At 36.5% G+C, this 108,204-nt stretch overlaps 8 protein-coding genes and 1 long non-coding RNA gene across 22 annotated transcripts; 7 read left to right on the forward strand and 2 right to left on the reverse strand.

The window, feature by feature from the left end:
* Positions 1 to 6,898: 6,898 nt before the first annotated feature.
* LOC143461528 (organic cation transporter protein-like) lies at positions 6,899 to 10,669 on the forward strand. The gene is made up of 11 exons (XM_076959262.1): positions 6,899 to 7,189; positions 7,341 to 7,494; positions 7,581 to 7,666; positions 8,277 to 8,380; positions 8,514 to 8,668; positions 8,758 to 8,926; positions 9,122 to 9,349; positions 9,488 to 9,696; positions 9,879 to 10,061; positions 10,147 to 10,285; positions 10,433 to 10,669. Exons 1-11 carry the CDS (start codon positions 7,010 to 7,012, stop codon positions 10,542 to 10,544), a joined length of 1,719 nt encoding a protein of 572 aa, XP_076815377.1. The 5' UTR covers positions 6,899 to 7,009; the 3' UTR covers positions 10,545 to 10,669.
* Positions 9,878 to 23,852, reverse strand: LOC143461532 (uncharacterized). Of its 7 annotated transcripts, XR_013118043.1 has the most exons (6): positions 23,289 to 23,391; positions 21,503 to 21,538; positions 14,303 to 14,482; positions 14,016 to 14,119; positions 13,801 to 13,875; positions 9,878 to 12,315 (listed from the first exon to the last, which is right to left on the reverse strand). It is a non-coding gene; the product is annotated as an uncharacterized LOC143461532 (long non-coding RNA). The 7 variants fall into 7 exon arrangements; XR_013118042.1 differs by lacking the exon at positions 21,503 to 21,538 and having other exon boundaries at positions 23,289 to 23,852; XR_013118045.1 differs by lacking the exon at positions 21,503 to 21,538 and having other exon boundaries at positions 12,382 to 13,875; positions 23,289 to 23,852.
* LOC143461530 (organic cation/carnitine transporter 2-like) lies at positions 19,519 to 23,439 on the forward strand. The gene is made up of 11 exons (XM_076959263.1): positions 19,519 to 19,677; positions 19,772 to 19,928; positions 20,123 to 20,226; positions 20,568 to 20,671; positions 20,810 to 20,964; positions 21,085 to 21,253; positions 21,510 to 21,737; positions 21,888 to 22,102; positions 22,447 to 22,629; positions 22,746 to 22,884; positions 22,979 to 23,439. The coding sequence occupies exons 1-11, from the start codon at positions 19,519 to 19,521 to the stop codon at positions 23,055 to 23,057; spliced, it is 1,692 nt and encodes a 563-aa protein (XP_076815378.1). The 3' UTR covers positions 23,058 to 23,439.
* Positions 23,853 to 27,777: 3,925 nt separating the features above from the next.
* On the reverse strand, positions 27,778 to 32,709 carry LOC143461531 (beta-1,3-galactosyltransferase 5-like). The gene is made up of 5 exons (XM_076959264.1): positions 31,206 to 32,709; positions 30,249 to 31,060; positions 29,638 to 29,924; positions 29,196 to 29,418; positions 27,778 to 28,940 (listed from the first exon to the last, which is right to left on the reverse strand). Exons 2-5 carry the CDS (start codon positions 30,344 to 30,346, stop codon positions 28,373 to 28,375), a joined length of 1,176 nt encoding a protein of 391 aa, XP_076815379.1. The 5' UTR covers positions 30,347 to 31,060; positions 31,206 to 32,709; the 3' UTR covers positions 27,778 to 28,372.
* A 12,157-nt stretch (positions 32,710 to 44,866) lies between these two features.
* LOC143463523 (uncharacterized) lies at positions 44,867 to 52,542 on the forward strand. Of its 3 annotated transcripts, none has more exons than XM_076962028.1 (16): positions 44,867 to 45,036; positions 46,150 to 46,299; positions 46,380 to 46,496; positions 46,580 to 46,671; positions 46,782 to 46,968; positions 47,286 to 47,374; positions 47,566 to 47,659; positions 48,053 to 48,157; positions 48,278 to 48,413; positions 48,560 to 48,746; positions 48,815 to 48,961; positions 50,522 to 50,660; positions 50,981 to 51,042; positions 51,223 to 51,332; positions 51,421 to 51,521; positions 51,631 to 52,542. In XM_076962028.1, exons 1-16 carry the CDS (start codon positions 44,938 to 44,940, stop codon positions 51,727 to 51,729), a joined length of 1,914 nt encoding a protein of 637 aa, XP_076818143.1. In that variant the 5' UTR covers positions 44,867 to 44,937; the 3' UTR covers positions 51,730 to 52,542. The 3 variants fall into 3 exon arrangements, 2 of the variants coding, with proteins under 2 accessions (XP_076818143.1, XP_076818144.1); XM_076962029.1 differs by having other exon boundaries at positions 51,421 to 51,516; XR_013118323.1 differs by lacking the exons at positions 50,981 to 51,042; positions 51,631 to 52,542 and having other exon boundaries at positions 51,421 to 51,439.
* A 3,594-nt stretch (positions 52,543 to 56,136) lies between these two features.
* On the forward strand, positions 56,137 to 65,200 carry LOC143463105 (uncharacterized). Of its 3 annotated transcripts, none has more exons than XM_076961481.1 (16): positions 56,137 to 56,312; positions 56,860 to 57,009; positions 57,090 to 57,206; positions 57,290 to 57,381; positions 57,492 to 57,678; positions 57,994 to 58,082; positions 60,111 to 60,204; positions 60,598 to 60,702; positions 60,823 to 60,958; positions 61,105 to 61,291; positions 61,361 to 61,507; positions 63,090 to 63,228; positions 63,555 to 63,616; positions 63,796 to 63,905; positions 63,994 to 64,089; positions 64,716 to 65,200. In XM_076961481.1, exons 1-16 carry the CDS (start codon positions 56,214 to 56,216, stop codon positions 64,814 to 64,816), a joined length of 1,911 nt encoding a protein of 636 aa, XP_076817596.1. In that variant the 5' UTR covers positions 56,137 to 56,213; the 3' UTR covers positions 64,817 to 65,200. The 3 variants fall into 3 exon arrangements, with proteins under 3 accessions (XP_076817596.1, XP_076817597.1, XP_076817595.1); XM_076961482.1 differs by lacking the exon at positions 64,716 to 65,200 and adding an exon at positions 64,204 to 64,695; XM_076961480.1 differs by lacking the exon at positions 64,716 to 65,200 and adding an exon at positions 64,204 to 64,693 and having other exon boundaries at positions 63,994 to 64,094.
* Positions 65,201 to 67,121: 1,921 nt separating this feature from the next.
* On the forward strand, positions 67,122 to 74,129 carry LOC143463104 (uncharacterized). Of its 2 annotated transcripts, XM_076961479.1 has the most exons (16): positions 67,122 to 67,487; positions 67,625 to 67,774; positions 68,565 to 68,681; positions 68,776 to 68,867; positions 68,946 to 69,126; positions 69,268 to 69,356; positions 69,534 to 69,627; positions 69,758 to 69,862; positions 70,031 to 70,163; positions 70,443 to 70,617; positions 70,851 to 71,024; positions 71,145 to 71,286; positions 71,363 to 71,493; positions 72,596 to 72,705; positions 72,887 to 72,987; positions 73,201 to 74,129. In XM_076961479.1, the coding sequence occupies exons 1-16, from the start codon at positions 67,392 to 67,394 to the stop codon at positions 73,303 to 73,305; spliced, it is 1,995 nt and encodes a 664-aa protein (XP_076817594.1). In that variant the 5' UTR covers positions 67,122 to 67,391; the 3' UTR covers positions 73,306 to 74,129. The 2 variants fall into 2 exon arrangements, 1 of the variants encoding a protein (XP_076817594.1); XR_013118252.1 differs by lacking the exons at positions 72,887 to 72,987; positions 73,201 to 74,129 and having other exon boundaries at positions 71,363 to 72,461; positions 72,596 to 72,707.
* Positions 74,130 to 81,823: 7,694 nt separating this feature from the next.
* On the forward strand, positions 81,824 to 95,788 carry LOC143461542 (alpha-actinin-2-like). Of its 3 annotated transcripts, none has more exons than XM_076959281.1 (23): positions 81,824 to 81,937; positions 82,164 to 82,361; positions 85,773 to 85,877; positions 86,041 to 86,170; positions 86,341 to 86,427; positions 87,090 to 87,177; positions 87,300 to 87,378; positions 87,668 to 87,749; positions 88,137 to 88,222; positions 89,383 to 89,475; positions 89,657 to 89,782; positions 89,867 to 90,048; positions 90,226 to 90,355; positions 90,442 to 90,533; positions 90,777 to 90,885; positions 91,013 to 91,153; positions 91,259 to 91,420; positions 91,555 to 91,713; positions 91,796 to 91,921; positions 92,034 to 92,234; positions 93,486 to 93,551; positions 94,080 to 94,238; positions 94,347 to 95,788. In XM_076959281.1, exons 2-23 carry the CDS (start codon positions 82,272 to 82,274, stop codon positions 94,503 to 94,505), a joined length of 2,652 nt encoding a protein of 883 aa, XP_076815396.1. In that variant the 5' UTR covers positions 81,824 to 81,937; positions 82,164 to 82,271; the 3' UTR covers positions 94,506 to 95,788. The 3 variants fall into 3 exon arrangements, with proteins under 3 accessions (XP_076815396.1, XP_076815395.1, XP_076815394.1); XM_076959280.1 differs by lacking the exon at positions 93,486 to 93,551 and adding an exon at positions 92,807 to 92,890 and having other exon boundaries at positions 81,826 to 81,937; XM_076959279.1 differs by lacking the exon at positions 93,486 to 93,551 and adding an exon at positions 93,166 to 93,249 and having other exon boundaries at positions 81,826 to 81,937.
* A 1,874-nt stretch (positions 95,789 to 97,662) lies between these two features.
* On the forward strand, positions 97,663 to 102,599 carry LOC143462888 (uncharacterized). The gene is made up of 10 exons (XM_076961192.1): positions 97,663 to 98,160; positions 99,081 to 99,115; positions 99,617 to 99,657; positions 99,738 to 99,958; positions 100,087 to 100,176; positions 100,351 to 100,465; positions 100,535 to 100,588; positions 100,734 to 100,795; positions 100,876 to 101,034; positions 101,857 to 102,599. The coding sequence occupies exons 1-10, from the start codon at positions 98,053 to 98,055 to the stop codon at positions 102,085 to 102,087; spliced, it is 1,116 nt and encodes a 371-aa protein (XP_076817307.1). The 5' UTR covers positions 97,663 to 98,052; the 3' UTR covers positions 102,088 to 102,599.
* Positions 102,600 to 108,204: the final 5,605 nt, after the last annotated feature.

A 108,204-nucleotide genomic window follows, 5' to 3' on the forward strand; every position in this document is an offset into this window, starting at 1 on the left:
ATGCAACTCTTACTCAAATGAAGGGCAATCACATTGCCTTATGCTAGGCCTATACGGTACCGGTAGGCAATTAGCCTAGGCAAGCTGACTCATTGATACAGCTAAAATACAAATATTTACAAAAACAATCGGTGATAGCGCAGTGCAAACAGCTCGGCTTTTCAAAAAACTTCAATAGAATTAGGCCAATACAGAACGAATTTACAATCGGCTTTTAGCCTTTCTCTCACTCTCTCCCAACGCTTTTGGGCGCATGTGTCATCGCAGGCTTGCTTCACTTTTTAGCGAGAGTTGGATATCTAGTTATTATATATAAGATATCTATGGTTATTATATATATAAGATATCTATGGATTGTACCCACAAAAAATTGCACTCACACGGGATTGCTTTAAATTAGGACTAGCCTACCACATTTTCATCGCCCAAAAACAGGACAATTTCGCCAGCATGTACAATGCAAATAGAGTTTTACGTTTAAAGAATTTATCACAGTTTTGTGGATAATTATACGCATATGCACAAGTAGCCTAATGCATTCAGCTTCAAAATCATTAAGTCCTTTTCTGAAACAAATAGCCTACTACGATTCTGATACCATGTAGCCAAAGTGGTATAACCAGCGTTTCATGCAGTAGACTAAGTTTGTTTTGCTAAATCATATACTGTAAAAAATTCCGACTGAATTTGTCGCCCCTCCCTCCTCCCATCTGTCGCTCTCTCCAATCCGATACTCAGACTTTAATTGGTGAGCCATGTGGCACTTAACGGCATGTTGATTGAAAGAATCTGTATTCATTGGTTTGATTCTTGAATGTGCATTCTGAGCGTTAACCTTAACTAAGTGAAGGTTCAGAAAATTTCCGAACTATATACGCTTTCGTAATTTGTAAGCAAATGGTGAAAGTGAAACTGCTTCCACAAGGTAACGGGCTAGATAAGATTTGTTGTACCTACCACAATTTGTACACAAGCGGGCACTATAACACTCAAAATTGATGAATTAATTTTATGAATAAACTATGAAGGGAAGAATAGGCAACATTATCTAACCAAGTCAATGCTACACCGATATAACAGATGAATAATGCCAATCACTAAAAATTAAACGAAAAATAAAGCAAAATTATATTTGATTTGCAAAACTTTCTTTCTGTTCAGGAAGCTTGCATATGCGAGATTGACCCGAGATGTTGTATTTTATTGTCTTCTGGAAAATAATTAGATACTTTCGTCGAGAAACGTTCGGCTAACTGCGCATATTTGCTTCTTTTGGTAACTCGCAATTCTACGGCTGCATGAGCCACGATTAACCTGTGAACAGCGATGACCTTTTTTAACCATCTCCATTGGTAATCAAAGTGGAATTGTAACGAAATGTTTTGTGTTGTCTGCATGCTCGCAACTCATTCCCATTAGCCATTTGTCCGTCAGTTCGTTTTATGTATTGCTGTCCCAGATAACACAAAACTTGATTGCCACGCTCGTTAGACGAAAAAGACATGTTGAAACAGGCCACAACTTTACAGAAAACAAGCAAGACAGGTAAATTGGAATTAGCATATGTAATTTCAAATCCATATTTGATAAAACGGCACAAATAAATTATATTTTCTTTTTTGTCTGTAGTGCTTGTTCTGCCGACGAGGAAACTTTGCTTTAGACCAGTGGTTCCCAAAGTGGGCGCCAGCGTCCCCTTGGGGGCGTTGGCTACTAAATGGGCGATTGGGGGGCGCTGATAATAAAGTGGGCAGTAACAGAAACAGTGCCAAAGTAAACATTTGCGCTGTTTGTATGATAGTTTTATGCTTCGATTTACTTATTTTACTTTCCTGTGTTTGGTTGCATAGTATGAGAATTTTCGGTTAATCCTAAAATAAATTACATTTATTAGTCTCACTATTCTCATTGTTACGTTAATACACGAATCGGAACAGTATTGTGTCATAATAATCTTGCATTTTTTCTCGCGTGTTGCATATGCCAAAGGGTATTTAAGCCCCGAGGAAGTTACTGTGATTGTGAATAGAAATGTTCATAGATTTTCGTTAGTGAGCCGGTGCCTAGGTATAGTTATTTTATTCAGTCATTAGAGTGCTAAATAATGAGTTCAGCCAAACGAAAATGCAGGCAATACAGTTCAAGTCATATCCAGTATGGATTTATTCCAGCCCCAAATTCCGAACACAGCCGATGTGTTTGCTGTGCTCTAAAGTGTTTTCTAATGAAGCGATGAACCCGTCCAGACTTTCCGAGCATTTAACGAAAATTCACCCAGATAAAGTAGGCAAGATTGCAACATTTTTTTCAAATGCTCTGGGACAATTTCAAAAAACGGAAAACTGTTGGCACGATGTTTTCAAACCTTTCCCATACAAGTAATGATGGATAATGTGCGTCTTACAATTTGTCTTTGATGCTTGCAAGAAAAGGCAAGCCGCATACGATCGGTGAAGAGTTGATCTTGCCATCAGTGAAGGAAGTTTTGGACACCGTTTTGCATCACAATTAAAGGCCTCTTCTACAGTTATTAAATCTATTCGACTCTGAGTAACAATACTGTACAGAGACGGGTGGATGAGATGGCTACCGATATAGAAGATAGCTTATGCAGCATCATCAGGAATACAGAATTCAGTTTACAACTGGATGAGTCAACTTTGCCAGGAAATGAGTCTCTATTACTTGGGTATGTTCGTTTTGTGAATGATGGAGTTTTACATGAAGAGTTGGCAATTGCTTTAACACTGGATTCAAATACCCGGGGTAAGACAGTATTTCATGAAGTTTAAACATATTTCGAAAAAAAATAAATTCCACTTACCAAATACCAATGTCATAGCGTGTGCAACTGACGGCCCCCCATCTATGATGGGCCGTTACCTTGGCTTCATGGCATTCCTAAAAGCAGCGAATCCAAACGTGCTTATAATTTATTGTGTGATTCATCGGCAGCATTTGGTGGCCAAGAATATCAGTGGTCGTCTTAACCTCTCATTGAAGACTGTCATCAAGGCAGTAAATAAGATTAAAGCTCATGCGCTTAACACACGCTTGTTAAAGCAATTGTGTAAAGAGAACGACGAGGCCTTTGAGCGCTTACTTCTACACACGGAAGTAAGATGGCTCTCCATGGGAAACTGCCTTGCTCGATTTTACACACTGATAGATACTGTTATGGAATTCTTAGAAAGCTGTGACCCTGGCCTTGCCAAAAAAATTATTGCTATAAAAAATGATATCGCATACTTGTCAGATATATTTTCCAAATTTAACGAATTGAACCTATTCCTTCAGGGCAAAGAGATTTAAGATTTTAAATTTAAATCTCTTTGTTCAGGGCAACGAGGTAAATCTAATCAACGTAAAATCAGCACTGTGTGGATTCAAAAATAAGCTTGCGTTGTATGGGCGAAATTTAGCTAGACGCAATTCTTCCAGTTTTCCAGCTTGCAACAACTTGCTATCAGCAACAAAGGTATTTCTAATATTGATGTTGAGACATACAGCAAGCATATTCAGGAATTGCATGAAGACATGGAAGTTCGGTTTCAGGACTGAATAATCGACCCATTCATTGATATTTTCGAGCAAGGGATTCTTGCAGAGGAACTTATTAGTTATAACCTTGCAAAATAATTTTGAACTCAAACCAAAATTCCGTATCTCGTATCAATCATTTTGGCTGCACGCGAAAATAAAGTGAAATATCCTCACGTGTGGGATCGGGTAAAAATTTTTTTCATTGCGTTTCCCAGCTCATACTTAGTAGAGCGTGCGTTCAGTGCCGTCACAATGCTTCTGGACAACAAAAGAAACCGCCTGGATATAGTGAGACGGGGAGATTTACGACTGTTTCTAACTGAAATGGAACCGGATATCAAGAAGCTTATGAAATTGCACCAAACTCATTCTTCACACTAGAGATTAGAATTAAACAAACATTAATTAGCAGTTGTAATTCGTGTTAATTTGTATGTTACACATTTGTACACGTTTCGTCTTTAAATAAAGGTGGTGAGTCCACCCTTAGTGTGAATTCAAATGTAACAAAATGTTTATGATGTAACAAAAGCTTTGTTTGACTTGAATGGTGGATGATGTAGTAATACCTGCTATCTAGTTTTAATGGCAGGAGCTAGGCTTGTAAACATTCAATTTATTTGCTTACCGATGTAGTTAAAAGAAAAGCGATTACCCGGTTTGAAAGAGGAATGTCCGCCGTGTCAGAAATGTTTTAGTTGTCAATTTTGACCCATCGTACATCGAGTAATTGTAAAAATTTCAGGCTAATTTTAGTGCTGGTTTTGCAAGCGTGCATGTGCTTTTTTCCTCGAGTCTCGAATGAATAGTAAATTCGTTGTTACTTTTTTGTTGAATGGGCGTTTGATAGTCAGTAAGTTGTCCAGGGGGGCATTATCGGAAAAAAGTTTGGGAAACACTGCTTTAGACAGAGTTGTTACAATTATCGAACAAAACGATAGTATACTATATGGCATATAACTCTATATAGTGGGCAGTCCCACCAAAAGCTTATTGATCTTTATTGATTTCTATGGTCTTAGCTGCCCATTTCCTAAAGCCCAAGGCATGAATGCAGATATAGAAGTCACAGTAACCACGACCCAAGCTACGATTCCGCTGAACCAGTCGGTGAGGCTTTTAAGATTGAGGTTTTGACAATCTTTGTACTAGACTACCTGGTTGGTCCAACCTGTGGTTGGAGTCAATGTCAACGACCGTTCTTTTTTGCAGTATAATCAAACGATAAAAAGCACGGTCATTTACAGAAACATTTGCTACAAACTGTGCAGTTTTTCTAACGTGTTCTAGCTTAACTGATTCTGCCATTTCAACCCAACTTGTGTAACGAAAATATGTCAGATGTTATTTATAGTATCTTATGTTTTGCCGTTTTATAATGCTTTAACTCTTCACTTGATGCGCGACGATTACTTCACGGTATTTTGGTTTTAGTTGATTGCTTGCTATTATCGTTGTTTATTGATGAAGATACTTAAATTAAGAAATAAAAAATAAAAAAATAACTCATGTTAGACATAGCTGTGGCCTGTCAGATATTTTTGATATTTAGTAGTTCTGTTACATCATATTTTTGACAAAAAAGCAAAGAAATAATGGGCTGTATGTTAGGTACTGTATAAGCAATCAAATAAGCTTTGCTTTAGTAACTTGTATGGTAAAATATATAAATACGGGATACATTGGTTGTCGTGGTTAACCAGAAGAACGCAGTTTTACAGAAACCAAAGAGTTCATGTAATTACCGGTAAGACAAAAACTCTTTGTTTAAATTAATTATAAAGCTGGAACAGTAAGTAAACAGTCGTTTAGCGAGTCAACCTCTTAGTAACTATAAGGAATTTGTTAACCACTTTCCGAAGACTTACAAGCAGGAAAACATTTGTAGCAAAATGTTTTGTAATTCATTTATATACGCGGAAATGCACGACCATTAATGTTATTTTAAACTTGATTATTCTATTTTCACAATAAACTTCAGACTAGATTGTAGCGTGACATACTTTGCTCAAAGAAAACATTTCATCCCTGTTCGAATAAATAATAGTTTTGCTTGTAGTTAACAATTCTAAGTAATCTGATTATGATTATTATTAGCTATTATATGGTAGCTAAAGCAGCCAGTGAAAAACTAATTCCAACCAGCTAACGAAAGTAAGCTATATACTCTGAGGTTTTTAGTAACAAACACTTGTCATTGGCTGTTAGTGATAAATAACTAGTTCGTGTCTGCATCGTCATTCTTCACTTACATTCAACGACAGCGCTGCAAAACGAGATTGTCACATTGCATAATCCCTCTGTTCGACTTGTGAAACTTAATAATTCATTTTCATCATCACAGAAAGTAGGCTAGATCACATTTTAAATTGAGCTTTTATTTTCAGTATAGGTTATCACAGAAACGGTTGTAATATTTATGGGTAAAACATGAACGACGTTTATTTCAATTCCATGATACTGGTACCGGTGAACAGTTCCAAAATCGGACTGCAGGTTAAATATATATCAACGCAAAAAAAAAACAATAAAAATTGTGTGTAGGCTATCAACTTGCACTAGCTCGGTAACCGGGGCTCGAGACTCGAGCCCTGAGGAATAATCGCCAAATGTCGTGCAAAGACTTTCCACAATTCAAGGATAAAAATTGTGATATCATGATTAGTATTTAAGATATATTTCTCCATTTTGTTTGTATGGCCTTACAAGAGAAACGTCTGCTCAAATTGCCAAATGAACAGCTCATTTGAATTCCGTAAATTAGTAAGAGCGAAGCAATATATCCACTTCAAACACAAAACCACATTGTAGTGCATGTTTCCGGAGTTGATTTATTCCAAAATAGGCCACTCCCAAACAGACACAATTTATGGTAAAAGGGTTCTTTTTCTATGTGTTTTACTGCATTGCAGCAGACTTATAAATTTAATCTGGAAATGTGCAAAGCACGGTGGTTGATTGATAAGGAAATATGTCGATAATATTCCGGAAATGTGTTGCAAGCGGCCGTTTCTGAAATCAAGCATTCTACCAAGCTTAGCATTTGAGTAAACAGTCAAAATGGGCGAATTATGCGTTGTATATTCTGTTATGCTGCGTTTTGCGAGCTACGATATTTTAACAGTATATACTATAGTTTACTGTTTGGATTTTTGGTTTCTCCTACTAAATAGCAATTGTTGTTTACTGTTATTTTACAGAGGTTGTAGTACGTTAAGAACGATCTTGCAATATGAAGCATTATACGCAAAGGAAATTAGTTATCCTTTAGCAGGATGTTCTGCTGAAAAGTGAAACATACTGATACTACGACAAGATTAAAATAGTAGTCTATTACACGTTTAGTTGACGACTGCTTCATATACTTTGAGCTTAAAACAGTGGCTTTGTGATTATTTAGAGCAATTAAAAGCGTTTCCACGTGTAGGATACATAAATTTGTTAGGGATAAATAATTTTGTTAGAAATGAATTTAAAAAAGCTTTTCCAGAAACCAGAGTTTGGTTTTTACGAAAAGAGACTTTGTGTTCTGCTTTTCATCTCCGGTGCCTCTAATGTGTTTATGCCCTTGCAAAGTTTGGTGAATCAGTTTACTCCAGATTATCGCTGCGATGTGACAGAATTTAAAAGAAATACAACTAAGCAGGTAGATAGCGAATTATTTTGGCTTAATTCAACTTTAATGAGAAGTAGGCTAACGCCTGAAGTCTGTTTTGTGTTACATGCACTTCTATTTCGTTTTCAACTTGTTGAGGTTTGTCCAAACGCTTTGGTTAGTGTTGGATCTATTTGTATAGGCAGAGACATTGGATCGATTGACTGATAAAGAATGGAATGATCTTTTCTTGAATTTAACGATTCCTTATGAAAACAAAGAGCCCGATGTATATGAGAGAAGCTCATGCAAACAATATAATATTTTGCCTGATGATCTACTCAACGTCGTTGAAAGTATGTTATTAAAAAAACAACATAGGCCATGCATGTATTCAAATGACTTTCCTTTTTAAAAGCTACAGTGACCACATTCCGCATAGGTAACGACACACAACTTTCATCGCGACCAACCATATCATGCTCAGCCTACGAATTTAATGGAGACGCTCGAAGCATCGTAACGGAGGTGAGTTTACAACATTGGGCCTACGCCCTACTGAATACACTACAATGGACTACAGTCCTCGTTAATCTGGACCACTTTGTTTCGCCACAAAATGTCGGTTTAGCCAGATATCTGGACAATGGGAATCAAAACAATAACAGGGCGAAATGATTCGTCGTGAACGTCAGGCCATGCATGTCGCTGAACTGTGACTTGGCTACTATACTTGACACTTAGTCCCATTATAGAAGCCCAGGAGTGACACTGCCACATTCATCTTTCGTAGATTATTGGCTATTGTTCTTATCATTTACGACAAACTCACAAAAACTTGCATTGGCAACTATTTTTTGTCGCTCCGCACTTCACAATCCGATTTAACGGAATTTTTCTCTATTGATTTAGCTCATTTGTTCCAAAGCTTCTGTGTCGGTGTCGGATGGCAGGGTTTCCGGAATGTAGGGGTAAAATGCATAGAAACAAATCGGTTCCTTGTAGTTTTGTGTAGGATAGCGGGGATTCCGGTTGTTCGGGGTTCGGATTAACGAGATCTGACTCTATAACAATATTTCTCATTTCGTTAACTAAAACTAATTGCATTTGCTTTTGTCTGTTTTGATTGTTCTTATAGTTTGGATTGGTTTGTGATCAAGCTTGGAAGAAGCCAATATTCACTTCAATATTCATGGGCGGCATGGTTACTAGTGGAATCATACACGGTCTAATTTCAGACAGGTAAAAAAGGCAAAACGCCTATTTGAAAGCGCCCAAAGAGATTGAACAAAAACATCTCTTTGTAGTTTCTAAAATCAATTTTGACTCTGCTCCTGCATGCATGACTTAATAAAGTGCCGGTCTATTTTGTTAGGTTTGGTAGGAGAATCGCATTTATGCTTTTCTTGATCGGTCAGTTTGTGATCGCACTTTTAACAAGTTTTGTATCTTCTCTTGCCCTATACGGAATAGCCATGTTCATGTCTGGAATCTTCTCACTCTCAAGTTTCAGCGCTTCAGTAGTGCTAGGTAAGATGCATTTTTCATTCAAAAATACACATTTTGCCTTTGTTATATAAATATATACCGATAGTAGCCTACTCATTTTCCAATTTAAGGTTCTGAATTTGTCTGCCCTGAATTGCGTTCCTTGACCTACTTTAGCATTGGTGTTGGTTTATCTTTTGGATATATGGCGATGGGCGCAGTAATGTATTTCTTCCAGGACTGGCGCTGGTTTCTGAGAGTGTTTGCACTCTCCGGAATCGTTTACATACCGTATTTCTGGTAAATATTTTAAGCTTCATCCCAGGCTACAGAAATAGTCTAAATCAACATGGATAAGAAAGCAATGACCATAATCTATTTTAAAAAGTACAGTATAAACTAATAATAAGAATATTAACTGACGTAGCCTACTTCGGTTATGGTTTGTAATTAGCAAAAACAACGCTGTTTAGAAGTAAACCGAGTGTAATTTAGGTTGGTTGACGAAACCCCATTGTGGTTGGCTGCAAAAGGAAAGGTAGAACAACTACAGAAGATAATCAATAAAATTGCCAGGATAAATAAATGGGAAAGTAAACGAAGAGATGAAATGAAACAACTGTTAACTTCAAGATCTTTGGCTGAATCATCTTCAAAAGTGTGCATGGAGACGGCACGGCATCCTAAAATGCTTGGGCGTCTTATAATTGCAGCATTTTCGTGGTAATTCTTTTGACAATTGGGAAAGAATATCCTAACCGGCCTGACTATATTATTGACAAACTTCACCGAAGGTGATAACCGCGTAAAACATAAACAAACTTTTTTTAATTTTAAAGTTTAAAAAAATTTCAATTTTAGGTTCGTGGCAAGCTTGACTTACTATGCCTTGGCTTTAAACGGCAGCAGTTTAAGCGCCAATCGCTTTCTGAACGTATTTTACGGTGGAGTGGCTGAACTTGCTGGCCTTTTGCTCTTTTACATGGTGGTTGATTCGAAAGGACGAAGAACATCTTATATGGTTATAATGGGGCTATGTGGTATTGGTGTTGCCGTAGCTCCATTTATTGGTAGGGTGAGATTGGTGATTTTAATTAACGGCGGTAATAGCCTTTATCGTTAAATTCCTCAGTGGCACTTGGTTCACTGTATAGTGGATGTCATTTTCAATATTCCGGTTAACCTACGTATAACGTATGATTTTTTTCTATCATTAAATCGCACAAAACCAATCAAAAACAGTATACTTTAGAAAATGGAACGCTTCTTTCAGTTTTGACAATGTCCAGTAAGATCTTGGTCACAGCGGCTTTTGCTCTTATTTTTATGTACGTTGGTGAGTTCTTTCCCACTCCTGCCCGCCAATCGTTCACGGGCGTTTGCTTTTCCAGTGCCAGAGTCGGCGGAACCATTGCTCCTTTTGTGATATACGCAGGTTGGCTATTTTATTTTTTATAAATAATACCGCATACGCAAATAACCGAACACTTTGCGTTTTAAACACCTTAATGTCGGTGCAGGAGAAAACGGTGAAATAATCATCCCATCTCTTGTAATGGCCGGAATAATAATGCTGTCGACAGCATCCTATGCGTTTTTACCAGAAACCAGGAAAGAACGGCTTCCACAAAACGTCGAAGAATCCATTAAGATGAATGGGTAAAATGGTGTTTTAATTTCATCCAATTAAGTAGCCTAACTTTTTTTCCAGTTCTCCACAAATATAAACGCTAAGATTGTTCCACAAAGATTCCATTTAAATTCAGCTTTAATTATACACATTTAATTTGTATCTTAATTATGTAGCTTAATTGAGATCACCTGTTGCTATAACAACATTGATGATGATGACAAACAAAGTAGGCTAAATGACAAAACAAACAATCCGGAAAAATTTCAGCAAGATTGTGAAATATAGTTGATACTATCAAACAGTTTGCTATGTGACTTAACCCAACTTTCTTGGATGTATTATATTCGGTTTGTTTTTAAATTTCATTTCATGGATATGCGAATAAAAGGTAAAGTCAAAGACAACAACATTCAAAATATTTTTCTCAGTCTTTGTGAAAATGAATGTGGCCTAGTAGCCAGAAAAGGAAGCTCGAGTGATATGCATTGTCAAAGATATATTAAGAATATACAAGTTTTAGATCTCTTTATTGTTAAATAACATAAGAAACAAAAACGTCAGAATCCGGACATCTCTGATAAACTTCTTTTCATATAAAAGAGTAAAAATTTCAAAATAAACTAAGTTACGATGCACAATTAAGCTATGTCATATCGTTAATGATACCTAGATCGACATTGTCGAAGAACATGTTGTGAATTTCTTTTTATTCGAAACAGATCGGTTTCGTTCACGTTGCTTTGATCATATTTTTGTTGTTATGGAAAAGTCAAAGTCACCAGTGAAAAATTTTCAATTTTTACAAAGCCTTTTTACACAACGTTTGGAAAAAAATCTCCGTTAATGTATTAGTGTATATAACGCAGAAAACGATTTTTTACATTCATATTTGTTTTTCGGATTGGTAGCGGTAAGTAATGTAGTAGGCCCTGAATATCACAAGTGCACAAACTAAAAATTGCCATTATTTAACCAAAAAAATGCTTTCAAAGCTCTTTTCACAGCTTTTTATTAACCTAACGTTAATGTTATAACATGGCAACCCAAACCTAATCTAAATCTTTTTTCAAGTCCAAATCTAATTCCAATTAAGCCCTAAATAAGTAAGGTCATTTTTTTGCATATCAACTTTAACTATATATATGGATTACGCGACCTACTTTTGGTGACATAGTTATTCTCAAAACTAAAAGTACTTTGCGATAAAGTGGAATATGCAGTATAAAGGTTGAGAAGAATATACAAAAAATACCTTTACTACTGACGTCACGGTAAATTTGTATGGCTGACAATTCTAGATTGGAGGAATTTACCTAAGCTACTGCATAGGCATGAATTATATTCTGGTGGAAAAATTTTTTAGCGGCGTGCAGAATTTATTTTACCAATTGTACAAAAATAATAATTGATGATGTTCACAACGAAAATGAGGAAAGGAAGCTACGGAGAAAAGTCACAAAAGAATTTTACGTCAGTGCAGAGAAGGCGTTTCAGCGATGGTAATACCGCTGGGAGAAGTGTGTTAAATTCCCAAGGGAACTAGGAAATAACCTATTTTGAAGGTGGGAAAATAAAATTTATCAAATTCATAATATTGCGTTTATGCCAAAGGTTGGACTAACTAATAAAAATTCTGTGGGTTGATCGTGCTCGGCCTTAAATGTAAAAGTGGCTTGCACACTGCACATAAAATTTGCACAAAAACATCACGTGATTTTCCACTTTCAGTCAATAAATGTGTTGAGCCCAAGGTGTGAGGTTAAAGGACGTAGCATATATCCTGGCCCCACACGATGTCATTTTGCAATAGACCTTAGCAGACATATTTTTAGTAATGTTTGCAACGTGTTGTTAGTAATGTTATGCTATGTTGTCACAATTGTTAGTGATGTCAGTAAGGTTTTACGTTAATACAAATAGAAAATAAAAAATGTCCGAATTCACTGTGATCTATGTCTTTCTTTCGCTGCTTCTGCCGGCATTAAAATGTTAATGCAATTAAGAAAAGCAAACGACTTGCAATCTAGGAAATCACACAACCAGTGACGCACGCATTCTAAAAAAATAAAGGAGCAAGTGATGAGAAGATGCTCAACTAATCTTACAATAGGTATAAGCCTACCTCCAAAACTCTCTAATGCCCTTTGTATAACTTGTCAGAGTGACAATTCTACCGTTGGAGCAAAACAAATTGAAGCCTTGCTGCTTAGAAGTGCCGTAGCCCTATAGGTCAAAGGCGTTCTATTACAGCATTTAAATAAATGAAGATACGAGCAAAACGTTGAATGTAGCAATGCCGGGCACGACGTAAGGTAAGCCCGGTCACCAAAACCGAATATGGCAACTATATCGAAAACCTTGGTAAGTGTAGTCCACTTCATGATTCGACTATAAGTAACTGAAAAACATCCACGTAGAGTCTAACATTAAACCAACTTCATTTGAGAAATAATATCTGCATAGCAACCAGACTTTCAGTTCTAAATATTAACAAAATAGGTGGTCAATTTTAGGCCAATAAGAAACCTGCTTACATAAAAAGGGCGTTAAGAAATATAACCACGTAGTTCATAAGCATCTTGTTTAATCGTTCTTCTTTTGGCTCAGTTGAAAATTCCTTGAAATCGCTTGGTTGATAAAGCATGAAAGAGCCTTATCCTTCGGCACGCTTTGTCTCCAACGAGATGGCGACAAAGAAAACTCAACAACCGTTACAAGGAGAACATCAGCATTTCTTAAAGCCTTCTAGATTTTGACGCCACTAAGATTAACTTCTTTTACAGCGCAATGAAGTCATTCTAATATTGTTTTAGGTGCAAATAGTAGATAAGCGATTTTGAGAGAGCTAAGTAGCTTCACACTTTTTGTCCGTATTCAAACGATAACCCAGAATAAATGTTACTATTTTTACCTGGTATTGCGATTAACAATAGCCTAGGATACAAATATAATTTGTTAAGTACAAAAGTCGAGAAGAATGGATTAATAGTTCAGTTTACGAAAAGTACAATGCAATGTGAGGACGCCATCTTGAAGGGACGAAGAGGAGAATACAAGATAAAAACATGTATTGCTGACTCAACTTCAACTCTATATATCGATTTGATAGAAATGCCATTAAAAAATCTTTTGCTAATCTTACCGCATTTGTTTATAACGCTGTCGCATTTGGTCTAATTCTTACGTTAACTTTACTAATTGTAACTTTAACTTTCTGGTGTTTGTCCTCTCTAGATAGTATCAGAGCACATGGTCATATAGGACTAAAATATAGAATAGGGCCAAAAAGTGAAATGATACGATAGTACGCTAATATAATGCTGATATGATTATGACGTATAAAGAAAGTCGAGACATAGGGAGATAATGAGTTTGCGTGCAAGGTAAGTGAAACTTGAAAACTGAAAAGGTTTTCTATAACATTATGAAATGGTAATTTTTCTATTTCTAATTATATCTTTAAGAAAACGGGTTGCCATTTATGGAAGAAGGTTATTTGATAGGAAGTGCAATTGCGCCGACAACAGGAATAATTTCTTACCATATAAGACGTAGGCTGTACAGGCAGGGCCTCCATACCTTCCTTATTTCTAAGATTTCTCCTTATTTTGAAAGTCTACAAGAATAGAAAATATTATTGTCTACGTAGAAATACTAGAAAATATTATTGTCCTTATTTCTAAGAAATGTCCTTATTTTTGGCTTGCGCCCTTATTTTGTCTTATTTTCAACAAAGCAACAATTCTAAATGCAAACCATTTTGCTTGGTTAGCATTATCTTCTCCCTTCCGGTCAGTAATTCATTTGTAGAGCGGGGATTCTCACTTGTTTCGGCTCAGTGGACAAAAGAAAGAAATAGCCTTAGAGAAAAGAGAGTGAAATCATTGTTACAAGTCAAAGTAAATCTTGATCTGAATAGCCATGAGATGCACGAGCTTGTTACAAAGAACAAAAAGTTGTTGGAGCAGATCATTTCTGGCGATAAATACAAACAATGATTTGACACTTCTGGTTTTAATACAAAGATTTTTTTTTTAAATAACCTTATTTCTTTTTTGGTAGAAAAATCGTATTTGCTTCAGTCGTCCTTATTTTGGGTTCCAGACCAATGGAAGCGCTGCGTATAGGCCAACAAGGAGCATAAGGTGTTTAAAATGAATTCCTTTTCCCCAGCTACAAGCGTTGACAAGCTTTCATTTTCGTGAATACAGCCAAGAGTTTTCCTAAATACGATATTTTTAAGAAAAGCTTCTGATTGGAACAAAAAAAAAATAATGTCGTTGTAGGCCTGATTAGACTTGCATAATGACTGTTTTGAAAATTGGATTACGTATTCGCATAGATTTCTCACACCTTAACTTTTAATAACTTAACAACATATCGTTTCACCATAAATGTTCTCATAATCACCAGAGAAGTTTTGAGAAAACACGAAGCAAGACAGACAAGACGAATGGAAAACGGTTTGTTTATATTTTTTAAGAAGTCAAGAACTAGTTCGTTGAAACCGGCCAAATGGGTTGGACGAGATCACTGACCGTGGGCCAGATGTCACATAATAAACTACAGGCTTGTTACACGTAATAACTGATTAGTGATTACCAATGCGAAAAACATTTATTATTTAATAACTGCAAAATTTTTCTTCGTGTATACGTGGTCAGTGTGAATGTTTCCTGTATGCCTGAATCAGTAAGTGGCGCCATTACATGCAACCCCAGAGTTGTAAGTCGGGTCGGGTTTAAATTTGAAAAAAAATCGTGTCACATTTGGGCTCGAGGTTATATTCAAACTCTTCCACATTTGGGTCGTAATTTTACATTCTTTGCACACATATGTATACGTGAAGAATGCTAAAATATTCTCGCAGAGCGCAAAGCTTAAATTATAAAAAAAATAACGGTCAAAGAATGGCATCAATAGATGACTTTGATTTGATGAATTTGCTGTGTAAGCAAATTAATTTAAACAAAAGCTAAAACGACTGAATGATTCTAAAATGCTTATAAGCATTTAAGAAAACTGTTACACGCTTCTACCATTATCATTGGTTGATGTCATTCACACAACAGACGACACTGTTTCTATCACGTTTATATGTGAAATACATGCACTTCAAAAATAGAAAAAGCTTTTGTTTACAACTTTTTGTAATGTGGTAAGCCTATTACAATGTTGAAATTACTTGTCCTAGCGTGATGTATAAAATTAAAAATACGACTTACATTAATAGCCTAAGGGTGCACCACGTTTCGTATCGTACAGTTTTTACAATATGATGCAAAAAGCGAACATAAAATGCTAAAAAATTGAGCCGAACAAAATCTTTCATTAAGCCGAGATGAGATGGTACTGTAAAACTGATTAGAACTCCTATGGTTTAAAACGGGTAAGACGTTAGAATACATTGCTGCTGAAAAGCGGTATGAAAGCACAGCCAAATAGACGGAAGTCAATAAAAAGCGTGGTAGTATGGAACAACGGAAGGAAAAAAGCGCTATGGATAACGGTATAGATTTAAAGAAAAAGGCAGCAGAAGACTGCATGAACTGGGTAGCAAAACTCGTAAAAGAAATTTTGTTTGGCCTACATGGACTTAAAATGTTTTTGTGTTTATGGTAGAGGACGCTGAATAGGACGTTAGTGGAAAAGGAGGTACACTAGAATTGGAGCCTCACTAGAACAGGAGCCTCACTAGCATTGCAATTTAAAAACATTACAATAAGATTACAATATTTCATAATTAAGTAGCCTAAAGTTTGCAGCTAGACTACTCAACCTCTAGGCAATATAGATGTATATTTAGTTATTACGTCGAGTTTATATTCTTTTCAAACATCAATAGATAACGCTAGTTACTAGGGTTAGTTCGGATATCAATAATCTATCCGGATAACGGATATATCCGTATATTTAGAATTTATCTAACCGGTTAACCGGTTAACCGGATAATAACTGCTAAGTGAGACAATCGATTTCACGACGTTTGCATGAAAAATGGATTGTAACATCATTACACAGTTTTATTGTAGATCTACGTACACGCGCAGTACGAGCGAATACGAGAAAAATCACGCAAATTTAATGTTCACTGCTTCTGCAACGCCCTCCTTATAAAGCACAATGCATCAATTAAAAGAATCATTCATTATGCTTTCTTTGTGACGTGATACTAAATTTCACTCGTGCATTTTACGAGTACCGTAGTTGAAAGTATAAGACAATAGAAGTGTGAACAAAGGTTTAATTGCGCTCAGCGGGAGTCAGCCTCTACGTAACAAAGAATGTTTAAACTTACTAAAAAGTGTAAAACGCATTAGCAACGATACTTTTTTAGCCGGTTAACCGGCAGAATTATATCCGGATATCAGATAGGAAAAAAAAACAGCGGTTAATCGGTTAACCGTTATCCGGATTATCCAACCCTACTAGTTACCGCCATTGATAGCTGTGGACACTTCGTCCAACGATATAAAGAACATGATAGGAAACTACTTGGGAAGCACCGCTTTTATTTTGTCCTCGTCACGCTTCGTTGGTTTTAAAGCATAATATTCCACGCATAGCTAATACTGATATCCTTAGAATTACAGTTTTAAATAATTAAAAGTTTAATACTCTTTCCATTTGCAATAATCGAAAACTTTTATAAAAGGTAACCAATATGTCGCAAAACATTAAGCCTGGTATCGATGGCATGCAACTCTGACAAATTGATAACGCTAAAAGCATTAGATATGACGTTTTTAAAGTGGCGGAAATTAAAAACTAGGCGTATTTTCTAAAAGAATAACTACATGATACAATTCTCTGTATCGTGTTGTAAATTTTTTGCCATTAACTGTGTGGAGGAAAAATACTGGACTAACTGTACTTAACACAACTGAAACCAATGTGCACGTGAAAATGACAAACGAAAAAAGTTGACTAAGACATTAAAACGTGCAAGATAAGAAATAGAATTATGTGTCATTATGATGGCAGGTTGCCACGGTCACAAACCCAAATGAACTTTTAACGATAAATGATTTCTCACTTGAAACAAAGCAGTTTACGGTGTCTTCCAGTTATGCTAAAATACCAAATTCATCTGCTTTGGGCCATAATTTTCTTATAAGTTTTACTTCTACATGCTAGACTAATTTTACTTCCACAATAATATTTTTGTCAAGAGTAAGTCAGCTGAGGCCAAATTTACTTGATTTTCTGGATGGTTTTTCCTACGTTAAGCAATCCAAGATAGAGTGGAATTTATTTCGAAAAATGTATTATTACATCATGCATTATAGGGGAGTAGAATTCACTTAATAAATCCACTTAACCAGCCGATTTTGGAGTTCTTAATCCGTAGGTTTATAAACCAAAACATCGAAAAAATGGCTGAAATTGCAAAAAAATATGCATAGATTTTAAATAATCATGTGAAATGTGATGACGAAAACAGAGTAGCATTGCGATTGAATAGTTAAATAAATATTAATTTAGCTGCTGATTATACCACGGTCCGCCTTGCACAAACATAGACCTTGGACATGAATGTTTGTTGCATAAATAATTATATTTGTTAATAATAATATTACATATTTGTTAATCGAATTGTTCATTCAGAGATAATTATTTTTCGTTCACAATTGGAAGTTTTTTCAATTGGTGATAAGACTAAGTTAAAGTTCATTATTTGTCAACAAAAGGCGATTGTTTTATTAAAGTACCTGTTCTTCACCTTTCGCTGATGAGGATTGCATGTGGAACTACAGATCAAAATTTAATTTATTTAATATTTTAATCAATAAGATGCTTGTGTAAAAAATCAAATATTTTTCAATTGTTGCTTCGAGTAACTTGCAGCAGTCGTCAATTGGGTCAAAATAATTAGTAATAGAGGACATTGTCAGCACTTCAGATCCATTTAAATTGGTCGCAAGAATTCTAACAAAATTATCTACAAGTACTTCTGTAAAATCACTCGGCGATGCGCAAATCTCAGATCACATTTTTCAACTGTTTGGGAGAATAAGTTTCAGAGGGAGAACCTATACAACGAATATTGTTGGTTTGTGAATTTTTTTTATCTACTCTACATATCCCGGTTGTACACTTCAAGCTACTTAAGCTAGACTAGAACCCAACAACAATTTATAATCTTTACAGTAGGTCAAAAAATTAACTTTGTGAACATTTGATGTGGATTAAAAAAAAACTTAAAGCCGGAGGTCTTATGAAGTGTCATGATAACCAAAATACGTAATTCCTTCTCAGCACAATCAATTTTTTCGTCTCAGTAGCAACGTCATGACTCATAGAGTCATAACTCACAACAACAGAAACGATCGAAGAACTCTACACTTTGAAGTCACAATCTTACGATGATGACGCGGGCGACATAAAACTTTCTCTTTTAATAAAAAAAAAACAAGGAAAAAGTTTCTTCTCATGTTCTTTATATCGTTGTTTCGGCAATGAATCACCGCCACTATTACCGTTGGCAACTGTACTACCTGTAATGTCTCAATTTGCACTTACTGTCACTATTAACTGTTACATAGCTTGCTTAGTTTTCAACATCTATATAGCTGCCTGTAAAAGTCAGCGATATTAATATTCAACATTTTCTGCAAATTATTGCAACATTTATTGGATATGTGGTTTTTGTATGGTGAACTTATAGCGACAGTTAAACAGCCAATCAAGCTCTTGCTGCTAAAGACCAGTGATGAACATAACTAATTTAGTTCAGGAAATTCAACACCATTCTCTTACTTTTATCAATGTACAAATCAGGTCAACAGTTCAAGGTAATTCATCTTTCAATCGCCTATTCGGTTACAGAGAAACTAAAGCATGTCGATGTGGAGCAAGAAGATTTTTCAGAATTCTCTAGAGTCTAGACATATAAAGGTACTACCCATAAAACCACAGGATCACGAGATTGAAACCAGCTGGCGACAAACTACTTACGCTTATGAGACTTATACGACGCAGTTCCCAAAACAACTTATCCTTATGTGGTTGCAGTCATAGCGGTGCGAATGGAATAGATAAATTGTTCAAAACATGTCTGTTTTTCAAGATTGCGTTAACTAAGCAACTACTTAAAACATTTATTTTAGGATTTCTTGGTACAAATTACTAACATTATTGGTATGTAAAACATAATATGGCCTTGCTTAAATTATAAAACAACAAAGAACAAACTAAATGTTACGTATCAAAAAATAATATGAATAGTTTTGGTCATAGATTTTGTTGCAGTTAAAATATGAGTCTCAAGAATTTGTTGAACCACCATGAGTTTGGTTTATACGAGAAAAGGTTATGCTTTCTGCTATTTTTATCTTCAATTCCTAACATATTTCCAACCATGCAAGTCATAGTCAACCAATACACACCTCCTCATTCATGTGATTTGACCAAACAGGTTCTTGTTTTGGATATTTTATTTGTTTCATATACTGCAATTGATAAATTGTATTCTGGATGAGGTTGTTCTTTTTTGATATAAAATCATTTAGGTAAAGCAATTTGGATCAACAACAAATGAAAGCTTGGAAGAATTTATGTTTAACATCACCATTCCTTTTGAAACCAATGTATTGTCTGGAACCAAAAAAAGAAGTTCTTGCAATCAATATAATGTTTCTTTACAATCTATTCAATCTTTCATCTTAGGTATTTGCATGAACTGCATCTGTTTTGGATTTGTGGCTTCATTTTAGTTTTCTGGTTTACAGTAGACACAAACATCTCTAATAGAAATTTTTTATACTTTATTATTATTATCATTCACAGTGGAAGGACTCTTACACTTTGGATAATTGGCTATTAGTTATTTTATTATTCATGTTTCACATTACTTGTTATAGGAAAAGTTAACTCGAGTTATTTCCTACATCAAAACACTTCCACTAATATTGTTCCTTGCACAAGTTTCCAGTTTCAGGGGGAAGAAAAAAGTGCTGTTACAGAGGTAGGTATACCATAATTTCTTATATGAAATACTGTTAATACCTTGTCTTTTCTACCAATGTTTTGGTGACTTCGGTTTCTTATGAAAATAGAATTTGATATATACAAGATGATATCTCATAAAGGATAAAGAAACCAACAAACAGATTAACAATTTACACCTTTGCTAATAAAAATGTTTTCAGCTTCTATGAGGTTGAGTTTTGAAAACTAATTTTATCAGCAAATATTTTAATACAAACATACCACTGTAGCATGTATACTACACACTTTATGACACCAAACTTGACATTTCAACAACTGAGTGCATATTCTCAACTAAAATTCATTTTTTTAATTTAGTTTGGTTTGATTTGCAATCAAGCATGGCAAACACCACTCTTCACCACTATGTTTATGCTGGGGATGTTAATTAGTTCATTTCTGGGCGGATTCATATCTGACAGGTTTTGAAGCTATTTGATATTATCTGGCTCTTGGACAACCTTCAGTTACAAAACTTAATAAATTAAATATTCAGACAATAAAGATAAACTTTATTAATTTAAATCAAGATTTATTACAATAAACATGTTTATATTTAGAATTGGAAGAAAAGTTACTTTTCTGGTATTTACCTACGCACAATTTGTAATTGCATTTATTACAAGCTTTGTCAACAATACAATTCTCTATGGCATAATGGTGTTTCTTGCTGGAGCAAGTACACTAGTGAATTATGCTGCAGCATCGGTAATTGGTAAAACAATTATTTGTTTCTATCAGATTTACAATATTTGCTATAAAAAAAGCTTGGCAAGTTTTGAAATTGTCTAATGCAACAAACGTAAAGGTCAAATGAAAATGTAACAAACAATAGGGTCAGAATTTGTTCACCCGGATTTGCGATCTTTCACATACTTTGCCTTGGGAACGGGCTATGGTGTTGGGTACATGCTGCTGGCACCAGTAATGTACTTTATTCGCGACTGGCGTTGGTTTATGAGGTTTGCAGCTTTAGTTGGAATCCCCTATATTTCATATATTTGGTAAGTGTGTTTGGCATCGAGGTAATTAACTCTAATGACCTTACTTACACGTCTTCAATAGATAAAAAATCAATATTAATGCCCTTTTCACACATAACTTTAATCAATCCTTCAAAAGTAACCTCTTTTGACACTACACCTAACAATACCGAACAGGTCATTATGAAGTATGTTAACGTTGCAAAACTTTCATTTTCATATTTCATCATGCAATATGACTTCAACAAAATTCATTAATCCTTTGCTTACATTACAGGTTGATTGATGAGACTCCAACCTGGTTAGCTGCAAATAAAAAGTATAAGCAGTTGAGAAACGTACTAAATAAAATTTCTGAAATGAACCAAAAACAAAAGACCAGAGAAGAGATTATGGAAACGTTGTCACTAAAAACTTCAGTGATGGAAACTTCTTCTCATTCTTGGATGGAGATTGTTAAGAGTTTAACAATGATGGGGCGCCTGATTATTGTTGGTTTTTCTTGGTAAGCTTACAAAACAGCTTTTAAGAATTTTATTACAGGCATAATGTTTAATAATGAAAATAAATTTTTGTTCTTTATTAGAAAAAGAAAATGGTAAGTAGTTCTATATATATTTAATCCAATTTTTTAATATCCCATGGAATTTTGAAGGTTGGCAGTAAGTATGACGTATTTCGCCATCAGCTTTAACAGTAACAATCTGAGTGGGGATCGTTTCATGAATGTGTTTTATGCCGGAGCGATGGAACTCCTATCAGTAGCTGGTTGTTACTTTTTTGTTCAGTATTGTGGCAGAAGAAAATCATACATGATTTCGATGGGAGTGTGTGGAATTAGTATAGCTCTATCTCCATTTGCTACTAAATGTAAGCATCTATTAACAATTAGTGGCAAAAATTTGACTTTGCACTTTCCTGTTATGCAGAAGTTTTGATTTCCTTAGATACAAGAATAATTTTGCTTTTATCAGTGAAAGTAAATACATTATCACAAAATATATACCCGTTAATGGGCAGTGATTTGTTTTTGTAATAAATCTGTTTATTTGCAACACGTGATGTTATTATCTATAGTTTTATAAAAACTCAAAATCTGTTTTTGCCACATGTTTTTGCCTCATACAACCAAATGTATTTTAATATAAATTATTTCAATATAAAAACAAAACATAAGCAAGTTAAGAAGTATTTAAGAATCTAACTGATATTAGGGAATGGTGAACTTGTGGTCTTTATCTCAATGCTGAGCAAGCTGATGTCAGGCTTGACTTTTGCATTAATTTTTATCTACACATTGGAAATATTTCCAACATACTATAGACATTTTTTACTGGGAATATGTTCATCTTGTGCAAGACTTGGTGGAATCATATCACCTTATATCATCTATGCAGGTAAAATTTATGCCATGTTTATTTTTCTTCAAAACTGAATATCTGAACTAAAATGTAATTTATTACAATACACTCAAAATGTACAATGTCTGTCTTCACGCAAGTAAAATTTACAGGAGAAGAAGGTGAAACTCTTGCACCATCCCTTTGCATGGCAGGAATTACTCTTTTATCTGTTGCGTTGTACATTTTTTTACCTGAAACTAATGGACAACCACTCCCACAGAGTGTTGAAGATGCCGTGAAAATGAAAGGGTTAGTTTATTTAAAATATATTCAATTGATTTTGTTTACATGGTTGTTCTTATCAGACTATTTGCTTTAAAATTGTTGCTTGTGTTTAATATAGGATTCTTAACTTTACATGCTTTGCAAGTGCAAAACATAGAAGAAAAGAGGAGACAGAAAACTTGAAGGAACAACTATAGCAATGATACCGCAAAAAAGCTAGGAACTTTTCATCTGAGGGAGATTTAATGTTTAACAAACTAAATGTTGTTTGCATTATAGAAACTCTTAAATATTTTTAATGCTATGCATTGTTGAATCAAATATTCAGGTTTATACTAAGCCCTTAATACAGCATAATACACTTTAATCGCATACTCACCATTATTTTTAAAGCTAATATAACTGTAGCCTAGCATAGCACAACTTACTTTTTCATGTTGCGTCCACGGACCTATATGTACTGCATGTTTCCTTACAAGCATGAAAGTTTATTTGTTGTTTTTAGACGATACTAGGTGACATTGACATATCTACACAATAAGTTAACACATAAAATATCATTAAAAAGTACAAAATTTATACAGCTCATATGAATGCAAACAGCTCTATATAACGTCAGATCCAATTCTGCCATAAATGACAATAAATTCAGACAAAAGTTAGCAAATTTTTTATTCAGCCAATTGAATGACCAAAGTGGTGCAGTTACACACAATACCTGGAAATGCCAAGTTAATAGTTACTTTTAAGATTTAAGATATTTCTTTAAAAAAAAAAAAAAACTATAATAAAAAACTAGAACACCACTTTAATCCATAAAATATTCAATCTGAGTTGAAAACGCTATGTAGACACCGTTTTTACGTAATTTGACAATAAACTTCCTTGCTTTTATAGAAAACTTGCATAATGACTCACAATGATACTGTGACCTTACAGAATTAGCTATCAACGGAGCAACTTGGCTTTATTGATTAATATTAGTTTAATGAATTTAATGAAGAATATAAAAAGGATATTGCTAATTAGTAGTAGCAAGATTTATGTAAGACAGGGTATAAAATACACACTTTTTGTGAAAGCACTGTACTTCTCTTTGTTGATACTTGGTAAAGTATCGTAATGTTGCCATATTCTTAGAAGTTTACACTGCAGTAAACTATGAGCCTCAAAAACAGTCGTATAATTAATTATTGTAAGATACAAAATTCAATGATTTAGGTATGGAATTTTTCTAGTTAACGTACAAATACTGTATAGTAAATGCAGTTCTGTCATTATGGTTAATCCATGTCAGAATAACATGCTATATTTCCTTATAACACTGGTTACATAACTTACAACTCACAAAATTATGTTATCACGCAAAGTAACACTGTCTGATGCCATCAGTCATGCAAATCGCTATCACCAAGCAAATAAGGTTGAATTTAGTGTTAATATTGGTTCACCAACTGGGTCGAAGTGTGAAAATATTGTGTGTACGTGGCTATGTGCACCTCGCAGCTAAATTTTCAACATGTAACTTTTATTGAGCTGTGAAAAAGATGTCAAGAACGCCAAAAAAGAGCATATATTCATATTATATGACAACGATTATGTTAAGCATAAAATAATACTTTATATATACTAAATATACTTCATTTACTATAATTTTTTCTACTCAAGTATGCATTTCTGCAATTGACATATTTTGATGGTTTGAGAACAAAATTGATAACGTTTTTATACGGTGTCCTTTGGAAAACTTTGCTTAGGAACTCTAAAATTTTAGAAATCAGACAGGCAGGAACAAATTATTTTTGAACCTGGAGATAAGAGGTCAGGTAGGCTTAAGGGGTCATATCCCAATTCAAAGAGATAGGCTTTTCAATGCAAAGTACATTAAATCAAGACGCTACTGTCGCAAATCCACATCATAAACCTACCCTGAATTTTGGCTTGCAACGAGATCTAGGTTATGACTGTCTACAGTCTTAATTTGGACAAAATCCATGTACTCAGTTTTCTATAACAGCTACCTAAACTTTACAGCAAGTTTTGAACTTAAAAATTTAGCAGAAATACTCCAAAAAAGCAAAAAATCAAACCCACAAAAAATGTACAACTTAGCCTAGACCTGCGACCAGCTACCGCCAAAATACAACAAAACTAGTTCAGATTGACGTCACATGCGCATTGGACCGGAAAATTTCTTACTTTTTTTAATATGACGCATTGAGTGCGAACACGTAATAATCAAAGTGTTGCCCGCTCAAAATTGTCTTTGTATTGGGAAGTGACCCCTTAATTAATTATATAGTATACTCCAATTTGTACCAAGATTCTACGCCAATTCCTTTTTTCAATTTAGGGGTTATTTACAGTAAAATCAAAAAAGGTAAAGAAGATAACTAAAAATTAATCAAACCTAATGCTAGTCTAAAAAGCCAAGTTTGTCGTTTACAGCCAGATCTATGATGGAATTGTAACATTGTGTGTGATTGTGCAAGTCCTTTATATTGCATGGCCGACTCATATGTTGACTGATAGTGCAACAGTTTTTCTGCAATAAAAATCACTTATTCTTTCAACAAATATGTCGAAGCAGTGCAGTTTATTCTTGTTAATAAGAATCAATATAATTTACCCACATCAATGCAATGACTTTTATCACATTTTATTATGTTGTATTATTCATAAACTCTTGCTAATTTCAAATTCAATAGAAAATTAACATGCACAATATGACACAGTAAACAAGATTACCAGTCTTGTACAGTTAACCACAATAGAAAATTTAAACGAGTAAAGATTTCTATCACATTTAGATAATCTCCTACTTGATTTCTTGACTTCAACTTTTTAGTACACACATACAAATGTAGCCTATACAGAGGCATACCACATTTTTTTGATTGAAAACTGGGACGCTTCAGAACAACGGGCCTTATCAGATAAATGTGGTTCATAATTTACTAGGAGTGTGAAACTATTTTGGATTCCCATCGTCAGGGTCAACCAAAGTAGTAAGACACCAAGATAAACTAAAATGATGCATTTTACTAGGAAACAAAACAATGTTCAAGCATTTGTAAATTTACATAATCGTCCAATCATACTTTTCTGTAGACAATGCTTTCTTCAAGAGGTCTTTATTTGATTTTAATTTCTCATAAAAATCACAGAAGGAAAATTCTGTTTAATTTTGCAGCTGATAAGGGCTTTCACATTTAAATGGTTTTTGCAGAAGGAAATGCAAACAAGTATCTGAACGAAATTAGTTCTTTCAATAACTGCAAAAAGATCACCTCCTCCTTCTAGCCTACTATTACTGAACTAGCGAATGCGCTAACAATCAACTCACTACTGGACCAATTACCTGCTACAATGACGTAACGATTATTTTCATATTTAACACAACGAAACAAGAACATGCATCAAACATTGCTCTTTAGCAAGTTGGCTAAACAGACCAATCACAGCATGCCAATATTCGACTATTCGTGTAGTGTTGGGCAATGCTGGCTGACTAAATGCCAAAGCGGGACTTTTGGTTGACTGACCGTGACAAAGCCTTAAAAAGCGGGACTGTCCCGGCTAAAACGGGACGTATGGTAAGCTTACCTACACACCAATTTAAACATTTGAAGGATTTTGAAATTTAGCTAGGACCATTAACCCTATTGGGTTGTCTCCTTCAGCATAGATATCTAACATATCCACTTATAAAGCTGCACAACAATAAACATGGAATAGAATCTTTTATTTTGGTCAAGCCGGATAGGTAGGATTTTTTGAAACTTAAGTCAAGTATTTAACCTTTGTCCTAGTGCATGGGTACAATTGTAACCTTTCCAATTTTAAATTAAGGCAGTCTTTTTTCTAGAAACCTGAGGGACCTGAGATTTCCTGACATCTCTACATCTTTTTGTTAGATTATGCAGAGTAAATTTCGGCAAAAAATCTTTACACGTTACCGAGATAGAGGATCGAGTTTTTTTTACACCCTTAAGAGGCGGCATGGGTACAATTGTACCCTTACACATTTTGTATCGAAATGACGCCGGAATACATAACACAAAGACAATTTTTTGAATGTTGAGTGAAACAGATTACAGAAATGATTTATTTGGTACAGAAATATGAAAGAAAACTTAATCAAGGTGGTTTTAGTCCGTTTCACAAGTAATGCACTTTGTTTTTGTTACTGAGTGTTCGTCGCAAACAGGCTGAACGCAAACCACGCAGCTTTTCCTGGTCTTTCGTCATTTTCGTTTCTGGTGTCTGCCACATAGCAGTTACCAACAATCGGTGTAGCTCCATTACTTCCATGGGATTTTTTGGAGTTAGTTGCTGGAGTTAGTTCGCCTTCTGACGGTGTCGCAGTGTGCCGTCCTAGAACCATTTCCACTGCAGCTCGAAGGAAACGGTTTCTCATCACCATCCGGTTGGCAGAGCGAGCTTCCCCTGAAGGCATACATAGCTGTTTCACAAGATCTTTCAGAAACTCTCTCCGTTGGTCCTTTTTCTAGAACTCTTGGTTGTGCTCCCTGTAGATGATAAACGACGCTAAGCCAGTGAAGTCGATCATAAAAACGCCAATGGCCAACGCAATGTCCGTCGTTTACACTTCACTCACCCAACATTTTGTCCATCGTGTCCAACCCACCTTTGGTTTTCACATAAGACTTGATTATCTAGGGTTTGCTTGATTGCATGGCCGTACAAAGTAGGAACAGAAGAAGTGAACTGGACTTTCGATTCATCGTAAGCTCACGTCATTTTCATCGTCGTCAACATAAAACGTTTATAAAAATCTTCGGAATTGTTTCTTTACTCGATTTTCGAACGAAAACCTCCCACCAGTAACATTTTTAACAAGCAGTTTTCTAAAAGACCCACCGCGAAAAATGTTCTTCAAATTTTTCTGTAGGCTATCTCATTATGTATTTGTTTTACTAATCGTGCCGTAATCAAAGTAATGAATCAAAGTCCCTTTTTCATTAAAATGTTGAAGTCTACTAAATGCGTAAACATGAAAAGCAGGGATTCCCTAACTTACTTCTTCACAAACAACTTTTGAATGTCAAAAATTTCCGCAAATTCCCAGCATTTTGAAAAAAGTCTGAGTTCGAACTGTAAAACAATTTTGTGGTGTCGTAAGCCGGAAACCAGTCGTCACATGCTAGGCATGATACATGGCCCTGTCAGTTGAAAACACGGTAAGAATTGTAGTAAGCGCACTAAAAAAATGTTTGCCACCATAAACTTTTGATGTAAACATGAATGGAAATAGGATAGCTTTTATGAAAAAAGGATTTAAGCCACTTGTTTCACAGTTTATGCCGCAATAAAAGGAAGACACTAGCAAAAATTTCAAAACCAAGCAAAATATAACATCATTAACTACACCATTACATGCATTTGTAATATCGAAACAGCTACGGAAGGCGCGTATTAAACGATTTTTTAGAAAAACCAACATGGAAGCTAGATTAAGCGTGAAGCATATTTTGTAAAAGGGCGAAATTCAGTCGCATTTGCATAAATACTTATCTTTAAACTTTGAAAAAATTGAATCCCATTCATGAGACATGAAACCTCGGACTCCGTCAGTTTTACTTTTACTAAAGCCAAAAAAGTGTTCGGCAGCCCGGGGTTCCGATGCAACAACCATTTGGTCTGGCATACCTAGTTTTTGACGCAGTACTCCAGTGATCCAAACATCGTCTGTACTTAATGGCGTCAAAGTACGGGAAAGTTCCCACAACTGACGTATAACTCTGACGCTAGTAGAGTACATCCCACCAGGGCAAAACTTCGGCCAATACGGCCATCTATATTGGTCAAAGGAGATATAGTTTTTGTTTTTTGGATTTCGAAAAGGAGATCCAGAATCCTTCCATAATTCGTACATGCAGACAATCGGGAAATCGGGCCAATCTTTTTCAGCGGCGGTGGCCTTGTAAAGATCAATAACCTCGTGCACTTTACCTATGTTCACCAGCATATCGTCATCGGCCGAAGAATAAAAATATTCATCAGGCAGATTTTCCGAAGCCCACTGCATACCGGCCAATGTTTTCTTTGCCACGTCCCTTCATATAAAAATTAAACTAATGATGAGAAAAGTTTGTCAACTTAGCAGAGTGCAAAGACTAACTCGTAATCTCCTTATAGATTTCCCCAAAATATTTGTGTTTGTTTACAATACTCCATTACATTATTGATGCGTTAATTGTGTCTGTATTCCGTTTATATGATGAATTATGTGTATGTTTAGTTGTTTACGTGTTAATTAACAATCCTGTGGCTCGATGCAGTTATAATAGCGATGGCTTTTAGTAACTTACATGTAACTGTCACTGGATGAAATTTGCAGAATATCATGATATCTTTTTTCTTCTTCTTCAACAAGAGCTTGTTCTACTCCCTCAGCACTTCCAATAACATATATCGTGTCAAACCTTGCAGTTTGTACAAACCTGTAGGACGCCCACGTGCGGCGAAGTAATTCCCGGTGCTTTGAATGAGATGCGGCCGATTTTACGAAAGTAACCATGTGCCATTTTATTTCTGAAAAAGGGCACAATAAAACTGTAGAATTCACTTTTATACATTTACTAGTGCTTTTAGTAAAACAACACTGGAATCATATATCGTGAGTATTATTTTATAACAGTATATATAGTATAGAACGCGGCTATATAGTATATAACGCTAATTCACGACGCACAATATGTTACAAAACATTCAAAGTATAGCAAGAACGGTACAAAAGCCATTTCTTTATACCTTTGGAACCAATGCATGGGTCATAGTTGCAAGAGTTGTTCATGTACAAAACCGGTTCATGCAAGTAGTCTACCTTCGATTGTTGTTTTGTGCAGTTTAAGTTATGACGAGCTGTAACTGGTTTAATAGAATCGGAATCCTCAGGCAAGGAAGAATTTATACTTTTTCTTTCCGCCGTTTTACTGTGTAATTTGAACGTTTCTTCAATGCTGCTGATTGGTGTAGATTCCTTTCTTTCTTTTGCTTCTTCTCTTTGTAAGCTACTAATTGATACTTCATTGACTTGCCTAAAGAGGCAATATTCTAAGCCCAGTTATATGTTTCAAAATCGTATGTATAAAACAAATAGTAGTGAAACGTCGGTAGTATAACGTTTATAAAGTGAAAGTGGTATAAAAACAACCAGTATTTGTATTATAAAATCAATTACACTATGACCAACTATATTTTGCTTCACAATCAACTACTATGCCTGTATTTAGCTATTGCACTTACAACTATATATCTGTATAATGAAAGCAAACATTTATTAAGAAAATGCAACGCAAGTATGTTAAGTCTCACGCATATTATCGGTTGCTTTTGATTTTATGCATTTCAGAGAACCTTACCTTCGTAATGAATTTGAAGCGCTTCGTAAAAGTAAAGTCAAAAAAGCAGTTGCCATACAAAGTAGAAACAGAAGAAGTAAACTGGACTTTCGATTCATTGCTTCAGGCTCATGTCATTTTCATCATCGTCGACAATTTACAAAAATTCTCAACCACGATAACACATGTTTACAGGGAAACTATACATAAAACGGCTTTAAACATCTTCGTAAAAGTTTCTTTGCTTGATTGTCGAACCCAAACAATTTACATGTAACATTTCTAGTAAATGACTGATCAATTTTCTTAATCACTAGATTACGTTACGAATTACCAGTCAGTGCTTGATAAGCATCAATGAGCTTGCGTAAATAATTATTAATTCACACCTATCTTATAAAGACATGACAGAACAAAAAAGTGATGGCGCAACAGCATTTTTAACTCATTAAAACATATTGAAGACTATTCATAACGGTTCCCCGACATACCAATCATTATACAGTACTTTTAGAAATCCATAATTTGATGCTTCTGTTTCAAGATTGCTTGTTTACAAAAATGATATCTTCTGTACCGGTATATTATCAAAATTTTCAAAATGTGCATTATGTTTTCAGTTGTTATTTGTCCCGAATGTGCCAGCGAATACAAACATATACTGTTAAATGTTTACGTTTCATAATTAGAACTTAAGCGTAACTAGCTGCCATAGGCTACATCCTGATTACAGTGAAACTAACAAATGCAAGAATACGTCAGTCGAATAGAGGCCTCGGCCTGAAGCCTGTATCCAAACAGAGTGGGCAGATTTAATTCTGAATCGGGTTAGCCTGCAAGGAAAATATGGAACCTTTAAAAAATCAAGATTATCAACTACGAATATACAGTAGCCCATACCGAAGCGTTCGTTAAACTAGCCAAACCACCTCACTTAATTTAAGTAGAGATAGCCTAACGCGATAGGCCTATACGTACATTATGGGTGTGAAAGCATAAATAGTTCTTTGTGATTGCATATGTACTTAAATTTTGCTGTAATTTGCCGTTTTATCGCCCAAGCATAATATAAAACTTTGTTGAAGATCCAGCAGCGAATAGACCCTTTTGGAGTTACTGTGGCCAGCTTGTTTTGGGGGGCAAGACTTTCTATAATCAATAGTTAAAAATAGAAATTTTCGATCCACTTTGATTCTTTTTTAAATTGCAAGCGCTTTGGGCATCGGCCTGTAAAGATTTTGTTCAGGTTGATAGCATATGAAATTTTTACACACCAAAAAAACAATATTGAATATTGAAACAGGTTGCCTAGTTTTTTTATTTGAAGTGCTTTAAATCCTCGATCTAAAATATCTTCCTACGCAGACAGTAACCCGTAGTTTGTTTGAAAACGTATAAATAGTATCAGGATTTAAAATGCCCAACTAAGCTACAACCTTTCCAATTATAACACTCACGAACCGCCACTGTTAAACACAACTGGTGATATCATTTTATCTGTACGCTAATGCAGACCTGATCAACCAGTGCGACCGCACTCACACTATATCGATTCTCTATTCCATACATACGTGCGCAGTACACAATACGAGTTGTTTGCCTAAGGCAGAAAGAGAATTACTTGAAGTAAACAAGCTGAACGCTTTAGTAGTGTCGTTTTTATTCACACAAAAAACCTTGCCCAAACATTACTTCTTCCATTTTTAGCATTTTTTCCTCACAAAACGTTTAACTACGCCTATCTCACTACTCAAAGTTCACTAACTTATTTACACAACATTTTCGCTTCTCTTTTCATGTTTAATGACTTTTACAATTGCCTCGTCCGGTGGCTTCACACGATATAGTGTAAAGCATCAATCGTTAACAGTTTACGCTTCTCTAAAGCACTGATCTCAATCCATACTGTTCCCTAGCTGTTCCTTTTGCTTCAAACCAGACCAAATTCTGCACGCACTACAACAAGTACAAATGCGTGTCGTTGACTGCTTACCTAATGTGCCCTAAAGGCCTGCCCTGTCTATGTGGTTAGTTTAACTTACATCACTAAATTATCGTTGCCGACAGAAGGGGAAAAGTTTGACGATAGAGAAAGTCTACACAGCAAACTTATGAGAACAGTCGTAAATCAGCCGAACCAAAAATAAATCGTAATCAACTGCCAACATGACAAATTTTGGAACTTAGTACTACCAGCGGCTAGGTTAAACAGCGAAATCAAAGCCAACCACCTTCACGGAAGGGTTATGTACAAGCGGAAATCTATATTACTGCCTCGCCCCATGGCAATTTTCGAAACCTATCTACTGCCGAACAGGCTAATCGAAAGAAAATTCCAAGTCGACTGCTTCCCCGGCGGAATTTAAGACCACGTGGAAATCGGAATTTACTGCCTTCACCGCAGGGTTCCAAAACTCACTATTGCCGACTAGGCTACTGCAAAAAAGAAACCGGATCCGATTTCCTCCACGACAGGATTTATAACTAAGTTGAAAACGGGATTTTCTGCCTCCTTGTCTACAGTATTACCGGCTAGGCTAATCCAGAAAATAAGTCGGAGTGAAGCCTCAGGCTCCGTAAGGTTAAGGACCGAAATGGAAACCGCAATCTGCTGCCTATGGCCTACACGGCAGTACAAACTCATGAGCAACGATCGTAACAACGTAAACTGCCAGAGAGGCAACAGAAAGATACCGTGCTGAAAATTGTAACAATGAGGCAACACAAACCAATGAGTAACTATGTAAAAACCACCCTTGGTTAGCGTGGGTTGTCTATGTTACTGGTTCGGTTTTACAGGCTTACGCTATGGAAAGAAAAACTATAACTCGCCCTACAATGTGCGTTGGCCCTTGCTTAATTTCAATACAACTTTTGAGATGGTAACGATTTATTAAAAAATTTAGGTGCAAGGCCAACGCAAAAATGAAATTGAACAAACCGTGGCTGCTCAATAAACGGTAACGTGTCAACTGACGTGAGATTAGCGACAAAAAACGATACTAAGCAATTAAATACGTCACGATTAACCGAAACGCGTTGCACACCTTTAAAAGTGATTTGGCCACAGTTTAAACGATAGGTGAAGTACCAGTTTAATTACAGGTAGATCTAATGCTACACTACGTATCTCATGTAACTAACTTTATCGGCACACAAATAACTAATTAAATGGATAAATAATTAATCCCGTGACAGATACTGCGTAACAAAATCTTAGTTCCGAATAAGCCACCAGGATGAGTAATTTCGAACATTTTTATGAAACAAAATGACACATGGTGTTCCCTGTCAAATCAGCAGCATTTCATTCAAAGCACAGAGAATTAATACGCCACACTTGGACGTCTATCAGATACGCAAATTGGAGACAAATGTGATAACATACTTGTTGTTGGAAAATCTAGAAGAAGAATTCAAGACTCCGTGGACGAAGATTACAAACAATGCCGTAATATCTAATAGATTGCTGCTTATAGCGATAAATACCAGTATATCACTTGCATTTTGTTAAATTAGCATTATGTTAAAATCGATTTTGAAAATGTTAATTGAGTAAAATTTACTGTGCAATATAGCGGTCCAGTTTCGGACAAAAAAGAACACTTGATTTTGTAGGGAAGTTGTTCAAAGTCAGAAAACACTAGCTGGCAATACCGTAGGCTGCGGAAAAACTTTCCGCGGAAAGTTATCGCGATAATTACTTTTATCTCTCCGCGGTTGACGATATTTTGATTAATACCGGAAATGTTCAAAACGTCATCGATAAAAATAAGAGATTAATGACCAAAATAAAATCTACAGAGTTTCCGATACTTTGTATGTGTCAGCTTGGAATCGGTGTCCCTTTTAGTAACCCAATGCATAAAAGCTATGTCTCCGTTAAACAATATGAACGATCGTATTGGCCGGTGTTCCGCCCTGATGGGATGTATTCAATGAGTATAAAAATTGTACCTCAGCTTTTGGAAGTTTCAAAAACGACGTCATTACAAAATACGGAAGATGTTTGGATTACATAAGTGTAACCAAGATTTTCTTTGGCCAGGAAATCTCCCGCTTTTACGGCTAGTCGATTTGGTTTCTGTTTCTGCTTTTCTAACTTTTATGAGCATTCCTTTAATAAAAACAAACGTCATTCTGGTATTAAAACCAAATGTAGACCGAATCAACCCTAGCCAAGTACTTTCCAGCCGAGCACAATACAAAAAGCACAGATTCCATCGTTGTCACGCAATGAGAAAATAAGCGTGGGACGCTAATTGCCAATTAGGCCCTAGGGGTAGCGATATAATTGGGTAATAAAAATGCAGTCTATCTAGATTCTAGAACATGTAACAACTCGCACCGTAAATAAGTGACTTACAAATTTGGTGACGCAATATTAAAATGTGGTTCTGAAGCGGGTGCATGAAAATAATCCCGTGACATATCTCCCCCCATTCCAGTTCTTTTCCGTCCCTGGAAAAGTTATTCAACGTCTGGATAAAACTGTGTCTGCTTACGGACTCGGCGCGGCGGCAGCTTTCGTTCTGTCAGGATTGAAGTGATTTGTTCTTGCGGATGGCTTGTCGTGGTCTCGTTGGGAATGGGGTCGTTATCTTCGAGGGCAGCTTGGTTTATCTCTATTGTCTCTTTATTGCCTTTCTCTATGATCCAAAGTTGTCCTTCTGTCGAATCTTCAGTGCTTGGTTACTGGATGATTGTTCAGTTGCGCTTGTATCGAATGAGGTCGACTCGGATTCTCCGGCGACAACATCCGTTAAATTTAGCGGTATGAATACCAAACCTTCAAAAGGAGAACACTAGTTAATGCTATTGTCCAAAACATTATCGTATGGAAGTTGATTATCGCGCTTATCATCACTATGAGCCCTTAATTTCATTTTGTTATAGTGAACCGTTTGTTCTTTGCCGGTTTTGTCTTTTATTTCATATGTGGGATGTCGCGCTTTCACAACCGTGAAGGGGCCCTTGTAAGGAAGACAAAAATTCCGATACTTTCCTTGTGGGACCACTGGATCTTTCAATCATACTTCTTTTTCCACTTCAATTGGGGGTCCCCTTTGTCGTTGGTTGCAAAAGTCAGCGATCTTGGTTCGTTGTTTTCGTAGTGTTTCCCGAACCGTCTTTTCTGCGGTCTTCAACCATTTTTGTAAGTCGTGAATAACCGACGTTTTCATCACTCCACCGGCCGGTGCACCGAATAAATCTGCAGGTAAACGAAGTTTACGACCAGTTAGTAAAAAATGCGGCTGTACACCTGTACTTTCATGAACACTAGCGTTATAGGCGGCCAGGACGGCTGACAAAGCTTAATTCCAACTATATTGAACTTTTTGTAGGTAGTTTCGTAACATGGTGATGATCATTTTGTTGTTTCTTTCAGCTCCCCCTTGTGGGTGATACCTTGTGGTCCTTTTTTTGAACAACCCATCAGTCTAACAGTTCTTTGAAGACCTTACTTTCGAAATTCCCTCCCCGGTCGCTGTGGATACCGTCTGGTACACCATTAACTGTGAACCATCGGTGGAACATGACGTCAGTTGTGATTTTTGCGGTTTGATTACGCAAGGGCCAGGCCCTTACATACATACTGTAAAGAAATCGCACGCTACCAATATGCATGGAAAACCTGACGATGTCATAGGTAGGATTTCCACCACGTCTATTTCTACTCTTTGCATCGCCTTTTCCTCCATAGACGGAACTAAATTCGCCCTTGGTTCGGTTGGTGGTCTCTTACTTCTTTAAAATAATTCGCAGCTACGACAATATTTTTCAGCGTCCTGTCTTAACCGGGCAAAAAAAATTGTCTTTTACTTTGTTGCAAGTTGTCGTCAACCCTAAATGGACCCCGCCATGTGCGCAATCGTGTAGCGACTGCGAAACAGACGAACGCATAGATTCTGGAGTTGTAAGTTGGTAACCGTGTGTTCCCGGTAAACTCCGATTGCTACTCACCCAATATACTGGGCCGTCGAAAGTGAGTAAGCTTCCAAATTTGGCCCATAGATGCTTAGTCATTCGTGGCAAGTTTTTAACGTGTTTTTACAAAGGTCTTTTCCCCACCTGTAGCAATCCCAAAGCGGGAGCAATCTCTGCGTCCGATTCCTTAAGTTTCAGCACTTCCTCTGGAAAAAACCCGATGTTGCTTCAAACTTCTATGTTGTTGACTGTTTGCTTGGAATCTTCGAGGCTGGTGGCAACTCGTTGATCATACCATTTGTACGGTAGGTCCACCTGTGTACCTTCGTTAGGACGTCGACTCAAAACGTCAGCATTTTTGAGCTTTTGTCTTGGTCGATGAAGTAACTCAAAATTGTACTCGAGTACAATGTGTACATACAACTCTTTCGACTACCATAACCAACGCAACTACGCATGGTCCGTCTTCAATAAAAACGTTTGACCTAGTAGGTGACACCTATTTAATTTTGTGGCCCTGACGACCGCCAGAAGCTATTTTCGAGTCTTGGAGTATTTTTTTTCGGCTTTCCTTAGAGATCGGCTACAATACGCGATCACACATTCTCTATTATCTGTGACCTGTGACAGAACAGCGCCAATAGCGTTTTCAGATGCATCGGTGTCAAAAATAAACGGCTTGTTGTAGTCTGGGTATATGACAGCACTGGCGCGGTAGCACAGAACGCTTCAAAGTAGTAAAGGCGTCTTGATGTTCTTCAGTGCACTGAAATTTTTTGGTCTTCTCAGTGAGTGTGTGCAACGTTGAGGCAATTTTGGCCGAATTTAGAATGAACTTCCTGTAATATGGCGTTACACCCACAAACTGTCGAACATGTTACGAGGTATAGGCCAATTCGCGACTGCCTCTACTTTCTCCGCGTCACACATCACGACTTCTTTAGAAATTGTGTGCCCTTAGAATTTTACTGATTCTTGAAAAAGAGAGCATTTGGACGGTTTCAATGTTAAACCGGCTTCTTCCAGTCGACTTAAAACATCGCTTAAACGAGACATGTGTTCTCCAATTGTGCGACCATACACTATCACATCGTCTAAATATGCTAAAGCGCCGGGCCACTCGAATCTATTTAGAACGATGTGCATCAATCGTTGAAATGTGGCTGCAGAATTGCTAATACCCATTGGCATAATATTCCATTCATAGGGATCACGTCAATTAACCGTGAACAAATTAACCGGCTACAATTGGTCTTGATCAACTGACCGGCAACAAATTGGCCGGCGACACAAATCAACCGCTATGCATTTTAACCGTACAATTATATGAAATAAGTAGTCCAAATTAGCATTGTTGTTTATTCAAATTATATGATTTAAGTGATAATGATTTATATCATTTGTGAACCGTGACCTGCTTGCTAACCATGTGCTTCCAGTTTTATGTAGTGTCATATGTGTTTTGCAGCGAAGTTGTTTTAATGTATTACTCGTATTTCCGGAAGTCTTTTTGTTTATTTAAATAAATGTTTCAATTTGTATTGAAATAAAAATAAATTTTGTTAAAAAAAGGAAATAATTACAAACAGATATTTACTTTGCATATAATATACTACCATCAACTTAAACACAATAATTCAGCACTTGCACGGTCAATTTACCTCCCGGTCAGTTCGTTCTAGGTCAATTTACGTCACGGTCAGTTGTCCCCGGTTAGTTTGTTCGCGGTCAATTTCACACGGTTAATTGTCGTAGAACCCCATTCATACAACTTCATGTGGGTGGTAAAACCATTAACCTCGCGGGACTTGTGGTTCATTGGTATTTGCCAATACCCCGAACCCAGATCCAGAGTAAAAAAAATAAATGTTACTTGACAATTCGATTAGGCTTTTGTCAATCCGTGGGATTGGGAAACTGTTCTTTTTCATCAGGTCATTTACCCGCCTGTAGTCAACACAACACCCTACCTCGCCCGATTTTTTGGTACAAGAACAATGGCGCTGGACCAAGGGGATTTGGATGTGCGAATTAAGCCTTGCCTCTCCATTTCGTAGAGGATTTCTTCTACTTTACGCTTGTCTCGAGGGGGTATTGGGCGATGCGGCTGTCTCACAGGGTCTGTAGTCCGGTAGTCGGTTCTCCCTAAATGGAATTGACTAGTCGAAAAACACTTTCAATGCTTCGTTAATAAATTGAGTACTTCGCGACGTTCACTCTTAGACAGCTTCGCCCCCAAATCTACGCCTTCTTCAATAGTTTGCAAGTGATCACGCTGGGGTTTCAAACTATGTTCTTCTACCGACGCTACAGAGCATCTTTGCTCGGAGTTCACAATGCATCGGTTATTATTGCAGTCACACCTGGAATTTAATCTCGAAACTAACGCGCACGTGCCGGGCTGGCAAACATCATCTCCGTCAAACATAGAGACTGGATACAGGGTAGCGACTCTGGTTCCGTTGACTTGTAGTGGCTTGGGAGCCACATCTGATACCAATATATCATTCGTGGGAAAGTATTCGCCAGTTGTTTATTGAAATGTTGTTTGTTGATGAAACTGCAATTGTCGCTTAATATTTGGAAACTTTCCCTAAACAACTTTATGTGAAAGCGCCGTTTAGTACGTTACCAGGTGATTTCATACCATCCGAGTTTAAAACTGTGTATAATCTCCTTTGCCAACGCTTAGTTTATCGTTTGCGATTTCTGACCTATTTGTGTATATTTTGTTGAATACTTCCGCTCACATCGCTCCGCTTTATAAACTCGTGCTAATATGCGAGTAAGCGCAGACAGAGAGATATCGAATCGTACAAACGTATTACGTTAATCGGAACCTGTACAGTTCCTACAATAAAGGATTGTTTCTGATAAACTGTATCTGTTAATCGTAATAGCTTTCGGCTAGTAACAGTAGTAACACGTTAAGGTTAGAGATTTCTAACCGCACGCAACCACGGAGTCAGATCATTAATTCGGCAGGTAAACTAAGACCTAAAGGTTAAGATAAGCAGTAACCTCCGCATTTTGATGACCACCGACGTTGACCCGACGTGTTTCAATGAAGCTGACACTGTTAACTTTATTCTTGTAAACAAGTTGATTTAACAACAACTACAGCAATGGCTCCAGCTCAAAGTAGTTCAGTTTCTGACGGAGATGACGAAGACGACGATGATGACGACGCTACAACCTCTTCTGCCACATTCAGGACTTCTTGGACTGGTTGGAAAATCCTTCCACCGAGACGTTTCTCTGATTACAAACACAACATGTTCATTTGTTTGCTGCTTACATGTTTCGCTTACATTTCCGAAGTTCTCACTACTTTCAACGAAGACAACAAGTTCCTACATTGTCAACTCACGAAGCTGATTGGCACACTCTACAAAGCAGTTGGGAAGATTTTCCCTACTGAGATACTGTCTTCTACTCTTGGACAACAAGCCTTGGGTTCCAACCTTGGAGATTTTATGTCCAGAGCAACATGTCACTCTATCAACGGTACCGTCTTACCGTCACTTGCGTACCGCAACGCGTTCAGTCAACGCCCTCTCATCCGATATCGCGATCAAAACGGCCACAGTCAATACGGCCAACTCATCTCAGACAACATTGTCTTACCGGGAGTTCATCTGCTGGAATCGTATCGACCAGCTAGAAGTTTTGTCTTCCGAGTTCATGGGGACACTGTCCTTTATCACAACTACACCTTATCGCACGAACATGTGCAAGTGCACCAACTCAACTTACCTTTGTCGACTATACACCTCAGCTACAACGCTCCCGACTACGAGAAGATTCTCAACGAGCTGCCTGACTCCGACTCGTTCACTGAATTTCAATCGCTGCTCAGCTCTATGTCTGAAGCCAACCTGCTTAAGGAGAAAATGCAAAATGTCATAACAAGTCTTACTACTACTGATGAAACTATGATCAACGGCTCCTACGTCGCAGACACGTTCGCGCACGCCGCGAAACAAACGTTGCTGCTTGCATTGTCACAGATTACGAATCCTTTTCTCTCAGCCCTTATCTTCATCCTGCAGCTACTTGCCATGATGTGGGCCTTCTGCCATACCATCGGGTTTATCCGATCATCTCCGCAGCATTTGCGGTATGCCAGATCCCTTGTATCCCGTATTCGCGCTGGACGCAACCAACGAGATGCACGTCCACAACAAACTCATCCGTCGCCCTTGCTTCGACGTTCTCGTGACCAACCGTCTTCTTCTGGATCTTCTGATGACGCGCCGCCCGCTGCGTCGTCCCGTGATGAATTCGCGGACACACAAACTTTGAGTTTCTTTAATTGTATAAACGCGTTTTCGGTGCCGCTAATGTCGTATGCATGTAACGTTTTACCATTTCCCTTTGTAGTTGTCGGCCGACATTTTTAGTATATCTCTCGTTTAGTACATGCGTAATAATACTTATAACTAATAACCTTCTCTTTGCTGCGTCGTTTTGTCTTGTGCTCGTATCGTTACCGATTTTCCGTCGTATTGCATGCTCATTGTTGTAATCAGAATATTACATTTTAATTGTCAATTTTTTTGCCTTCCGTAGCGGGGGAGGAATGTAGTGGCTTGGGAGCCACATCCGATACCAATATATCATTCGTGGGAAAGTATTCGCCAGTTGTTTATTGAAATGTTGTTTGTTGATGAAACTGCAATTGTCGATTAATATTTGGAAACTTTCCCTAAACAACTTTATGTGAAAGCGCCGTTTAGTACGTTACCAGGTGATTTCATAGCATCCGAGTTTAAAACTGTGTATAATCTCCTTTGCCAACGCTTAGTTTATCGTTTGCGATTTCTGACCTATTTGTGTATATTTTGTTGAATACTTCCGCTCACATCGCTCCGCTTTATAAACTCGTGCTAATATGCGAGTAAGCGCAGACAGAGAGATATCGAATCGTACGAACGTATTACGTTAATCGGAACCTGTACAGTTCCTACAATAAAGGATTGTTTCTGATAAACTGTATCTGTTAATCGTAATAGCTTTCGGCTAGTAACAGTAGTAACACGTTAAGGTTAGAGATTTCTAACCGCACGCAACCACGGAGTCAGATCATTAATTCGGCAGGTAAACTAAGACCTAAAGGTTAAGATAAGCAGTAACCTCCGCAGACTAATCTGACTTCGTCATCGTTAAAATTAGCCAATCGATTTGGGACCTTTCCGTTACGAACTTGTGTGAAATAGTTACATGCCATTACACCATTCCACCATTACACCATATTCATCATTCCAACGGAGATTACCTTCAACTAATGCCAGATACTCGACGTCTGGCATCTTAAGCATCGGACTCTTACAAAATAAGCCGTAAGTACACACCTCGGTGGAAGCGGGGACGATCAGGTTTTCGACATGAGTGATACGCTGGCTACCGTGTCTACCAGAGCACAAAGGGGCATAGAACACAACATTATATTAACATACTTGCATAACCTTTCCGGTGTTGTTGCAGTGACTGGAGTGATCGGACGCGATCGCTTCCAACTTAAATTTGATCTGTTTACATCAAACGAATTAGTCTGAGGGCCGTAATTCTTAACTAGGCTTTGACGGTTTAAGCAATCACGCCGAAACGAATCGTGTTTAGAAAATGTGTACTTGAACGTGGGTTGTTTCAGACCCCGTGTGCTTTATCAGAAGAGAACTTACGGTTTCGGTACCGTTGATTACTACCTGCGCACGTGGTCTCCAATGGAGGCAATCCACGTCTCGTTGTAAAGTGTTCATTTGTGTTTTTACTGAAGACATAGTTTCGTCAATACTGGAAATCCGGCCTTGAATACTGTCATTAAACGATTTGATTTCGCCACTTATCTTTGCAAGCTCATTTTTCATCAAAGCAGTCGCTTCATCCTAGCGGCTTTCGTTTCTGTGCGAAAGTCGAGTGACAGTGAACACGTCTGAACACGGTGTCTTTTCAGAGACGTCCAGGGCAATGGCTCGGGCCCTGGTAGAGAAGTCTCTGCCGATCTCTAGGTCTGCGGCTAAGGTTTCCGATATTTTGCGGTTTCTCAAACCCCGGATCAACGCCAGGTAGAGTATCTCGTTTTTCACAGGTGATTGAACGGCACCAACATACGCCATGTCGCCCTGCTTCCGTAAAGCGTAGACAAATGGTCGTGTAAATTCGTCCTGTTCTTGTACCCTATTCAAAATGCTATTTTTAATCTGCTGATTTCGGCCTTTGATTGTCCTGCTCCTGAAGCCCTTTTCACCAGCTCGTCGAACTCTAAGTCGTAGATGGAGGCATCTTTTCCTTGAATTTCCCAGACAAAATCCTTATGGAATCTTTCAATGAGAAAGTGCTTCTTAAAATCTTGATTTGTCTTAACCCTGGCGCAGTAAAAGTTAAAAACTTTGAGAAATTCCTGAAAGTCTTCATTGGAATTATATCTCGGTTGAGGCAACGTCACATTAAAAGCTATGCTGTTAAGCAATATCTCGAAACCTTTTTGACTGCGGGATCCAGGCGCGCTTGCCAATTGTAACCAAGATTTTTCTTAGCCAAGAAACTTCCCGCTTTTACGGCTAGTTAGTTAGCCCCTAATGCTTTTCTAGCTTTTATTAGCATTTTTTCAATAAAAACAACCTCTCTCCCTCCATTAAACGAAAACGTAGAATGCCTCCACTCTTGGTCACCAGACCATCGTACCCTCCACCATCATAAATCAACGAGAAAAAAGATTTGCGGGTAGCGTGACATGCTTGGGGAATAGTTGTTAGGAACAAAGAAAAACGTATTCGATATATCTACATCTACAATTTGCTAAAAACGATAAAAAGGGTCACAAGTGACACAAGTGTCACAACGATAAAATATTACTACACAATAACAAACTACATCGCAAACTAATGCCTCAAAATTCGATTATATAACATTAAAATACAGTGCGTCTTAACAAGTGCGTAAAAATATTCCCGTAACAGAAGTACTGCGTCAAAATCTGAAAAAGCCAAAGAAATGATCGTTGCAGCAAAAAGAAGATCGAGGAAGGGATTTTAATGCGTCATTAATGGGGTAAGATATTTTCGACATTTAATAATAAACACGAATGTTACTGTAACTAAACGGTTAACATTCTTAACAAATTTAAACGATTGAAACCTCATATATTCAAGCGTTGAATGCTCTTTGTTTAACTTGAAATTGTGCAAGTGGGTTACAATTAATCATAACTCTCTAATGCTGCCCTTATGAAGTTGATTCGTATGAGTCAGAAAAACGTTGGCTTCAAGAATAGTTTTTGCCAGAAAAGAATATCTTACATGTTGACTATACGATAACGATAACGATACAAGTAATCCGGTTCGATTAAACTGAAAAGGTTTAAGGTGACATAAAAGTTCTACAAAACAAAGAGGAATGTTTACTCTTTCAGTTAATTGGCTCATTTATGTTGTATTGTATAAATAGTATGCACTTCAACAAATGGTAATTTATCATTAGTTTAACTTCTTATGTAGATAACACATGCCCACAACGTTTATTCAAACACAGTGGAAACTCGTTATTTCAAAAATAAAAAAACGTTTACATTACTTTAGGGTTTAGGGTTTAGGGTTTTTAAACTTCAGTACAGTGTGTGTATTACCCCGGGGTTTGCAACGGCCTTACAGTCCAGATCAGTGATTTTCGATCGCGTGTGGGCGGACCGGAAGTGGTCTTTGCAAGTCTGCAAAAACGCAGTGTCTATATTTTCCTATATTTTGTTGGATTAAAACGTAGAAGAAAATGAATTCAAAAAGTATGTTTTGAAATCAAATTGATATAAGCATTTAGGCTTACATACGTGTTTTATGAGTGACTGTGATCGTCCTGGCATAGTGCTGGCTTGTGACAACTTTGTCGTCTCATAGTTTCAAAGTCCCTATAAACGTTAATTATTTATGAAATCGCATTGCACAAAACGAAACAATCCCGTGGTCACAGCCCACAGGTCTGTTGAAATTGTTGCATGAAGGCGTAATAATTCAATTGTGATACCCACTAATGTAAAAGCGAGCAGCAACAAGCGGGATGCTAAAATCTTGTCACATACCGACGTAATAAGTTTTGTATAGAATTTAAATCGGGTCGTTTTTTTGCCAGTTAGATTTAGCACATTGTGCAGTCATCAGTATTGCAGGTAGTGATTTGTACCCCCGTCCGTTATATTCTTTGCACAGGCTCACCAGTTTTTTGTATCTATTCCAAAGTTAAAGAACAGTTAATGAGTCAACCAAAGTTTTATGCAATCGGTCCGGAATGGATTTCTTTGACTTTTTGGGGTCTATCAGGATGAAAAGCTAAAACAAGAAACTTTCAAAAATGGTTTCGAATGTTTTTTTCTGGTGAAAGATTGAAACAATGACATGCATTTAAGGCTGTGAAATAAATGCACAATCTCAAACAACTTTGTTAAATATACATAATTCTCGACATTCTTCTAAATGTCTGGACAAATCTTGACAATGGGCTCTCTTTCTCAAATCTTTCACATAATTTGCATGTATAGTCTAAAAATACATCAACAAAAACATTTCAAAGATAATAAAACACAAGGATAGACAAATTCCCGTTAATGAATTACGAGCTGCTATTTAGATTTATGAATTTGCCAAAGAAAAAAGTTTACGAATGCTTGTTTAAGAAAAAAATACATTCCATTGTGCAAGTTGTTATTTTGTCACAGATTATTTGCATTGAGTGATACAAAACATACCTTGCTGTGCGGTGACCTTGTATGTGATAAAACCTGTATTTTATTATGGGTGAGGAAAGCGAAAGTTTAAAAGTAGGCGTAGAAACCAACAAAGCAGATGACTTGCTGGACACAAAATACTTTTGTACAGTAGAGGACGGAAAAGTAAGTGGCATTGAAATACAGCGATTAGAATACAGTGCTCTGCATATATTCTTTTATGTAAATACTGTACATTATAACGATTATGTAATAACTAGGGCAACCAGTTTTTTGACCTAAAAAGTTTACATTTTGACCTTATATTGAAAAACGCTATACTGATAGTCTCTACACTGTCTACAGCAACTTTCTAATCTAAAGCTGCATTTAAAAATGACAAAATGCTTTTCTAGTGTTGACTTTTTTTTCGTTTCTGCGTATTAAGATTGACAACTTGCAGTTTCAAATGCAATGCTGTCACATCGTGACGTCACCAAACGCGCTGAAAAGCCCTCCCTCTCTTTGTGTCTTTGGTTCTAAGTAAAATTTTCGGCACTGGAATTGTTTGCGGTACAAGAAAAGAGAAAAACGGAAGAATAATATTACAAAATGGTTACAAAATTACAGGTTTAATAGATTTTGACCTAAAAAAAGACCTAACGAAACAATTTGACCGTATTTTGACCTAACGTAACATTTTGACTTTATCTGACCTAATAACTTCTATACCACACGTCGTACAAAGCTGAAATTTGTTTTGTGCTTGTTTCATAGCATTCTGAGCAGGTAAAAAAAAAATTGACCATATTGACTTTTGGTTGCCCTAGTAATAACCTACACGATACAAATTCGCAATGAATTGATTGTTTTGTAATGATTTTATTTCTATCTTGAACATGCGTTGTCGGTGAAGTCTTGTCATGTGGCAAACTACAGTACATGTGCAATTGTGCGTATACCGATGTTCACATACAACTTGTAGGCTACGGTAAACAGAGAAAACGTATGCTTTTACGAAACTAACCATTCAGCTAACGAAACAAGACAATTTTATTTAGTTCTATATCTTCATCTTGGTATGAGCATGTCAGTACACACTGGATGTTACTGGGGCCAGCTCACTTGAAGGAGATTATTTGATACGACAAGAATTTCGAGATATAGCTCATAATGTGAACTTAAACGCTTTTGTACAATATAGTATCCATAGTAACCTGTATATACAACATCAAATGCAATTTTCCACTAAATTTAATTGTGTTTTTATATAAAACAAAAATCTTGCGAACGTCTCAGACAATCAACGTTGTCATGAAGCTCACCGGCATCAGTACGACAATTACGTCTCGCATCCCTCAACGTTACGTACTCCTGATCGACGTAAGTGGAAGCATGGATAATCAGATACAGTCCGGAGATCCGCGAAGTCTTTTGCAGCGCATGAAGGTCATCTAACTAATAGAGTGAAGTTTCATGTTTACATTTTTTCTGCTTACCTTTCCAATAAGCTCCATTCTTTTTCTAAGGTTTTTGCTTCATTATTTGTGGAGACCATTAAAACAGGAAGTTGGCTATCTATTGTGACTTTTTCTACTAATGCACAGATCATTCTTCCTATGACAGAAATGAATAAACTCGGAAAGGTAGACATTTTCAGAAGGGGGAGAAAATTTTAGAACACGCTACTTTTCATCGAGTTATCTGTAAAACAGATTTTTCACTTCAGGCAAAATCAAAAAACGTCATTCATTCTCTAGAGACACTTGGGACCACAAATCTCAGTGAAGGACTATACAAAGCGCTAGATGCAACGAAAAAGTAATAACTTTTATATATCTTTATTTTCTCCTGTATGCAGGATTATACATTTCTGTGCAACTTTTTCATGCAAACAACGAATTTGATGAACTATTTTTTTTCTGTAATAGCATAAATGACGTAATTACAAAAGACTGCATCATACTCTTCACCGATGGAGCAGCCAACGAAGGCGAAACAGACGCGGAAAAGTTAACAGTAGAATACCAGAGAAAGATGTTGCAACTTGGTCGCAAAAATGCGGTACACTTGGCTACCATTACCATCGGGAATTACCAACCTTTGCTTTTAGCTGAGGTAAGGCTAATACTATGCGATACGTTGAAATTTTTGTTTTGAAAGATGTTTTGGAAGTAGCAAGCTTGGTTAGTTGTGACTTTTTATTGTTTTTGTGCTTCCTATATTGTTATTTGCTCAGTGCAAAAAAAAGAGCTTCGTAGATGGTTGATCAAACAAAAAATCTTGGGTAGCGTGCGTATGATAAGCTGATGAGATTTTGTATGAGCTTCATTACAAAAAAAATTCTTGAGCAGTTCACAAACTGCAGTCAATATCAGCCCAAGTCACTGTCACACAATTTACAAATATGATTTTAAAAAGGCTAAATTATGTAGGTGTCAGCTCGTCTTGGCAGTGATGCCTTTTATTGGCTGAACATTGAATGCGATTTCGAGGCCGACATGATGATATCAATGTTTCTAAGGTAGGTTTATTAAAAAATTCTTATAACTAACGTTATAACATTCTACTGTAATTCGAGATGTTATGTAATCTAAAAATATTTATGTAAGATACCCTTTGTCTTTGTTGCTGATAAACAACGTTCAATACGACATATAACACTCAATTTTTCAAATTAATCATTATGTTAGAAATTTCTGTATTATATTCCAGACAAGTTACAGCTTTGACAGATATAAATCTAGACTTGGAATGCATGGATGGTGTATCGTTTGTTGATGATAAAATTTCAAAGCAGCATTTGGAGGTGAGAAAAGTGTACTAACTTATTATAGGGATGTACTGTACCCGAGTGTCCAGCACGAATGTCACCATTTTTAAGTTTTCCCACGAACCTGAGCTTTGTTTTGGGTTTAAACCGAACATTTGTTGTTTGACCAATAAACAAAAAGCATTATTATTCCAATATGTGCTACTGGGAATAGTTTCTAGTCTTGCTGTGCGTCGTATAATTTTCAAACATTTGTGTGTAATACGTTACGTATATAGGCGGTGGCACTAAAATGTCTCTGTTTTTGCTTTTATTGTTTAATTTCATCTTGATTTATTCCCAGATTATTCCAGTTACCCAGACATTTTTTTGGCTTAATTGGTAACGCAGTCAACGTAATTGATAAAGGTTTATTTGCCTGTTCTATAGGAAAGACAATCTGATAAAAAAGCCAAATACTTTATACGCATTCTTCCAGAGGAGATGACCAAAACCATTACTTTTACGCTTGCGTTGTCCGGAAATGGCAGTGAGGTAAAGTGATTTTGAAATTTTCACATAAAATTGTAAAATAACAGAGAATTCGAATATTAAATATGTTTGACACAATATAACGGTTTAAGGCTGAAAAGTGCTATTAGGCCTGTTATATAGTTGGACGGCAAGAAAATTCTTGATGTAAGAAAGAGTTTCCTTGACGACAACCTTACAGAAAGATATTCAGCTGATTTTCTTCTTCTAAGTTTGAAATCTATGAAACAAGTTCGATCAAAAACGGAAAATCTTTCAAGTAAATTTTTCTTTATATGTTTCTGAATAAGTTTGTAGGACCTAGTTTTTCTTGCAGCGCCGTATACTTTCTTGTCAATTACAAAATACTGATTACATGTGACTGTGCTATTATAACAAACAGGTTGTGGTCTTATTTTTGTTTAGAACTTGCACCGGATGTTCTGGATAACATCGATAAAATATCAGCATTTGCCGTGAAAAACATGAAAATAAAATCATCATGGGAATATACTCAAAAGTCTTATGCAAACGTTTTACACGAAACAGGTCGCTTTACAACAATCTCTGCGCTGGAAGAAACAAGATCAATGTTCCCGAATCTAGAAAATACGTACGATTTGTTTTTTTTAAAGGGTTAATATAGGCTATATGTGTTTATCATGATCATTTTTCTTGCAGCCATCTCCAAAACGGCATTAATTCGGTGCAACAAATTACAGAAGATATGCGATCAGTACTCGGTGAAAAAAATTCCTACTTTGTAAAAGTGAAAAATGATTTTGATGATTATTTACTGATGCTCGGATACGGACTACCAGAAACTAGGTAAGCTTGATCTGGAAAACTACTTGCGGTTTTTAGGCACGCTGTTGTTTTTTCTGAGGTTATTTTTATATAGCCAATATAGGCTGATTTGGGTCAGTTGCTCTCAACTCCTATACACGGTATAGGCGTAGCGGTACATGCGAGAAGACTTTCCAAGGGGTATGCAAGCATCTTTCAGGTCATATGAGAAGTTTAGTGCCATAGGTTCAGCCGAGCATAACCTCCACGTATATACGTACCCAACGTTAATCCAATAATCTACTCGCACATTTCCATTATTGCTCTCTTGCATGTTTTAAGCCCTTGGACTTTACCACTTTTTCCTGTTCGTTAATTGTCTTTGAGCAGGTGTTTTATTGTGCTTAACTACAACGATTAGCATTCTAACTTTCTCTCCGCACAGTTAATGGCGAAAAATAAACAATACAATAATGCTGTTCTTCAGCGTTAGCATATTTGGGGGACGGTAGTCATTGGGCCACGCCCCTCATTTTCCCAAACCTAAGTTTTGTGAGCCATAAGTGTTTAGCGTGTTCGTTCTTTTTCGTTCGTCGCATTTTCTTATAATGATTCCTTACCGGAAATACTGTATTACCGTTGCAATTATCATAGTTTAGAACGGAATGGGCAGATCGTCACACAGGGCTGGTTGCTTGTCGTTCTGATTGTTGAGAGAAAGAGCATGGAACATTGAGAGAAAAATTTCAAAAAAAGTGCAGTGAGAGAAAAACATTATGGCCTATTATATTTTCTAGAAAGCAAATCAGGCATTGCAGTCGTTGATATAGAGTTGCTTATTGTTTACTTGGTAAAAGCTGTATGTGTAAGTGTAATTTGTAAATCTGTAAGCTTTTTGCTGTAAAAGCAAGATTAAGCTATCCACATTTTCCAAAACAGATGGTGTGAGTATTACAGGGCTAAGACCGCTACGCTACACAAACTTTATTTATCAGAAAACTTGAATTTAACTTAATTAAGCAAATAGTAAAATTGTCGGGTTATGCGGCGTTGTAAAATCGTTGTACAAAAGGTATTAAAACTGCACACCGGAAATTTGAAGCGTTTTAAGCGATTTGTGAAGGGCAAAATGGCAAAATTTTTATAGGCTCGGCCCATTTTGGTTGGGTTGGGCAAACTGTAATTTCATTCCACTTTTATTCTTCAACTACTGGTTTTCCTGTTACATGGGTGTGTAAGCAAGAGTTTTCAGCAATGACGGCCTATATAAGTTTAAAAATCGGAATCGTCTTGCTGCAACTGAACATGATTTCCTATGCGCTTTAAGCAGGGAAGCAATGTGGGATGACCAAGCAACAAATTTTTTTTATGGAAGTTAATTTGTAAATTAATTTTTGTGTTTTTGTAATCATAAATACATTTGAGCAAAGTATGCTCTTCTGGAAGTGGTGCGCGGTATCAGTAAAATAAAAGAAGTTGAGAACCACTGGTCACAGGCCTAGGCTACATAGACTACACAGGTTTATTTAAAAAACTATTAGTGATACCATACATCATATGACAATATAATACTTGATATAATGATTGATTTTTGATGTATAGATTTAACTGCGGCCAGATGACCGCAATGTCGTCTTCTCTAGCAACAGAAATGCCAACAGCTACTGGCACATTTCACCCCAGAATAAAGGACACTTACTTGCCAAAATATGTGGAAGAAAATTTAAAGAAATTTCGTAAGGTACCGGGAGGCTTCAGAGTAAATTCTTAGCAAAAAGTATCATTTTTGTTATGATTTTTATTTTCGTCTTTATTCTCGACGAAATATAATCCCAGGTATTACACATACATAAGCAACGGCTGACGCACAGGAAAAATGATAACATCAGAAAGGCTTAAACCGTGCATAAAAGCAATAATAGCATAAAAAAGTAATATCAAGTTGTTAATGTTAGTCAATATAATTAATACATTCTAGAAACTATACAGTTAAAAGAACGATAGTTCTAAAATGTTAATACTAAAACTGTGCTAAAACGAACTGTAACGCTGTATATACAGATTGTTCAAAGGGAAACGCGCATCGCAAGACGGTCTCGCCCTTCAGGACCAATTGTTCCTCAGTACGACGGCAAAATTTAAACTATAGTAAACATGGAAAGATGCAAAACACAAATCTATTTTTATGACATATAATATGCGTTAATCATGACTATTACGATAAAATTAAAAATCGATAGTCGATAAAGTGAACAAAAATGAGGTCAGACAACTTGGCGTGTAAAAATATTTTATGTTTCCAGGATGTTTAAAGCACAAAACTTTGTTTTCTCCGAAGCTCTCGTGAACAAGAAAGTTGGACAAAAGCAAGAAACCTTGGAGGAATTAATCAACCGCTGTGGTGGGCGAGCAGGTATGTCTAAGAACCATTCTCAATGCTGAGCTTTACGTATCGATATGTTTGAATTGTAGATATTACAATAAGCTTTTAACATGTTTAGTACCTCACGTTGCAACGTTCTTGGTAAACACTGTCCTAGTGTGCTCTGAAAAGGATTTCAAACGCAAATCGGGAAAAGTCAGGGACGCACTAAAGTGTAAGGTGCGTGCATTACATATGTTGAAATTGTTATGTAATTTGTTTCACGGTATACTATATTCTTATACAATAAATTTTGTTTATTTTCCTTAATATTTTGCATTGATTGCAGATACCAATTGTGAAAGAGTCTTTTATCCACGATTGTATAAAAGAAAAAAAAGTTGTTGATATTGAACCATACAAGCTACAATTGCTCAAAGTTGATTAATTCAAAGTGTACACGTTAAAAACTACACTTAACACGTTTCATGAATATCTTCTTTGTGTGCAATTGAACGCAGCAAAGTTTTTATTCAGTACTGTATATATAACGTATTGCAAAATGATTATATTTTCATAAGCTGAGTACTATACAAGCACTAGATGTATAGGTGATAGGTGAAACTGTCGTTAATTTAATAACGGTACATATATGAGCTGTTGTATTGGTATTCTGCACATTGCGTATTAACATTGCGCCAGTTTTTGAATCATAACTTGCCCATTTGTATTGAACCCATTAGCTTATACAGTTGTTATGCGATGTACTTATTAGCCTATACGTATTTGCGTTGTGGTTTTAATTGCCATGGTTTTTTGAAACCATTTTCATTTGTTTTTAACAATATTACAGTTATGCAACAGGATATAGAAGGCCCACTTTTAAATTGGGAATCCCTTTATTGGTTTAAACAGTTCTTAAACGGATTCCAGCTGCAGGAGCACCCATTCCAGCAAAGTATTTTGCGAAATATCTCTACAGTACCAGCAGACGAGATAGAGAAAGCCCGATAAAAACCTAAGCTTTCTGCTTCGATTGTTGTATGTTCATACCTACGCAGAAATTTCGATGTAAAATTAATAAACACATTCTACTTAGTGGTGGATTAAGGACCATTGTGGCCCTGGGACAACTTTAAACTACGGGACCCCATATCGACCACGTGATTTCTATTCTTGCATACTGAAACAGCGGCGTAACCTGGTTTTTGACTGCCCTGTGTGGAAGTAAAAAATGCCGCCTCATTTACTGTGTCTTATTTTGGATTGTGTTGAAAGCGGACTATCAGTGTTTACACGCTAGGTCAAAATCCTGCTTTGGTCCACATCGCCCACAATGAGCAGAGCGTAAAAGCTTTGGGCTTTATTACGACTGAAAAAAGAACGCTTTAAAACGCCTCGAAATGAAATGCAATTTCATTTTTATTTGTGCAATAGTTGCGGCAATTTGTAGTGTAGGGTACAATTTTGAAACGCTGTATACAACGATAACCCACTTACCAAAGATTGCCAGTTTATAAGTTTTCAAGTTTCAAGTTTATAAGTTTTTGAATTATAAGTATATAAGTTATATTTCATGCTGAACAGTTTTAAAAAGTATTACTATTCGCAATAGTAAATGATCTGTTGTGTAGCTTAATTTTAATAGTGGCTGCACAATTCTTTTCTTTGATTTTTGATTGAATGTTTGAGTTAGTTTAATAGTAATAAGAAAGGAAGGGTAATCGGAAGCCGTGGGACTTGTGCCTTTAAGGGTCGAGCTAAAAGTTAGTTTAGTGTTTTATATGGGTCTTTACTTTCTTCAAAACCCTTTTTTAACTGCTTGGCTATCGATCGCATCAATGCGGGCATCGGTATATACTAGGGGTGTGCCGCGAGGAAGATTATACGGGTTCGTGCGAACCCGAATATCATGAAGGTTGACACGAACGAATCCCGAATCTATTCGTATTAGAGCCAAAAAATAAAATTTCCTACAAAAGTTGTCAAGTCTTGCTTCTAAAATGACGTAATCGATAAACAAATCGCTTTCTTTCGAAAAATAGTGTTTAAAAACAATCGAAAAAGCAAAATCGTTAGGAAAACGACATTCATTGTAAGTAGGCCTACTGCTGACTCTAGTTTAGCATTGTCCGGAAAATAGATCATAATTTTTTACGAAAGTCAGTAAATTTAGAAGTAATAATGTATTCGGTTTCGCCATTGTTGGTATTTGTGTTCGCCCGAATCTTCCATAAAGACGATATTCGGCGAATCTATTCGGGTTTGGGTTCGTATCGGCCCATCCCTAGTATATACGGTCAACTGAAAAACAGAAAATCAGAGGTGACTACTTACGTATAAAATACAGTACTGTTAAAGGTTCAATTATAATGTCAAACTGATCCCATAAATGGAACGATCACAACGTTTACAATTAAAATACGGATAAAACGCAAAGCACCATTGTCCTGTCCCTTGGAGGCCTATACAGTCAAATGATCGCCGTGTGGATTGCAACAAGGTATGAAGTGAGTATATGTAATTATGTACGCCTAAAAGTATTGCTTGTACAAAGCAGAGGATTAGAACGTTAATACACCTCAAACATTGGAAAACACGACAATAGAATTGGAAAATAAAACCTTTCTTCCACTTGTGTGTTTTCATTTGACAATAATGTGATGACGTGAGTAAAGAAGAATCTCAGCGGCTAGATAAATTAAATGCGGAAAGGACAAATAAACAAAGAAGGTGTAAGGTCAAATGTCTTCTACATTACGACAAATGTAATGTTACCTGCTGATGTCATATTACACTGTTTTCATTGCCGCTGTTACAATCAGTCAGGTAATACAGAGCGCAGAATATACTATAGATCAGTGGTTCTTAACCAGGGGGGCGTGAAGCATCTCTCAGGGGGGGGGGGGGCGCGAGCTCTACAACAATTTCAATTTTTTTTAATTTCTTTAATGTCCTACGACCTATGCTGTTCGTCTTATTTTGTATTTTATCTTATTTTAGCTCATTTGACGAATAAGAAGTTTGTGATAAATAGAATTATTATAGTTAAGAGTCTAAAACAAGTGTCATATTGTTAGTATGATACTTATTTAAAATCTAGGGGGGCGCGAGGCAAATGACCATTATTGAAGGGGGGCTTGATAGAAAAAACGTTAAGAACCACTGCTGTAGATTATAGAATATATAGATGATAACACATTCCCTATTGGCAGCACATTTCAAGATGGAAGAATTTAGCGATTTTGAAAATACGCAGAGTTAATGCCAAACAAATGGTCAAGTGATAGAAGTCAAGGTCAGAACAAAATAATGTTGAAAATGAAAATCAAGAACTACGGATCGTTTAATGCAGATGGTAATGCCGCGCGACATATGCTGTATGACAGAAATTATGAGGCTGCATACATTTACGCGAAAAGCAGGAGCTTACGAAAGTTACTTATAGAGGCAGGAACAGTCTATACTCTATAGTAACTTTGGAGAACGAGTGTATGTGTGATATGGGTCGATGACGTCCATCACTGTAACTAGGCTAGGCGATGACTGTAACTAGGCACGGAATAAGAACCCATCATGAAACTAACGGTGACCAAGGCAACTGTGTACGAATGTATCGTGTAACTCGTACCGATTAATTGATTCAGTGGTGTGTGTATTTTAGGTAACAACTATGAAAAGAACGCAATCATTTTGATGAAATAAGATTGAAACTTGCCTTGCTTAGTGTGAACATAACTTTACATGGAAAGCACAAAATATTTACGTTGAAAGTCAGCTATAAACTGGTTTAAGTTACACTTCATTAAGCACTTTGATGGTTTGATTCCCAATTCACCATAGTTATGTTAGAGAAAGATTGGTTGTAGATGATTGCGTGTTTCGAAGACTAAATGAGTGAAAGGACAATACAGGCCATATTAGATAAAGTGTTGAATAAAATACAAACATGCATAGCCTAAAATGCATTCTTTAGACGAAAGAATTATAATAACTCGCAGAAAAGTTTGTGTTTAAGAAATGAACGGTTGTCAAAAAAGAGAAATGAACAGACCGCGCAAATGAAATTTCTCGAATATAGGTTATCCGTTGCAACTGCAAGTTTAATGCAAAAAAGTGGGTGAAGCCACAAGGCTTACACAGGCAAAAATTGAAGTTTAAGAAGAAGAAATGTAAAAGCGAGCAGCAAAAAGCGGGATGCTAAAATCTTGTCACATAGCGACGTAATAAGTTTTAAATAGAATTTAAATCTGGTCGTTTTTTGTCAGTTAGATTTAGCACATTTTGCAGTCAACAGTATTGGAGGTAGTGGTTTGTACCTCCGTCCGTTATATTCTTTGCACAGGCTCACCAGTTTTTTGTATCTATTCCAAAATTAAAGAACAGTTAATGAGTCACTCAAAGTTTTATGCAATCGGTCCACAAAGGATTTTTTCGACTTTTTGGGGTCTATCATGATGAAAAGGTGAAACAAGAAACTTTCAAAAATGGTTTCGAACGGTTTTTTTCTGGTGAAAGATTGAAACAATGACATGCATTTAAGGCTGTGAAATAAATGCACAATCTCAAACAGCTTTTTTAAATATGAATGCTCCTTGACATTCTTCTAAATGTCCGGACCAATCTAGACAATGGGCTCTCTTTCTCAAATCTTTCACATAATTTGCATGTGTAGTCTAAAAATACATCAACAAAACATTTCAAAGATAATAAAATACAAGAATAGACAAATTCCCATTAATGAATTACGAGCTGCCATATAGATTTATGAATTTGCCAAAGAAAAAAGTTTACGAATGCTTGTTTAACTGAAAAATACATTTCATTGTACAAGTTGTTATTTTGTCACAGATTAATTGCATTGAGTAATACAAAACATACCTTGCTGTGCGGTGACCTTGTAGGCCTATGTAATAAAACCGCTATTTTATTATGGGTGAGGAAAACGAAAGTTTAAAAGTAGGTGTAGAAACCAACAAAGCAGATGACTTGCTGGACACAAAATACTTTTGTACAGTAGAGGACAGAAAAGTAAGTGGCATTGAAATACAGCGATTAAAATAAAGTGCTCTGCATATATTCTTTTATGTAAATACTGTACATTATAACGATTATGTAATAACCTACACGACACAAATTCGCAATGAATTGATTGTTTTGTAATGATTTTATTTCTATCTTGAACGTGCGTTGTCGGTGAAGTCTTGTCATGCGGCAAACTACAGTACATGTGCAATTGTGCGTATACCGATGTTCACATACAACTTGTAGGCTACGGTAAACAGAGAAATGCTTTTAAGAAAATGACCATTCAGTTAACGAAACAAGGTGAATTTATTTAGTTCTATCTTCATCTTGGTATGAGCATGTCAGTACACACTGGATGTTACTGGTGCCAGCTCACTTGAAGGAGATTATTTGATACGACAAGAATTTCGAGATATAGCTCATGATGTGAACTTAAACGCTTTTGTACAATATAGTATCCATAGTAACCTGTATATACAACATCAAATGCAATTTTCCACTAAATTTAATTGTGTTTTTATATAAAACAAAAATCTTGCGAACGTCTCAGACAATCAACGTTGTCATGAAGCTCACCGGCATCAGTACGACAATTACGTCTCGCATCCCTCAACGTTACGTACTCCTGATCGACGTAAGTGGAAGCATGGATAACCAGATACAGTCCGGAGACCCGCGAAGTCTTTTGCAACGCATGAAGGTCATCTAACTAATAGAGTGAAGTTTCATGCTTACATTTTTTCTGTTCACCTTTCCAATAAGCTCCATTCTTTTTCTAAGGTTTTTGCTTCATTATTTGTGGATACCATTAAAACAGGAAGTTGGCTATCTATTGTGACTTTTTCTACTAATGCACAGATCATTCTTCCTATGACAGAAATGAATAAACTCGGAAAGGTAGACATTTTCAGAGGGGGGAGAAAATTTTAGAACACGTTTCTTTTCATCGGTTTATCTGTAAAAACGATTTTTCACTTCAGGCAAAAGCAAAAAAAGTCATTCATTCTCTAGAGACACTTGGGGGCACAAATCTCAGTGAAGGACTATACAAAGCGCTAGATGCAACGAAAAAGTAATAACTTTTATATATCTTTATTTTCTCCTGTATGCAGGATTATAGATTTTTGTGCAACTTTTTCATGCAAACAACGAATTTGATGAACTACTTTTTTTCTGTAATAGCATAAATGACGTAATTACAAAAGACTGCATCATACTCTTCACCGATGGAGCAGCCAACGAAGGCGAAACAGACGCGGAAAAGTTAACAGTAGAATACCAGAGAAAGATGTTGCAACTTGGTCGCAAAAATGCGGTACACTTGGCTACCATTACCATCGGGAATTACCAACCTTTTCTTTTAGCTGAGGTAAGGCTAATACTATGCGATACATTGAAATTTTTGTTTTGAAAGATGTGTTGGAAGTAGCAAGCTTGTTTAGTTGGGATTTTTTTGCTTTTGCGCTTCCTATATTGTTATTTGCTCAGTGCAAAAAAAAGAGCTTCGTAGATGGTTAATCAAACAAAAAATCTTGGGTAGCGTGCGTATGATAAGCTGATGACATTTTGTATGAGCTTAATTACAAACAAACTTCTTGAGCAGTTCACAATCTGCAGTCAATATCAGCCCAAGTTACCATTACAGGATTTACAAATATGACTTTAAAAAGGCTAAATTATGTAGGTGTCAACTCGTCTTGGCAGTGATGCCTTTTATTGGCTGAACGTTGAATGCGATTTCGAGGCCGACATGATGATACCAATGTTTCTAAGGTAGGTTTATTAAAAAGTTCTTATGTAACCAAACTTTTTCTGACCAGGAATCTTCACGCTCTAACGGCTAGTCACTTAGCCAGTTCCTGCTCACCTATTTTTACGAGCATTCTTTCTTAGATAAAAACAAAGGTCTTTCTTGTATTAAAAACCCAAAAGTAGACTGATTTTACTCTAGCTCAACACCACACAGCCGAGCGCAACATTCCCACAAAACCAATTCCACGCGACTCAGGAATCCCCGTGGGACGCTTGCACATTACTAATTGGGCCCTCAGGCTAACGATCTGAGACGTCACCAGTATAAACAAGTAAAACACAGCATATCGTGAACATGCATAAAGACAATGCGCATAAAAACGGTGTATAACGTGATGGATATAAAAACGGTGTAACTTATAACGTGATGGATATAAAAACGGTGTATAAAAATAATCTCGTGACATCCCCCCCAGATCAGTTCTTTTCCGGCCCCGGAAAAGTTATTCAACATCCGGGTAAACGACCATCGTTCGTAGCTCCTTGTTAATCGTCTGGCGCTCCGTTGTTGATGAGCACCACGCAACCAAAACCGATCGTCCAGCTTGGTGAACATCCGTCCCCTGGTGTCGCTGACGACTCCACTGCACAAAAATCACTCGATTGGCTCACTTCGTGATCGTACCGAGACAAACTTACGCCCCAAATGAGCTGCTTGCTGGCTGGAGCAGACTCAGCGGCCTGCTCTTCGGGAGCGGGAGTTTCGGCAGCTTCTTCGGCTGGAGCGGACTCAGCGGCCTGCTCTTCGGGAGCTGGAGTTTCAGCAGCTTCTTCAGCTGGAGCAGACTCAGCGGCCTGCTCTTCGGGAGCTGGAGTTTCAGCAGCTTGTTCTGCTGGAGCGGACTCAGCGGCCTGCTCTTCGAGTGCTGGAGTTTCAGCAGCTTCTTCGGTTGGAGCAGACTCAGCGGCCTGCTCCTCGGGAGCTGGAGTTTCAACAGCTTGTTCTGCTGGAGCGGACTCAGCGGCCTGCTCTTCGGGAGCGGGAGTTTCAGCAGTTTCTTCCGCACATATACGTTTTCGTACAGCGTAAGCCAACGAAGATATTGCTCTGTCGGCATCGAATCGAGTCCCATTTAATACTCGATATTTGTTACTCTTCGTAGAACAAATGGGCCGCCTCGCTTCGGTTTCTCTTCTCACCAACTCATCGTACTGCAAGTCGAAAAGCGACAAGTCTCTGCCTCGTACATCCCAGCTTAAATCTTCATCGAAGCTGTTAATTAGAAGATGCTTCTTTAAAGCAGGATTCGCTTCAATCGTCGTACAATAAGCGTCGAAGCGGTTAAAAAAGCTTAGGAAATCTTCGTTGGGCTCATATTTTGGTGGCGGAATAGCGAAATAGATGCTGGACATCGTGAAACTTCCAAACGTTTATTGGAATAATTTCATTGACTGCGGGATCCTGGTGCGCTCGCCAATTGTAACCAAACTTTTTCTGACCAGGAATCTTCCCGCTCTAACGGCTAGTCACTTAGCCAGTTCCTGCTCACCTATTTTTACGAGCATTCTTTCTTAGATAAAAACAAAGGTCTTTCTTGTATTAAAAACCAAAAGTAGACTGATTTTACACTAGCTCAACACCACACAGCCGAGCGCAACATTCCCACAAAACCAATTCTACGCGACTCAGGAATCCCCGTGGGACGCTTGTACATTACTAATTGGGCCCTCGGGCTAACGATCTAAGACGTCACCAGTATAAACAAGTAAAACACAGCATATCGTGAACATGCATAAAGACAATGCGCATAAAAACGGTGTATAACGTGATGGATATAAAAACGGTGTATAACGTGATGGATATAAAAACGGTGTATAAAAATACTCTCGTGACACTTATAACTAACGTTATAACATTCTACTTTAATTCGAGATGTTATGTAATCCAAAAGTATTTATGTAAGATACCCTTTGTCTTTGTTGCTGATAAATAAAATTGAATTTTACAAATTAATCATTATCTTAGAAATTTTCTGTGTTATATTCCAGACAAGTTACAACTTTGACAGATATAAATCTAGACTTGGAATGCATGGATGGTGTATCGTTTGTTGATGATAAAATTTCAAAGCAGCATTTGGAGGTGGGAAAAGTATACTGACTTATCATAGGGATGTGTCGAACCCGAATGTCCAGCAGGAACGTCACCATTTTGAAGTTTTCCCATGAACCTTAGCTTTGTTTTGGGTTTAAACCCAACATTTGTTGTTTGACCAATAAACAAAAAGCATTATTATTCCAATATTTGCTACTGGGAATAGTTTCTAGTCTTGCTGTGCGTCGTATAATTTTCAAACATTTGTGCGTAATACGTTACGTATATAGGCGGTGGGACTAGAATGTCTCTGTTTTTGTATTTATTGTTTAATTTCGTCTTGATTTATTCCCAGATGATTACTGTTACCCAGACATTTTTTTGGCTTAATTGGTAACGCCGTCAACCTAATCGATAAACGTTTATTTGCCTGTTCTATAGGAAAGACAGTCTGATAAAAAAGCGAAATACTTTATACGCATTCTTCCAAAGGAGATGACCAAAACCATTGCTTTTACGCTTGCGTTGTCCGAAAATGGCAGTGAGGTAAAGTGATTATGAAATTTTCACATAAAATTGTGAAATAACAGAGAATTCGAATATTAAGTATGTTTGACCCAATATAACGGTTTAAGGCTGAAAAGTGCTATTAGGCCTATTATATAGTTGGACGGCAAGAAAATTCTTGATGTAAGAAAGAGTTTCCTTGACGACAACCTTACAGAAAGACTTTCAGCTGATTTTCTTCTTCTAAGTTTGAAATCTATGAAACAAGTTCGATCAAAAACGGAAAATCTTTCAAGTAAATTTTTCTTTATATGTTGCTGAATAAGTTTCTAGGACCTAATTTTTCTTGCAGCGCCGTATACTTTCTTGTCAATTACAAAATACTGATTACATGTGACTGTGCTATTATAACAAACAGGTTGTGGTCTTATTTTTGTTTAGAACTTTCACCGGACGTCCTGGATAGCATCGATAAAATATCAGCATTTGCCGTGGAAAACATGAAAATAAAATCATCATGGGAATATACTGAAAAGTCTTATGCAAACGTTTTACATGAAACAGGTCGCTTTACAACAATTTCTGCGCTGGAAGAAACAAGATCAATGTTCCCGAATCTTGAAAATACGTACGATTTGTTTTCTTTAAAAAGGTTATTATAGGCTATATGTGTTTATCATGATCATTTTTCTTGCAGCCATCTCCAAAACGGCATCAATTCGGTGCAACAAATTACAGAAGATATGCGATCAGTACTCGGTGAAAAAAATTTCAACTTTGTAAAAGTGAAAAATGATTTTGATGATTATTTACTGATGCTCGGATACGGACTACTAAAAATTAGGTAAACTTGATCGGGAAAACTACTTTCGGTTTTTAGGCACGCTGTTGTTGTTTTTTTTAGCTTAATTTTATATATCCAATATAGGTTGGTTTGGGTCAGTTGCTCTCAACTTGTATACATGGTAGGCGAGAAGACTTTCCAGGTGGTACGCAAGCATCTTTTCGGTCATATGAGAAGTTTAGTGCCATAGGTTTAGCCGAGCATAACCTCCACGTATATACGAACCCAACGCTGACCTATAAATAATAATTATTAATCCAATAATCTTCTCTCACAATTCCATTATTGCTCTCTTGCATGTTTTAAGCCCTTGGACTTTACCACTTTTTCCTGTTCGTTAATTGTCTTTGAGCAGGTGTTTTATTGTGCTTAACTACAACGATTAGCATTCTAACTTTCTCTCCGCACAGTTAATGGCGAAAAATAAACATTATAATACAAAACAATACAATAATGCTGTTCTTCAGCGTTAGCATATTTGGGGGTCGGTAGCCATTGGGCCATGCCCCTCATTTTCCCAAACCTAAGTTTTGTGAGCCATAAGTGTTTAGCGTCTTCGTTCCTTTTCGTTCGTCGCATTTTCTTATAATGATTCCTTACCGGAAATACTGTATTACTGTTGCAATTATCATAGTTTAGAATGGAATGGGCTGATCGTCACACAGGGCTGGTTGCTTGTCGTTCTGATTGTTGAGAGAAAGAGCATTGAACATTGGGAGAAAAATTTCAAAAAAAGTGCAGTGAGAGAAAAAAATTATGGCCTATTATATTTTCTAGAAAGCAAATCACGCATTGATGCAGTCGTTGATATAGAGTTGCTTATTGTTTACTTGGTAAAAGCTGTATGTGTTAGTGTAATTTGTAAATCTGTAAGCTTATTGCTGTAAAAGCAAGATTAAGCTATCCACATTTTCCAAAACAGCTGCTGTGAGTATTACAGGGCTAAGACCGCTACGCTACACAAACTTTATTTATCAGAAAACTTGAATTTAACTTAATTAAGCAAATAGTATAATTGTCGGGTTATGAGACGTTGTAAAATCGTTGTACAAAAGGTATTAAAACTGCACACCGGAAATTTGAAGCGTTTTAAGCGATTTGTAAATAGCAAATGGCAAAATTTTTATAGGCTCGGCTCATTTTGATAGGGTTGGGCAAACGCTGTAATTTCATTCCACTTTTATTCTTCAGCTACTGGTTTACCTGTTACATGGGTGTGTAAGCAACAGTTTTTAGCAATGACGGCCTAAGTTTAAAAGTCGGAATCGTCTTGCTGCAACTGAACATGATTTCTTATGCGCTTTAAGCAGGGAAGCAATGTGGGCAGACCAAGCAACAAATTTTTTTTGTGGAAGTTAATTTGTAAATTAATTTTTGTGTTTTTGTAATCATAAATACATTTAAGCAAAGTATTCGCTTCTGGAAGTGGTGCGCGGTATCAGTAAAATGAAATAAGTTGAGAACCACTGGTCATAGGCCTAAGCTACATAGACTACATAGGTTTATCTAAGAAACAATTAGTGATGCTATAGGTCATATGACAATATAATACTTGATATAATGATTGATTTTTGATGTATAGATTTAACTGCGGCCAGATGACCGCAATGTCGTCTTCTCTAGCAACAGAAATGCCAACAGCTACAGACGTATTTCACCCCAGAATAAAGCACCCTTACTTGCCAAAATATGTGGAAGAAAATTTAAAGAAATATCGTAAGGTACCGGGAGGCTTCAGAGTAAATTCTTAGCAAAAAGTATCATTTTTGTTATGATTTTTATTTTCGTCTTTATTCTCGACGAAATATAATCCCAGGTATTACACATATACATAAGCAACGACTGACGCACAGGAAAAATGATAACATCAGAAAGGCTTAAACCGTGCATAAAAGCAATGATAGCATAAAAAAAGTAATATCAAGTTGTTAATGTTAGTCAATATAGTTAATAAATTATTATAGAAACTATACAGTTAAAAGAACGATAGTGCTAAAATGTTAATATTAAAACTGTGCTAAAACGAACTGTAACGCTGTATATACAGATTGTTCAAAGGGAAACGCGCATCGCAAGACGGTCTCGCTCTTCAGGACCAATTGTTCCTCAGTACGACGGCAAAATTTAAACTATAGTAAACATGGAAAGATGCAAAACACCAATCTATCTTTATGACATATAATATGCGTTAATCATGACTATTACGATAAAATTAAAAATCGATAGTCGATAAAGTGAACAAAATGAGGTCGGACAACTTGGCGTGTAAAAATATTTTATGTTTCCAGGATGTTTAAAGCACAAAACTTTGTTTTCTCCGAAGCTCTCGTGAACAAGAAAGTTGGACAAAAGCAAGAAACCTTGGAGGAATTAATCAACCGCTGTGGTGGGCGAGCAGGTATGTCTAAGAACCATTCTCAATGCTGAGCTTTACGTATCGATATGTTTGAGTGGTAGATATTACAATAAGCTTTTAACATGTTTAGTACCTCACGTTGCAACGTTCTTGGTAAACACTGTCCTAGTGTGCTCTGAAAAGGATTTCAAACGCGAGTCGGGAAAAGTCAGGGACGCACTAAAGTGTAAGGTGCGTGCATTACATATGCTGAAATTGTTATGTAATTTGTTACACGGTATACTATATTCTTATACAATAAATTTTGTTTATTTTCATTAATTTTTTGCATTGATTGCAGATACCAATTGTGAAAGAGTCTTTTATCCATGATTGTATAAAAGAAAAAAAAGTTGTTGATATTGAACCATACAAGCTACAATTGCTCAAAGTTGATTAGTTCAAAGTGTACACGTTAAAAACTACACTCAACACGTTTCATGAATATCTTCTTCGTGTCCAATTGAACGCAGCAAAGTTTTTATACAATACTGTATATATAACGTATTGCAAAATGATTATATTTCCATAAGCTGAGTACTATACAAGCACTAGATGTATAGGTGATAGGTGAAACTGTCGTTAATTTAATAACGGTACATATATGAGCTGTTGTATTAGTATTCTGCACATTGCGTATTAACATTGCGCCAGTTTTTGAATCATAACTTGCCCATTTGTTTTGGACCCATTAGCTTATACAGTTGTTATGCGATGTACTTATTAGCCTATAGCCCTATACATATTTGTGTTGTGGTTTTAATTGTCATGGTTTTTTGAAACCATTTTCATTTGTTTTTAACAATATTACAGTTGTGCAACAGGATATAGAAGGCCCACTTTTAAATTGGGAATCCCTTTATTGGTTTAAACAGTTCTTAAACGGATTCCGGCTGCAGGAGCACCCATTCTAGCAAAGTATTTCGTGAAATCTCTAAAGTACCAGCAGACGAGATAGAGAAAGCCCGATAGGAACCTAATTAAGCTTTTCGCTCTGTGTGGAAGCAAAAATGCCGCCTCACTTGCTGTGTCTTATTTTGGATTGTGTTAAAAGCGGACTAACAGTGTTTACACGCTAGGTCAAAATCCTGCTTTGGTCCACATCGCCCACAATGAGCAGAGCGTAAAAGCATTGGGCTTTAACGCTTGAAAAAAAACGCTTTAAAACGCCTCGAAATGAAATGCAATTTCATTTTTATTCGTGCAATAGCTGCGGCAATTTGTAGTGTAGGGTACAATTTTGAAACGCTGTATACAACGATAACCCACTTACCAAAGATTGCCAGTTTATAAGTTTTCAAGTTTTAAGTTTATAAGTTATATTTAATGCTGAACAGTTTTAAAAAGTATTACAATTCGCAATAGTAAATGATCTGTTGTGTAACTTAATTTTAATAGTGGCTGCACAATTCTTTTCTTTGATTTTTGATTAAATGTTTGAGTTAGTTTAATAGTCTGTCGTTTCCGCTTGCAAAAGTTTTATAAGAAAGGAAGGGTACTCGGAAGCCGTGGGACTTGTGCCTTTAAGGGTCGAGGTAAAAGTTAGTTTAGTTCTCTTATGGGTCTTTACTTTCTTCAAAACCCTTTTTAACTGCTTGGCTATCGATCGCATCAATGCGGGCATCGGTATATACTAGGGGTGTGCCGCGAGGAAGATTATACGGGTTCGTGCGAACCCGAATATCATGAAGGTCGACACGAACGAATCCCGAATCTATTCGTATTAGAGCCAAAAAATAAAATTTCCTACAAAAGTTGTCAAGTCTTGCTTCTAAAATGACGTAATCGATAAAAAATCGCTTTCTTTCGAAAAATAGTGTTTAAAAACGATCGAAAAAGCAAAATCGTTAGGAAAACGACATTCATTGTAAGTACTACTGACTCTAGTTTAGCATTGTCCAGAAAATAGATCATAATTTTTTACGAAGGTCAGTAAATTTATAAGTAATAATGTATTCGGGTTCGCCATTGTTGGTATTTGTGTTCGCCCGAATCTTCCATAAAGACGATATTCGGCGAATCTATTCGGGTTTGGGTTCGTATCGGCCCATCCCTAGTATATACGGTCAACTGAAAAACAGAAAATCAGAGGTGACTACTTACGTATAAAATACAATACTGTTAAAGGTTCAATTATAATGTCAAACTGATCCCATAAATGGAACGATCACAACGTTCACAATTAAAATACGGGTAAAACGCAAAGCATCATTGTCCTGTCCCATGTAGGCCTATACAGTCAAATGATCGCCGTGTGGGTTGCAACAAGGTATGAAGTGAGTATATGAAAGCCTAAATGTATTGCTTGTACAAAGCAGAGGATTAGAACGTGAATACACCTCAAACATTGGAAAACACAACAATAGAATTGGAAAATAAAACCTTACTTCCACTTGTGTGTTTTCATTCGACAATAACGTGATGACCTGAGTAAAGAAGAAACTCAGCGGCTAGATAAATTAAATGTGGAAAGGACAAATAAACAAAGAAGATGTAAGGTTAAATGTCTTCTACATTACGACAAATGTAATGTTATCTGCTGATGTCATATTACACTGTTTTCATTGCCGCTGTTACAATCAGTCAGGTAATACAGAGCGCAGAATATACTATAGACTAGAGTATAGAATATATAGATGATAACACATTCCCTATTGGCAGCACATTTCAAGATGGAAGAATTTAGCAATTTTGAAAATATTCAGAGTTAAATGCCAAACAAATGGTCAAGTGATAGAAGTCAAGGTCAGAACAAAATAATGTTGAAAATGAAAATCAAGAACTACGGATCGTTTAATGCTGATAGTAATGCCGCGCGACAAATGCTGTATGACAGAAATTACGAGGCTGCATACATTTACGCGAAAAGCAGGAGCTTACGAAAGTTACTTATAGAGGCAGGAACAGTCTAGTAAATTTGGAGAACAAGTGTATGTGTGATATGGGTCGATGACGTCCATCACTGTAACTAGGAATAAGAACCCATCATGAAACTAACGGTGACCAAGGCAACTGTGTACGAATCTATCGTGTAACTCGTACCGATCAATTGATTCAGCGGTGTATTTTAGGTAACAACTACGAAAAGAACGCCATCATTTTGATGAAATAAGATTTAAACTTGCCTTGCTTAGTGTGAACACAACCTTATATACATGGAAATCACAAAATATTTATGTCTTGCAACTGCAAGTTTAATGCAAAAAAGTGGGTGAAACCGAAAAGCTTACACCAGCAAAAATTGAAGTTTCAGCACTGTATCTCACACCCACAAATATTACCTTACCGACTTGTAGGCAATTTTTTAAAACTACTCCAACTTATGTTAGGAAAAGAAGCAGCTAAACTTTATGGAATACACCGCACATTTGACATTTTGTTCAGTTTGAGAAACAAGTTACAGCTACACATGCAAAGAGCGAGTGTGTACAAATATAAAGTGTGTTCTGCAGGTATCCAACACGAAACTTGAATAGCTAATAGCTTAAAATGATCGACAACAGTTTGGTAGCTCTAACACCAAAAAAGGAAGAGAATGGAAGATTGTTGCGAACCAAATATTTTTGCAGAGCTGACAACTGTGGGGTAAGACCGCCTCTGAGTCCGAAAGAATGTTTCCCGTCGCTGTATTGAAACGTCTTTCGTGGTTTAATTTTTAGCACATAAAAAGTTAGCGTCAAACCATTTCATTTCAACGTTGATCAGTGAAATCTTCTTCGCAGAAAGTGGACGTGGTGATGGAACTTAGCGCTCACGATAAAGTTCATCTCACTGATATTCCACAGCGCTATGTTTTAGTGATTGATGTCAGTGGAAGCATGTGCTCAACACCAGTAGAAGATGACCCACGCAGTCTTCTTGATCGAGTAAAGGTAAAGTTGAAAGTTTAAAAAGGTCATCCTCAAGTTATAATTATGTCAGAGCAATATTTTCTTGGACAGAGATATGCAAATTTTTTGATCCAAGGGTCGCATTTGATTTTAAATGCTTAGAGGCGAGCCGGCTCATAAGAATGTATGACATCATAATACTTTGTGGGGTCGTTTGATCCCATATCTGCATATCAAATTTCGAAAAGGTTCATTTGTAGCTGTATAGCGTTGCAGAATATCAAACTAATACCAACGAGTTCGAAAATTGCTTCGGCCTTGCAATAGTCTTCGACAGGCCTGATGTGACCCGAAATTTACCCACCTTTGCTCTGGGATGAAGTCCGTCCATCTTTTGCACGACTTTTCTCTTCTTCTTTATTCATCTACTTCCATTTTCCGGACTTTCTTTTATCCATTGTCTTTATTTATCCTTGGAGGCCGAACCACCTTCTGTCTTGCTATTTTGATAAATTCCAAGATTCAGTATACCATACTTCCGTCTTTCCTGATTTGATCACTGACTTGGGCGATTCTAGTTGTAAACAATCATTTGTCTACTTCCGTGATTTTAGTTTTAAGTTATATTTTCCAAGTTAAGTAACAAACATACTAAATATGAGACATTGCGTTATAGTAATGTGAAAATCTTTATCTTCTTCTGAGTCTGGAGAAATTGTTTGCACGATCTAAACCAGCGAAAGTTTAACAAGCTCCGGTTATCTAGTCTGGTGCATTTTCTGAATAATGCTTTTTGTGCTGCATTGCTACACTCGTGTTTTCATATATGTAGAGTTTTATCAAGCTATTCACGGACAATGCAACTGAAGAAACCTGGATATCATTGGTGACCTTTAACCATACTGCTGAGATTCGTCTTCCGATGACAAACATGAACGAATTGGGAAAGGTAATAGGCTGGTAGATAGGCTACACTACATTGTATTATCTATTGATGCAAATTTACGTTTAGTGCCAGTGCATTATTCCGTTTTCACACATAGACACAAATCCAAGAAACATTACAACTTCTGGAACCGGACGGAGGTACAAACATCAGCGACGGATTATTTGAAGCCTTAAGAGTGGTGAACTGGTAAGTAGGCTACTACAAAAGCACATAAGGTTAAGCTCAAAATTTTGTTTCAAATACCAAAGATTTTTTTGTTGCAAGCAATGAGTTAACAAAAGACTGCATTATCCTTTTCACTGACGGCGACACAAACAATGGGATTTGTGATGCTGATGAACTGGTGGAAGAGTATAATAAGAAAGTAAATGAGTTATCTCGAGCGAACAAAGTGCAGTTAGCAGCACTCACCATTGGATGCTACATGCCAGACTTTCTGGAATCGGTAAAAATAAAGTAGCCCAATAACTTTATCGCCAATTCTTAAAAATTCTTTTGTTCAATTAATTATATTCGCATTCCAATATTATTTATATTTTTAACTAATCTTCTTTTTTTCTTGAAACGTCTTATTCTTTGACCATAGATCTCTGCCCGTCTTGGTAGTGATGCTTTTTATTGGTTAAACACTGAATGCGACTTCGAAGCAGATATGTTGATACCAATGTTTTTAAGGTTTGTGTTAACAAATATTATTAATGTTTAGAATCGTGTCTTAAAAACTCACATCTAGGCTATTAGCCTATATGCACGGTGGGTAGAAATTTATTTGCAACTTTACGGTATGGTATTGATATTTGCTACATATTCTGTATTTATGTGCAATACTGCTTGTATATGCACTATTTTTAGACAAATAGCACATCTGACAGATATCAAATTGGAACTAACGTGCTTAGAAAACGTCACTTTTTCCGAAGATGCTGAAAGGTCTGAAAGAAATTTGGTAAACTGACATAAAGGCACTCTAAGGCTGCTCATTTCTGTTAGTGAGGTTCAAATATTTAAAAAATAAGCCAAATATGGGTGGATGATGCTTTTGATATTTTATGTTCGACCTAAAAATCATTGTTTAGCTGACTGGGACTGACAAAAAACAAACTTGCTTCATTCATTATCTACCAAGTACCATGATCAAGCATATCATGTTTACACTAAGACTCCCAGAAAATTATCATGAGGTAGCGTAAAACAGTTAATGGTAGCCATATTTTTGACTAACCTAAAACATATAACAAACTTAAAGCATAAACAGAATTTTCTGGGATGAGGCATCAAACAAACAAATGTGTAGAACATTTTGCACTAGCTTACCTAACTTACAATTTATTTTTTTCTGTATACTTCAGCTAAATTGCAAAGAAATTCTTCAAATAAGAAAAGATTTCTTGGATCATTATCTTAGTCCTCACCATGGCACTAATTACCTGGAATTACATTTACAGTGCCCACATTCATCTCAACTTTCTGAAAGTGTGAACGGTAAAGCAGACTTTTCTTGAATACAAACAGTAGGTCTATTGGTTGGCATACATAATGATCTGAGAATTTTGGTCTTTATAAACCAAAATTAAATTAAAAGGGTACGGGTAATGAAGTATACGTATTTTGTATACAGTATACATAAGTATACACACATACAGTATATACATATAAGTATACATTTTTCGCCGCTAACTGGTCGGAAGAGATGTGCTGCCAATCTTCTTGGGATGTCTAAACTGAATTTATGACCATGCAATAATTAAGCCTGTTTACTAGCAAAAAAACGTTCTGGGGCATTTAAATACTTGGAGACCAGGTCAGCATACATGATTGAAAAAGACATGGTGAAAACCTCGTGGAAGCATGCTCAGCAATCAATTGGAAAACTTTTTTTAGAAGAATGTCGTAACCTGTGTGTAACAACCCTTGAAACCAGCTTCAAGTTTATGGAGTATGTTTCCTTAGCTATAACTATATACATAAATGACTTTATGCAGTTTCAATAAAAGTAAGACTTCCAAATCCAGTACAATAGCCTACTTTCAAACAAAACTAAAATGAAGAAGCTTGGTAAAAGCTACTAAAACTTTCATAGCAAGCTAAAAGCATTGCGGTGATTGATGTCATGTTTTTAAACGACCAGAAAAATTATAAATTGTATTTGATGGTTTTATTGTATTTTAGAAATGATGAAAAAGATTCAGCAAATATTGAATTGCAAAATACAAAAGCTTCCCTGCAAAAAATTAAAGAAAACATTCGGCAAGTTTTAGGAGAGAAAAATTCGGTATCTGTATCATTTCGCCAGAGTGTTGATCATTACATTGACAAAACTAAGCATGTTTTGGAGAACCTTAGGTAATTTATTACATTCGCATTTTTTTCGTGTTATATAAATTGATTTATGGTTATGACTTTCACATGTGTATTTCATTCAGCTACTCCACCTAGCCTGTAACTCTTGTTAATCTTACGCAGTGACATTAAATGTGGACAATGGTTGGCAATGACATCATCATTTTCCACAGAAATGCCCACAGCTACCGGAGTATTTGATACTGAAGTTGAGCAGCCTTTTTTGCCTGAACATGTGCGACAAGAACTTCAAAAATTCCAAACGGTGCAAGATTTAAGAAATGTGCACGATTTTCGGTTTTGGGTCTGCTGAAATTTATTTAAAATTAATTTTCTTCCAGATAATTCAAGAAGAAACAAAAACCGAAGAAGATGTAGTTCTTCAACCTGACTTGAATGATGAAAGTTTGTCAAAGAAAGATCAAAAAGAAAAATCAATAAAACCAAAAAGAATTGTTGAAGAGACACCTGGGTAGACCCATCCTAGATTTAGAAATTATAAGTATATTACATACAAAAATAATTATTTTTTATACAGTTGCAGTTTGATTTCATTGTTCCAGAATGCATTAACTCGAAAATCTTACCATCCGATAAAATTTATCAAGGCACGAATTTTTTTCTATTCAGTCCAATTCATTGTAGCCTATCCCATTTACAAAATTTTAGTAGCCTAGTAACTTTGGCTTGCTATTCCTGCTTTCTTCTTCCTCTCTCTCGCTTTCTTTTCCCTTTATTTCTGCCTCATTCGTCACACCAAAGAGATTTAAACAATGTTTAAATCTCTTTGGTCACACCTATCCGAACGCTGCAAAGGTCGTTAGGTCAATCCTTCATATTTTTCTTGCTTTAGCAAAAAATATCTTACAACCTACTAGGATATTAACAAAACAATAGATTGCAGCTATAGCAATGAAGGTGACAACTTACATTTTATTTTTCTAAACATTGCTATAGCTGTGAGAACATATTTATCAAAGTTTTAAATTTGCTTTGTCAAAGATTGTTAACTTCTTAGTTGCAAGCATAAGGTATGTCTTACATACGCTAACAAAACCTTAATAGGTAATTATACCATCTCAAATAATTTCTGTCCTTACTCGCTTGGCATGTGTTATCATCTCTCTCAAACCTTATAGCTTACAGTAGCCTATTTTTGTTAGCGTCTTCTAATAATATCCGGTTATTCTTACTTATGAACTTGTTTTTTATTGAAACTACTGAATTTCTCTTATCATCATATCGCTTGTTAAAAACGTAACTAGAAAGACCGTTGACTTCTTGAACGTCATTAATTTGGACTTTTACTTTTGAGATATTGGATACGCAAACCTCCATTTAAAATGCTGACCAACTGGAATAGAGCAAAAGTTGTTATTTTAAGTTTAAACCATTTCAAATGTAGTAAAAAGACAAATCAAACAAGGTTTGAAACCCTTGGTGAGTACAAGCCCTTCACCACAACGAAAGTCTGTGCTTGCTCAGCCAATGCTAGGATATATTTAACCAAATTATGAACATTCATTTTTGTCTATTAAATGCACGACAGGCAACATATTTGGTGATAATTGCAGAATTTTACAAGATGTAACTGTAGTTCTGTCCGAATCATTAGCGAAGAAAAAGGTGGGGACAAAAAAAGAACTCATCTCTGAAGTTATTATAAGACTCGGAGGAAAACTAAGTACGTCTAACATAACTAAACTTTGATTAGATATGAAAGAAATAAATAAAAACACTTGTATAACTGTTTTGTACATAAAATGGGAAAAAGGGTAATAGTTGTTTAAATGTACTATTTCTTTTATCATTTTTTAAAATTGTAGGTAGTGAATATAATATGTTATTGCTTTTCTTCATGAAAGGTTCCAACGTTGGAGCTTATTTTGACAACACCATTTTGATATGCTCCAAAGAAGATTATGATCGCAAATCCAAAAAAATTAAACAAGCTTCAAGAAATCGGGTATGATTGCAAAAATTTACTTTGTTTAGAGAACTAGACCATAGAGTGAATAGACAACGTTATACATCTACATTCTGTTTTTCATGCGAATTTTTTATAATAGTGATTTTGTATTGGTACCGATAAAACAATTCCAAAATTTTTACCAACTTTAATACGATATTAATTTTGGTGCTTCATATTGATTCTTGACATTCGATGATACTATTTTAGATCCCGATTGTAAAAGAATCCTTGATTTTTGATTGTATGAAGAAAAAAAGAATTGTCAATATGAGACAGTATCTGAAAACACAAATGATGACTCCATTAAAATAAGAGAAAAAAGATGAACTTATATTACACACTTAGAATAACTGATTCAGCTCAAACGAGTCACTGAGAACAGACTATAGTAAGAAAAATATTCATGTGGAGACCTGTGCAAAACCCAAACTTAAATGATGTAAATTTGTAATTGAAATAATATGTGTTTCAACACTTAAATACATTTCTAGCATTTCCGTATTTCTATTGTATAAAATTTAGAACAATATACAAGTCGCATTGCGGAAAGTGATGTTGGTATAAGCCTATAGGTATGTGTAACGTCCATATTAGCATTGTTGTTTATTCATATTATATGATTTAAGAGATAATGATTTTGTGTTGCCCAAAACTCCAAATATCTTTGTCATTGCATTTCTAGACTCGTGGTAATTCCCTTGCCTTGTCTTGAATTTCTTTCTTTAGATCTGATGAGCCGTGACCTGCTTTGCTACCATGTGCTTGTTAACGCCTGTTTCTTTGTGTTATATCTAGTCGCGCATCAGCTTTAAATCCCAGCCAATTTAGTATATGTATTGCAGTTGTTAGCTTGACTTGTTTAAGTGATTGTGCAGAGCTTAGCTTATCTTAATGCAGAGCTCAACTTATCTGTCTTAACTTATGTTATGTTAACTTATGCTAACTCAATTTACCTGTTGTATTATCTGACTCTATTGTTGCGTGCGGTTAGTTAGAATACTCTAACCTCTTGTCAGCCGAAAGGTTTTAATATTACAACAGAAAAGGTTTTTATTGTAGGTGCTGTACACTTTCTCAAGATTACGCATAATCAAGAACAAAGTAATACCACTGCGTATAAGATGTCTACTGAGTTGCAATCACCATGACTTGCATAGAAAGCTCATCTGTTCGTTTCAGGGATTTTCTCTATTTGCCTCTCTGTGTGTCTCTCTGCTCGCTGGTAGAAGTGCGAGCTTATAAAACGTTAAGCGATGGGAGTGAAAATGTTCGACAAGAAAAAGGCAGCATTTCAGAACATGTGCAGCAAGGAAAACAATGTGTTGGCAATGGGAAATAAATAAATACAATCAGTATAGAGTTAAGAAGCGGGCATTTGCAATAAACATTTCTAATCAGCACAGGTGCTGGAAACAACCTGGGAACGTACTAAAAGGAGTTTTCACACAAAGTTATTCGAGTAGGTTTCCAAATATCAAACGACAGTTGAAGTGCTATCAAAAAAAAGTTCATAAACTTCAGTCAATAACTAGAAAACACTTTTCCAAGAAATGATGTAATGGTATTAAAAATGCCACCCAGGCCGCTACAATTGTTTGCATGCAGTATGATAAGTAAGTTGCCAGTAAACCTGTTGTAATGCCTATAGTTGTTAGCCACGTGATTGACATCTAATTTAGTAGTATTGTCGATTATTATTGTTATTGTGTGCAGACTCACAGGGTAGTGATCATTTTCTTACTTTGGCCTTGTTTGTACATTCAGATGATAAGTAATATTACCTTGGTTTCTGTACTTATAGAAATCACACACCACATACACGCCTACAGATTTGTAGCTGTACTGTTCGACTGATCATTTCTCTCCAGCCGTTCAAAATAAAACTTTCAAGAAATCCATGTGCATTTCTAATATCCAGGGTAGGGTGGAATTCAGGCCTTGCTGGCCCGAAGGAAACCCCCTAGGATTAGGTGATCAGCATTTATAAATTTGCCGGTTACAGTATGTTTTTGCATTCATTTGCTAATAATCGGCTGGTATATTATGAAGGTCTTCATTTGACAAGTTGGTAGCAACAAAGGATTACAAATAAGATTAAGACAAACCCCACGCTTTGCACTTTTCAACAACTTTCTGCCTGATTAGGTTGATCGATGAGCTGCTCGATCACACTCAGTAGTTTCTAGATTAATTGGGATAGTAGGAAATATTTATGTACTGTATTACATATATCATCTTGCATATGTCCTTTATTGAGATAGATCTTGTTTAACGAATTTATGACAATGTGCTCTTTTCCCACATCTTCCAAAGCTTCTATCATCTACACTAGACCACTTGCTCTAAGTAGATTTTTTGCTTTTCCTGCTTTCATCTTCTTAAGCACCTGTCTGACTGGACCCTCCATATTTCTGGGATTTCGCTGTCACAATCTGCTCCAAAATCTTCACTCCTGTTATTATCATATTCTACCAGCCTTGAATGTATTTTGACTGTATTTCTCTGGTCTCGTCTTATTCAAACATGATTTCCCCGCTATTTGACTTGATGCATCCTGAAGAGCGGGTCGTTTCCCAGCTACAACTCGATCAACTCTTCTATTTTTCAATTATTCGCACTCTCTTCGGATGTTCCATAGAAAAGTTCAAGGCGTCACACACTTTGCTTAGCCAATTTTCTTTGGCTTTCTTGCTTATTCCATCTTCGAAAGCTGATACAGCATCCCACTCTAATCTACTGTACTGCAGGCTACTGTACACCACTAGCGTGTCTCATTTAATGCGGGGTTGATTTGGGAATTAGTGGATCCAACTTTCTGTGTACAAACCTAACATTATTACGCTGAAACAATTTCTAGAGTGTTAAAAAAACTTCGAATCCAAGAAAAAGTCTTGGGTTCGAAGATATTTTTCACAGCTTCTGCCTGTAGTTAACCTAACTTAAATGTTATAACATAGTAACCTAAATCTACCTTCTAATCTAACTAAATCGAAGAAAACCTTAAATAGCTAAAATCAAGTTTTTGCATGGCCTTTCTGCTAAGCTAACCACTCATCTTCAACTACAGGCTGCGTGACCCACATGCGGTGAAATAGTCACTCTCATTATTTTATTGTCAAACAACATGTGCCGAAGCACGTGCATAACTTGACGTGGAGAGAAAGGAGCCTCTAGAAAGATCGTCTACGTACCTTCTTGCCTAAATTTATAGGCATTTCGTTCACACCTGTAGATTTTTTATTCACCCTAGGGTGAACCGTTCACATGTTTCAGAAGCACTGGCCTAAAAGACGACTGACGCAAACTGTGAAAAAATAAAATACACAAATGGCTATGGGGTCCTGCCGATACCCAGCGGGCAGTGTGGCTATAACGCTGCAGGGTAATTATTTTAAAATTTTACAGAAATGACATAATAACTAAGTTCATACAGAAATAATATTAGATATTTTGTTTCAACTTTGTTAAGCAAAAGAAAGGTTTGCTATTTTCTACAACCTATAGTATTTCACGTTCAACCATTTGAATTGGTTGAGTGGATTATTTGCCAACTTTGTTTCAAAGTAGGACCAAATAACGAGAATTTGGATGAAAACATCATGATTACTTTGTTCACAAATTAAAAAATCTAGAATGTAGTAAGCTTTAAGATTGTAATGATAAAAAATATGAAAATTGATCTCACTCATCTCAGTGTTATAATGACTCAAGTTACGAATTTGAATCGAGTCACACTTTCAGATGACTCGACTTGGCTTGAGTCACAACTTTAATTGACTCGACTTGGCTAGGGTCAGAAAAGAATGAAGTGGCTACAATGTTACAACGTTGATTTATCTATGGAAATTTAAAAGCAAGTCAAAACTCGAGATAATGCCTTTCCCTGTCAGGTTTCACCCACAGGCGAAACTCCTATAAAAACGTTCCGATAAGCTATTAAAATTTGACCACAGAGTCATTCGAGCATGCAATGTCAAGTCAAGTGCGTCAACCAAAGGCAATCCCTGAAATGAGAATGAGTAGCGATAATGCTGCTATAAGCTTGGTGGTGTTATGTGAAGAGCTTATCATGACAAAACGCCTCTTAGTTTTATGTAGCTGTCGAATTTCTGCGGGCTGTTCTTCTATAGGCTTATGGTATACTCAAGTTCAACACGAACTGCAACTAATGGTTTTCAGTAGAAGCAATGAGAGAGAGAATTTATTTTGCCAAATAAATAACGTAGTTTAACAGAAATTAACAGTTGCTTGGCGGTTGCAATGCAATGAAGCATTTCCCTAAACTCGATGGCCAGTACTCGACGATACCCGTTACCGGTACTTGCCGACGCTAACAGACCTAGCCTATAGAATTGGTGAAGATTTCCGTGAATGGTGGTATATATAAGTATAATAACGTATGGATTTGGTTTGGTTGATTATAACTGTTAGGTTTATATGGTAGTATTGATACAGTAGTATTGAAATAATCCAAGTTAATTAAGTTGCTTGGACTGGGAAGTATGGCAGTTTTCAATGTGAAATCGTGCGTGCAAAGCAGCAAATTTTGGGGTGATAGCATGCACTGAAACCTCAATTCTTCGTTTATTTATTAAAAATTGGCGTTAAAATAACCAGCTTCTTTGTTAATGAGGTAAAAAGTTCGGGAAGATAAAAAATTCGCTGTGTGTGTTGGTGAATCTCGTGTGTGCAGCTGCCCCATTTTCCACTATGGGTTGCCGGTAGTATTCAAGCGCTTGTCTTCTGCCATTTCTATGACCCCAAAGCTTAAAGGCATCGGTAACCAGCAAGAACCTACGACTGCTATATGGTTTAGTAGCAGAGTACCGGACTGCATTTTATGGCTGTTTTCACTAAAATCTTGAGTGCCCAAATTTCCAAGTGTGCACTCAAAGGCGACCAGGTGTTGGTTTTCATGTTTTAGCAAGCCTCTGTCTTAATGTCTGTCAACTAAAAAACTTGCTGTAAATCATGTAAAGATGCATAAAAACTGTGTACACATTGATTAAATTCAGCTAAGTGTACATAATTGTGCTTGTTAAGACACTTCAATTGTGCTACTGAATGTAATTATTATAACTGAACTTGAGTCCGCATTTACCTAAATCTGCAGATCGAGCTGAGTAGCACGGTTGTAATGTGCATAGTAAAACCTGGAGGTCCGGATCTACCAGAAGTAGCTAAAAACTAGCCTAGCTTAAATGTTTACTTTTGGAATTCAGCCGCAGGCAGTAGAGTAATCAACTGATAGATGTTGGAAATATAAATTGTTGTAATAACGAGCAGAATATAAAAACATTTTGTTTGCAGTAGATTATTAAATCTCCGAGATCCAAATCCAGGTGGCAGTGGGTGAAGGTAAACTATACCCTATACCGAGCTAGTATAACTGAAGGCAACATGCACCATAGCCTTTAGATGTTGCCAACTGAAGAGATTTATATTGGACTGTTTGCTTCTTGTACAAAGATAAGTATCCCAGTAAACCAAATGCCAAAGTTTGTGTCCCGTTAATGGGGTAGTTGCAAAATATTTGGCATATTGGCAACTTCGTACTGTTCAGTTGGCACTTAGATAACTTTGTATCACAGCAAGTAAAATTTGCAGTTGCATAAGGAAGAAATATAAATTTGGGAGAAAATTTGCCCAAGGCAGAAATTGAGAAAACTGGAAGGATTTGGGCTTGTTAATTGTTTGTTTCTGTGCCTGTATGTTAGCTACTCGTAGAACGTTATTCTCCAGTTAAAGCACTTCATTAAGTTGTGAATTGTGATCATATTTTCAAAACGGCTAGATCCATATATTCTTTACCATTTATTAAAGCAATTTATGTTTTTTTTTGTTTGCAGTGTTTTTATTTGTCCAAATTTTGAGCCCAACCAAATTTCAAATTTTATTATAACATCAACATATATTTTAAATTGTGTGTTACGATAAATTTATGTTATAAAACATGACGATGCAATGAGAGCATAATAGGCTATGTAACATTAAGTTGTAAATGCAAAACTAACACAGATATATTCAAACATGTGACAGTAGTCTTGTTAAGCTTTGTTTCCTTTATAACTTGATGCTTAAAGCATGTTCAATTTTTGAAAAAGATTACTGTTGTTTTCTTTCAGCATTGACAAATGGCAACTGCTACTATGATTCTATATATTCAGTACAGTAGTTCAAACATTAATGATCTTTCCAAAGTTTGCTTGATATGTTGAGTTTTGTATTTTATTATGTTCTGCAAGTCAATGGACTGACAGGATTGATTTTTGTTAACCACTAAATAATTGCCAAACATGAACTAACTACAAAGCTTGCAGACGTGCAACACAGATATGATATTGAAGATAGAGCATTTTTTAGTTTTCCTCGCCGATGTATTCTATGGTGTGCAGTCCAGAGCTAAAGATAGTGCATCCACTAAGAATTTTCCAGGGCATGAAAATTATTCGGGCTCAAGCGAACCTAAACATCATGTATGTCGAAACTTGCTTGTAACAAAATTTAATTGCTAAACATATAAAATGCTTGGTTTCAAAATATAACATATAAAGGCAATAGTTTTAGAATGTCTAAAGCTTTAGCATATTTTGGTGACTGAATTCATTGAGTTATTTATAAAAGTAACTCCTGAAAGTGTTTCTTGTAAGAGGTATGGTTGGCTCAAGCTGGTAATGACAGAAGTGTTCGTTTCCATTAAATAATGAAATGCTATTTTTTATTGGTTGTGAAAGTGGGCTGGTAATAAGCATTATATTTTCCAATGTATTGACAGGATGTCGGTGGATTTCCTCACTGTATGATGTTTGCATAAAATATTGCAAAGGTTTAGCTTGCATTCTTTAGAAAAAGATTATAAGTTATAAGTTCTGTATTTTAAGGGATCATTCCTCAGCATCTGTTTCCACTGTGTTGATGTATCCTTTCTATGCCATTGTAAATTTGTTTTCTGGCAATATGTTGTTTAGGTGGTAGTGATACTTTTCTACTGAGAAGCCCTGTTTTGGATTAATTAATTAGTTGCATTCATTTTTACACACTTTTTGCATTTCTTTACACACTTGCCATTGCAAACATTGGAATTGGCATAAGAAGTTTTAGTATTAACTGCAAAGTTACAATGCTGCAGTAATTGCTAATGTAGACTTTTGAAGGTCAGTATTTGTTTTGACTCTTGTCTTTGAAGCATGGTATATATTGAAGACAAATAAATTAAAATACTTTTAGTGTTCAGTGTTTCTCTGCATGGTGCATTATAGACATACAGCAGCAATATATACGAGCTTGATGATTGTACTTGATGATGATGATGGTGACTCGTACTGGATGATTTTAGGTGTAGTTACAGCCGGTTAAGGTTACCATTTCATTTTGAGTTATAAAAGTTTATCAGACTGTCGGAAGTTTTTTTTGGATGAGTGAGACGCTTTGTCATTTTTGCCACTGATTAAAATTTTTACTAGGAGTAAAATAACTATTTCATTCACTGCTTGCAACAGAAGGCTTTGCAAATTATGACGAAATTTAAACTGCCTAGCAGAAATTGCAATGCAGAAAATGTGTTTATTATTGCAAACTTAAGACCTGGATACTCTGTACAGAGTTAATAAAATAAACAATTGTTAACGCCATTAAAGACACTAACATTAATAGACCATAACTTCATTGGTGAAGACAATTAAATTAACCCAGTTGCATATTTGCAGGGAATCATATTTACTGTTTATAGCAGCAATACATTTCTTTTCTTCATTACTCAGATCGTTTACTTTGTGTGCTTTATGTTAACTTTAGCCACACACAGAGACGATATAATATTGTAAATGATTAACGTTTGGTATCTGTATCGTTGTCAATGCTTATGGGAGAAGCTGCCTGTTTACTTTTCAGCACTGTTTGCTGTTCCATTTGCTGATCATTCAGGCATTTGTCATCGCATACCTTTCTTGTGCCATTGAAGTCGATCTTTAAAACAAACTTAAGTTACTGTGGTTTCGGCACGCATTGTACGCGATCGTTTGTCGCTTTCTGTGTATCTTCAGTATGCGTTGATACTGTTGAATTATATTGGTAAGGCGTAACCAAATAAAGTCGTTTCTGCTGTACAGTATTATTTTATACAGATAGAATTTAATTTCAAAAAGTACCGCGTGATCGCCTTATGTTATTTTCGTCAGTGCACGGACGACTGCAACCAATCGAAGCAGATTTTTCTGATGTGTCACTTGTATGAAACATTTCCTAGCATGGCAACATTCCGGCTTACATAGTCAACGTAAATTCCCTACTGAGGCGCTATTATTCAACGTTGTGTAGAACACGGTAGCAAAAAACTTTTCATTGCTATCACATGGCATAAACCATTTAACAGGTACTTTTGGTTGATGATTAGCTGGTCTTTATGTTGCAAGTAGGCTGAATAAACTGAACATGATAGGTATGGGTATCAGGGAAAGTTCCAGTTAACTGTCTGTCTTTGTTATCACATTTGTCAATACATTGCCAATGAGGTCATATTGTATTTGCGATCGTTGGCACCTACGCGTAAGTCGTACTGGTACATGACATTGTTTAATCTGATCGGCATTCCTTTGTAAATTGTCACCCTCGCTGTCGATGTGATTTTTAAAGATCAGCGTTCTACTTGAACACTCGCGTTACCCTTGCTTGTCATTTACCCTACAAGCGGCTGCAAATGGAACGGCTATCGTCAGATTTCGGGCGATCTAGTGACGTAGGCTACCGTCAGCTGTCACGAATGATGAAGTTACCATGCAGCTATTCAAGGTTCGTTCTCAGTATAGATGGCACGTATTTGTGAACTGCTTAGTCTGTTAGATGAATTATCAGGAGATCCGGTTGAAGCTAGTTGTTACGGCTTGCTCAGTTAACAGCCGTGGAGCAAACCGATATTAAAAGTCTGTCTACAACATTGGTGAAGAAAGTAAGTTACGAAAAACATTAACCCTTGCAACAAATAGTGAAACTCCTACGATGTAGTTCGGCGTTATTATCCAATTTTGATTTTTTTTGGCAAGGTTGTTTAGAATCTAAGCCTATGTAGCTCTTAGTATTCAGTTAAGACAGGCAGACTTTTACGCAATTTATATTTGTATTTAGCAATCGAATGCCATGAATTGAATGCATCGTTAATGCACTGGTTTTAACAGGTGTATGCCGAAGGGCATTTACGAAAGTACGGACACTTAGAGACTGTTTGAGGCAGTTAATTGCTTAACGTAAAGTCTGCGTTTCAAGGAAAATCAACAAGATAAAAAATGGATCAAACTACTGACTATATGCAACAAGAGGAAGGCTGGGACCGCGAAGGTTTACTGGATCCAGCATGGGAACGACAGCAGCGAAAGGTAGTTGCAATTTTTTTATTTTCCAAGCCAAGAATATGCCTGTTTAGAAATGGTGTAATATACGTGTCAATGGTAAAGTTCGAACGCCATTAGTTACAAGATAACTGCCACAAACCTAAAAGTCCATTGCGACCTGTTGTATGTTGAATTGTCGGTACTTGCAACTGGCATATTACTTCATGGTAGATTGTATTGCTAAAGCCGGTATGCTACATTAAAATAGTATTTCTTTGACAAAAAATAACAACAGTGCGCAGCAATTAAACGGCCACCGCCTTAATCGATCTTAATCGCTTCCTTTTAAGCATAATCCCGTGAAACGGAAGTTTATGATGTAACGCATAAAAATAGCAGAAGTTGAACTAGGATTGAACATGGTTGCCGGTATATTGACTAAAACTTGATATGGCTTACAAGTTCAAAGTCATTCTGCGAAAATTACAACATGACGCACTGCCTACGTGTAGCGTAGTTACTTGAAGCTGGAATTTATGTTGTATTGCCCAAGAAGCATCATGCTTGACTTGTTCGGTATTATGCTGGCATAAGAGAGTAGAGACTCAAAAACCTTTGGAAATCAAGGTATTGTGCGATTCCTGCCGAGCGTGAAAATAGTTTAGCATCAAAACGGCGGGAAACGTGTACAATCTATTCACCATTAAGTTTTTGCTTGTGTTTGCCCAACTATTGTACTGTAACAATTTCGAAGGGGCGTGGCGTATACGACATACCAACTCTTCGATATTAACTGGTATACGAAAGAAGTATCTAAATCATAAAATACAGTTTGGTCTGAACCACACAACATGGCAAACTGAGTGGTTTGGCAGTTACGATAATGATATGACGAAAACACCGGCTTTAGCCGCTCCGCCTTCTGGTTCGCTCTTTCTTTTTATCTTTATTATAAGGCGCGTCCGATAGCGCAAGGCTAGAAATGGATTTCATTACGTCGACGGGAGTCGCCTTGTACAACCTAATGTATTCAAATAGCATCAGTTGTACGTTAAAGTTTACCTTTACCACTTATCCATGCCGGTTAATTTGATATGAAAGTACTATTACAGTATATATCTAACTAATAGTTGCACCAGTTCTGCAGCGTTTTATTATTTTATTTATAATAATAATAATAACATTGTAAAAACGAAAACTTTTTTTGGAATTCGTGACCGACGATTTTCAACCAATAAGCATTTTTCGTTGCGATCTAAAACCATTGCCAACCTACAGAATTAAAAAGAGGCCTCATTTTATATACATTTATGATGGGTGGAACCAAACATATTTCTTTGCATAAAAATGCTATTAACTTTGCCCGTATGACTTACAAAAAAGGTTTTACTAGTATTGTGAGGTAATTGCCCTGTAAATGGTTTTAAAATTTCAACAATCTAATAATACGAGCTATCGTAGCTAACATCTGTTACTATTACTTTAAAAGCCTTCATACGTTGTTTGTATGCCATTATTGATTCTCGAAGAGGGTTTATTCCAGCGCAATTTTATTAATGCAATGTCTAGAGATGAGGTTCAGCACTTGGCACCGTTGCGCTATCCATTCATAAACATCTACAGCCGGCAAGACATTTGGTTTTCGAACTCTGTCTTTCAAATAGCGATTGCCGCTCGAAGCAGTTAACAAGTTTTGTCTATAAAAGGAAACCCAATTGCCGGAGTAGTTAGGCTCTGCTCGGCTTTTGCGCGTATTCGTGCTAGTCTACGTCGTGACAAGAAGCATGCGTCCACATTTCTAGCCGCTGTACGCTGGCTGAGGAATTGTTTATTTTGTCACATTTGGTTACTTTTTATCGCATCTAGCCTCTCGCGACGATGTTCATTCTTGTCTTATAAGTCCATACACTCGAGCAACGTTATACAGTAGTGTACATTTGTACAACCTTTTGTCATCGCTGACCCGTAAATGTTTAAAATAGATTCATTAAAGAATGAAAAGCTGTGTTACAATCTTGCGATGTTTATCATTGCTACACTTGATATACGGTATATATTTACCTTCATATCAAAACGATATTTTATCACGCTATAATGGTTACCATTTTATTTTTCGTTCCCCCACCGACATTGACGAAAAATAAACAGTACAATACAATATAGCCATATACGTCGAGTGTACAGACATCTATTATATGTGTGTACTGTCATGCAAGAACGATGCCATATTATTGCATACAACCGAACGCACGTAAATCCACCTTAATTTGTACCGTAGTTCTAAAACATTTCGCTGTGCACTTACATAAGATACGTTGTGGCCTCACAAACTTTTGCAGAATACAAACTTGTGTATAAAGGTGACGTTGTGTTACAGTACAGCAGTGTTTCACCAAAAATTCCTCAAGTCAACTTGTTTCAAAGTCAGATTGCTAGAGTGTTTTTTCGCAATCGTCTCCGATTACAAACACAAAAAACGATTTGCTTTAGCCACAAATTGAAACAATATGTCATGGTGAAACCGCGTGAACCGTGAAGGTTAATCAAGGGCGCGGCTGTTAGCCGTCACACCAAGTCTTTGACGAATGGACAGTCGGGCTAGTCATTAATCTTCTGTTAGATTACAATGTTTTACCGGTGCTTAACGTTATGGTCCTATACTTCAATGACATGCCCTGAGGCTTTTACGTTTATTACTGGTCAACTGTAATGGTCTTCTAGTTTCGCAAAAATTGGCCTATTACTGATTATTCACTTCCGCGTCGCTGACTTCATTACTGCCCGGTAATGCACTGTAAAGAATTTTTATTGCATAGGTGCCTGTTTCAATGGCCATGACCTTCTATTAGGTTTAACTGGAATCACCAAGCATGGTCTTGTTTTGCCTTAGGAAAACATTATTTTCATACTTTTCAGTATTCAATGCCACTTGATCAAGATCACAACTTAACAAGATAACTTTAACAAGTTTATTTTTGGATTGTATACATTCATTGTACAATGAATGAAGCCTCCAAAACTCACATTGTGGTGTAATGTATGTAACATCTGAATATAGTTGCGAAATTGAAGCATGCTTGTGTGCTTAAATAAAGATATTGAAAGTTAGTTTGAGAATAGCGGTTTCCATCAATTGTTATACTAAATATAGTTCTGGATTAGTTTCTTTAAGAGATTTCGGCTGTTTTTTTGTTTAGTTTACCCTTTCACCAGGCACACTCTTTTATGGTAACATGTTAAGATGTTGTTGGTTGTTTTACTGACTTAAATTCATTACTACCTAAAAGAGTCCTTGACGCTAGTCTACTTAAGTGCTGATTAAATAACATTGGTTAAAAATTTTTTGGAGAGCTTTGCCAGTTCCGAAAATATTGTTAGTAGATTACCAATTTCTACACAGACTGAACAGTTTGCAACATGACTTTTTTCAATTTTTGAAATGTTTTCATTTGGCAGACATTTACTGCTTGGTGCAACTCACATTTAAGGAAAGCTGGAACTCAAATTGAATCAATAGAAGATGATTTCAGAAATGGCCTTAAGCTTATGCTGCTATTGGAGGTATGTATACTGCCAAGGTAAATTACTAATCATTTATGGTGTAATAGTAATTTCTTAAGCAAAAACTTTTTATTCCTGTTGCACTTACATCCATTTAATTTTGTACCAAAATGCGTCTTCATTATTTCAAATTCACTAAATTATTTATGTGTTTTTGTTGCAGGTGATATCAGGTGAGCACCTTCCCAGACCAGACCGTGGCAAAATGCGATTCCACAAAATTGCTAATGTCAATAAAGCATTAGACTTTATTGCTAGCAAAGGTGTAAAGCTTGTTTCCATTGGTGCTGAAGGTAGGCAATTTTAGGGATTTTTGTATAAATAAAAAAGAAGTATATAAGATTTATTATAACGCAATATTCATTTACAAAATGGTAAGTTTGCTCATACTCACAGTAATATCTGACAAAACACTAATTTAACTAGACAAATTTCACTAGATTGACAATTTTCTTTTGATCAGAAATTGTTGATGGAAACGTTAAAATGACTCTTGGAATGATATGGACAATCATTCTCCGTTTCGCTATTCAAGACATCTCAGTTGAAGGTGAGTACTTGCATGAAATTTACTGCAGATCCCAGTTATCGGTGATTTGCTACAAATGTTTTACACAAATAAATGAGTAGTGTACTGCACAACAATATAAATACCACCATTAATTGTCTATGTATATGTGTGTTTTTTTGCGTTAAATCATGTACTCAACATTTGTAACTGCGTTTTATTATAAATTGTACTGCTGTGTTAGGAATATGTTCTTCCTGGTAAGGGTTTTTTTCATGGATGATATTGTAGGAAGCAGTTACACTATAGGGCATCCTGTCTATATATCCTCATAGTGGTGTCTGCAGTAGCTGGTGTTGTGTGTTGGTGCTGTATATGCTCTCATTACTGCATGCTGACTCAGTTTCAGTTGGTCATCAGCTAACTTAAGTTAGTTGTTGCCCTAAAATAACTGCTACTTCCTTAAATTTTTAATAATAGGTTAAATTTGGGTTATGAAATGTGCAAGATGTTGTTCATAACGCAGAGTTTGTATTCAAGATGTGTATCATTTGTTCGTATTTTACTTTTCTACCAAACTGATCAAGACTTTTTAAATGCATTTAATGAAAGTTTTTCCATAAACTTTTTTGTGTCTATCAATAAAAAACACATTTTTAATGACAATTTCTGACTTGAGATAAATTTATAAATTTATATTTTAGAATCTTCAGCGAAGGAAGGGCTCCTACTATGGTGCCAGCGCAAGACTGCCCCTTACAAGAATGTTAACGTGCAAAACTTCCACATGAGGTTGATCTTTATTAAAAAGCGAACCATCGTTGCAGCAAATTTAGTTAATCGCTTGCCCATAGAATTATTATAGATCTACATTATATTTACCCAACGTTTGATTAGTAACTTATTGTTATTAGTTGGAAAGATGGCTTGGCATTCTGTGCTTTGATCCATCGACACAGACCAGATCTTATTGACTATGACAAACTTCGCAAGGTAAGAATGTATCCAGATATACCTACCCCAGAGAAAATGTCTGAGCATTAATCAACTTCCTTTTGTTTGTGGCGCTTAGAAAGAACATTCAAGGACATACTTTGATGTTCCTTGTATGGAATTATAGCATATGTGTTAAATCATGTTCACTTTATTCACCCACTTAACACTTTTTATACAGAGCAAATACTGATATTGTCAGTTTTGATTCGATGTAACTCAACTCATAATGAGTTTAGATAATTTTGAAATATAAACTTAATTGTTGTTTTAATTTTCTTGGGAACAGGATGACCCACTTACTAACCTTCAAACTGCTTTCGAAGTTGCTGAGAAACACCTCGATATTCCACAGATGTTGGATGCACAAGGTAACTACAGAGTGTTGGGTTTTCGTTGCTCATTTGCTTTTAAATAAAAAGCGTTGTTTAGTTAAGCAGACTTCCGAGTTTGTAGAATTTTAAAGGATGTATGACTTAACTCTATGAAAACATTTTATTTTATAACGACAAATTTTTTGGTATAGCGGAAATGCTTCTGTTGAACGAATAACTTATATCATGTAAAATTTGATATGACAGCATTTGTCAAAGGATATCTTCCATTGGTTGCCCATCTGTATATATACATTTCAATGTTAATTCACAAGACATTTTGAGTTCATGTGTTTGTCTTGACTGTATTGAGAAATGCATTTGACTTTTTCCCAGCATGAGCTTCTTAATAAGCATATGCCATTTTCCCGTATTTTTAAACAGAACTTGTGGAAATGGCCAAACCTGATGAAAGGGCCATAATGACATATGTTTCATGCTACTATCATGCATTCTCTGGTGCACAAAAGGTAATAGTCTGGAGAATTTGGAAATTTTAAGGCCCTTTACTTTTCTCCTTCTAAATTCTCATCAATATCTTTCCTACTATGCACCCTGTCCCTATAGAAAGTGTTAGTTTTATGTTATTGACTAAAAGCACTCTACCACATATTTCCTGGGTGGTGCGAGTTCATTCTTTGGGCTGTTTCATCATTTTGGTTATGATTTTGCTTTCTGTGCTGTATGGTTTTTAATGAGGAAACGTGATCGTGCCAGTTGTGGCTGCTTCCTGTTTTGTGCAAAACAATATTGTGTTCTGGAACGCTTAGCCAATGTATCTTTTTCTATTTTTCTTGCACTGCTGTTGCAGAAATGTCCGAAATTCCTTATCCTGATGAGAAATCTGTGATGACTTATGTATCTTGTTTCTACCATGCATTTGCTGATCAAAAGCCGGTGATTACCAAAAAAGATATTTAACCATATTATCAAAAATGCTATTACACCCCACATACCTATACAGTCATCATATCATTCATCATGTGCTAGAGCGTATTTGTTGCCTTGCACAAAACCACTGAGGAATGTCAAAATATTTAAATAAAATCATCATTTGTTTGTTCAAGAGTGCATTAGTTTCATGGGCTCATAAATCCAAGAGCATTTAATGAGTAAATTTGAATGACAAACAATGAATGGGGTAGTGCAATAAACAGAAAACTTTTGCTGTGTACCTGTTGCTTAATTGCTTTGTTTTATGTTGTCGAGTTCGACACTGTGTGACATTTTTCTGCTTGATTTCCTCACTTCATTGTCATACTGTCATCACTTCATTTTCCATGAAATTTCGTAGACATTTATGAAATGGCAAAACCTGACGAGCGTTCCATAATGACTTACGTTGCTGCATTCTATCATGCTTTCTCTGGTAATGATAAGGTATTTCTATCCTTCAACTTCTTCACCTTCTTCTTTTATTCTCACATTTACTTAAGGCCATTTGTGTTTAGTTACCTATTTGTAGCATTACAAGTTGCATTATAATTACAAGTATGAAGAAACTAAGTAACTATACTTGTATCACTTGCCATGTAGTTGTAGTTGTATTAAATTTGTAAGACTTACATGCATACTTGCATTGCTCTGGTCCTGCAGTAGAAAGAACTCAGTTTCTTATTCATTATTTCAGGCTGAAACAGCTGCCAACCGCATCTGTAAAGTTCTTGGAGTAAACCAGGAAAATGAGAGGTTGATGGATGAATATGAAAAACTTGCATCGGATGTAGGTTTCCAAACTGTGTATTGTCAAGGTTCTAGTTTATGTGGGATTTGTAACTTAAATGGAAAATATCTTTCATTTTTACCCTATTTGAATGCTTTTCTAAAATAGTGTATTTCTTCGTATCCCCTTACAGCCAGAGATTGATTTGGTTTGATTTATTTTATGCTTGTTTAATTTTTAGCTCCTTGAATGGATTGCAAGGATGCGACCATGGCTCGAGGACCGTAACACAGATAATACCATGGAAGGTGTTCAGAGCAAACTTGACGAGTTTCGTGACTATCGTCGCAATCAGAAACCACCAAAGGTTGACTAACATGCCCATCATATGTTTTTATTTCGGTTAACAACGCTAGTGCTAACATTATTACACTGAACTTGTATCCTTTAGGCTGAAGAAAAGGGACATTTGGAAGCAGCTTACAACACTCTCCAAACAAAACTGCGTTTGAGCAACAGACCTGCTTTCCTCCCTTCTGAAGGAAAGTTAGTCTCAGATATTTCTAATGCCTGGAAGGGATTAGAAGGTGCAGAGAAAGGATATGAAGAGTGGCTCCTTTCAGAAATGCGCAGGTGCATTGTAAACCATCGCCAGTAATGCAGCTGTTAGCGAATCCTAAACGCCTGAATTTATCCATTGTTTGTTAATTATACTTTTCATGGTTAGCTGAACATTTCTAGTAATAATGTCTCAAAAACTTAACTTTTTCAACTTTTATCTTAATTCTGTAATTTTCCTGTTTCTTTTAGATTGGAGCGTCTTGACCATCTTGCCAAGAAGTTCTACCAGAAGGCCGAGATTCACAACAGATGGAGCAGTGGTCAGGTTGACCAGCTTAAGTCAGAAGACTATAAGGATTTCAATTTACAGGAAATTAAGGTACAAACTGAAGATATTTGCTATAGTTGTCGGGAACATCAATCATAAAATTTCGTTTTTTACCAAATTTATTTGTTTTTTGGCAGGCCGCTATTAAGAAACACGAAGCATTTGAAAGTGACTTGGCTGCACATCAAGACAGAGTTGAACAGATAGCTAAGATTGCCCAGGAACTTAAGTATGCAAGCCTTTTTTGATGTTGATATATTATTATCTTCTAAGTGCTACTAAACTTGCATTAATTTAAATAAACATCATAAAATATAACGACAGCTACACAAATTTCTTCATGATACATATTTACCAACTAAGCGTGACGTTCTTGCAATGGTAGTAGTATGAGTATCCATGACTTTAAGAAAAAATTTTATGGTTATTGTTTACCAGCTGTACCTTGCACAATCTTTTTATTGATATATAGTGATTTGGACTACCATGACGCCGCAAGCATAAACGAGCAATGCCGGCAAATATGTGATGAGTGGGATTTATTGGGCGATTGCACACAGAAGCGGCGAAGTGCCTTGGAGGTATAACTTGACACAAACCAATTAGTAGACATCAGGGTTTATTATTAACATCTTATGGGTGCTTATTACTTTTTTGCTCGATTCAGAAAAAAATTTTGTCAACTGCTAATTGTGTTCGCTCTTTCAGAACATGGAACTTATTCTGGAATCGGTTGAACAGCAACATCTTGAATTTGCTAAACGTGCAGCTCCTTTTAACAACTGGATGGACTGTGCCATGGAAGACTTGCAAGACATGTTCATTGTTCATTCAATTGAAGAAATCAAAGTAATACTTGAATAGTTGTTTTCTGTAATGATTGAGTACTTATCCAAGTTCTACTACTATAGCTGTGACCCTTTCAACCAATGATTTATTAACTATGTTTATTAGAATTTGATTGCATCGCATGAAACCTTCAAAGCCACGTTACCTGATGCACAAAAAGAGAAAGACTCCATGATCGGACTAATTAACAACATAAAGAAGGTTCAGAGGCAATACAACTTAACTGATGATGTTATGGAAAACCCCTACACCACCATATCTCCAGAGGTAATATTTCACTGCATCTGTGCACACATTTCTAGTTGTAGTAAACATATAAACTGAATAAATTAAAAAGGTTTAGTTTATAATGGCATCAAATTATAAATTTACTATACTTTTTTTCATTCTATTTGGAACAGGAGTTGGAGACCAAATGGGCTAAAGTAACTGACCTGGTGCCCAACCGAGACTCGGCCCTTCAGACTGAGTTAGCCAAACAACAAAATCACGAGCGTCTTCGCTCGCAGTTTGCTACAGTTGCCAATGAACTTGGCCCATGGATTCAGGAAAAAACTGAGGTGCTGGACTGTAACGTGTAGCTGCACCAGGACAATATAAATAAAGGTTAAATTTATTTTAAGAGAAGTAATTTTTGTGTAGGAAATTGCTCGCATTGCAATGGACATGAGTGGAGCTTTGGAAGATGTTGTCAGTCGCCTCAAAGCCTACCAGGCACAACTGGGCAAATACAAACCTAAAATGGATGAGCTGGAAGGTTATCATCAAGTAAGATACATCAATGGCTGTTGTATTTTTGTTATAAAAGCATGTGCTGAATTGTTCAACATTGCATATCCAATATCCATAGTCTCATCAAAAAATAACTGGTTAATTTTAGGTCGTTCAAGAAGCATTGGTATTTGGAAACAAACAAACCAAATACAGCATGGAACATCTACGTGTTGGATGGGAACATCTTCAAACTACAATCGCTCTCACCATCAATGAGGTTGAAAACCAGATCCTCATGAGAGATGCCAAGGGGCTTACTCAAGAGCAAATGAACGAATTCCGCTCATCCTTTAACCACTTTGACAGGGTGAGGTTTTTAATGGGTTTTGCTTCAAATTAGTTTTTCCAGAATGTAAATTGCTATTGTATTCGCATAACAATTTTCAAAATGGTTAGCTTGTAAATAAGGTCTGTATTTTACATTGAAAGGATAGTTATGACTACATGATGGTGTATACTGTATTTTACCTTACTTAAGCTAACTTTGTATCACAAGAATTTGCAGCAAGTGTTGTTCACTTCACACAAATGTTACATGTTGCTCATGTGGAATGTCGTGGCATTTGTATATACTGATTACCGTTTGATGCAGAAGAATGCAAGTTTGTAAGAATGCTTCAAAAAATGTAAAACTACACAGTCTTGTGCACATAGTCTATGCTGGAGTACTTTCACCATAATTTTGTGCAGCTGTTAATATTGTTAATCATGATATAATTAACAAATAGCCATGTCAAGCAAAATTCCCCGAATTAGATGAAACTTTCTGTAACACCCAAAATTGCCATGTTCTATGGGCTCTTGCACGCAGTTGATGCATCATTTCATACAAGTGTGAGTGTGAGATTGTAACCGCGTATGAAATTTTTGAATCTACAGGACCAGAATGGCTTACTTATTGCCGAAAATTTCCGGGGATGCCTCATTATGGCGGGGCTTGATGTTACCCCTGATACACCCCAGGTAGAGAGGGGTTTTACCCATAGTAGCGGCACTTGTCTGCTTGCTAGCAAGGCAAACACCCTAATCCTGCTTGAGCATGTGTTTGCTTGAAGTTGGACAACATGACACTGACTTACTAGCAGCCTTCTATGATACTGTCCTTGACATAAAGGACTGTCACTATCAAAAGGGTAGAAGGCTGCTGAATCGAAAAGTTTTCACTGTTACTTTGCGTGATTACTAATGTTCATTGCTTTGCATGTCTTTTCCTTTTCTGCATGCTTGACACTGATCAGGACCAGTCTGGCCAGTTAAATGCCGAAGAATTCAACGGTTGCCTTACGTCACTTGGTTACGAGGTGGATAGGAAAACAGAAAAGGTATCAAATCCCTCCAACAAGGTTTTTCCGTAAAATGCCAATTTTTGCATGACACAATTTCTCATGAATTAAAGCATTTGGTTGGGCAAAATTTCCTCACCAAATCATATAAAATTATTCGAACCCCATGCATGCTTTGGCATTTATTCCCAATTTCACCTTGTGGTGGTGCTGGTGGCGACTTAATAACGCTTTTGTCTGCTCTCTTCTACTTCTCTCTTCATCTATTTCTTTAGAAGCGAAAAGGTTTTCTTGAACCAGATGACTTCGCTGCCGTTCTTATTTCTATGGGTTATCGTTTGGTAACTTGTCTTCATTATTCCTATCTTAGCTTAACTTTCTTCCATTATACTTCATTTGCCTAACTTTGCCCGCCATGCTAACCATTGACTTGGTGAAGTAATATAATGTAGCAAATCAGTTCTGGAAAGTGTTTAATTTTCTTCAGTCAACTGTGTTGTAATCATAAAAAAATCTTAAATTGGAATTGAAATATGACATGTCTGTGATACATTCGCGTAATGTTCACTTTACAGTAATTACCAAAATTGATCAAATTCACACAATGTGTTAAACATTGATATTGAAGACATCCAGTTGATTTATTTAGTGTTATTGTATCATTTCCTGAACTGTACAGCTTGGTAAATAATTAAATCTAACTCTCTGCTTTAGTATTGACGTGGTAACAGCTACTCACTTCTAATGTAAAGATAATGTTTATAAGCAACATAATTTTCTCCAATGCATAAATAATTGGTAATAGTTTTGCTCAAAAAATTAGAATTTAAAAATAGTAGCAAGTTTAACGACCGGCATACAAATAACAGGGCGAGGCAGAGTTCCAGCGCATTATGGCAATGGTTGACCCAACTGGCTCTAACACCGTAACCTTCCAAAGCTTTATCGAGTTCATGACAAGGGAAAGTACCGATTCCGATACCGCGGAACAAGTGGTCGAATCCTTCCGTATTCTTGCTGGTGACAAGGTAGGTCTCGTAGAAATTTACGTGTTTCGTTTTGTATTAAGGTAGCTTTGTCGTTACTGTAGACTTTTCCCACTGTGACGTAATAATGTGGACTATACATTTTCTCAGCCTTACATCACTGCGGAAGGGTTGCGTCGCGAATTGCCACCAGATCAAGCCGAGTATTGCATCTCCCGCATGTCACGCTACAACGCACCAGACGCGCCCCCGGACGCACTTGACTACGAGAGCTTTTCAACTGCACTTTACGGGGAATCCGACTTGTAAACCCGGCCGAATGAGGCGAATGATTCTGACGATTAATTTTATGAGATAGACTATCAAAAAGCGTTGTATGAAGGCCTAGGCTTCTCCCAGTGCTTACTATTTACCCGGCAAAACGCACTTGGCTTGTCTTTGCAAATTGCTATATTTAGTTGTTTGGGTTTTGGATCATGGACGTGCGGCCTTATGCCTTAAAAGGAGCGCGACCCGTTGTAGAGTTAAGTTCAGTTTTGTGATATTTGCAAGGAATTTGAACGTGTTTTTGTTAAAAAAAGCTACACACATTAAATTAACGCGGCCGCTACCATTCATCATGGTATTACAATAATCAACGTTCATGTAATACGCTATATTAACTTTCTGTACGCATACAGACGCTACGTGTGTGCGCCAATTACGTATAAACGTATTCTTTACGGTAGCTAACTTGGATTTTCTGGTACATTTTACATCTGGCAGCATGGTAAGCTCTTGGGTTTATATAGAGTATAGACGAAAGCGCGTATCTCGTCTGTGAGAATTGTTTCTATCTAATTTTGCTAGCATTGCGGTGCGTAGTTCAACTGCCATTTGCTATATGCTCAAAACTCCACCAGTAGTTTGGTCGTATTGAAATTGGTTTCAAATCTCCGGCGTGTGTATATTTCAAATTTAGTGCCTTGCTTGTTTTGATAAATCTACATATGTGCTTGTATTTTATATTCAGGTGTCTAAATAACGTTTATTTACTGTCGCTCTATAAATGTTGTTCGCACCAAAATCCCACAGATCATTGGTTGGTCGTTGTAGAAAGGCCATTGGTTCGCTGTTTGCCTGAGCTTTTTGCGTTGAAACAATGCGCTTTTCCAAATATTTTGAGATTTTCACTACCCTGTACAAATCGTAAATCTTACGAGTTTTGCTTTATATTATCAAACAATCCCGCCTCGAATGAAATCCCTTCGATTTTAGAATCGCGTTTGTTGAGTTTTGACGTCATTTTTCATGGAGGCCGCGAAGAAAAATTGGCGTGGACTCGAATTTTTAACACGCTGTTATATCGTCTTTGTCACAAGACCCTGCGGCCTTTAAGCATGTGCGTGCGTGTGCATTTGTATTTACAATCACTCATAAAAATCTTTCCCTTTAATCTTCGCGCACTCACACATTAAATTCAAGATCACATTTCCCTCTTTTTGGCGTAGCTTTGTGAATAAACTTCACTATTGGGTTGCGTTTGTATGTAGCAGAAGTCGACTATAATTTTGTGCCTGCCAATATATAAATACAAATAATCAAGACATGTATCCAACTGGTGTGGAAATTTTTGTATGCTTTGTGAAATTGTTAATGAGCTAAGCTAGATACGCAATGCAAATGTCGGAAAGGTGACATTTAGGTCGCAGCAGTCAAAAAATGCGGCGTTTCATGTTAACATATAGGCTGTAGGGTGGGACAAATCTGAGCACGCAACGAGCTTGGGGCGGCAGAAAAGGCGAAAAGTGGTTTGGAGTGAGTAGACAAGAATTATGACTTAATACCTTACTTTTGTTGCGTGTGCTGCCACCTGTGATGTTTTTCTGTTGAAAGATTTCTCTCACAATCAATGAATTACGTCATTTTGGTATGTTCCCCTTCATCCTTGCACGTTAAACCATCAGGGGTAGACAAGAATGATATTCTCTCGAAAAAACAGCGCAGAATAAACATCGACGTTGACCTTGGATATGTGTACTTTTGATTTTAACCTCCCTTCAGGCTGGATGCACTCTTGAGGAGTCAGATTAGGCTATATCGGAATTATTTTGACAACAACGGCTATTCTTATGCGTATTAAAACTTGGATACGTTGTTTGATCGGAAAGTTTAACAAACCTCTGAGCAAAAGAAAGTTATTTGGAGCCTACTTAGTATGCTTTCATTAGTCTTAACAGTAAAAATGTTTGACATTTTTGGCGCCCACCAACGTACTGCAGGCCTATTCATGCACAGTAGGCTATGCATGTAAGAAGTGATTACGTAGCCAGAGTCAACTTCGGGAGGGTTTTGCTAAGAGCTTTGCTAAAAGTTGAAAATATAGACGTAAGGACTATACGCATTATAAGTACGCTAATTGGTATGATAGGTATGCAAACACTATAATGGCCAGTGCCAGAAAACCTTTTGATATTAGCCTAATTAGTTATATAATAATTAGCAAGCTTATAAGTTTTCAGTTTTATTGTGAATGTTTTTAAAGAATTTCGGAGTGACTTTAACGCAACTGGAGCAGTAGTCTAAAAACCAGGACTCCAGTTACCCTTGACTTGAGTCTCTGACACACGTGCGGAGGGAAAGTCACCCATGATATAAATGGGATCAAATTAATGTTTCTTAGGAAATAGAAAATTGAACATACGTGCAAAAAAATTAAAAATTCGCTGTGGGCGCTCTTACACACATGTTTGTAATTTAGTTTTATGTGGTTAACTTATGTGATTTTACGAAAATTGTACGCTGGTTTTATGTTTGGTAATAAAATCGATAAATTGGGTGGTCGGACGATTCAACCCATGGACGGCTCAACCTACGAACCTTCCAACCCACGGACCTTTCAACCCATAACGATTCAACCCATGGACGATTCAACCCAGAACCATTCAACCAAGGACGATTCAACCCACGAACCTTCCAACGCACAGACCTTTAAGCCCACGGACGATTTAACCCGTTTACAAAAACGTCTACGCAGTTTGTTATCAGTCGTTTGTTATAGTACTCTATAGCAGAATTGAAATGCTTTCATTGGCTCATACAGGCTAGCCTAGTGTGACAGAATACCATGACCACCTATTACATCTTGGACAGCCTAGCTATACTAGATTATGCAATGGCAGTACAGCAATATAATACACCTCTACCACTGGTTACAAGTCCACACTGCCACAAGAATACTCTGTTCGTCAGGCAGTTAATTCGTCCGTGGGTTGAATCGTCCTTGGTTGAATGGACGGACGGTCTGTTGAATGGTCCTGGGTTGAATCGTCCGTGGTTTGAAAGGTCCGTGGGTTGGAAGGTCCTGTGATGAATCGTCCGCTAGTTGAATGGTCCTAGGTTGAATCGTCCGCGGGTTAAATCGTCCGTGGGTTGAATCGACAAAGAACCGATAAATTGCATTGTCATTGTTTGGCTAGTGTATACTGCTGCGTCATTATGATAAGCAAAACCGTTGTTATTTTATTAGCGTGTCAAGGCCTGTATGATTGTGCTGTCATTCCATTCTTCTTGTTCTTTAGTTTTAATGATTAATCTATTTATCAACCATTTATGTTACTGTTAGCATTCAGTAGGATTTGCTGCTGGCAATGTGGCAGATATGCAAGACTGATCTATGATAGCCTAGCTCAAACGACACATATTTTTGCACACTGCAGATTCAATGCATCGCCAGCAAAAGTTTGATTGCTGTGTGTGGTGGTGCGTGCAAGATGTCAGACCGTTTGCCTGACTGTGGTGACCGGCTTCTAATTTTGCAGGCATTTCTAGCCTAAGCCGTTACTGCTGAGTTGCAACTAAGTGACGTTGTAAGGTGATGTCGCTTCCATTGAACCTTTTTGGTAAATTGCAGGGTGGAACGCCTTGGCGGTTTGTGGCGTGTTTAAATCGGCTAAATAGTTTGGATAAAAGAAACTATTCAACGGTAAGTATAGACCTAATTGGGTGCTTAAACACTTAAATATCTATGGAGAGTTTGTTCCAATAACGTTGGTTTGAAAATTAGCCTGACCCCCTTCTTTAATACTGTAATGTTTGAAGTTTTGATAAAGGTGTGCAATGAAAGAAATGATTTTACTCAATGTGTCAGCGGTTCTAAACTTTTTTCTTATTTACTCACAACTGAATTTTCTACAGGTATTGTTTTTATAAGGTTTACAGGCCTATATATTCCTTCAACTTTTCGAAATTGTACGAAACAATGAAAATGGTTAACTACAGTGAAAACTAATTTCATTATTGTGTCATTTAATGACATAACTAATAAGTCGGCATGACATAGTATAATGTAATATTTTCAATTTATTTTTTGTTAATTTGGAAATGTTAGTTACAAGTATTAAAATAGCAAACTAGGCCTTGGCTAGATAAAATTAAACTGTGGGTAAGAACCACTGCATTATGTTGCAACCTCCTTCCGGACTGCATGATTTAGCTTCTTTCTTGCCCTACTAGAAAGTTTGCTTTCAGAGCTCCATAAACATTTGTCCTACATAGAATGTAGGGCAAAACGGCAATTCTGCGCCAGAAAATTTGCACAAGAGAAATCTGGCGCATCATACAAACTTTCCAGTAGGGCTTTCAAGCAGTTCCAGACAATCTATATGAATATTATGATATCTTGGGATGCGGAAATACCAATTTCATTGCTTGTGTTTGCGTTCGTCAAATTTTTGCAGCTTCGTTTGATTTCAAAGTAATAATATCTTCCTTGGCGTGTTGACTTTTATTGAAATCTTAGTCTTAGTTGCTATTATTCAATTCATCAGTGTTCTGTTTTGTTGTTAAAACATGAATTACATTATTATTAAGTACTAACATGAGCATGTATTTATATTTTCGTAGAATATTCTAAATGGATTCACTGGTTCTGTTGGCAAGTGAGTTACTGAAATGATACTAAAGTTCTCCAAAATTTAGTAGGATTTAGTTGGTTTACACCAGATGTCCGTAAAAATTTCAAGAGCATCATAAAACTGTTATAAAAGATGCTTGCGTAATTGTGATTATGACTACTTTTCACTTTTGAGATGATTTTCATCATTTCTTGAGGCCACAAACAATATGTTTATACCAAAATTTTCATTTGCCTCCTCTGTACCCATCTGTAATCGTTTTTACATGAAATTATATCCATATGCAATTTCCTCTAAGGATGATGGTAATTGCATATGGATTGAACAAACGCGGTAGTGTTGTCCAATGTTTTTTGGAAATGCATTTTTATGTAAATTTGTTCTGCTTTTAACTCGAACCATATCTTAAACTGAATGCATAGGCTGCCAATTTAAAACTAGACACCAAGTGTTTTACAACGTTTAATACTTTGAAAATGTATATTTTATCTTTGTTTGACATGTGATGAATATTGTGTTTTGCAGCACCCCCTTGATAAAACTTGAAGGAGTTAGCAAAGAGACAGGTATATAAAAATTTAGAATCTTGCCTCAAGATTTTTATCCTTCTTTCAACTTCATTTTTGCACAATTAACTTTTTTGAAGGCTGCGAAATTTTGGTGAAGGCTGAGTTCTTAAATCCTGGAGGATCAGTGAAAGACAGAGCTGCACTATTTCTTCTCAAAGATGCTTTAGAAAAGGGATTGATCTCACCAGGAGGTACTGTTGTGGAAGGAACTGCTGGAAATACAGGCATTGGCCTGGCACACATCTGCAATGCTATGGGATTTAAGTGTGTTATCTATATGCCCAACACCCAGTCAAATGTAAGCAGAACCTCCACAGTTGGCATTATGGAGTATGGATATACCAAATTTTACTAAACTTTTTCCAAACTTTTACCTGATTGTTCATTTTTAAGGTATGAAAATGTATTTTGTTTAAATCTTTCCAGGAAAAAATAGAACTTCTTTCAGTTTTGGGTGCTGATGTACGTCCAGTCCCTGCTGTTCCATTTGACAACCCAGACAATTACAATCACCAAGTAAACATTTTCTGCTTGAAAATAATGACAAAATGTGTAACTTATCTACAATGCATGCTTTACAGCATCCGTAAATGATCTTTCTTGTGTGAAATTGTTGAAAATCATTTTATCAGCTGTTATCCTACTTTATTTGCAACTTGTTTATCTCTAAAAGATTTTATTGTGTTTAAGGCTTGTAGGTTTGCAGAAGCAACACCAAATTCTGTGTGGACAAACCAGTTTGACAACACAGCAAACCGCCAAGCTCACATTGAGACGACTGGTCCTGAAATTTGGAGGCAAACTGGTATTTTATCTCCAAATATGTTAATATCTAGATGTTTAAAAACATTATATTCTAAAATCGTTGTTGCAGATGGAAAGGTTGATGCTGTGACTTTTGGTACTGGGACTGGTGGAACCATGGCTGGTGGGAATATAGTTTTCATTTTGTATAAAATATATCAGTATTACTTTTAATTGCACGCTTATTTAAAAATATTTTTAAGCTAAGCTCTACAGTTCTTTTCCGTGTGGCAATTTCAGATTTACTCAATATGATTTGATGTTTGCAGGTGTATCAGCATTTCTAAAAAGTAAAAATGAAAACATCAACACTGTCTTGGCTGATCCTCAGGTAAAAAGCATGATCTGAAACATCAAACGTCACTTGGTGTCATATAGTTGCAAGATATGAAATATAATGCAACTTGTTAGGGAAGTGTGTTGTTCAACTGGTTTACGAAAGGAAAGCTGGAAAGGACTGAAGGCTCGTCCATCACCGAAGGTATTGGACAAGGTCGTGTCACCTCTAATTTAGAAGGTGCTCCAATAGATGATGCCGTATGCGTGCTTGACAAAGATGCTGTTACAATGGTGAGGTCTTGTTATAGCTATAGGCTTCTGTTTGGGTATGGCTAAACAGTAAACATTGTCCCCAACAGGTCTGCTGAAGTCCAGTTATTTTTAGTGTATCAAAATCCTTTAGAATGTTACTCATAACTGAAGAAAAACTTCGCTACACATGCTCAGCATGGATGACATAAAAGCTCTGTAGAAAAGAAAAAGCAACTCACAATTTTTAATTTTACGACTTTGTGAAGTGGAAACTACAAATATTTTGTGCATAATTTAGGGCTGAACGTGGTCTTTGGATGATATTTCAAAGCATTTCTACACTGAAAAGACTCACATCATTTTTAGTCAGCTTCTGGACAGAAGCAAGCACATTGATAAAGTGAATGACATAAACCACAGTTTCGCTGTTTTGCGATTTAGACTGCAGAATAATGGAGCATATAGAGTGTATAAATATCTTCACTTTGCACACATACAGCATGACATAAAGTTGTATGGTAACATCATTCTTATGAATTTTATTCACTCTGTTGCTCAGTTTTACATGATCTGGAAGTGTAAGTACATTAATCCGGATTGTGCATTTTCACACATGTCACTCTTGCAGGTGGGCTGTAGCTAAGACCATATTTTGGTTGGCATGAGTGTCATTTTTTCTTTGTTATTTTTACCAACGTCCAAAGATGGATTTTATAAGAATCATATGTTGTGGACCAACCGAGATTATTAGGAGGGTGTTCATGTCTATGATTTTATTCTGACTTTAGGCCTGAGAATGTAGCTATATATTACCGTTACCAATGTTTTTGTTATCAGCCGTAATACTTTTACTTGTTACAGACATTCCGTCTCCTTCACGAAGAAGGTTTTTATGTTGGTGCATCCTCTGGCCTGAACGTGTCGGCGGCAGTGCAAGTCGCCAAGAAAATGGGACCTGGCCACACTATCGTCACTTGCTTGTGCGATACTGGACAGAGATACTTCACCCGTTTGTACAGCAAATCTTGGCTCGATGGAAAGAGCTTGCTGGACGCTATACCAACTAAATATAGACACTCTTTAATCGAATAAGCATTGTAGCAAACTTAGGCATTAGATTAATCATTCAACATCGGGCCGTCGCCGTTCAGATGAAAACAGCAACAAGCCTCGCATTAGGTTGAATATGAAGCACAAAAGCCATGCTGAAACGAGGCGAAATATTTTTTAATTGTATCAACGTAATAGTTGTTTATATGACAAGAAGATGCGAGCTTGAGGCACAAACGTTTGCGGTGGTCTTGCATACATTACAAAATGAGAAGTTCGTTATATTATTATCTACTGTTGAAGGATACGTCGATGAATTATGCTGTTTAAGTATGTTGCAACATTTGTAATTTTAACATTAGATGTATGTTGTTACTGCGCATGTACAATGTATTTGAAGAGAATTTTTATATAGTAAAAGTCTTCCGTGATTGCTTATCAATTTCCTTAAATGCAATTTTTTGCTCGCTGGTGTGTTTAATCATTATTGTTTGTAGCTGAAATGAACTATGCAAAGTAATTTACGTAGAATAAATCTCGGACATGTATCTTTAGAGTCGTGTGGTATTGTAAACGCGAGTCGGACAAAGTCTTTTGTATGTTCAGAGAGCATAAATGGATAGCGACCCTGTTAACCCATGATCTCTGTTTGTACAACAAGCAGCCGCTAGGTGTCGATGTAGAGTAGCTACTTCTTAAAATATTTCAAACCAACCTAATGACGCAAAAAGTTAGACGCTTGGTGAATGGCATAAGTTTCTACTTCCGGCGAGTTTAATCTCTAGATCACCTTCACCGTACCATCAAGGCTTGCCCGAAATCCAATCTTATGAAAAGTGGTTCGTTCAAATATTTTGTGCGTATAGAGGATGTATTCCTCCACTTCCTAGTTAATTCGTAGTAGATAGCATCTCTCAACTCACCTGGTGTTCAACGAAATTGTTTGCTGAGCTTAGATCGTGACAATAGTGAACCGAGATAGGCGAGGATAGCAAGGTGGCTCCCATTTATCTCCGCGATCGACCCTCGGCCACCATCGCCACTTCATCACAACCTTTTACCACATCTGTTTAACGTAAAAGCCGGCATGACTTACCTGGATTACGGTAATGTGTGCCTAAAAGCGTTCGATCAATGTCGACTCCGGACGAGATATGGAAAGCTACGATAATATGCGCACGAATAACACTGAAAACGTTTCAAATGATGCATAAGAAAGGGGGAAGTTGAATGTGTCAGAAATCAATGAACTTTCAATTCTTCTAGACGTAAGTTTCCTCAAACGAAACACCAGCCACCGTTGTACATACTGGGGAAAGAAATGTTGAATTATTTTTGCGATAGAAGATATTTAGACAGATTCAGAAGTCATTTGTTCACATGTAGAATGTTTTTTAGATTCAGACTTAAATATATATGTACGCAAGTTGGCAGCTTTGCCTGATAGATCCTGTTATTGGGCTACGAGTTTCAAACTATTTATGAGCATGGAAAACAATTCTTTTTTGGCCTTTAAAAGTCCACATTTCAACCAATTCTCATAGGGACTTTTTGGACGGTTTTTGATAGTTATTATGGAAGGTTGTAAAACAGAGGACCCTTCATTCTTCTCAAAAATGTATCATGCTCTCAAATAAACCGTGGTCGAGAATCTTTTTACAAATGTTAAGAATATCTTAAGATTGATTTTGATTCATCTCCGACAGCCGGAAAAGTTTCATCGTTCACTCAAAGGGTCACAGCCTTGTTCACAACAGCACGTCATGAATTTTCGTCGAAATTCCAGGGCAACGCGCGTGCCTCGCCGATCTAGCGTTGTTGGAAACCGCTGACATTATCATTCTCGACGTGCCGGCAAACAAATACCATTGGACGTTCTGTCGCACCTGCGCTTTTGCTGGCAACCCCTTTCAGAATAGCTATTTGTCTTCTTCTTTGCCTTGTTTGTTTTTGGTTTAATTTTTGTCTTGCCCGCTCGACGGATCACCTCGCGTGTTATGCAAGGGTTAAAAGTTCAGTACCTGGAAGATTGGTTTTAAACCAATTTACAAGAATTGGCAAAGGTGTGATTAATGTTAATACCCAGCTATTGTGTCTCAAGGCACGAATCGTTATGAGAAATGATGTGGGCGTGCTCCACAGATTCTCTGCCAAGCCGTTTATCGTATATGTCATCCATTACGAACAGATACTTATCAGAAACCTATTTCAATGAAAGACGAATGGAATCGTGGACTCCGTGTGCCTATATGCACTTCCACCGCGTGATACAGACAAATTTCTCTTATTGTTCTCTTTGTGTTTGCGCAGATGCAGATATATGAGATATAGGACATGTAGCTTTTACTTCCCAAATTATCCATCAAAAATATATACGGTATTGCGAGTTGACGTGTCATTCAAAATGTTATCACCGCTAGATAACGTGCATAAATTTATTGTCGTCTCCATACATAAGTAATTTATATTCCTAATTTCTTTTTTTAAGACTTGAAAAAAAGTGACTAAAATATTTTTATCAAAGTTATAGGAGAATTTGACTTATACCTTCGTCGTGAATAATTTTAGTAACTTAAACCTACATCTTTTATCAGTTGCTATTTTTTAAAGAAAATGTCAATTTTTAAAGCTGCTTTTAAAGAGAAATTCTTGTTTTATTCTGTTAGAGTTGTCTATTATTTATGCTTGGACATTTATTTTTGTTTGTAAATCTCACATTGCCTATTTACTTTTGTGCCAAAAAATGTGTCTTGCTTCACATATTCGTCTTCATTTGAAGAACTTAGTAAGTCAACTTGCTTAGTTTACCCCAAATTAGTAACCTTACTGAGGTATGTCGTAATGAATATTTGTTCTAAGAGCTCGTTTACACCAGGTGTGCACTGAATAAAGATTTGGTATTTTTTACACTCTCTTCGACATTTTCGATAACAAATTACGTGTGGGCTAGGTTGTAAAATTAACACTGAATTATGGGCTATGCTTTCTCTTAGTCAAGTGAAGCGTTAAAAATAATGAAACATATTGACAAATTAAGGGAAGCTAACTTCTCCTTAACTTGTACAAACAAACCGTGGGAATCATCACTCGTGGGTAATACAGCTTTATAAAAAGTTTAACGTATAGCCTACATTTGTACACTTAATTTGCAAATTACATGTAATTGTTTATTCATAAGTTAATTAGTTAAGTTTTATCATTTGTACTGTACAATCTAAGAATACAGTTAGCGAATTAATACATTTATTTGACGCATTTAAATGCATTTTATAAGCAAAAGAAAGAATGTTCAAAAAAGTTGCATTTATGATTGCATTCATGCTTTGTTCCTTTTCATTCTGTTTATTTATATTCTTCATTTTTACATATCTTTAAAGTTGTATCTCCTTTAGATTAAGTTGATCGGTTAATTTTAGATTCTTAGTAGCGCAAAAGATCTATTAAAACTGAAGTAATTATTACGAGCGAAAGAAAGCTTCTGTAAGCAACTAAACTGCTCAAGTATGGCAAGGTTATCTTTGAAGTTTTCGAACCCGCGAGTTTGCTTACATTTAAACAAAAGCTGAACCGGTCATCAACTAGCTTTTCCAAGACACAGCTGCAAGAATGTCTGACGACCAGCGGGAGTTGCTAAACACCACCAAAAGAAATCTTTCACCAGGGTTTCCCGTTCCAAAGCGAACTGGGTTTCGCACGCTTTCTCACCTCATATACAAGAGCGTACCGGTTACCAATTGTCAATGAATGATAACTCCCATGAATAAACAGTTTAAATCTTATACAAAACAAGAACTTGACATACACCAGGCTTTTAAATGACGTGTATTTTAAACCTTTTGTCTTATTTTATTTGAAATATTTATGTTATTGAAAAGTTTTTAGTTGTATATAACATTAATTTCAAAATTCCAAGTTTTATAGCGCTCTAATATAATCGAGTTTACTGCAAAGTCTGCATTTCAAATGGGGAAACGAAACCTTGCTTTATCTAGCAGAAAACTATGCTTAATTGCGGTAACGTGATTCTCACACTTATTTCATAGTCTAGTGATTGTAAACCAATTTTGTGCAATTATTTGACACTTGATATTAACAGCCTTTGCCCGTAATTTTAACAGTGGCCTTGGATAACAAAGTCTCATTAATAAAAGTCAAGAAAAACGGTATCAAAAGGCTAAAAGTTTTGTTATGGTTTGTTTGCGATAACAAAACGTACGCCAAAGTTTGTTTTTTGGTTCTTTTGTCCGGAATACTTTTGTTTGTTTACTAACTTACCGAGAAGTTGCCTTCGGCATTTTCATAGACCTCTGTTTCATAATTGATCAACCGCGCCGCTTTCAGAACCCACCATAGGTGAACTTTTCTGTTCCATGAGTAATTACAAGGTCAGGTACCTCAGACGTCTAATTCTTTGTGAATTTGTTTTAAATGGATTCACGTTTGTTTATGATCTCTACTGGGATTGATGTTACTACTATCGCTTTTTTCCAATACCCTGTGGGACAGGTGTGTTCCGTGACGATGTCTTTGAGTGATTGCTGACAATCGTCATCATAAATTTTTACTAACACGCTGTGGTACACCATCACTCTTGCTAGCATTTTATAATCGTTAACTGTATATGATGCACTTTTAATAAAGTTACTAAAATTGACTTTTTATAACTAAGTTTGATTTATGTTACAAGTTGTCTTTAATATTTTCGAACTTTGCCACTCAGACGTCTGATGTTTGGTTGTCACTACATTAATGTCTGAACAGGTCTGACCACCGACCTCTCTCTTCCTGTTCTTGCGGATGATGAGTAATTGATGATTAATTAATCTGGCCCGGATTGAATGGTGCGTAACTTTAAAACAGAAGTATTCAATCTATCCACGTACAGCTTAAATGACGTAAAAGCTTCATGTTTGGTGGCCATTTAATTAACGGACTAGGGATGCCAGTCCTCATGTCAACAAAACCAATTACTGATTTTATAAAGCCTATTTGCATAATGTCATACTTGCAGTTATGGCTTAACGAGTGTAAATCATACAGTTGCATTTTCGTTTTAAAGCAATAATAATTACTGTGATGAAATTTCTACCGCTTAATCAAACTTCAAAAGTGAAAACTTTTCCCTAGAAAATGGATTAGATGTAAATGTAAATTGAGTGTAAGTCTTTCGTGTTGTCAGAAACAATTAATTCTTTATGCTACTTATGTTGTTCTAGGCACAAAATCAGTTGTGAAAATTAACAAGGCAATTTTTTGTTATTCATAGATTTTAAAACTTATACTTAGATGAATATCAAAACACTCTTAAAATATAAACAACATTCAAGTAATAAAAGTTTACACATATTGTTATTAAAAAAATAGTTATAAGTAATTTTAAGGTTTTTTCCCAGACACCGCCATTTTGTTTGCTGGTATACCATCGCTCTGAGTAATAAACATTAACTCCTAGTCAGGTGCGCAAAAGCCAAGGCTTTTCCCGTTGCCCCCCGATGACAAATTAGGGCTCTTAATTACGTGGGTATAGTTTGCGAATGAGTTATTTTACTTTCTTTCAAAACTTGACACAAATTTTCTCCCCTTGATCAAACTCGTTTCATTTGCCAAGCCGTGAGTGCTTTGTAGTCTTACCAGGTGCATCCTCGTTCGAGCGGAAATTTTCATTGTGGCGTGGGGATCCATCAAACCCTGTGACCGCCGTCTTCACACCTCAAAAATTCCAGGGCAAAAAAGCAAACTTATTAAGCAAATAATTTCATATTTATCCAGGGTATTTGTTTTAATGATAATGAGCTTGATTTATATTTTATTGCAGGAAAGGTTTCTCACGCGTTTTTGACTTATAGACCTTACACAAGAGTTCACGTTTCCGATACGCTTTGCAATTTTTTTTCACAAGAACAAGTGTTCTTAAAAGCACTTTCAAAACTTTTTTGATGTTTTTGCAAACATAATGCTTTCATTTTTCTTCATCAAACAAAGAAACTTTCTCAGTACATAGATGTTTACCAATGGAAATTTTCCCAAACACTTTGCCGTATAGTATTTGTTTACAGCTCCACCCCATTCTCACCTATGTGTGTGGCGTGATTATTGTAATTTTCGGTCGAGCGGAGAATTCCTACGTGTTTAAAACTTGATTTGATATCCTTAAAAGTG

Source organism: Clavelina lepadiformis, chromosome 6 (genome assembly GCF_947623445.1).
Source record: "Clavelina lepadiformis chromosome 6, kaClaLepa1.1, whole genome shotgun sequence".
In the NCBI taxonomy this organism is placed as follows: domain Eukaryota; kingdom Metazoa; phylum Chordata; class Ascidiacea; order Aplousobranchia; family Clavelinidae; genus Clavelina; species Clavelina lepadiformis.

Excerpts from the sequence above, each read along its gene's own strand:
- LOC143461528 (XM_076959262.1), top strand. The coding sequence starts at position 7,010 with ATGAATTTAAAAAAGCTTTTCCAGAAACCAGAGTTTGGTTTTTACGAA. Across the intron at positions 9,697-9,878 it reads TGCCGTAGCTCCATTTATTG|AAAATGGAACGCTTCTTTCA; the intron begins GTAGGGTGAGAT and ends AGTATACTTTAG. Across the intron at positions 10,062-10,146 it reads TCCTTTTGTGATATACGCAG|GAGAAAACGGTGAAATAATC; the intron begins GTTGGCTATTTT and ends ATGTCGGTGCAG.
- LOC143461530 (XM_076959263.1), top strand. The coding sequence starts at position 19,519 with ATGAGTCTCAAGAATTTGTTGAACCACCATGAGTTTGGTTTATACGAG. Across the intron at positions 21,738-21,887 it reads ATTATTGTTGGTTTTTCTTG|GTTGGCAGTAAGTATGACGT; the intron begins GTAAGCTTACAA and ends GGAATTTTGAAG. Across the intron at positions 22,630-22,745 it reads ACCTTATATCATCTATGCAG|GAGAAGAAGGTGAAACTCTT; the intron begins GTAAAATTTATG and ends TAAAATTTACAG.
- LOC143461531 (XM_076959264.1), bottom strand. The coding sequence starts at position 30,346 with ATGAATCGAAAGTCCAGTTTACTTCTTCTGTTTCTACTTTGTATGGCA. Across the intron at positions 29,925-30,248 it reads GCTTCAAATTCATTACGAAG|GCAAGTCAATGAAGTATCAA; the intron begins GTAAGGTTCTCT and ends TTGCCTCTTTAG. Across the intron at positions 28,941-29,195 it reads TCATCCAGTGACAGTTACAT|GGACGTGGCAAAGAAAACAT; the intron begins GTAAGTTACTAA and ends TTTTATATGAAG.
- LOC143463523 (XM_076962028.1), top strand. The coding sequence starts at position 44,938 with ATGGGTGAGGAAAGCGAAAGTTTAAAAGTAGGCGTAGAAACCAACAAA. Across the intron at positions 47,375-47,565 it reads ATGATATCAATGTTTCTAAG|ACAAGTTACAGCTTTGACAG; the intron begins GTAGGTTTATTA and ends ATTATATTCCAG. Across the intron at positions 48,414-48,559 it reads AAAAACGGAAAATCTTTCAA|AACTTGCACCGGATGTTCTG; the intron begins GTAAATTTTTCT and ends ATTTTTGTTTAG.
- LOC143463105 (XM_076961480.1), top strand. The coding sequence starts at position 56,214 with ATGGGTGAGGAAAACGAAAGTTTAAAAGTAGGTGTAGAAACCAACAAA. Across the intron at positions 60,703-60,822 it reads TGTCCGAAAATGGCAGTGAG|TTGGACGGCAAGAAAATTCT; the intron begins GTAAAGTGATTA and ends CCTATTATATAG. Across the intron at positions 64,095-64,203 it reads GGGACGCACTAAAGTGTAAG|ATACCAATTGTGAAAGAGTC; the intron begins GTGCGTGCATTA and ends CATTGATTGCAG.
- LOC143463104 (XM_076961479.1), top strand. The coding sequence starts at position 67,392 with ATGATCGACAACAGTTTGGTAGCTCTAACACCAAAAAAGGAAGAGAAT. Across the intron at positions 67,775-68,564 it reads GTCTTCTTGATCGAGTAAAG|AGTTTTATCAAGCTATTCAC; the intron begins GTAAAGTTGAAA and ends TCATATATGTAG. Across the intron at positions 71,494-72,595 it reads ATTGTTGAAGAGACACCTGG|AATTTTACAAGATGTAACTG; the intron begins GTAGACCCATCC and ends TGATAATTGCAG.
- LOC143461542 (XM_076959280.1), top strand. The coding sequence starts at position 82,272 with ATGGATCAAACTACTGACTATATGCAACAAGAGGAAGGCTGGGACCGC. Across the intron at positions 86,171-86,340 it reads TGTTTCCATTGGTGCTGAAG|AAATTGTTGATGGAAACGTT; the intron begins GTAGGCAATTTT and ends TCTTTTGATCAG. Across the intron at positions 89,783-89,866 it reads GCAATCAGAAACCACCAAAG|GCTGAAGAAAAGGGACATTT; the intron begins GTTGACTAACAT and ends TGTATCCTTTAG.
- LOC143462888 (XM_076961192.1), top strand. The coding sequence starts at position 98,053 with ATGTCGCTTCCATTGAACCTTTTTGGTAAATTGCAGGGTGGAACGCCT. Across the intron at positions 100,177-100,350 it reads CAGACAATTACAATCACCAA|GCTTGTAGGTTTGCAGAAGC; the intron begins GTAAACATTTTC and ends ATTGTGTTTAAG. Across the intron at positions 101,035-101,856 it reads ACAAAGATGCTGTTACAATG|ACATTCCGTCTCCTTCACGA; the intron begins GTGAGGTCTTGT and ends TACTTGTTACAG.